The sequence below is a fragment of the Aotus nancymaae genome, unplaced genomic scaffold, assembly GCF_030222135.1.
Source record: "Aotus nancymaae isolate 86718 unplaced genomic scaffold, 86718_ANA_hifiasm-v0.15.2.pri h1tg000033l, whole genome shotgun sequence".
NCBI lineage: Eukaryota > Metazoa > Chordata > Mammalia > Primates > Aotidae > Aotus > Aotus nancymaae.
Genome location: NW_026988447.1, coordinates 54,836,603 through 54,980,781, shown reverse-complemented (window position 1 = coordinate 54,980,781; position 144,179 = coordinate 54,836,603). Strand labels below are relative to the sequence as shown.

The 144,179-nt window shown below is 38.1% G+C and overlaps 1 protein-coding gene across 1 annotated transcript; it reads left to right on the top strand.

Moving 5' to 3' along the window:
* The first annotated feature begins 30,214 nt into the window (after positions 1-30,214).
* ENPEP (glutamyl aminopeptidase) lies at positions 30,215-119,428 on the top strand. Its single transcript, XM_012436557.3, has 20 exons — positions 30,215-31,179; positions 44,880-45,021; positions 46,987-47,118; positions 63,430-63,550; positions 66,129-66,283; positions 66,714-66,827; positions 69,850-69,984; positions 71,788-71,853; positions 76,564-76,629; positions 76,771-76,922; positions 88,409-88,488; positions 100,082-100,218; positions 100,349-100,404; positions 105,533-105,683; positions 106,742-106,815; positions 106,924-107,028; positions 107,112-107,282; positions 110,698-110,838; positions 116,833-116,911; positions 118,566-119,428. The coding sequence occupies exons 1-20, from the start codon at positions 30,536-30,538 to the stop codon at positions 118,716-118,718; spliced, it is 2,874 nt and encodes a 957-aa protein (XP_012291980.2). The 5' UTR covers positions 30,215-30,535; the 3' UTR covers positions 118,719-119,428.
* Positions 119,429-144,179: the final 24,751 nt, after the last annotated feature.

Sequence of the window (144,179 nt, the reverse complement as noted above, 5' to 3'; positions counted from 1 at the left end):
ATTAAAAAGCTAAAAGAGTGTAAATTAGTTCAACCATTGTGGAAGACAATGTGGTAATTCCTCAAGGATCTAGAAATAGAAATACTGTTTGACCCAGCAATCTCATTACTGGGTATATACCCAAAGGATTATAAATCATTCTATTATAAAGACACATGCACATATATGTTCACTGAGGCACTGTTTATAATAGCAGAGACTTAGAACCAACCCAAATGGCCATCAATGATAGACTGGATAAAGAAAATGTGGCATGGGCCGGGTGCGATGGCTCACGCCTATAATCCCAGCACTTTGGGAGGCCGAGGCGGGTGGATCACTAAGTCAAGAGATTAAGACCTTTCTGGTCAACATGGTGAAACCCCGTCTCTACTAAAAATACAAAAATTACCTGGGCATGGTGGCGCAGCCTGTAGTCCCAGCTACTCGTGAAGCTGAGGCAGGAGAATTGCTTGAACCCAGGAGGCAGAGGTTGCGGTGAGCTGAGATCACGCCATTGCACTCCAGCCTGGGTAACAAGAGCAAAAAAAGAAAACGTGGCACATATACACCATGGAATACTATGTAGCTATAAAAAAGGAAGAGTTCATGTCTTTTGCAGGAACATGGATGAAACTGGTAATCATCATTCTCAGCAAACTGATACAAGAATAGAAAACAAAACATTGCATGTTCTCACTCATAAGTGGTGTTGAACAATGAGAACACATGGACATAGGGAGGGGAACATCACACACTGGGGCCTGTTGTGGGGTGGGGGACTAGGGGAGGGATAGCAGTGGGTGGAGGAATTGGGGAGGGATAACATTATGAGAAATATCTAATGTAGATGATGGGGGGATGAAGGCAATCACCATGACATGTGTATACCTATGTAACAATCTTGCACAATCTTAAAGTATAATAAAAATAAATAAATAAATAATTTAATTAAAATTAATTAACTAATATAAATAAATAATTAAAGAGCTAAGAGAAGAAGGAGACATATAGTCTTTTATATTAATCCACATATCATTTCTGATGTTCACTTCTGCCTGTGGATTTTAGTTACTGTCTTTTTTTTTTTTTTTTGAGACTCAGTCTTGCTCTGTCGCCCAGGCTGGAGTGCAGTGGCATGATCTCAGCTCACTGCAAACTCCACCTCCAGGGTTCAAGCGATTCTCCTGCCTCAGCCTCCCGAGTACCTGGGATTATAGGCGCCTGCCACCACCCTCAGCTAATTTTTGTATTTTTAGTAGAGACGGGGTTTCGCCATCTTGGCCAGGCTGGTCTCAAATTCCTGACCTCAAATGATCCACCCGCCTCAGCCTCCCAAAGTGCTGGGATTGCAGGTGTGAGCCATGGTTCCCAGCTGTTACTGTCTCATTTTATTTCCTTGTTCCAATATCTCTTTATTCTGCTCCCACCCCAGCTTTGTGTTATTATTGGTACATATTAGATGTTTTTTAAAAATGATTACTTTTCTATTTGTTCCTGAAGTAATATTAATCTTTATGTGTCACTACCTTAGCAATGTATTTTGATAATTATTGTTTCATGCAATTATCTCTTAAATGACTTAAGAGAAGAAGACACCATACTTAATCATGTAATTACCAGTGTTCTCTATTTATATAAATTGGAGTTTCTATCCAGTGTCATTTCATTTCAGCTTAAAGGACTTACTATAGTATTTCTTGTAAGCCAGTATGTTAGCAACACATTTGCTCATTGTTTGTTCATTTGGGAATGATGTTCATCTGGAATGTCTTTATTTCAGCATCATTTTTGAAACATAGTCTTGCTGGTTACCTCTGGGATTAGGGTAAAGCAAGTGAGACACTCACCTTGAGCACAGAATTTAAGGGAAACAAAAAATCTCAGTAATCAAAATAAATAAAAATGCTTTAACACCATATTTATTTATTTTTATTTATTTATTTATTTATTTTTAAAAAATAAGACAGGGTTTCACCATGTTGGTCAGGGTGGTTTTGAAATCTCGACCTCAGGTGATCCGCCAGCCTTGGCCTCCAAAGTGCTTGGATTACAGGCATGAGTCACCACACCCGGTCTTTAACGCCATATTTAAAAATCAAAATGGTTGCAATAAAACCTGTGATGAACAAAATACGAAAATTTAAAATAGAGACAGGATCAGCGTTACTGATTTTTCTTTCACCTCAGGCTCCCATACGGATGGCATGGCACTGTGTTGGATCTTCATTTTCTTTTAGAATTGTGAATATGTTATCCCATTGCCTTTTGGTCACCACTATTTCTTTTAATTAATTATTCAAATAAAATTATTAATTATTATTAATTAATCTCAAAATTAATTACTTGATCAATTAATCTATTTTTAATTAATTAATTTTTGAGACAGAGTCTCACTCTGTCACCCATGTTGGAGTGCACTGTCACGATCTCAGTTCACTGCAGCCTTCACCTCCAAGGTTCCAGCGGTTCTGCCTCAGCCTCCTGAGTAGACGGATTACAGGCACCCACCACTACACCTTGCTAGTTTTGTATTTTTAGTAGAGATGGGGTTTCACCATGTTGGCCAGGCTGGTCTTGAATTCCTGACCTCAGGTCATCTGCCCACCTCAGCCTCCCAAAGTGCTGGAATTACAGACATGAGCCACCATGCCTGGCCTGGTCACCACTATTTCTAATGAGAAGTCCATTGATAATATTAATGTGGTTCCCGTGTACATAATGAATTTTTTTCTTGCTACTTTTAAGATTTTCTCCTTGTCTTTGGCTTTTGACAATTTGATTATGACATCTCTAAGTGTGGATCTCTTTCTGTCTATCCCACTTGGAATTATTTGACCTTCTTGGATGTATAGATTAATGTTTTCTGTCAAGTCTGGGAAATTTTTGGCTGTTATTTCTTCCAATACAGCTGACCTTTGAACAACGCAGGGGTTAGGGGCACCAACCCCATGCACAATAACAAATCTGCATATATTGACTTCTCAAAAACTACTGTTGACCGGCAGCCTTACCTATAATATAAACAGCCAATTAATACACATTTTATATTTTATGTGTATTATATACTGCATTCTTATAATAAAGTAAGCTAGAGAAAAAAATAAAATTATAAGGAAGAGAAACATATTTGTTATTCCTCAAGTGAAAGTGGATTATCATAAAGGACTTCATCCTCATCATCTTCACATTGAGCAGGCTGAGGAGGAGGAAGAGAAGGGGAAAGGTTGGTCCTGCTGTCTCAGGGGTGGCTGAGCCAGAAGAGGTGAAGGCAGGAGAAGGGGCAGCAAGGGAGGCAGGCACACTTTGTGTAACTTTATGGAAATACATCATAAGTTCTGTCTGTTTGCTTTTTTATTTCTCTAAAAATGTTTCTATGTGGTACCAATCCTTCTTCCACCTTTGCTTAAGTTTCAGTGCCTGTATCATGAAAGGATACATATTATAAAAGAAGTTAAAAGAAATCTTGATTAATCAGAATGCTTCTGCCAGATTGTCTCACGTCAGTTTGTTTTCTGGCTCTTCTTCCTCTTCATGTGAGCCTGGTTCGGAAGCACTTATTTACACCAAGATGCCTTCCGTTAACTTCTCTGGTGTGGTGTCTATTAACTATTGAATTTCCTTGAGATCCATGTCTTGAAACCCTTCACTCCCCAAGTTTTTCTTCCTTCCTTCCTTCCTTCCTTTTTGTGCCATAGCCAAAATCTCTTTCATGATTTATTTGATTAGCTCTGTCATAAATTCTGTGAAGTCATGCACAACAACTGGACACAGTTTTCTCCAGCAGAAATTTATTCCTTCAGGCTTGATGGCTTTCACGGCTTTTTCTATCACAATCATGACATCTTCAATGGTGTAATCCTTCCAGACTTTCATGATGTTCTTTCTTTTGGAGTTCTCTTCCATAGCCTTAATAATCCTTTCCATAGAGTATGGTGTGTAATGAGCCTTAAAGGGCCTTAGGACACCTAATCTACAGACTGAATTAGAGACATTGTGTTTGGGTCACGTAGACCACTTCAGTGTTGAACTCATGGGATTCTGGGTGGCCAGGAGCAGTGTCCAATATCAAAAGAACTTTAAAAGTAGGTATGTTTAATGTGTCCCACAGGTATTTATTTTTTTTCCTTTTTGTTCATATTGGATCATCTTCACAGACTTATCTTCAAGTCTGCCAATTCTTTTTTTCTGCTAGTTCAAATTTTCTTTCTTTCTTTCTTTTTTTTTTTTTTTAACAGAGTCTCACTCTGTCGCCCAGGCTGGAGTGCAATGGTGCAATCTCGGCTCACTGCAGCCTCCGCCTCCCGGGTTCAAGCGATTCTCCTGCCTCAGACTCCTGAGTAGCTGGGATTGCAGGTGCATGCCACCACACCTGGCTAATTTTTGTATTTTTAGTAGAGATGGGGTTTCTCCATGTTGGTCAGGCTGGTCTCGAACTCCTGATCTCGTGATTCGCCCACCTTGGCCTCTCAAAGTGCTGGGATTACAGGTGTGAGCTACCCTGCTGGCTATTTCTTAATTAATATTCTCTATTTGATGTTTCATTGACATCTGCATTAATCTTTTTTGGGCTGCTGTAACAAAATACCATAAACTGGGTAGCTGATAAACAACAGAAATTAATTTCTCAGTGTTCTGGAGTCTGGGGAGATCACCCAAGATCGGGGTGCCAGTATGGTCAGGTTTTAGTGAGTATCTCTTCAGGGTTGCTGACTTTGAACTTCTCACTATGTCCCCACATAGAAGAAGAGACAAGGCAGATCTCCAGAGGACTCTGCACACATGATCTAATCACCCCCTATAGGCCCTGTGTCCTTCTACTATCATATTGGTAATTAGGTTTTAACATATAAAACTTTGAGGAACACAAAGGTGCAGACCATAGCAATATCACATAATTAATTCTTTAATTATAAAGTTTCTTAATTTTAAAAACATATAATAGTTGCTCTGAAGTCCTTAGCATCTGGTCCCTTCAAGATGGTTTCTATTGACTTTTTGCCCTTGTACATAGGTCATACTTTCCCGTGTTTTCTGTTTGGTGTGGTTTTGTTTTTAATTTTGTTATCTCATGAATTTTATCGAAAATTAGACTTTTTAGAGACTAGATTATAACAACTTTCAATTCTGATTTCCTCCCTCTGAGAAGTGTTATTTGCTGTTTGTCTGGTGACTTGCCTGGATGAATTCTTGGAAGTTTGCCTGCCCTGCAGTGTGTTGTCATTGCTATGTCTGATTCGTTTTGTTTTTTGTTTTTACTTCTTCTCCCTCTTCTTCTTCTCCCTCTTCTCCCTCTTCTCCTTCTTCTCCCTCTTCTCCTTCTTCTCCTCCTTCTTCTTCTCCCTCTTCTTCTTCTTCCTTTTAAACCTATCTTCTTGGTATTTCCCTTGGATCAGCACAACTCCGTAGTTAGCCACTCATTGGTCAGAGGATTTGCTTAGATACCTTCAGTCAGTAAGGCTTCTACCCATTGCCACTGGCTCTATGTGTGGCTTGGGAAATACCTTAAAACTTCAGGAAGTTTAGAACTCTGCCTCAGATTTTGACTTCTGCATGCATAATGCCTCATGTTCAGCCAATGACAATTAGATAGCTGGAGCCCTCTCTAGTCTCTCCTGTGAGTTTGTGTCTCCTTATGCGTACATGCAATCTTCTTGAGCCCAAAGAATACGTGGGAGCTTACCAAGATCCTCAGTGGCTGTCCCATTCATTTCCCAAATCTCCTTGTTAAATTTCTGATCTGGGGATCTGTTACTTGTCCCAACCAGGATGGCTCCAGGCTAACTGCCATGTTGGCCTTCCCTGACATTTGCCACAGAGATCACTATTATTTTTATCAATGCTCTTAGGCATGCATTTTCCTGCATTCTGCTCCAAATCAATCAGCCCCCTCAGGCACTGAGGCTGCCTGTTCTCACAGCCTGTTCCACCCTGACAACTATGCACCAGGTATCTGATTGGGGCGGGGTGCAGAATGCCAGTAGCTCTGTCCTAAAATTCCACACTTTCTGTTCTTACAGTGCCTCAGTAGTTTTTTTGTTTTGTTTTGTTTGTTTGTTTTTTAGCTTCTCCTCAAATTGCTGTGTGTGGTCAATTTCCAGAGTCTTGAAAAAAATTTTTTGAACATTTTTATCCATTTTTATTATTGCATTTTCAGGCAAGTATATGCTAAGCATCTCTCTCAGCCATTTGGAAGTTCTGCTTCCTGCAAGACCTTTTAAAACCTAGGCTTTAAAACTTTTAGGCTGGGCATGGTGGCTCATAATCCTATAATCCCAGCACTTTGGTAGGCTGAGATGGGTGGATCACCTGAGGTCAGGAGTTCCAGACCAGCCTGTCCAACATGGCTAAATCCCATCTCTACTAAAAGTACAAAAATTTAGTGGGGTGTGGTGACAGGCACCTGTCATCCCAGCTACTCAAGAGGTTGAGACAGGAGAATCGCTTGAATCCAGGAGGCGGAGTTTGCAGTGAGCTGAGATCGCGTCACTGCACTCCAGTCTGGGTGACGAGAGCGAGACTTTGTCTCAAAAACAAACAAATAAACAAAGCACCCCCAGCTTTTAAAGTCACACATCACTTCTGCTTCATTCTATTAGTCAAAGCAAATCACAAGGCCAGCCATCTAAAGAGAATGGGAAAACAGACGCTACTTCTTGATGGGAAAAGTGGCAAAAGGTTACAATGTTAAGTGGCAAGTATGCAAGGACAGGAGAATTGGTGCAATCATGTTGCCAATTTATTACAATGTGAATAGAGATAGAGATAGACAGATATGGATATGAATATGGATATGGGTACAGATGTGGACCTAGATATAGACAGAGGTATACAGTTATGTAATTACAACTTCCTTATCTCTACCGCTGAGAAGCAAATGACGTGTTAAAGAAGAGACAGAAATAAAAGAAGCTATTGAAAACAAAGCTGCTATTTTAGACCTAGCATACAATCAAAGTCTTTGCAATGCCCAGCTAATTTTGTATTTTTAGTAGAGACAGGGTTTCGCCATGTTGGCCAGGCTAGTCTTGAACTCCTGATCTTGTGATCTGTCCACCTTAGCCTCCCAAAGTGCTGGGATTACAGGCTTGAGCCACTGCGACTGGCCCAAACACCATTTATTTCTAACTACACCCCTGGATGGTCCCTACAGCAAATGTTTCACATTCTAATGGTGGTTCTTTATGAACAGAGAGGGCTATATTTAAGACTTCTTAAGTGAGCTGGATTTAATGAGTTAAACAATGTGTAGAATAGTACTTGGCACATAATACATCCATATTTGAATTAGCTTTCACATTTAGAATAGTAGGAGTAGTAGATAAAAATCAATGAGTAGATAAGAGGTTGTGGAGTAAGAATTACATATTCATCACGATAACTCCCTCCACAACACAGCAAAATGCCAAGAGATCAAGTTTAGTAGAATCCACAGGAGAAGGTTAAATTGGGAAGAATTTTCAAAAGTCTTTATCTTATAACTATTTGGTTTTGTTTGTTACTTACCTCTAGAAACAGCTTAGCAGACAAAAAGATAAGAAACACACCCACAACTTCCCCTATGTAGCTGGAGTGTCTAAGCTTCAATTTGGCACATAATAGCTGTCCCCTGAGAACAATCCGAAGGATGACACTCATGCCTATACAAACAGGAGGATCAGATCATCTTCCTCTCTAGGTTTCCTTATTGGTGTGCCCCGGAGTCCCCCAGAATGCTTATTTGTTACACAGACCAGCCATGTTTTCTTTTGGCTTGCTACTGGAACTCAGGTTGCCCCCTCTTTAAAGCGGCAATCTACAAATGCTATGAGAAGTTGTGGTCCAGAACATGCTACAGTGCTTTTAACTGTTATTGCAGCTGAAACCTAGATAGTATGAGGAAATTCTCCATTCGTCACAGCGGGCATGGCATCATGAATTAAAATTCTACCCGTTCTCTCTCAACTCAACCCTTGTGAAGGAGAATACCTGGTAGATTTATTTATTTATTTATTTAAAATTGCATGTTCCTCTGTTCTGGAATTTTGCATAGTTTAGCTGCTTACTTATAGATGTGGGATGGAGTACCAAAGGGAACCCAGTCTGGAATAGGGCAGGAGAGGGATAAAGTCAACAATCACACCCCAATGATGCTATGTCAACATTTGCCAGATTTAGTGCATTATCCATATTATCAAGTGGATACAAAGCAGCCCGCACATGTCTACATGAAGACTGAGTGATTCTCCAGAGTAGGGTTATGGGGACTGTTTAGAGGAAGACAGAGAACTTACTCTCCTTTCTATGCATGAGAATTGACTGATCTAAGAAACTCCTACTCCCTATCTGAGTTTTTACAGAACATCTCCAAAGCAGAGATCATATTTTTAAAGAATCTACATTGGCTCACATGGAAATAAATTCATCTTTTAATTTTTAAAATTAATTTTATTTTTCTTTATTTTAAAAGAAAATGGAGACAGGGTCTCATTATGTTGTCCAGGCTGGTCTTGATCTCTTGGGTTCAAGAGATCTTTCCAGTCTCCCAAAGTACCAAGAATACAGGCATGAGCCACTGAGCCCCACCCATCATTTAATTTTAAAAATAACTTTGCAAAAATGACAGCTTAAGATGCTTTAAGGAATATAGAAGTGTCTGAAATGGAAGTGTCTATGATCTAACGGGAAAATAAGTCACATATTTATCAAAAGTATCATAAGAGAAGAGGAGAGGTAAATAATGTAAAGTGCTAATTGGAGAAATGTCATAGGGTAATCAAATAAATGGTAGAGAAAAATCATAGTTTTTTTTTTTGAGATGGCGTTTCACTCTTGTTGCCCTGGCTGGAGGGCTGGAGTGCAGTGGCACGATCTCAGCTCACTGCAACCTCTGCCTCCCAGGTTCAAGCGATTCTTCTGCCTCAACCTCTCTAGTAGCTGGGATTACAGGCGCCCACCACCATGCCCAGCTAATTTTTTGTATTTTTAGTAGAGACAGGGTTTCACTATGTTGACCAGGCTGGTCTCGAACTCCTGACTTCAGGCAATCCACTCGCCTCAGCCTCCCAAAGTGCTGGGATTACAGGCATGAGCCACCGCACCCGGTTCACAATATTTTTAAGTTCAGAGGAATCAGAGGAATATGCAGCCACTAGGGTGGGATGGCTTAAAGAAAGACCCCATGGTCTCATGGAACTTGTGGACTTGCGCTGTACTTGATGGGATTTCAATGACCAATTCTAAATTTTTTCAGCCACAAGATTTGCTGTGACTTATTTCCATATAACTTTTGTTTCACAGCATTATCTTCATAGGAAAAGGAAAGTTTCAAGAAAGGTAAGTTGGCAATGAATATAAAATTTAGCATTGCCCACAGTAGAAACTCTAAAATATTATACTTTAGAGACAGTGGACTCCCAACTGCTCCTGGGTTCTCAGCCAGGATAGTGCCACAAAACCACTTCTAAACCCTTATCTCACAGAGGTATGGAGGGAGACACATTGTTCATAAGACGGGCACCACAAGCACCAGTTCACTGAGTATATACCGTGTGAGAAATCGCCCATCCTTCTGATTGTTACCTGATTCAGTAACTATGACTAATGGGCAAGAGTCAAGGCCTCTGCAATACTGTGTGTATGTCCATGCAAGATCGGTAGCATCACTTTTCTACTGCCTGTGGAAGTATCTTATAGATTGATGCTAAGAAAACTGCTGAATATGGAAGTGCTTGCTGATGAAGCAGAGAGAGTATGCTGTTGACCTCCCCAAAAGCACAGAGGAGCAATAACGTTCTGCATATAGCAGAGAAATGTTAAAAAGAGCTAGTGAAAGGGAACACTCTGAATTGGACAAATGAAGATAATTAAACCCATTAGGAGGGAAAGTACAAGGCTTTGTGCCCTCCTTCAGAGCAAAGATAAATCAAGGCAAGTTAGACAAAGGTACATACCCTCGGTGAGGTAAGAGTAGGGATAAATATCACTACCATTAGAACTTAATAGATGAGCCCTCCATTGCATGGTTTATAAGTGAAGGTAAAACATGCCCATGGATTATGAGATTATTTCCTGGCTTGACTTGATTGTGTCACTCAAAATATAAAGCATGAGTTTTAAAACATCTCATATAAAGTTTGACATTTTATTGTATTAAAAAAGCACAGTTGCCATTATAATTACTCTTCAAAGGGTGAAATTTCAGAAAGTCTTTTTTTTTTTTTTTTTTTTAACTTTGAGGTGGAGTTTCACTCTTGTTGCCCAGGCTGGAGTCCAGTGGCATGATCTCGGCTCACTGCAACCTCCTCCTCCTGGATTGAAGCGATTCTCTCACCTCAGTTTCCCAAGCAGCTGGGATTACAGGCATGCGCCACCACTCTTGGCTAATTTTTTTTTTTTTTTTCAATTTAAGAGAGACGGGGTTCCACCATGGTGGACAGGCTGGTCTTGCACTCCTGACCTCAAGCGATGCGCTTGCCTCAGCCTCCCAAAGTGCTGGGATTACAGACACGATCCACCATGCCCAGCCCTCAGAAAGTCTTCTTTAGTTTATTATCCACCTCCTATTGCGTCTGACTCATAATGTTTGTAAGGTTGAAACGAGGCAACTGAGGCCAGTTATTGGAATAAAGAAATTTAATTGGCTTCTGGGCAGGTTCTGCGGTCCTACAGGAGGGGCTGGAGAAGTCGCGCCAACTTTCTGGAGTGTGGGGTTTTTATAGCATGGGGAAACGAGCAACAGCAAGGCCCTCTGATTGGCCCTGAGAGGACCGGAAGGGAACGGGGCGGGCCGTCGTTGGATATCGGGTAGCTGGGCGGGCTTTCCAGTGCAAGAGCTGGCTAGGATTGTGTTAGCCGGGGTGTGGTTGGCTCGGAGAGTTCCTGGGCAGAGCACACAGCAGCGGGAAGGCGGGGGAAAAGGAAGGGGTGGGGGCATCAGGGAACCTTTTGGGTGAGGCTACCGGCCTGACAATGTTGAATTAAAATTTTCTCTCATGCTGTGAATTTACCATGTAAATTTTCGAGTACTATGATTACTTGAAGAGAGGACTTCATGCAATCGCTGGATGAAAAATATTATATCTGAAAATTATATTTTTCAGATATAATGTCAAATCTTCATTTTTATTATTCTAGTACTTGTCATAAATTTTGAAAGTATTTCTACCTGAAGACTATGGATTGATAATTAAATCCAGAAATTTCACCCTAATTTATTTTCCTTTTAAAAGTAAGTACCAATCCATAAGTAAAATAACATTACTGCACTCTTCACATCAGTAGTGGAATTATATACATTGTGCTGTGAATACCAAGATGGATTCACGTCCCAGGGTGTGTTCGCGAAGCAAAGGTGACTGTGGAATGAAGCATGTGAGAGACAGAAAACCATGTAAATTAATGCTGCTGAAGCCACTCTGTGTGATACTTATGCTTGAGTTTTACATCTTCAAAAGACAGAGATAAATGAAAAATACCAAGACCTTCTAATCACAGTTCCAAACTGAAGCCAAATCCCTAAACTTAAAAATCTTCCTCAAAACATTATGTTAATTGTTGATTTACTTATTGTCAATATTATTGATAGCTTTCTATGTGACAGGCACTGTGACAGAGAAATATTAATATTGTAGAAATAGGTAAGCTTATCACTAATAAACATCCAGTTTTATTAGATGTAGTGGAAAGAACCCTGGACTGGGTGTCTAAAGTTGGTGTTGCCTTTGCCTGTCTTAGCGACCTTTGGAAGGTTCCTTAGCCACACCCTGGGTTTTAGTTGTCTTATCTGTTATCTGCAATTATATCTAAATTGCATTGCAGCCCTTAATTTTCATATTCTTATGAAAGATGAATTTGTCTTTATTTTTAAGTCAGTTGCAGGTGTAGGCAGTTATGGTTGAATACATTTTTAGGATGAATTAGAAAAATTGATTAGGTCATGATGCTAATGAAATCATGCTCATAATTCCCATTCTGACCTAAGTTCTAAAACAGACACTACCCACCCTTGCAGATGAACATTCTGATTGCAGATTAGGACATGGGTGTGGTAAGAAGGCATGATAAGAACTTGGCCAGATAAGAGATAATTCCACTAAAAGCACAAGCCCCGTTTATGCACTACAGTTTCACCTTTGTAGATCAAAGGACAACATGAAGTTTCATTGATTAGGGTGATTTTCCATTACAGGAACGAATGGGAATCTCTCCAGGAACTTTAATGTTGAAGGGTGGGGGTGAAATCATGCCACTGGCATTTCAGTAGTGGCCTGAAAAGACTCTAAGAATTTGAGAATGGTGACAGAGAAATGGAAGGAACTGGGTGGAAGGACTCTCTCTTCTCAGAGAAGGAGAATGTGCTTCTTGTTTCCTGAACATCAAACCCTGTGGCCTTTTTAGGAGCAAACAAGGTACAGTAGTGTGCACTCCTCAAGTTTATTTTTATTAAATCCCAAAACAATGTATTTGTTATGTACCTGCTATCTATACCTAGAACATTTCTAGGCAATGAGGATACAAGAAAAATTCCCCGCTTGGTGTAGCTTGCCTTGTAGTTTGAGGACACAGAGAATGCACATTAACAAGCAAGTAAAGTAACTTCATATGGGGAAAAGGCTCTGAATGGAACAGAAAGGGCTGAGGAGGAGGGAGAAGATGGTCCTGTCTGGGGAGATGACATTTGAGATGAGGCATGAATGGTAAGAAGACAGGCTTGTAAAGATGTTGAAGAAATGTGTTTTGGCAAGCAGAATAGTTCAGAAATGAGACTCCAGAGTGTTCATGGAACAGAAAGAAGGCTCAAGGGCATATAGCCTAGGGGATAAAAAGAAAAGAGATCTTGTAGGTATTTGCAGGCCACAGAAAAGTGTTTCAATGTTGTTGCAATTGCACTGGGAAGCTATAGAGAATTTTAAGCAGGAGAGTATCGTGATTTATGTTTTTAAAAGATTACTATGGCTGCTGTAGACACTGCACTTTTCTATATAAAATTTGCTTTTCTCTTTTTCATGAGAAAAAGTAAACTTTATATAGAAAATGTTCCTAAAGCTTTTCCTTAATAAAAAGTAAAATCAGGTTTAAAATCTGAAACATATGCTTTATCTGCATGTGTATCCGAATGTCAGATATCTTCAATAAGGGCTTATTAAGGTATATTTGTTATTTGACCATCCTGTAATCCACGTTGTAAAACAGTCTCCAAGGGAAGGAGCAATATGTAATAACACCCTAAAAGGAGACTTGGGGTGGGCAAGGGTGTGTGGGAAGTGGGAAAGATGACCAGAGGGGAGTGTATAACCCATGAAATGTAAATCCCAGCATAACGAGGAGGTCAACAACCAAAAATACAATGTATGGAAAATGCAAAACAGGGGAGCCCAGATAAGGTATTAAACCTACCCTAATAAACTAGAAGTATGGAATGATGATGGGAATGGATTTACAAAATCCAAATCCAGAGGGAATTTGTAAATCCATTCCCATCATCATTCCATACTCTCTTAGTTTATTAAGCTGAACAGAGCAATACTTGGAGGATGGCTACTATTACAGCACAAGGAAGTAACAGATGCTAATACACATCTACAGTTTTCCAGAAGGACTTTGGCTAGGCATACTGCTAATGTATGTGTATACCTGTGTATGTGTCTGTGGATGTTAATTCAAAATACTAAGGGAACATATCTTCAGAAAAATACTCTACTCCAAAATAAGATAAAAACAATAACATTAAACTACAAAAGAGGGCTGGTGCAGTGGCTCATGCCTGTAATCCCAGCACTTTGGGAGGCTGAGGTGGGCAGATCACAAGGTCAGGAGTTCAAGACCATCCTGGCTAACATGGTGAAACCTCATCTCTACTAAAAATACAAAAATTAGCTGGACATGTGGCGCATGCGTGTAATCCCAGCTACTTGGAAGGCTGAAGCAGGAGAATTTCTTGAACTGGGACCCAGGAGGCAGAGGTTGCAGTGAGCCGAGATCACGCCATTGCACTCCAGCCTGGGTAATAAGAGACAAACTCCGTCTCAAAAAAAAAAAAAAAGCTCTAAAGCTGTGCTGTCCACTAGGGCAGCCACAGGCCACATGTGAGTATTGAGCGCTTGAAGTGGTTAGTCCAAAGTGAGATGTGGTGTAAGAATAAAAAGTGCTAGGTTTTGATATTATCCAACAAATATAAAACACATTATTAATTTTTATATTAAGTATATATTTTTATTTTTAACACATGAAATTATAATATTTCAAACATATTAGATAAATTGGGTTAAATAAACTATAATATTAAAATTATTTTCGCCTGGTATTTTTTTTTTTCAATTTTTAATCTGGCTGCTAAGAAGTTTATAGTTACATATGGCCAGGTGTCGTGGCTCACGCCTGTAATCTCAACACTTTGGGAGGCCAAGGCAGGCAGATCACAAAGTCAGGAGTTTGAGATGAGCCTGGCCAAGATGGTGAAATCTCGTCCCTACTAAAAATACAAAAATTAGCCAAGTGTGGTGGCACGCGCCTGGAGTCACTGCTACTCAGGAGGCTGAGGCAGAATTGCTTGAACCCAGGATGCGGAGGTTGCAGTGAGCCAAGATTGCACCACTGCTCTGCACTCTCACCTGGGCAGCAGAGCAAGGCTCCATCTCAAAAAAAAAAAAAAAAAAGAAAGTTTATAGTTACATATATGACTCACACTGTCTCTTATTAATTGGTGCTGCTCTGGGTTTTTAAAATCCAGATAAGAAAATGGGAAATTAAAGCTATACAAAATAACCTATACAAAGTGCCAAGAGATGAAAAAGAGAAGCTACAAACTGACAAGCACCTGTAATACACTTAGCAGTCTGTGAGAGAGAGGGAAGGTCTTGGTTGATACCAAGGAAGAATGATTCTAATACTGATGGAAAAATGAAACATGGCAAGGAGTGTGGAGCTACAGCGTTTCTGTGGGGAGTGATACTATTTAACTTTAGACCAACTGACTTGTACATGGAATACACAAGTGGACACAGGTAGGCATAGTTTTGACCTTGACTCTCAGGAGAAAATTCAGACCACTGATGAAATCTGTGGGTTCTTTGAGTAGACGTGATGGTTGAAGTCATAAGATTGGCTTATCAGAAGGTGTGAGAGGAAGAAGACAAAATATCTGACTTGTGGAGGAAGAACATTTAGAGGGAAGAGGCGAAGACTTTGGAGAAGACATCATGGGGTGAGAAGAAGCTGATCAGTGTCATGTCATCGAAGCCAAGGGAGAGGAAGATGAGGGTGGCTCATTCATTTTTTTCTCCATGTTTTCATTTATATTAGTTCAATTTCATGCAGTAACATTTGTTAAATACCTACTTTATGTCAGGTATTGTGAGGATTTCTGGAGATACAGCAATAAATCTATGGTGTAGAAAATAGTATGGCGAAAGGTGAGACAAACAAGGATGGCTGTGGAAATGGAAAGAAAAATCTAGGGATCACTGAGCTTTGCATAAATGACAACTGGTAACCTAAGCTACTGGCATCACACCACCACCACAAGAATCTAAACTAAGCAGACAGGATTGGAGGATTACTAAATAAGGTACATAATGAAGGTAACCAAATATTTATTTATTTATTTATATTTGAGACAGTGTCTTCCTCTGTCACCCAGGCTGGTGTGCAGTGATACGATCTCTGTTCACTGCAACCTCTACCTCCTGGGTTCAATCGATGCCTCAGCCTCCCAAGTAGCTAGGATTACAAGTGTGGACCACCACGCCCGATGATTTTTGTATTTTTAGTAAAGATGGGGTTTCACCATGTTGGCAAGGCTGGTTTCAAACTCCTGACCTCAAGCGATCCACCTGCCTCAGCCTCTCAATGTGCTGGGATTACAGGCCTGAGCCATTTTACCTGGCTACCAAATATTCAATTACATGTATTTTTGACAAATAGATATAGCTAAAGCAGAGTTTCTCAACCTCAGCACCACTGACATCTGGACTAAATGATGTGTGGGGGGCTTTCCATGCATTGAAGGATGTTTAGCAGCATCCAGGACCTCTACCCCAATCCACTCCCTCCCCAGTTGTGACAATCAAAATCCAGATACTGCCAAATGTCCTCGGGAAAATAGCAAAATTACTCTTTTTTTTTTCTGAGATGAAATTTCACTCTTGTTTCCCAAGCTGGAGTGCAATGGCATGATCTAGGCTCACTGTAACCTCCACCTCCCAGGTTCAAGCGATTCTTCTGCCTCAGCCTCCTGAGTAGCTGGGATGACAGGCATGTGCCACCGTGCCTGGCTAATTTTGTATTTTTAGCAGAGACGGGGTTTTACCGTATTAGTAAGACTGTTCTCAAACTCCTGATGTCAGGTGATCCGCCCACCTTGACCTCCCAAAGTGCTGGGATTACAGGTGTGAGCCACCACGCCTGGCCCAATATTACTCTTGATTGACAACCAGTGACCTAAAGTAACAATTCAGAGATGAAATAAAACTACTACCTATGGTGAAGGGAATTTGTTAAAGTCAAGCTTGCAGATGTTTCCTTCAGCTCTTGGTAGCATAATACAACAGACTTTTGTTTATTGTTCACATAAGGATCAGTTGGTGGTGTTGAGCTGGAAAGGAGGATGTGCTCATTTGGAAGCTCAGCCTCCTTCCATCTTGTGACTCTTCCATCTTCCATATATGGCATTTAAGATATCCCTGGGTGGCAGCATCACCTGGGCCAAAGGAAGAGAGAGCATAGGATTACACAGGTGGTTTTTATACACCAGCTCTGAAAGAGAATATACCACTTCTCTCCATATCCCATTAGCCAAAACAGAGTCACATCTCCACAGTAAAGATGGTGGAGAAATTCTGTTCAACTGTGAGTCCAGGAGGATGGGAAATATGTTTCATGAGCAATTAGCCAGTCAACTACCAATAAGCCAAAAGCTACCTTGAACCTCAAATGTAATTTGGTCTTTGATTCTCAAAGGTGAATGTCTACATGAGTCAAATTAATCAAATTGTTAGACAAATGTCCATGTATCTTTTTTTTTTTTTTTGAGACGGAGTCTCTCTGTCACCCAGGCTGGAGTGCAATGGCGCAATCTCAGCTCACTGCAACCTCCGCCTCCCAGGTTCAAACAATTCTCCTGCCTCAGTCTCCTGAGTAGCTGGGATTACGGGCACATGCCACTGCGCCCAGCTAATTTTTGTATTTTTAGTAGAGATGAGGTCTCAACATCTTGGCCAGGCTGGTCTTGAACTCCCGACCTTGTGATCCACCCGCCTCAGCCTCCCAAAGTACTGGGATTATAGGCGTGAGCCATTGCATCCGGCCAATGTCCATGTATCTTAATGCCATGTACAGGCATGGTTGTTTTAGAGTCAGTAATATTGAGTCTGAGTTGCAAAAGAAAAGCAACAAAGCAAATAATTCTATACTAAAGGATACACAGTCATGATGCAAATTACTTTATAAGCAATTGGGGGAAATGAGCAATACCTGTCTTCAGAAAGACGCAGAATAGAAGGATGAAGTATTAAGGCTGAAATCACAGGACTGGTTCAGAGCTTGAACTCATAGCCAGAATCACCACAGGAAATGATGTGGCCACCTTCCTGGATGTGGATGTGGGTAAAGTTACTTTATATCTATAATGCTGTATTTGAAACACATAAAAGATAGATCATCCAGAAAACAAAATAGACCACTAAAATAATCACATAATTAAAATCGTCTAAAATATGTGAAGACTTGATAACTTATTAAATCTATGATTTATTTAAAAAATAGAATTACAATCAGTTTGCATTAAACAGCATTAGTGCATCACACTTGGCCACCTTGTTTTTGTTATTCTTTCCACATTCTAACATTTGTCATCATTTAACGTATAAGCGAGGCAGTATTTATATTACCTAAATTACAAGACTACTTTCTGAACACCCCAAGCAGTTAGGGACACGCACAGGACACTGGAGGACAAAATGTAATGCAATGTCCACCCCAGTTGGCACATGTTGTGGTGGGGATTCTCTCAGTGTGTTCATAGTCTTGACATCCAGATACATATATATGTTGGATCTTGTAGTTTTCTTTAGAGACTGTATTACGGATGTGATTTGTTGTCTATACTATCTGCAAAAGATAGCCCATAATGTAGTTAAAATACAAAATTATTCATGGGGAGGCTTGGACTAGGTCATAAACAGTACCAAATTCCTTCTATTAGATTTGGAGGCAGCCTGCTATGGTAAGTGGCAGCTGGGTCTCATAATAACAAACTCATAACTTTGCTGGATGCACTAAAAAGACAGCAAATAAAAGACATCTGGGACCAAGTATGTGCCATGAAGTTTGGTTCTATTTCATTCAGTTTCCTTCCTCTTTTCTTCTACCTGAATATAATTACCTTAACTCCCATCTGTTTCTATGGTATTCTCAAGTGCAAATAAAATTATCTTTTGGAAAATAAAATAAGGAGTTGTGGTACCTGAGCCAGCTCTAGAATCAAGGGATCTAGGACAAATCACTTAGCATATGACCCTCTCACAGTAAACCAGTCTGCTCAGGAAAAAAAATCAAGTTAAAATAAATATTCAGAACAGCCATGATGAGAAATAAACATAAATGATGAGCATGTAGCTGAATAGTTTTTCCACAAGTGTGAAGAGAGAAGAGATTTTGCTTCTGTACAAATTTTAGCAGCAACAGTGAAACATTTTTCTTCTTATGGCCTGTCCATCTGAGTCACTGCACTGTCCCAACAAAGTAAGTCCTAAAATGAGGGGAGGCCAGTGTGGGACAGAGAGCCTAGGTGATCACCAAAGACACCTGCTCCTCTCTCAAAGGGTAGCGTTGCTGATCCCTATGTATTCCAGCACCCTTGCTATTAAGAGTAGTCACATGGACAGGGCATGGTGGCTCATGCCTGTAAACCCAGCACTTTGAGAGGCCAAGGCAGGCGCATCACTTGAGGTCAGGAGTATGAGACGAGCCAGTCCAACATGGTGAAATCCCGTCTCTACTAAAAATACAAAAATCAGCTGGGCATGGTGGTGCGTACCTGTAATCCCAGCTACTCAGGAGGCTGAGGCAGGAGAATCGCTTGAACCAGGGAGAATGAGGTTGCAGTGAGCAGAGATCGTGCCATCGTACTCTAGCCTGGGTGACAGAGCAAGATTTTATCTCAAAGAAAAAAAAAATTAGCTGGGTGTGGTGGTGCAGCCTGTAATCCCCAGCTACTCAGGAGACCAGGAGGCCTCTTTAACCTGGGGGACGCCACTACACTCCAGCCTGGGTGACAGAGTGAGACTCCTTCCCAGAAAAAATAAATAAAAATAAGAGTAGTCTCGTGATTCATACTGGCCAATGAGTGTGAGTGAAAGTAATGTGCATGACTTTAGGCCGAGGTGATGAGCGATCCAATGGAAGCTCTCCCTGTCCTTTTCTGTGGCATCCTTGGAGGGATATGAAGAGGGAAGCACCACAAGATGAAAGGAGCATAAATCTCTGAGTCACTGCTTGGAAAAATGTTTTCCAGTAGAGTTCTCCAACAAAGAATATCCACCTTGAATGTGGCCTGAGTGAGAAATCAATTTTTATTGTGTTCTCTCAGATATATTGGTACTGTTTGTCTGAGCATTAGACTCATCTTATTAATACACAGCATAATTTGCCAGATTGGGGTTGGTCTGAAGAAAGCTGGCAAGTGGATGATATCAACTATAAATATTTACAGGAGATTAGAGAAGGATTGATCGTTGTGGTCTGTCCGGATCAATGAAGGTTTGCTAGGGAAGAGAGGAAAGCTGGGTCCTGAGAATGTATTAGAGAAGAGGGAGAGGAAAAGAAACCCAGGCAGGAGCATGGGGATAGCAATGCGTAATTTAAGACATAAATAGACCAGTTTAACTTGGAGGTAAATTTGAAAAGGGATTTTGAGAGGCTAGGAACCCTTCGCAGAGAAAGTGGGGTTTTGAGTCCCATACTAAGAACCTATCTTATCATTGAGTGGGACTCACTGAAGATGTTTGCATAGTGCAATGGCAACGTGAAAGATGATTTTAGGAAAAAGTGAAGAGACAGAAAAGAAAACCCCAGCCAGTTAAGGTGCAGGAGGGGAGAAGGGCGGCAGGTAGTGAATGATGGGAAGTGCGAACTTCCTGCTCTCCTCGGGCCTGTCTTTCCCTCTCCCACGAGTTTCTTGTATTCAGGCTGTTTGTGCTCCTCAAAGTGTGGCAGCAGTCTCATTGTCTACCCAAAAGCCATTTTCCCCTTCTTATTTGCCGGCAAATATTCCAACTTGGTGGCAGCAATGTGTCCTGTTCTGGAGATGAACTGGTGTTATTCAAGTCAGTCACTTCTATTACATTTCTCTCAGCAGAATGTGGTTGAAACTGCAGAAGGAACTCGTGATCAAGGCCTGGACAAGGCCATATCGGGAAGCCTGCCGAAGGCTTCTGCAAAACTTTTTCTTCACTGATAAAAGAAGATAACCGCTTAAGAGAAAATCTACTCTTTCTTCTTGCTTTTCAATGTTATTGTGATAGTTGAAGCTGTGGCAGTCAGCTTGAGTCCACACAGTAGAGAAGGTGGAATGAAAAGAAAGGCAGAGTTTAGTTTCTTGACAGCACCACTGAGTGCCATGTTGATAGTCTCTACCTCCAGACTTTCTTTCTTTTTTTTGTTTTTGAGACAGGGTCTCACTCTGTTGCCCAGGCCGGAGTGCAGTGGTGTAATCACAGCTCACTGCAGCTTGGCCTTCCAGGCCCAACTGACTCTCCTGCCTCAGCCTCCTGAGTAGCTGGGACTACAGGCATGCACCATCACACCCAGCTAATTTTTGTATTTTTTTATAGAGACAGGGTCTAACTATGCCGCCCAGCCTGGTCTCAAACTCCAGGGCTCAAGCAATCTGCTTGCCTCAGCCTCCCAAAGAATTGGGATTACAGGCGTGAGGCACCGCACTTGGCCCCAGACTTCTTATGATGAGAGATAATTAGATGTTTTTATAGATTAAGCCATAATTAACTAAGTTTTCTGTTATTTGGAACTAAAAGAATCCCTGACTATTCCAAAATAAATTCCTTCTCGAAGGTATTAATATCTGAAGTTTTCATATGCTCCAATCCATGATGGGCTGTAGCTGGTGATTTCACACATGGAGATATATCTGAATCCTGAGTAAAGAGATTTAAGCAGTAAAGCTAAGACCCTTACAATATGTGAACATAAATATCTTAAGCCCAGATACAAATGATAAACCAAGAATAAGAGTCATGCGAAAATCCTTTAAAAGCTGAATGGAAAGTGAGATATCAAAGGAAAGTATCTAAAATACAGAAGTCAAATAATTCACCAGACTAGCCGTCATCGATAACAGTAGAAATAAATGAGGCAAAGCATTCAGAAGATAGAAGGAAATTACTGTATCCACAAGAAATAGTGTTATGTAACATCATTGACCTTAAAACAGCATCTATAATTAAAGCTTCAGAATCAGAGTTGAGTATAAAATTTTCCCAGACACAAATTTAATAAAAGATTCAAATAAAATCAGTGGGAGTCATGTTGCTTATACAGAACTACATATAGCCTGTTAACTGAATGAATAATTTATTAACACTAACAAACATTCTGCCATGAAGACAACTGGAAAATAAACATACAAACATCTTTGAGACCTTGAGCAAACTATGTCCCAAAGAACAAAAATCAACTTCTCAAGTGTATCTCTGGAAAATCAGAAGTGAATGAAAAAAGAGAGTGTGTTCTTCTTTTTTTAAATTTTTTAAATTATTTTATTTTATTTTATTTTTTTTAAAGACGGGGTTTCACCATATTGGTCAGGCTGGTCTCGAACTCCTGACCTCAGGTGATCCGCCTGCCTCAGCCTCCCAAAGTGCTGGGATTACAGGCGTGAGCCACCGCGCCCGGCAAAATAAAGTGTGTTCTTATTCAGAAAGCTAATATTTTATCTCACTGTGATCCTCTCTCTAAGTGAAAAAAACTATTCTGTCCTGAGACTATGTTTTAACTTGTGTTTTTATTTAGTGCTTTTCCAGCATTTGAAATGTCTGGCACATTGTGGTTTTCAATAAATGTTTTTTGAGTGACTACCTAAAATCTGCTGTGTTCTCTTTCTGTGGCTGCTGTAACAAAATACTACAAATTTGTGTTAAAATAACAGAAATTTATTCTTTCACATTTTTGGAGACCAGAAGTCCAAAATGAATATTATTGGGCCAAAATCAAGGACAGCGGGGTCGTCTTAATCCAGAAGCTGCAGGGGAGAATCTGTTGCTTGCCTCTTCTGGTGACTTCCAGCATTCCTTGGCTTGTGGCTTCATCACTCCTATCTTAAAGACCACCACCTTCAACAGCACCTTCAAATCTCTCTCTGCTCTGTCTTCACATCACCTCTGTCTGTGTGTAAAATCTCTCTGCCTCCCTTTTATAATGACACATGGGATTGTATATTTAGGACCTACCCTAATAGTCCAGGATAATCTCTTATCTAAAGATCCTAAACTTAATCATATCTGCAAAGACACTTAAAAAAAAAACTATATTATGTAACATGCACAAGTTCCAGCAATTATCATATGGATATCTTTCAGCGGGGTGGGGGGGTGCATTTTTTTTAGCTTAAGACAAAAGCATTCTAAAAAAGTCATAAACTGAAAATGGAAGAGATGCTAAATAAAGAGAACAGCAACAAGAGAAATAATGTTTCTATTACCCACACGGATGACTTTGATCATCTTAATGCAGTTAAAGTCTTTACTTCCAAGAAAAACAAAAATTGAAGACAACTTTATTTGCTTAAAATTAATGTGGCAATAAAGAAAATTCAAACCAAACAGCTAGCTCTAATAAATAAAAATTGTAAAATTGCAGGCCTTTCCTCTGACATTAATAATTAATATTACCTAAGGTAAAGAAATGGGTCTGTTAGAATTTTTGTGAAGAACATAATCCAAAATAATCATTGCTAGTATAATTCACTCGGACTCTTTATGGAGTAAAAGAACATCAGATGAAATAGTTTCCCTATACCAACATTATTTTTGCAGACTTCTGCAGATAGAAGAGAAGAAAATATTGCCAAAAATTCTGATACCACAAAGGCTGGAAGGAAATGTTGAGTAAATTAAACATTTCAGGAAGTTTTAAAACTCTTAAAAATACAGATCTATTATTTAGTGCATTGAAAAAATATATATAAAGATAATTTCAAAATTCTTAGAACAACAGAAATCTAGACTACATTATCACTATTATTTTTTCTCCTGCTGTTTTTATATCCAACCACTTTCTCCCAATGCATTATCACACATTAGGGAACTCAAAACAAAAGCAGTTAAAAATTACAGGAATCATAAATAATTTAGTTTCATTTTGTTTGCTTTTCTAAATATTTTCAAAATCTCTACATGCTGAGAACAAGGCAGGGCTTTACATATATGCCTTTAAGAATATTAAGAATATTCACTATTATTCTTTTAATGCTTACATTTAAAAGTTTATTCTAACCTTCTTTTTTTTTTTTAAGACGGGGTTTCACTATGTTGGTCAGGCTAGTCTTGAACTCCCGACCTCAGGTGATCCGCCCGCCTTGGCCTCCAAAGTGCTTGGATAACAGGCATGAGCCACCACGCCTGGCCTATTCTAACATTCTTTAATAAATATTTCTTGAAAAGTAAATATTTATTTAGTCAACAAATATTTGCTGAGTTATTGAATGAATGAATGAATGAATGAATGGTGGCTGAGAAACACTTTTCCCTGGGTGGGTGGGCAGTGAGGTGAACTTACTCTGTACTTTGTCTAGAGTGATCCAAATGGCTAACAGGAGCATAATTGTTGCTTATGAACTGACATCTGCTGGCATTCAGGGATTAGTGGTAAGAGACATGAGCAGCAGTCTGGGTATCCCAGAAAACTGCAGAGAATTCTCAAATCAACCTGTAAACAACAAGAAATGGAAAAGATAGAAACTTCCTGTTTAACTGATTTTTATTTTTTATCTTTTTTTAAAAAATTTTTTCAAGGCAGTCTTGATCTGTTATCCAGGCTGGAGTGTAGTGGTGTGATCTCAGTTCACTGCAACCTCTGCCTCCCAGGCTCAAGTGATTCTCGTGCCTCAGCCTCCCAAGTAGCTGGATTACAGTTGTGTGCCATCACTCCCAGTTAATTTTTATATTTTTAGTAGAGATGGGGTTTCACCATGTAGACCAGGCTGGTTTTGAACTCCTGGCCTCAAATAATCCACCTGCCTTGGCCTCCCAAACTGCTGGGATTACAAGTGTGAGCCACTGCGCCCAGCCTGATATATTTTTTTCTTTTTTATTTTTTTTTGAGACGGAGTTTCGCTCTTGTTACCCAGGCTGGAGTGCAATGGTGCGATCTCGGCTCACCGCAACCTCCGCCTCCTGGGTTCAGGCAATTCTCCTGCCTCAGCCTCCTGAGTAGCTGGGATTACAGGCACGCGCCACCATGCCCAGCTAATTTTTTGTATTTTTAGTAGAGAAGGGGTTTCACCATGTTGACCAGGATGGTCTTGATCTTGTGACCTCGTGATCCACCCACCTCGGCCTCCCAAAGTGCTGGGATTACAGGCGTGAGCCACCGCGCCGGGCCTTGTGATTTTTATTTTTTATTAAATTATATTTGGATGTGTTTTAGAGGTTTATTTTTCTTCTCATCTATTTTGAAAATCCTCCTTATTTTACCTCTCCCTTTCCTTTGCCTCTTGCCTCTTTCTTCTTCTTTTTCTCATTTTTCCACCATCTCCCTATTGTGCCAGGAATTGGACAAATTCATCATTTTCCCACCAACAAAAATTAGATGTGGCGCACTGAACATTTTGTCTTAAAACTCCTCCTGACATCTGCGTCAGTTTTCAGCTCTTGGAAAAAGTTAATCCAGTTCACTTAGTCTTAAAACCAATTGAAACTTTTAAAACAGTTGTTGAGGCCAAATAAAAAATGACAAATAGGGCACAGGCATTGGAAATACAGGCAAATTTACCAGCATCACAAAGAACATTGCCAACATGGATTTAGACCTCACAGTTAGCCAAGTTAGTTACAATGACCCTCTCCTTTTTTTTTTTTTTTTTTTTTTTGGTGCCATGACTCAGATGACTCTCATCTTTTTAAACTCTCACAACTCTCACTAAACCTTTAAAATTTGGAAATGTCTGAATTGACCAAGGTTATTTACAGAATTTACGTGCTTAATAACAGTGGCCCTGTTGCAAGATGGAAAGAAACTGGTTCAGGTCCTCCTTGTTCCCTGTATATATAGCCCAATTTGCAGATTCTATTTCCTCCATTGTGAATCTAGCTTGCCCCCCCCAATTTTTTTTTTTTTTTTTGAGAGGCAGTCTTGCTTTGTTGCCCAGGCTGGAGTGCAATGGCACGAACTTGGCTCACTGCAACCTCCACCTCTTGGTTCAAGCTGGATTCTCCCACCCCAGCCTCCTGAGTAGCTGGGATTACAGGCATCTACTATCATGGCTGGCTAATTTTTGTATTTTTGTAGAAACAGGGTTTCACCATGTTGACCAGGCTAGTCTTGAACTCCTGACTCCCAAACCATAGTGTTCAGCTCAGATCACTGATTGGAGTAAAGAGCCAGCCAAATAATCACACTGTATTGTTTGTTGGCAACATTTCCTGGGATGCTCCTAGTGCCCAGGTGAACCAGCAGCACCTGCTATGCTTTGGATATGGCTTGTTTGTTCCCAGGGAAACTCACATTGAAATTGGATCCCCAGTGGTAGTGTTGGAAGGTGGGGCCTAATGGGAGGTGTTTAGGTCATGACGGCTCTTTACCGTCATGGGTGACTTCGTGCCCTTCTGCATTCTACGACAGTAAATGAATTCTTGCTCTGGCAAGACTGGGTTAGTTCTTGTGAGAATGAATTAGCTCCCGTGAGTGGGCTGTCATAAAGCCAGGATGCACCTTGGGTTTTGCCACCTTCCACATGTCCGCTTCCCCTTTGACCTTCCCTAATGTTGTGATGGTGTGAAAGCCCTCACCAGAAGCCAAGCAGACGCTGGGGCCGTGCTTCTTGTACTTCCTTGCCTACAGAAATGTAAGCTAAGTAATCCTCTTTTCTCTATAAATTACCCAGTCTCAGATACTTTGTTATAGCAACACAAAACAGACTAAGACAGCATCCCATATACACAGAAGGCCCAGTACCTCAGTGGGATGTGTAATTCTTGGTACCTAACAGAAAAGCTTTAAACTCAAACTCTAAGTGAAAAAGAGAGGCGCATATTTGGCCCTCGATGTTACAGTGGGTCATCAGTCTACCTGCTATGTGAAGGGATTTGCCAAGAATTTCCTCACCTACTGAAGATCAGATGTGATTTCCAGGTCCTCACCCCCAGGGAATGTCTTTCCAGTCTTTCCTGGAATCTGAACTGAGTTTCTCTCAACATTCCTGACACAGTATGTCTATTAACCCTTCCCATTCCGGATTATTGGTTTTCCTCCCTCTCCTTGTTCATTTATTTGTTCATTTGTTTATTCACTAAGCAATACATAAACATTTATTGAGTGTTAAATAGGGAAGAGATAACTAATGGATGTTAAATAGGGAACAGATACTGGAATTTTAGTACTCAAAGTAGATGATAATCTGTGTGCCAAAAGGGATACGATTGTGATATAGAACCTACAGTAAACTGTAGGTGAGTGTAGTGAAAGAACACTTTCACTCCACTGGCTTGGACCTAATAAGTGGAAATTGACCAGCAGTAGCCTTTTGAAATTACTTATATCCAAAGTAGATTCATTCAACATAACATTACCCAATATCAACTATTTAATCTAGAAGAGTGCCTGTGATGGTGCACATGCTTGCTCTTCTGCCTCTGCCCCTCTGGCAGTATTAGGTAACCCTAATATCCTGATCCTCACAATATTTGGTGCCATTCATTGGATGCAGTAAGCTCACACACTTAATAAGATACTGTGGCTAAAACTGAGCTGTGGACTCAAAACTTATACATACACACACACACCACACACACACCACACACACACACACACACACACTATTGTTCGTAGGGTGCCAGACTCCGTTTATTGGGCGCCAGATGTTGAGAACCAGCCCAACCCCGTCCGTGGTTGCCCTTAGTCCTGGCAGTGATGAGGTATTGAGAAAAGGAAATAAAGATAGAGACACAAGAGTATAAGTTACAGCATAGGTTCAGGGGACCAATGCAAGCATGGAAAATGCACTAGCCCCGAGCTTTGGGCTCCAAACACTTTTATTATGTGCACAATCTCATTGATCTTATGGGCATGGAGAGGGCGGGTAAAGGAGTAGGTAAGATAGTCAGGTGGAGAGCACATGAGATCCTTCTAAGACATGCTAAACTAGTGTTCTGAGCATTTAACAGCACTTGAGATCCTTCTAAGACATGCTAAACTAGTACTCTGAGTTTACCACCGATTGTTATCAGGGTGCAGCTGCATCAGAAATATAGCGGATGAGGAACCACCCTGTCTGACCACACCCAATGAATCAAGGGGCTTTTATCTCTCGAGCATTGAGGACATAGAGCAATTAAAATCACTCCATATTCTGAGAACCTAGGCAGAGCCTGAGGTGTTCCGTGATCTCTGCCCTGCAAGGCTTTTCTCCTCCTTGCCAGCTCCTATCTGCAAAGACCCCCCCGGATCCTGTGAGCAGAGGTCGCCTCCCTTCTCCGAGATCTTTGCATAAGCCCTCTTTACGAGACCCTCCTGCAGTCTCCATGTTGAGAAGGCATTCGTGGGACCATAGTAGTATTGCCTGCTCTGCAACCAACCCTCGGTGTTCCCCGGTGTCGCTGCACTCTCGGATGGTCTTTACCTTAGGCCTCCTGTTGCAATTTGATTTCTAATTAACTGCACCAATAACATAGTTTAGTTTGGTGTATAAACTTCAATGTACTCTGAGCCAAACAAGCTTATAATTATTTAGCTAGAATTAACATAGGTCTCCCCCTGGCCATCTTGACCCACAACACACCATATGTGCACTTATTTTATTTCTTCTGGTAAAAAAATTGCATTTAAATAGTATATTCTTTGTGGTAGAATTTCAGGCAGAGTCGTAGAGATATTTTATAGCAGGTGGCCATTTTCAATCTTCCTTAAGTATACCCAACCCAAAGGTCTGTTATCTTCTCTGTACACAAGATCTGGTGACAAGATTGTTATCTTGCTAGATAAGGCTAAGTTTAAGAAATTTCATATATGTTTGCCACAAGGTCAAGTTTAAGAGATTTCATGTATGTTTGCCACATTTAAGATTTAAGATAACTTTATGTACATTCTTCCAAACACTTTTTGCTTTTCCTTTCATTATGTTGAGGTACATTTGAACCACATTTTGCCTTTCATTTCTAAGAAACATATCAAAATATTTGACCCATCAAACATTTATTGAAATGTCAGATGATCTTTTCAAAAAAAGGGAGGTTTTAAGGGCTAAGATTCAGGAAGTTAATGTGCTGAACTTAAACATATGATCTCAAGAAATTTAGGATTGCTTCAGAATGTAAAATTCATAAATTTAGAAAAACATATTCCTCTTCCTTTAATTCTTTTTTTGTTACTACTATTTTATGAGAAAACAACAGAAATGTTACAGAGTAAAATGGACCTGTTTGTTTGTTTCATTTGTAATTTAGAACAGTGTAAAACAACATTTCTCAGAGTGTGCTCTGTGGAACATAAGGCCCTCAAAAGTTACCTCACCAGAAAAAGCTCTCTTGTCAACTAAACAGGGAAAGTACTCCATCGTGTTTCCTCTCTGGGAGGCTCATGATATATGTCACCATCTGGAGGCTCTGCAAGAACAGAGAGTAGTAAAAGAAGATTTTTCACTTTAACCCAGCATTGTTTACTTGGCAAGTATATCTATTAATATTCATGGATGGCATTTGGGAAAATACTAAGTTTTTCATGGTTACTTTACCCTTGAATATTTATCCTCTTCAGAGCATGGAAGTAGTGGAATGTAGTAGTTAGATACATGGACTTTACTTTTCTTAAAATTTATTTATTTATTTATTTATTGAGACGGAGTCTCGCTCTGTCACTCAGGCTGGAGTGCAGTGACACAATCTCTGCTCACCGCAACCTCCGCTTCCCAGGTTCGAGTGATTCTCTTGCCTCAGTCTCCTGAGTAGCTGAGACTACAGACGTGCGCCACTATACCCAGCTAATTTTTGTATTTTTAGTAGAGATGAGGTTTCACCATGCTGGTCAGGCTGGTCTCAAACTCCCGAACTCAGGTGATCCACCCACCCTGGCCTCCCAAAGTGTTTAGATTACAGGAGTGAGCCACTGCACGTGGCCAGATATATGGACTTCAGACTCAGACCACCTGAACTCAAACCTCAGTTCTGCTATTTGCCAGCTGCCTGACTTTCAGCAGCAACTTAACCTCTCTAAATGTCAGTCCATAGATAAGCTGCGCATAAATATGAAGTTCTTGGCAATTTTTCTTCCTGAACTTGTCATTCAGAAACAAAACGATAGATTTGCATGGATGATGGATTTCCCCACAGGTCAATTTTCACTTCTGGAATCTACTTAAAATGTACTCTACCACATCAAAGTCTAAGGAAGGCAATCTCACTTGGAGGCACACAGGGCAAACAGGGCGTCTTCCTTGTCCCTGTGTCCTTTCAGACTTCTCCCCCTCTTGCTCTCTCTCTCTGTCTCTCTGTCTCTCTCTCTCTCTCTCTTCTTAAGCTTTCCAGCTCCACTACTGCTTTGTCTAATTTCTTTGGGTTCCCCTTCTCTCATCCAGCACCAGCTGAACGGATTTAGGGGTTACCTGGCTATGCTTTCCTAATCCAATTCGACAAATACTTACTGAGTACCTAGGTGGTCCTTGAATCACCCTGAGTACCCAGGTGGTCCTTGAATCACCCTGAGTACCCAATCCCAGGATATGACTTCTCCGAAGGACAGAATTTGAATGTTTACATAATATGAGCGGGGGGCGGGGATTAAAAGAAAACGTTTAGCTTCTTTGGCAAGCTGTCTGATAAAACAGCTGAATTCAAGAAGCCCTTTAGTTAGGAGGGAGAGATTGTGAACACAACAGGAAGAAGCCACAGACTGAGTGGCAAAGGTTGAGATTCTCTATCGTAAGCACACCTCACCCAAACGCTTCCTCCCCTGAAAGCTGCTGACGGAGCTTTGGCAGGGGCTCACCTCCCGTTGGCTGATAAGCGAAGCCCTGTTTTATATTTAACTCGCTGCAGTGCAGGAGGGGTAGGGGTGGAGATGCGTCGTTTATAAGGGGAGCTGTGACCGTCTTCTCTCCAGTCCTCTTCCTCCCACTCGGCTCCTCTTACGGAGTCCTCGTTCCACCCCCCTTGTTTCCGCATTCATCCTGAGTGGCTGGTGGGAACGTGAAAAGGGAGAGCAAAAGACGCAAGAAGCCGGAGAGAGGTGTGGGGAAAGCGAAAACAGGCTGCCAAATCAGGGGATTCCTTCCAATTTAAAAAGGAAGTCTGCTGACGTTAGTTCGTTAAATTTAACATCTTTTTATGTGTCACACTTGACTTCGGAAGCAAACATGAACTTTGCGGAGGGAGAGGGCTCTAAGAGATACTGCATTCGAACGAAACATGTGGCCATTCTCTGTGCGGTGGTGGTGGGTGTAGGATTAATAGTGGGACTTGCCGTGGGCTTGACCAGATCGTGTGGCTCCAGCACGGACGGCGGGGCGGGCACTGCGCCGGCTCCTTCCCACCAGCCTTCTTCCACGGCCAGCCCCTCGGGGCCTCCTGCCCAGGACCAGGGCATCTGCCCGGCCAGTGAGGATGAGAGCGGACAGTGGAAAAACTTCCGGCTGCCGGACTTCATCAACCCTGTCCACTACGACCTGCACGTGAAGCCCCTGCTGGAGCAGGACACCTACACGGGCACCGTGAGCATCTCCATCAACCTGAGCGCGCCCACCCGGCACCTGTGGCTGCACCTCCGGGAGACCAGGATCACCCAGCTCCCCGTGCTGAAGAGGCCCTCGGGGGACCAGGTGCAAGTCCGGAGGTGTTTCGAGTACAAACCGCAGGAGTATGTGGTGCTCGAGGCAGAGGAAGAGCTTACCCCCAGCGGTGGAGATGGCCTCTATCTCCTGACCATGGAGTTCGCCGGCTGGCTGAACGGCTCCCTCGTGGGGTTTTACAGAACCACCTACACGGAGAACGGACAAGTCAAGTAAATACTAATTTTTGCTTTACCTCCCTTAAGCTCACATATCTGCTTTCCGTTTCTTTTCCTTCCTTTTTCACTCTCCGCTTTTAATAATTTTGTTGGTCTGATCTTGACTGGTCCTTGGTTTCAATTCTGGTTGTCCATTTGGGAAGCCAAAATTGTTGCCCTGTTGTATTTCCAAACCCTGTCATAGAACTTGAAAGTAGTGAACCAGCTTCGTGGAGTCAAAAGTCACTGTAAGTCTTTTATTCCATCAGGAGAGATCATAATATACTGCACCCTATCTCGAAGATTTCCATAAATTATCTCGGGTTTTAAAACTGCCTTTGGTAAATTTCACTAGTGATATTCCTAGGCTATGTAGCAGTATTTTCAAGCTGAACTTTTAAAGAGATATTACACCAAATTTGAGTGAAAAATCAGTAAATTTCAGTTATTATTTTGTTCAATTTCTTTTTGGTCCAATGTCTCTTTTTTGGAGAAGAGAGACATTGAAACACTACATATGGTCCTCAGAATTGTCTTTGTGTCTTCATCTAGAAAGGAAGGCAGGATGCTGTCTTTTTTGTCTCCTATGGCCGGAACCACATTTTACACATAGACTTTCAGGAAATACTCATTGAGTCCACACACCAGTGGCAGCACATACATACATTTTGGGGCTTGTTGCTCATCATGCAATAGGCAATCATAATGCCAAGCCTTCTGCAACATAAACGATATATTAAGTAATTAAATACATATGAATGTTTGTTCTCCCCTTAGCCCTCCAAGCAGAGATGTTTACATGTTACCTATATCTATGTCTACCTATTTAGATAGATAGATATTAATTCTACTCATCCACCTATCTATCTAGGCTTTGTATTGATCAGTGGCTACTACCAGAGCTATGCTAAAGGCATAACTCTCTCACTGAACTCCAAAAACCTTCCTTCACACTGTGAATGTAGCCCTTGCCTCAGGGAGGAAGGCTGCACTACACCTTGTGTTGTCTCTGGACTGCTTCCACCTTTGCTGACTTAGATTCTGAAGAGGTAAATGATTAAGAAAGCTTCGTCATAGTTTAGAGATGTGAGTCTTGGGCCAGTCCACCCACAAATATCCCTTTTGTCTGTTGTTTTAAGCATCTTACAGAGCAAGCAAATTTTTTGGTCAAAATTCTTTCTATTGTTTGTCAGACAGACCCATGGACTAAAACAAAATATTTAAATATTGCTGTATTCCTGTGTGGTACACTGATAAATTGAGTAGGAGTGGTAGTTTGAAGGAAATATCTGGAGGGGTCATGCTTATATTAATCCTGTATCTTAATTTTGCTAGCAATAAAACACTCTTCCATTTACATATTTTTCTGTTCATAAAAATTAAATAATTGGAAACATAAAAATTAAAAGAATCTGTAAACAATTTCACTGCCCAGTGGTAATCCCTGTTTGCATATTAATGTATATTCTAATGTTTTTCAGGCAATCAAACCTTTAATTGCTTTGTGTCTGCCTATCTATCTACAGACTTTTCTACTTAATATGTCTTGAGAAGTTCCCCTTATTCTTACATGTCTTCAAGAATCTGTTTTTTGTTTTTTATTGAGACAGGGTCTTGCTATGTTGCCCAGGCTGGTCTTGAACTCCTGGGCTCCTCCTGCCTCCACTTTCCAAAGTGCTGAGATTATAGGCATGAGGCACTGAACACAACCAAGAATCTGATTTTAAAGATGTGAAATATCTTTACATTTTTAAATTTATGTGCAATTTAAAAAAATAAATTCTATTGCTGAGCATTTGAGTTCTTCTAGTATTTTATCATTATAAACAAATCACCAAAGAACATAGTTAGAAATCTCTCTTTGTGCGTATGTCTCTTTATTTCCTTAGGTTAGGATATAGTCCTAAAAACAGAACTGCTGGGTCAAAGTGTACAAATATACTACGATACTGTAATAGTCATTTTGTTTATTGACTACGTAAATAATATACATTTATTTTATTTATTTTTTTTTGAATTTTTTTCATTTTTTTTCTTTTTTTAAAGATGGGGTTTCACCATGATGGCCAGGCTGGTTTTGAACTCCTGACCTCAGGTGATCCACCCACCTCAGCCTCCCAAAGTGCTAGGATTACAGGTGTGAGCCACAGCGCCTGGCTAATAATATACATTTATTGAAGAAAACTCAGAAAAGAGAGAAAATCATAAGAAAAAGTAAAAATTCATCCATAAATTCATTACCCAAGTATAGCTATTGTTAACATTTAGGCAGAGATTCTTCTAGTACTTTTTTGGACAGAGGTAGCTGTGGCATAATGATACATAGTATTGTGTAACATGCTTTTTCAATGTAGCATCAATGCTTTAATATGTCATTTGGTGTTCTTCCACAAATGATTTGATGGATACTTGGTAGGCCATTGTATGACTACAATGTCGTCGATTCACTTTTCCATTAAATGTGGGTATTTAAGTTGCTCCTATTTTTTCACCCATAAGGATCTAGAAGAAGGCACATATTTACGCTGACTATCCTTGTAAATAACTATGTATGAACATTTTCTAATACTTCTTTAAGAAAATTCCTAGAATATGGACCAACTACCTGTCTATAAATGCATGTATGTCTGTGTATGTGTACATGCATATACACACATAACATATATGCATGAACATGTGTATGCGTGTGTGTATCTCCAAAAAATATGTTCCAAACTCCATTTCCACCAACAATGTATGAAAGTGCCTATTTCTTTGAGCCTTACTAAAAATACAATGATTTTTTTTAAAGTGATTTTGCCAGTGGTAGAGGGAAGAGCAATATTCTGAAGAATATCCACCTTAAAGAGATTCTAAAAATTCATTTAAGTGAAAGCGAGTCAAGCCTTTTTAAATATTATTGCTAAAAGTTTAAAACTGCTTCTTAGGTTATAAAGGCAAGAGAATCTATCTGAGTACAACCATCAAAATATTTATAAAATAAGTGAAATAAAATTTTATACCTAGTAGGAAAGCCAAAAATATGGAACTATGTAGTTTCCATTAGCAAATTTCTATTATGTACTTTATAAGTCTAAAAAAGCATTATATACACAAATACTCCCTCTCACTCTTTGAGTTATTTTACTATACCAGTTAATTTTACCATAAAATATATACCAGAGAGGTGCCCTTCTGAAGCTTGGTTGACTTGAATTTTGACTGGAGAATATATATGAGATGGCAGCCAGATCAGTGAGGAAGGCTGATGCTCAGTTCGGTTCTCACTGAGGACTGGTGTTCCCAAGTTTGTGTGCTTGGTTGAGAGCAGTTGAAGCTCTCACATTACACAGGATGCTGCCAGTTCTGTACTGCACACACATGGTTTTGGAACAGATCTGGCGTCAGCTCAATAACCTCATTTAGGCTAAATGGAATACTTTTTGTTTTCCTTGTCTGAAATATTTCAAGCATATGAGAAAAGTGTATCCTGCTTTTTTTTTTCAAGCCTATGAGTAACATTTTGGCAATGTAGCCTCTAGGAGGCTCCATATAAGGGCTGCCAGAAGGAGTTCACTGGGGGCAGCACTGTTCTTTCATACTACAGAGTGAGCTTCATCATATGTGAAGTCTGTCTCATTTTAAACGTCATCATAGTAATACATTTGAAGTATGGAGTCAAAATTACATTTTCTGACCTTAACATAAAATGTAACTCCAAGACTGAGTATTAGCAGTTAGGGATATTAATGTGACAGCCACAATGCAGACTAAACAGGATTGCACTGAGTAGTCACCAAAGTTACTTAATGTCTGCAAATGCCATCAGGACTTTGAGCTTCACAACCTTCACAGCTACCCAAGATGCTTTCTGTCAAGATTGAGACATGAGGAAACAGAGGGGAACCAATCTGGAATCCCACGCTGTCTTGCTGGGGACAGAGTTGTAGCGGGGCTTGAGGGAGAAAGTTTGAGAAATGTGGAGTCACTTTTCCTGTATTGATCTACCTCTTCCTACTCTCTGGTCTATCCTTTAGGGTCTGAGGAAAATCACTTGGAAGGATTGGAACCTTTGGAATATTTCTCTGACCACACCCTCCTCCTTCCCATTTTCTCACCGTGTTACCTAGGATTTTCAGCTGTTTCCTTCCCCAAAGACTTTCCTTCTACTCAAACTCGAAAGTATGTTTTCTTCTCTCTAAGATTTGGCTTTTCCTTGCCAGCATTTGAATTATGCTTACTTAGCATTTCCCAAAGTATGTGCTGTAGAATTCTAGTTGCATGGGGTCTTAGTTATGCAACTAGATTGCTTGAACCTTTGCCTCCCGGGTTCAAGCAATTCTCCCCAGAGGAATAGCAGGGGAGAGATTCTGTGGTTAAATCAGTTTGTGCAATAATACTAAATACAAAGTGATCTGTTTTGTATTTTTTTTTAATTATGGAACTTTTCAGAGACTTTTTTTTAAAAAAAGAGATGGGGTCTCCAGGCGCAGTGGCGCATGCCTGTAGTCCCAGCTACTTGGGAGGCTAAGGTAGGAGGATCGCTTGAGCCCAGGAGTTTTGGGCTGTAGTACCTCTATGCCCATCGGGTGTCTGCACTAAGTTCGGCATCAATGTGGTGACCTCCTGGGAGCGGGGGACCACCGGGTTGCCTAAGGAGGGGTGAACCTGCTCAAGTCAGAAACGGAGCAGCTCAAAACTCCCGTGCTGATCAGTAGTGGGATCACGCCTGTGAATAGCCACTGCACTCCAGCCTGGGCAACATAGCGAGACCCTGTCTCTAAAAAAAAAAAAAAAAAAAAAAAGAGATGGGGTCCAGGTTGGGGTAGAACTCCTGGCTCAAACTCATAAGTTCATGAGTTCAAGTGATCCTCCCACCTCAGCTTTCTGAGTAGCTGGGATTTATAGGGTTTTCAGAAGTTTTTATATGATAATGTCCATTACGTAGTTTCCCAATTATCTGTGACTGTGGATTCTTCTGTGGAGTTCTGAAGAGTAGGGATATATGTCTCTTGTTTACTGTTTGGCACACAGTAAATGGAATATACAGAAATATTTTCACATAAATATGGAATATATGGAAATATTTTCACATAAGCTCTCACATGACTAGTATCTTCTGACAAATGCTGGGACACACTGCATCACCACAGCTCTTTTCCCAGAAACGAGCCTAACTTCCACCAATAACATCTCTGCATTCCCACTTCGGGTGAAAACTTGCCCTTGGTTTCTTTTCTCCCCACCTTGTGGAAGGGAAGGGTTTATATGTATACATATATTTGTACTTAGGAATGCAATCTTCATAGTTTCAAGGCAGAGAAACAGTGGAATTGACAGGAAGTACAACTGGAATTTTAAGGAGATCATTTCTAATTTGAGCTTTTAAGGTGTTCTTCATAGCACGAGTAGAATTTAAGCTTAATTTTGATGTTATGGTGGGATTTCAGCAACAGAGACAAGTGAGAAAGTAAACGCAGGCAAAAAGGAAAGGCACTGACTCAGAAAAGCATAGCGGGGACAAGAAAATTAGTTTGTAAGGGAAGTTTATACGAAGAGGCTAGCTAGATATCACTGAGAAAAACCCATATGGAGGAAAAGGAAAAATAGCCATGATAGGCATTATGAAGGAGAAATTACCCGGAGACTTTTTGGATATGGATGGTGAAAGGACGAGTTAATTCAACTATGCATTTGGGTATATGAAAGATATTGCAGCAATCCAGGAAAGTGAAGGTAAGGATCAGATAGGAAACGTGATTTCAGGATAGAGAAGAGAGGGCACAATGGAGAAAACGGTTTGGAGATAAAGTAGTCAAGATTTGCAGATGGATTGACTGTGAGGAAGGGTGAGTCAAAGTTATGGGTCTAGGAGGCCCCAGCTAGCCTTCACATCAATTGATATTGGAAGTAGATGGGAAGTAGCCAGTTTGGAAGGGAAGGCCATAGGTTCAGTGTCAGATGTGTTGGATGGCTTGTCAGATATCTAGGAAGAGATGACTGGTAGGCACTTGAATAAGTAAGTCTGAAGCACAAGGTTAGAGCTTGTAATAAAGATTTTAGAGTTGAGTGGAAACATCGGTGAGATGATTGTCATTATGTGTGTGTGTGATCATCATTGTGTTTGTGTGTAATGTATTTTTTTGTTTGTTTTTTGAGACAGAGTCTCCTTCTGTCACCCAGGCTGGAGTGCAGTGGTGTGATCTCAGCTGACTGCAACCTTTGTCTCCCAGGTTCAAGCAATTCTCCTGCCTCAGCCTCCCGAATAGCTGAGATTACAGGTGCTCACCACCACGCCCAGCTAATTTTTGTATTTTTAAGAGACAAGTTTTTACCATGTTGGCCAGGCTGGTCTTCACCTTGTGATTCACCAACCTCAGCCTCCCAAAGTGCTGAGATTACAGGTTTGAGCCACTGTGCCCAGCCGCATGTAATGTATTCTTACGTGCTTGGATGTGTATGTATGCTCAAGCGCATGTAGTTTTGATCTTGAAATTGTTGTATGTCAGCTTGTTAATTATATTCTTAGATTGGTATGCTGAGCTATTATTCCATTGTCAATAAAAATGTCAATAAAGAATAGATTTTCGGTCGGGCAAAGTGCCTCATGCCTGTAATCCCAGAAGTTTGAGAGACTGAGGCGGGTGAACAACCTGAGTTCAGGAGTTCGAGAACAGCCTTGCCAACATGGCGGAACCCTGTCTCTACTAAAAATACAAAAATTAGCCAGGTGTGGTGGCAGGCAGCTGTAATCTTAGCTACTTGGGGGGCTGAGGCAGGAAAATCGCTTGAGCCCGGGAGGCGGAAGTTGCAGTAAGTCGAGATCATGCCACTGCACTCCAGCCTGGGTGACAGAGTGAGACTCCATCTCAAAATATATACATATATATATATACATTTCTTTTTGGTCTTATTTACTTGTTGCAGGAGGCGAAGTGTAAATTTCTGTAAATTTCTTTTATTTTGGAAGCAAAAAAAAAAAAAGCAAAAAGAAATTTATTCAAACCACCATAAAAATACATAGAGGTCTGCTGTGACTGACCTCGACTCTATTAAAAAAAAGATACATAGAGGTCTGAACAATCTAGAGGAGTTGTCTTGCACTGATCAGCTTCCCTACATAATTCTGGAACCCTTTATTTAGTCTATATAGACTCCTACCAATTGTGACTACCTCTCCTGAATCAGAAGCATTTAATGATTTCATCCAAAACTTGCTGTTTGTTTTGCTGGTTCAACTTATAAAATTGACCAACACAGCTTGAGAGTCTTCACTGAAAACAGCATACCAGATGATTTATGAGATAATTAGGTACATATTTTGGCTTTTGCTTTTAGAGTTGATTCAGAGTGATCCAAGCCCTAAGTTGCGTCATCGCCCCTTCTCCCACAGTTTTCTCTAAAGTCACCTTGATCTGATCCACTCAGAGATCCTAGAGAAATGCTCTTCCCTTTTGGAAATCACTAAATTGCATAAATTATCATTTTATTGTTCTAGGTCTAGTAAGTGACCTATTAATGTGACATAGGGAGGCCTTTGTGGGAAAGTAGTTTACTCCAACACATTTGCCTGGCGTAATAATTATTCAGGACATACCACAAGGCACTCCTGAACATATTGTGCTATTAGTCAGCCTTTTTTCTTAATTTGCAACACAAGTCATCTGATTTTAATCACTGAATAAAACCTTCCCAAAGAAGTTGTAATCTAGAATTGTTTTGTGTTGTTAGCTCTTATTCCTTGTTTTCAACTTTGCAAACGCTTAGAAAAGTTTAGGGCTGACTGATGGAATTTAGGATATGTAAAAAAGAACTTTTGAGTTATTCTGAAGTTCATGAGAAGAAGAACAGGTTACCATTTTAAAAATGCTTATATTGCCTATAGTGTATATACTCCAAGTAATTTTTTTTCAGTATATATTACAGTCAAATGAATTAATTTGAAATATTTTAGATTGTGAAAGTGCTATGTCAGAAAGCACAGTTAGCGTTCTAGATTTATAAGATGTAGAATCAGGTATAGCCTAACCCCATTATGTAAATTTTAAGGGAGTTTCAAATCTATTACCACATGTAATCTACCCCTTCTCACTTCCCCATAAAGCTGTGAAGATACCATACATGCTCTAATAACCAGGTTTTACAGATGAAGGACACTAAAAGTCTGAGGTTTTGTGACTTGGCCAAGAGCACACTTAAGTGACTGAAGTAGGATTAGAATGTAAGCAATTTTGCTCTTAGAAAAGAGTTTTCCCCATAAAATCATATTGTCTTCACACTTAAAAAAAATAACATTATATAGCTCTCTGGTTGATGAATGTCACTGTATCTGCATCTGGGTCACTGTGATTGAGTTAGACTTGCTGTGATTGACATTTGCTGAGAGGACCACCGAGCCGGACCAAACACATGTGCGGAGAAATCTCCCACACCGTTCTGTTCCATGTCCATTGGCGAGCTCAGGAAGACGCTAATTTAGGAAGGAAGATTTTTTTTCCCTGCAATCAAGCAGAATGTCTTTTAAAGAGAGAAGGTGAGAAAAGGATTGAAAATTCTTTTCTCTCCTAGGTTCTTAGGAATATATATATACTAGCATCCAGCCAAGAGTAAAATAGAGTATTTGAAAACATACCCCATGGCTACAGCTTAGAAAAGTGTAATTCCACTCCCTCCTTCCTCTCATCTCCCACACACGAAGATGTGTGTGTGTGCGCACGCACGCACACACATTCACACACACTCATGTTCTCAAATTAGTTAGCTGGCCTATTTCTGAGGTGTGACTCAGCTGAGACATTCTTGCGGGGAGTGACTTTTCCTTTTCCTCTGCCTCTGGAAGAAATCAGAAGCCAGAAGAATTCAAAAGAAAAAGGCAGCTGATTAAACATGGGGTTGGAGCTTGGTGGATCTTATTATAAAACTTCCATACTCTGGGAAAGTGTACAGGCTTCTTTAGAGTCTACTATATTTGCAATTAACTACAATCTGCAAGATGTTTAGAAACTTCAATTGACTAAACTGTTAATGTCACAAAACTAATTATTGATTGTTTTATTACAGAATGAATTCTTAACTAAGGCTTTTCTTGGGTAACTGTATTGTGACACAATTTCAAACTTATAGGAAAGTTACAAGAATGGTACTAGGAATTCCTAGAAATACTTAACCTAGATTCACCAATTGTTTACATTTTAGCCTGTACCTCCTTCCTTTCCAGAACACATGGAAACATCCTCTCCCTTTACCCCTTAACATCGGAGCATATTTCTTAAGTACAGGGGCATTCTCTAAAATAACCATAGTACAGTTATCAAAATCAAGAAATTTAACATTGATACAATTATCTAATTCAAAGTCCATAATACAATTTTATCAACTAACCTAATGATGCCTTTTATTTATTTTTTATTTATTTATTTATTTTTATTGCATTTTAGGTTTTGGGGTACATGTGAAAAACATGCAAGGTTGTTGCATAGGTGCATACGTGGCGGTGTGATTTGCTGCCTTCCTCCCCTTCACCTATATCTGGCGTTTCTCCCCATGCTATCCCTCCCCAACTCCCCACTCCCCCGCTGTCCCCCCCACTCCCCGCCAACGGACCCCAGTGTATAGTGCTCCCCTCCCTGTGTCCATGTGTTCCCATTGTTCAACACCCATCTATGAGTGAGAACATGTGGTGTTTGATTTTGTGTTCTTGTGTCAGTTTGCTGAGAATGATGTTTTCCAGGTTCATCCATGTCCCTACGAAGGATGTGAACTCCTCGTTTTTAATGGCTGCATAATATTCCATGGTGTATATGTGCCACATTTTTCCTGTCCAGTCTATCATCGATGGGCATTTGGGCTGGTTCCAGGTCTTTGCTATTGTAAACTGTGCTGCAATGAACATACATGTGCATGTGTCCTTATAGTAGAACGATTTATAATCCTTTGGATATATGCCCAGTAATGGGGTTGCTGGGTCAAATGGAATTTCTATTTCTAGGTCCTTGAGGAATCGCCACACTGTCTTCCACAATGGTTGAACTAATTTACACTCCCACCAACAGTGTAAAAGTGTTCCTATTTCTCCACATCCTCTCCAGCATCTGTTGTCTCCAGATTTTTTAATGATCGCCATTCTAACTGGCGTGAGATGGTATCTCAATGTAGTTTTGATTTGCATTTCTCTAATGACCAGTGATGATGAGCATTTTTTCATATGTTTGTTGGCCTCATGTATGTCTTCTTTTGTAAAGTATCTGTTCATATCCTTTGCCCATTTTTGAATGGGCTTGTTTGTTTTTTTCTTGTAAATCTGTTTTAGCTCGTTGTAAATTCTGGATATCAGCCCTTTGTCAGACGGGTAGGCTTTTTATTTTGAGACAGAGTCTCGCTCTGTCACCCAGGCTGGAGTGCAGTGACACGATCTCGGCTCACTGCAACCTCCGACTCCCAGATTCAATCAATTCTCCTGCTTCAGCCTCCCGAGTAGCTGGGACTACAGGCACATGCCACCATGCCTAGCTAAATTTGTACTTTTAGTAGAGATGAGGTTTCACCATCTTGGCCAGGCTGGTCTTGAACTCCCAACCTTGTGATCCGCCTGCCTCGGCCTCCCAAGGTGCTGGGATTACAAGTATGAGCCACTGCACCTGGCCTTAATGATGTCTTTTAAAGCAATTTTTTTTCCCAGTCCAGTACCTAGTCTGGAATGGTGCATTGTATTTAGCGTCATGCCCTTTTAGAGTCCTTTAAACCGAAACCAGTCCCTTAGTCCTTCTTTGTCTTCCTAACATTAATATTTTTGAAGAATACAGGCCAGCTATTTAGAGAATGTCCCTCAGTTTTAACTTGTCTGATTTTCCTCATGATTTAAAAATGCAAGTTAATCATTTTTTATTTTTTATTTTTGTGAGGACTATCACAGAAGTGATGTGTCTCTCTCAGGAAATCACATTAGAGACACATTGTGCTGGTTTGAACTATGATTGGTGATGCTTCCTTTGATAGCTTGCTTAAGGTAGTGTCCAACAAGCGTCTCTATTATAAAGTTACAATGTTTCTCTTTAGGTAACTTTCAGGGAGATTTTTTTTGAAACCTTGCAAATATTCCTTCCTCACCAAACTTTAACCCCCTTGTTTTGGCACCCACTGATGATTTTTTAAAATCAATTTTTCCTTCAGAAATTACTAGTAGGCAATCTACTGTAAGGAAGAACTTTCCCCTTCTCACCCATTTATTTATTCATTTAAAAAAATCAGAGTAAGGACTCAGAGACTGTTAATTTATTCAATGAGCTATAATCCCATTGTTTATTTTGATGTTCCAATACTCCCATATTTGCCCAAAGGCAGTCAAATCTTTGACTGTAATAAATCCTTGAACCAAAATAAAATGCAGGCTCTTCTCATGGCCTCTGATATTTTCCTGCTCTGGCCTCTGCTGACCTCATGTCAAACTCATCTCTGGCTCCAGTCCCTCTGGTTCAGTGTTCTTTAGCCACACTGGTCACCTTTCAGTTCTTCAACCACATCAGGTTCTTTTTCACCTTATAGACTTTGGGTTTACGGTTCCTTCTACTTGAACATATTTTGCTGAATCTCCACTTGCCTGGCTTTTTCTCATTATTCCGATCGTGACAAACCACCACTTATTCCAAAACATTATGACTACTCTACCTAATGTTGCTTACTACTTTTCCTAGTCATTCTCTGTCATTTCCAGTGTTTATTTTCTATTTAGCTCTCATCACTCTCTTAAATTATTTATTTATTAGTGTGTCTCTTGCCTAACACCCTGGAAGTAGTCTGGAATCTTCTCTATATAAGTAACCGCCCAGTGGGTTCACCTTGCCCGTTGCCTAGACAGAGCTGATTTATCAAGATAAGGGAATTGCAACGGAGAGAGAATAATTCACACAAAGCCGGCTGTGTAGGAGACCAGAGTTTTATTATTACTCAAATCTGTCTCTCTGAGCATTTGGGGATCAGAGTTTTTAAGACAATTTGGCAGGTAGGAGCCTGGGAAGTGGGGAGTGCTGATTGGTCACGTTGGAAATGGAGTCCCAGAGGGTTGAAGTGAGTTTTTCTTTCTGTTTTCTGTTCCTGGGTGGGATGGCAGAACTGGTTGAGCCAGATTACTGGTCTGAGTGGTGTCCGCTAATGCATCAAGTGCAGAGTCTGCAAAATATCTCGAGCACTGATCTCAGGTTTTACAATAGTAATGTTACCTCCATGAGCAATTTGAGGAGGTTGAGACTCTTGCAGCCAGAGGCTGCATGACCCCTAAACTGTAATTTCTAATCCTGTGGCTAATTTGTTAGTCCTGCAAAGGCAGACTGATCTCCAGGCAAGAGGCTGCATGACCCCTAAACTGTAATTTCTAATCCTGTGGCTAATTTGTTAGTCCTGCAAAGGCAGACTGATCTCCAGGCAAGAGGGGGTCTTTTCAGGAAGGGGCTATTATCAATTTTGTTTCAGAGTCAAACCATGAACTGAATTCCTTCCCAAAATTAGTTCGGCCTACGCTCAGGAATGAACAAGTACAGCTTAAAGGTTAAACGCAAGAAGGAGTCAGTTAGGTCTCACTTTTTTCACTGTCATAATTTCCTCTGTTATAATTTTGCAAAGGCAGTTTCATACAGATTTGTTGTTTCCACAGCAGCTAGAAAAATGCCTGCAAATGTGTGCATGCATGTATAGGTGTGTGTGTGTGTGTGTGTGTGCGTGTGTGTGTGCATGTGTGTGCGTGTCTGTGAGTGTGTGTGTGTGAAAGGGGCTCAACAAATATTTGTTGGATGAATGGATGATGTAATAATTTAGCCTGATATTCTTTATGATATCTCTGTCTAAGTTTTGAGACTCCTGAAGGACAAAATTTTTCCTTACACAAATTATTAATGAATAGAAATTACCATTTCTTTACTTTTATACTTTTAACTTTGCTTCATTTTCTAATGAGCAAATATACAATATTCTCTTACTATGTTTACATGTAAAAAGTGTATGCTTATTGATTTTTTTAGCGATTGCTCAGAAAATACTGTTTTCACCTTGAAATTATGAAAATACTAAACATTAACATTTTAGTTTGCACAAGCATATGTCTAGTTAGAGCCATTAAAAACAAAAATGCTGCTGTCTCTTTTCAAGAGTGAGCTTTAAACTAGACCAAAGGTTACTTCACCTCGGAGATTAATCAGCACTGCCTTCACATGGAAATGAAACGGGGGCTTTTGTCCCTGGTGTAACATAAATAAGAAAGAATGTGCCATTAGGGACAGGGACTGGGGACTCTGGAATAAACTCCACTCTGTGACAGAAGACAGCTGCTCACTTCCCATAAGGCCAGTTAGAAACAAGCTTTTAAGTTTGGCTTTGTGTTTATCTACTTGTTGCTCAATGGGTTTTGGGTGGAGAGAGTACTAACTCATAATTGGATTTGTTTTTGCTCATCCACAGATTCTTAGTCATGGCACCAAAATAGCTGTTAGGTTGGTGCAAAAGTAGTTGCGGTTTTTGACAGCTAAATATTTGCATGAAATATTTGAAGTAATCTGTCTCAGGATTTTTAAACAATGTATTAATCTTAAAAATTCCAGGAAAGCCTTTGACAAATATTTGATAGTTTTCTAGATGGAACCTCAATTTTAGAAATGTAATAGTTATTGCGTAGTTGATTTTTCCTGAGGAATAACATAGGGGTTGTCGGAAGTGGTAGCATGCATTTTGTTTGTGTGTTTGTTTCTAAGGAGCATAGCGGCCACCGATCATGAACCAACAGATGCCAGAAAATCCTTCCCTTGTTTTGATGAGCCCAACAAAAAGGCAACTTATACAATATCTATCACCCATCCCAAAGAATATGGAGCACTTTCAAATATGCCAGTGGAGGTAAGTATTTTTTAAATGTTTTGTTTATGCAGATAGTCTGTTGACAATATTAGTTCAATTACCTGATTTTCTGTGAAAGGGAACCCATTGAATTTTAAAACTAAATGTGCAGTAATAGTTAATTTAGTCAATTGAAATACATTTTAGCAATCTTTTTCTTTGAGTCCCAGAAGTCTTTAAGATACCACAGTTCAGTAAGAAAGACACATTGGTGTTTCTACCCAAGAGACAGTGCAATAAACACATACACCAGCTTGGACTCTGCTTAGCTGCCAGAATCCCTGAATCGTGACAAATTATAGTAATGGCAAACTAATGGAATTGCAGACTTGAAAATATTTGATAGCTACTCGCTATTTAGTTTTCAAGAATATAAACCCAGTTTTTCTTTCTTTCTTTCTTCTTTCTTCTTTCTTTCTTTTAAATATAAAGCTACTATATAAAAAAATCATCACTTAAATACTGGGTTGTGGAAGCAAACTCCAGGGAACATTTTGCCTATAGACTCTTTTGGTTAATGGGAAGTGCTTGTTATATGTCTGGAGAAAAAAATTACAGGCTATGATAATTTCTGCCTGCATGAATTATTCATTAACATAAAACACTTTTCTCTGTTATTGCGCCTTATTTCCATAATGAATAATGTTGTCACCAAGAGTGTCATTATCTCAAAGTTGAGGTTTATATACTTTATACATGACATGTAAAAGGGTCAGGCTCATCTTTAGGTATAATAGAAGGACAGCAGCCCCAAATTATGTGTCTCATCTTTCTGATCCACTGTTTGAAATATTATCATTAAAATGCATCTTTTTAAATGATAAAATATTCCTTGCAAAAGTGACAACAAAATAAAGCAAAAAGCTTAAGAGGATCACAATGTAATCTTAGCGGCCATCCATGCCTCAGTGAGAATTAATTATCAACTTGTTTTCTTCTAAGGTTTGATCAGAGAAGAAAGAGGAAAGGATAAACCTAAAGTGTGACACACCAATCTAGATGGAGGTGGGGCGGGGGGGAAAAGGCAAATTCACCAACGTCTGCTCAAGATCTTCCCTTATGGCCTTTTCATTTTGCAGAGTTACATGTCAACCTTCTACTAGATCCAGAGAGTAGTCTTGGAAGAAGGAGAATATTCTGGGTTCTTAGGAGATCCAAACTAACACTCTTAGGTCTTTTTGGTCCAATAATATAGCCTGGAGCCCCATCACGATTATATAAGTGCATGCACACACATGCTTGAAGTGTCAGCGGCACCCATTCTAGTCCAGCCTCCCTCACTTAATCTCTTTTTAAACCTTCCCAAAGAGAGTGGCTGCGGGAGATGTGGAAATGTTCAAATAATAGAAACAGGAGTTGGGCAGGTATTCATGGTTGAAGTCTTAGAACAGGAGATCCACAGTGAGGAGAGCAGAGCTGGCATGGACCAAAGAAGCCAGATAGGTCAGTAGTTGGGTCAAACAATGCTAATCCTTCTCTCTGTCCACAGAGACCGAGGTACTGACTTTGGTGACCATACCTTTGGTCTTTGTTGTAGACAACCAAAGATAGAAAAGAGAAGCCAACGTTCTGCTACACCAGATACCGCGATTGCCCTGAATCGGCAAATACCTGAGCATGAGCCTGTTTTTCATTAGGAGATCACAGCACTCTCAAATATTATGGTCGGCGTGATGTCTTTAGTGTAGACAGATAAACTCCTATTCAACTGATAGTCCAGTCAAAATTTTATTTCTCCCTGGAAAACCTAATACAGTGTATAGTTCAGTCTTTCGCAGTTCTAAAGACAAAGTAAATTTTCCTATAGTCTTTTCAACATCATCACAAACAATTTTACCTCTAAGCTTTGACAAAGGACTTCTGACTAGAAAGCACTGTTTGGGGCAACCATTTATTTGTTTGTCTTGTATATATATATATGATTGATCTTTCGATAGATAAAAGTTTATCTTTTCTTTCCAATAGAAAGAAGAGTCAGTGGATGATAAATGGAATCGAACAACTTTCGAGAAGTCTGTCCCCATGAGCACGTACCTGGTGTGCTTTGCTGTACATCAATTTCACCCTGTAAAGAGAATATCAAACAGTGGAAAGCCTGTGAGTCTCATATTTTAAAAATTTCCACCTATGCATTTGTAATTAATTTTATACTTTTGCTGAGTAGTGTTTTTTCCAACAACATTAGTCACCAGGGTCTGTGAACTTGGTAATACAATAGAACAATATAGAAAAATGTAGGCTGAAAGGACACAGGTGAAAAATAAACCAACACCACAGACATAGATATTTCATAGATATTTATGGCCTTCAATTATTTCAAGATGAAAATTTGCTATAAGTCAAAAGCTACCTCCTAAGTATGCCAGCACCAATATATTAAAATGTTTGGGAATGCTCCTTGTAATCAAATGGTTGAGTATGTGTGTACCTCTCCCAATACAGACTAGAGAAGAAAGAAGAAACCTGAGGTAAAAGAATATCCTTCGAGTGACTAGGCACTGAGAAGTTTATGGCCCCATTCCTATATGTAACCACATATGTAAGAATGGGGCCATATATAGTTTTTTTTCCAACAACTTAGTCACCACGGTCTGTGAACTTGATAATAACAATAGAACAATAGAGAAAAATGGAGTTGGGGAAAGTGACACAAAGTATCCAAAAACATTTTTTAAAAGTATAATAAAATACAGTTACGCCTTTTAAAATATCAAGACTACTAGTTTAATCACTTTCTTTCTTCCTTCCTTCCTTTCTTCCTTTCTTTCTTTCTTTTTTGGACACAGAGTCTCGCTCTGTTGCCCAGGCTGGAGTACAATGGTGCGATCTCAGCTTACTGCAACCTCCACCTCCCGGGTTCAAGCGATTCTCTTGCCTCAGCCTCCTGAGTAGCTGGGAGTAGGGGTGCTTGCCACCATGCCCGGCTAATTTTTGCATATTTAGTAGAGATGGGGTTTCACCATATTGGTCAGTCTGGTTTCGAACTCCTGACCTCAGGTGATACACCGGCCTTGACCTGCCAAATTGCTGAGATTACAGGTATGAACCACTGCACCTGGTCCAATCATTTTCTTTAGAAGAACCACATACTTTTACCTAATTATTATTATTTTTATTTTGAAGGCCTCTATTTCGCTTATGTCCTGAACGTTTGTTTAGACTGTCTTTTAAGCAAGTTAATCCACTTCTGAGCCATATATTTTATATATAAAAAGCCTCATCATCTTTACAATATAACTTTATAAGGAGGAAATCATCACCCTCATTTTAGAGATGAGAAAAATTGAAGTTTAATTGAACCTAATTGAATTGAGGTTATTTGTTCAAGATCACCCAGCTGCAAGTAGTAGAGACTTAAATTCCAAACTCCTTCCAAATACTGTATCTTGCTTAGCCTTCTGAAGTGTGATATTCTAAAAATATCTTTCTCTCTTCATCAGTCATTGGAGGAGAGGGGATGAGTTCCTCTATTTCCCATGAAATGAACTCCCAGGAAAATCTGCCTTTGCTTTCGTGTAGTAGGAATTGATATTTAGTTGTTTTCAACCTGGGTTGCCAGCATGCTGCCTATACTGTATCCAAATTGCAGTGAGTAGGGGATGTCCACAGACCTTTACAAAGGGCTGCATATCATGATGACTCATCCATAGTGTAACTTTCCCTGGCCACATATGTTGTTGTGATGCAAATTTCAGTCATGGTAAAGGGAACTACCAGTGGCTGATAGATAATATTAGGTATGAAAAGGAAATGGCATCGGAAAGAGGAAGTTGTTTTTTCTGGCTTGCTCTGAGTGCAGTCGATGGCATTCCTCTTGCTTAATATAGAGGTGAGAACATTAGTCCAGCTTGTTTTTTTAATTCAGTCTCATAGCAAACATGCAATTTTCGTCTGAAGGTGCTTTCTTCATCATTGACAATTCAGTTGCATGGTTGTCTTTCATGATGTGCACGTGTTTTCCACACCAATTCTTAAAAATTATTATTACATTCTGGGAAAGTTTTTCTATTTCAGGTAGAAATAAGCAAGAGAAAACAGAAAGTTTAAGCAATTCTACTAAAGATGACAGAGTCTCATAGGTAAGAACAGGGCACTTAACCAATCAGCAGAGGACACAGTACTTGGAGTTATTTTCTAATAGTGACAGTGAGCTTGAATTTCCAATATGACTCTATCACCTGGTCCTCTGACCAAGGACCCTTACTTGTAATGTTATATTTTACTAGCGGGGTGAATCATTAGAGCCTGTGCCAGTTAGTTAGCTGGCTTCTTAGGGTGGATTTTATATAAAGGATTTGAAGTGACATAATGAAAAAATACAGTCTTGCAAAAGATCCCAAAAAGGCCTGTAGGTGGTAATTATTTCTTAAATGGTTCTTCTATGAAGACTGAGCGCATAACATTCTGTCTTAAATAAGTGATGGGTTCCATCATTTGGGAAGGAAACAAATATAATATTGTTTTAATATATTACTTTCCGATCATCTGTTTTATGAGATCAACAGAAGCCAAACTACCTTTTGAAACTTCTAAGAGGCTCTGAGCCAGAAAAGTTCCAAGAAAATGAGACGTGCCACTTTCCCCTGACTCCAACCCTTCCGTAGAAGATAGGCAGCCAGAGTTTCCCCTCCTGAAAAAACTGTGGGGCCATTTCCTTTAAAAGTTGCACAGAACCTTATGGGAGAAATTTAAGACATCTAGTGTGAATGCTAATGCTCCACAGTGAGTTCCTCCTCTGGCATTTGGGAGGTTCCCCTCCATAATTATTAGAACTAAGATAGAGAGTATAAGGGCTAGGACGCCTCCTAGTTTGTTGGGGATAGATCGTAAGATTGGCTCCCTACCCACTCACTGTAAGTTGAAATCTAATTGTTGACACCCACGCAAGTATAAACTGCTCCTGCTATGATTTCCCACTCCAGAGAGTTACAGAAAATCAACCTACTTAAATCTATCGAACGTAACATCAGAAGAAACTCACACCAGCCTCAGAGTCCTACATTCTTAGACCTGAACAGATAAGCTAAGACAACCAGGTATATGAGGAAAATAAGTAACATAAAAGAAAAAATGCAAGACAAATAGAAACACAGTGGGAGTAAATAGTGATAATTGGAGAAACAAAAGAGAATTCCAAAAAAGTCATAACAAAATTAAACATTCACACACACAGACCTCAATTAATATATTCAAAGATTCAAGAATATGATCATCATAAAAGAAAAACCAAAAAGTGATGAGAAAACAATCAGAAATAGTAGTTTTACAACATGATTTTCAAAGCATGGCTTGGGACTCATCCCTGGGAACCTGTTTCTGACTGATTCCTTCCAAAACTGGAGCTTAATATATTAATAGCTTCCTATCCTTATGTCTTGTTCCCATTTTTATATTTTAGCAATAATTTCTGTGTATTAGAAGGATTAGTGGGGGTACATCAAAGTATCCCTTTACTGTACCAAAGTCCTTTTATTACTTTTTAAGTAAAAAACAAAAATAAAAAATGAAGTCATGTAGTTATTATGTACATCATTATTAGGTGACTATTCTTATCCACTCTGCTTTTGACGGTATTATTCTGGTACATTAACCACCTGCTATTCATAATCAGATTACACTATGCAATCTAAGCCCTGATTAAATTGGCTTGGGTGTATTCGCCTCTCTGACAGTAGGTCTTTTATATCAATAAACACAGAATCAATGCCTACATTCTTGTTTAGTTGGAGAGTATAGCAGCAGACTTTAGTAGTTGAATCATTCATTATGTTTAAAATATCCTTGTTGCTCATGAGAAAAATTAAATTGGTTTTGAAGGTAGCTCAGAAGACTTTTCACTCTTCATATTTTCTTTTTTAATTAATTGCATTGCGTTTTGAACCAATCCTAAACAGAGTAACATGAAGAGTTACTTAGAACAGTTTACAATAATTAAGGCCTGCCACTGACGGAAGGATTTTTTTACAACTCTGCAAGAAATCTACTCCTGAGACCTTCTTCAGGTTTAAGTTGATTGATTAGGGTTTTTGTCTTTTTTCATTTTTTTTATTTTTAAAGATGGGGTTTCGCCATGTTGGCCAGGTTGGTCTTGAACTCCTGACCTCAAGTGATCGGCTCGCCTTGGCCTCCCAAAGTGCTGGAATTACAGGCGTGAGCCACTGTACCTGGCCAGGGTTTTAAAGTAAATGAAATCACTGAATTTCACCACAGAAAAACAAACAAGTGAACACACCCTGAACTGTGCCTAGTATAGAGAGATTATATGACTTTTTGGTTATGTGAATGAACGGTTGAGTTATTGTTTTTTAAAAAAATGTAATCCTATTGTTCCTGCAGGAGTCATCAGATAGTAAACAATATCCCCAATAAGCATGTCATGATCTTCCCTGTTGGAATATATTGCAATTCATTTTCAAATCAAGAATAATGTATTATAAATATATTTTTAGTTTTAAAAATTATAAGTTTAATTCATGTACATTATTGAAAATCGGTAAAAAAAAACACAGTCAGGAAAAGGAAAATCACCCACAGTAGTATATATAAAATTATTTGAAGCTATTAGATTTGTGATGCCTTCTGAGGTGCATTTGACCTACAGTAACTTTGCCAGAATGCTTTAGCTTTTCGTGAGTCTTTAAGGAATCAAATTCAGGACAAGTAAATTGTAATGGTGGCCGGGCACAGTGGCTCACGCCTGTAATCCCAGCACTTTGGGAGGCTGAGGCGCGTGGATCACTCGAGGTTGGGAGTTTGAGATCAGCCTGGCCAAAATACTGAAACCCTGTCTCTTCAAAAAATACAAAAATCATCCGGATGTGATGGTGCATGCCTGTTATCCCAGCTACTCGGGAGGCTGAGGCAGGAGAATTGCTTGAACCCAGGAGCCAGAAGTTGCAGTGAGCAGAGATGGCACCACTGCACTCCAGGCTGGGTAATAGAGCAAGACTCAGTCTCACAACAGATGCTGGAGAGGATGTGGAGAAATAGGAACACTTTTACACTGTTGGTGGGAGTGTAAATTAGTTCAACCATTGTGGAAAACAGTGTGGCGATTCCTCAAGGACCTAGAAATAGAAATTCCATTTGACCCAGCAATCCCATTACTGGGTATATATCCAAAGGATTATAAATCGTTCTACTATAAGGACACATGCACACGAATGTTCATTGCAGCACAGTTTACAATAGCAAAGACCTGGAACCAACCCAAATGCCCATCGATGATAGACTGGACAGGAAAAATGTGGCACATATACACCATGGAATATTATGCAGCCATTAAAAACGAGGAGTTCGCGTCCTTTGTAGGGACATGGATGAACCTGGAAACCATCATTCTCAGCAAACTGACACAAGAACAGAAAATCAAACACCACATGTTCTCACTCATAGGTGGGTGTTGAACAATGAGAACACACGGACACAGGGAGGGGAGCACTATACACTGGGGTCTGTTGGGGGGGAGAGGGGGGGTAGAGGGGGGTGGGGAGTTGGGGAGGGATAGCATGGGGAGAAATGCCAGATATAGGTGAAGGGGAGGAAGGCAGCAAATCACACTGCCACATATGTACCTATGCAACAACCTTGCATGTTTTTCACATGTACCCCAAAACCTAAAATGCAATTAAAAAAAAAAAAAAAAAAAGACTCAGTCTCAAAAATAAAATAAAATAAAATAAAATAATATAAAATGAAATAAAATAAAATAAATGTCATCGGTGATTCTGTTCCTGAGAAACAAAATCTTAGGAGGCTTTGAATTTCTTTGGGGGCATTTGGACTCTGTTTTATAAAGAAGAATGTGCAAAAAGAAGAAATCACCTTGTTGGAGATTATTTCAACTCTAGTCAAATTTTCCTTGGCTTTCCTGAACAGAAGAGGAAGTTGGGAAGAATTATTCACGAAGAGAATGCTGGTGTAAGATCTTATCTATTTAATTAGGTTTATACTATGACCATATTAATTCTAATAACTCAGTAGAAGGGATTATGTTGTGATTTCTTCTAAAAAGTCTTACAGGATGATTGCTAAATAATTGCATCAGGATCGTATCTGTGAATGGGTTGGTTCTTTCTACTGTCTGTGTCTTCTTACTTGCTTCTATGTTGTTAGTCCATTGTTTGCCTGGATTAGAAAGATTGGCTGAGGGCAGAGAGTATGTATGTATATGTGCCATGGATTTTTAAACACAGACTCTCTTTTTTTTTTTTTCAACACAGACTATCTTTATAACAGTTTTAGGTTTTGTGCTATAGACTTTGATTTACGTATTTCTCTTCACAGAAATAATCTTATTATTTTAAGTTTCATTGTTTTAATGCTCAGATATATTTTTAAACTTCTTATTTTGATAATTTTAGATTTACAGAGAGTTGCAAAGACACAAGAGTCTCCATGTAACCTTCCCTTAATGTTAATATCAAACATTTATTAAACATTCGTCAAATCTAAGAAATCAATATAATACAATACTATTAACTAACCAACAGTCTACTTGGATTTCACCAGTTTTTTCACTAATGTGCTTTTTCTGTTCCAAAATCCGATAGATGATATGTCTACATTATACTTAGCAATTTGTCTCCTTAATTCACTCTAATATATGACATTTCTCAGGTTTTTTTCTTTTTATGATTCCGACATTTTTTGAGTACTACTGTTCAGGTATTGCGTAGACTGTTTCTCAATTTGGATTTGTGTGGTGTTTCCTCAAGATTAGACTGAGGCTTTGGATTTTGGAGAATACCACAGAGGTGAAGGGTCCTTTTCATCACATCCTATCGGGGGTACATGACATCATCATGACTTATTCCTGGTGATGATAACCTTGATCACTTGGTTGAGATGGTATCTTCTAGGTTTCTCTGCTGCAGTTTACTAGTTTTCTTTTCCATATTCCATTTGTTAGAAGCAATCAGTAAACGCAGTCCACACCCAAGGGGAAGAGAGCTAAGCTCCACTTCCTGGCAGGGTAGGGGGGTAACAAAGAATTTTTGGATATACATTATGACCACTACAATGATTAATAAATATTTAGGGAGTGACAATTAAAGGCTATGTAAATTTCCTGTTTCTTCCTCAGGGTTTAACCACTTATTGTAGCATTCCCCAGTGGGCGTCCACAACAATTATTATTCTGGTGTTCTAAAGGTGATTTTTCTGTTTTCCTCAGAATTATTTTTGACATATGGCCATTTCATTATTTTAAAAAGTTATTTTGGGGTGGAGTCATGAATGAGATTAGTGCTCAAAAATAAGCAGAGACATCACTGGCTCTCCCCACCCTCAAAAATTTAAAAAAAATTAAAAAAGGTATTTTGGCTGTGGCTTTGCTAAGTTTTCAGAATGAATTTGATTTCTAGAGCATTTTAATTAGTTAAAAAAATTAATTTCTTTACTAGAAAGTTTACTTTAAATTGAGGATTATTAATCATCCTTGAAAGAATCTGATTAATTTATTAAGCCATGGAGGATTGCTAATGATTCTTATTTTTTATTTCAATTTACAAAAATATAAACAAAATAAAAATAATGTAAAATTTTAAGAGGTAAGTTAGATTTTTTAAATGTTCATTTTTTATTTCTTAAAAATTATACTACAGTAATAATCAACAAGCATCAGACAACTTAAATTTTAATTTAAATTGAAAGTAAGCTGCCAATGAATGCTTTGTATTACCTAATGGCCATGCTGGGTTTCTTCTCAAACAGAACTTCATGGCAGCTGGGTTCTGAACTCAGAGTTCTGAACATGTTTTGAACCAGCATAGCCGCAGCAGATAAAAAGTGTTTTGTCACCTAAACTTCAAGCCAAGGTTTTGCATGTTCATACTAATTTACCTACAAGGAAGGAGCAAACTAAAGTTTAGAAAGAATATATCACATTGATAAGGCAAAACTTAAAAAGAAAAAAAACCGATGTGTCACTATTCCTTTCTACTAAGTACCCTCCTCTGCTAACTTTCCACCTACTGCTGGAAGGATATTTAGAAGAACATAAACTTTATAAGGTTTAACACATTTATGGCATGTTCAGTAATACCAGCTATGTACTTTAAATACACATTTATAGATTTTAAAACAATATAGATTTATTTTCTCTGTCTCATCCTGGCTACCTCAGTATTGATAATGAAAAAGTTCCTTCAAACTGTAAATCTTTATTGAGCACCTACTCTGTGCACAGGAGGATGCTAAACCCTGAAGGGAGTGAAAGATGCCGATGTCTTTACTTCAACTGAGATGTGCAACAGATACGGCCACCACTGCCTGGTGCCACCCAAGTGTGTTTTCAGGTCTTTCTTGGCGTTACTAGCCCTGAGTGCCGAGGATCTCACCTTGTGTTTTGCGGATCCTTTAAGAGTCCTCGTTATTTAAAATGGTGCTGCTCTTTGGAGCAGCTCAGATGAGACCTTGCAAAACCTCAAGAGATAAGTGATGCTACTTCTTCAGGATGATCAGCTGTGAGAAGTCAGGCTACTGTCACTAAGTAGAGTGACCACTTACATTCCAAGGACATTCCTGGGCAAACCTGAATGTGTGGTCACCTCTATCAATAGACAAGGACAATAAGGATGTGGCCCCAGGGCACGGCTGACCTGAAGCCCTTCCAGGTGGAACCTGCAGGCCCCTGCCTGGCTTCTGACCCGGGTGACGGTGGCAATAGTAACAGGCAGTCTGTTTAAGCTGATTCTTTTCTGTTCACACGGCCTTTTTAAGTTCTGTGCCCTCATCTCAGCGCCGTCATGCTCTTTCAGGATCTGTTTAAGGTCTTGTCCCTTCAACGTTCCTTCTTCCCTGGCCCAGGTAAATCTAGTTCTTTGAGACAGAGAAGCCTGGACGTCTCTTTATTCTCTTTTCAGTCTATTATTACAGTGAAAAACCCTGTAGTTTGCTTTTTTCCTGGCCTTCTGTTGTTATTGCTAAAAGCCTTTTGAAACCAGGCTCTTGTAATCTAAAAAGTTTGGGCTTTTACGTTTGTTGTGTGGGTGTCAAGAGCCTATTTTGAAAGTGAAAACCGTAACGTTTATTTCTTTCCCCTGCATTTTCCTAATGTTTCTAATGGCAATGTGGGCACCACAGTGTGAGTATCAATCACATATAAGGAAGTATGCACAAAGCAAATTACAGAGGTTAATAATTCAGCGCATTATCTCGAATGACACTAATGATTTCGATGGGACACATAGAACTATCACATGTCATACATTGCTTATGTGTTATCTTACTTAATCCTCACAATAACCCTATCACATAAGTGCTGTTGTTATCTCTATTTTGCAGCTAGGGGAATTCAGGATTCAGTCTTACAACTAGAGAAAATAGGCAGCATGACATAGTGAAAACAAACTTTGTCCTGAGTTCCAGCGTCAGTTCTGCCTTAGACTTCATTTTTCTCATGTATACAATGAGGAAGTTTATTTTAAATTACCTTCAAACTCTAAAATTATAAATAGAGGTCTACAATCCTTATCTCAAACCCTCATGGCCAGTTGTATGTTGGAATTCAGAAATATTCAGATTTGTGAAAGGTAATATAGTTTGAATACTACGTGTTATTAACTACAGCAGGATTTGGGACAGCGCCTTATAATCAGTGAGACAGAATCAGTGATTCAGTAATTTTTTATAATGAGAAAAATAAAGATTTTTGAAAACCTCTTAACAGTTCAGGTCATACGATACTGCCAAATTAGTTTGCTTAAACCTATAAAAAGCTTTTGCTTTTTAGAACTCATTGGATTTTATTATTGTGGAGAAGTGGTTGTGGAAACTGGAGCAGTGAGAGGATTGGGGTAATCATCAGTGATGCAGGATACTTTATTTCTATTTTTATTAATAATTCTGGATTCATAGAATTGATGTGTGGAGTGAAAGAGACGCTGCATGGAAAGTGTTTCTCACTTGAAAAAATTTACGTTCTCAATAATAAGACTAGCAAGTAATCATAATATTCCTATGGTTGAGCTTTGTACTTGGTTTTGGTTGCAGGGACATAAATAATCATTGAAGATAAAGATGGTGCACAGCCTCATTAACTTGTTCAAGGAAGGTTGATCTAGTGCATTTAGTCATGATTGTCAAGCAAAGTTAAATCTAGCAAAGGGACATACCAAGGAAGTAATAGTAATCAACCGGGAATCAATTCTCATGGACTTAAGTTCTAGCTCTCAAACGGTTCGAGACGCTGGAATGAAAGGGGATAACATTAAGAACTCCAAGAGCCTGCATTACAGTAGGCTCCAACAGGGTAAGGGAAAGCGACAACAATGATAAGGCAGGTGTGTCACACCTCCCAAAAGAATAATCAGCTGAATACGGCCTGTAGAAAGCCCAAACTTTTTCCACTGACATTAGCTCCATAGATTCAGTGCTTTGAAAGGTGACTAATGGTATCCAACAGTGATATACCAGATAATTTAATTTGCCTAGGGAAGTTACTGTCTTCAGAAAGTAAATATATGCATAAAAGTTAGGTTCTTGAAGCCTTACAAATTTCATATTTATGTTTATATATAATGTTTACATATAAAGTGATAAAGTTGACATACAAACCTTATATTTAACCTTTAATAAGGTCCTTAAATTTAAAAAGGCATATATGACTCTTTTAAAAGATAAAGAAGAATGAAAATACACGTATGCATCCCTCCTCACTCCATGTTATTTCAGTATGGCTAGTCACACACTTAAAAAATCATCTCAGTAGGCCGGGCGCCGTGGCTCATGCCTGTAATCCCAGTACTTTGGGAGGCCGAGGCGGGTGGATCATGAGGTCAAGAGATCAACACCATCCTGGCCAACACGGTGAAACCCCATCTCTACTAAAAAGACAAAAAAATTAGCCGGGCGTGGTGGCATGCACCTGTGGTCCCAGCTACTCGGGAGGCTGAGGCGGAAGAATTGCTTGAACCCAGGAGGCGGAGGTTGCAGTGAGCCAAGACTGCGCCATTGCACTCCAGCCTGGTGACAGAGCAAGACTCCGTCTCAAAAAAAAAAAAAAAAAAAAAAAAAAAAAAAAAAAATCATCTCAGTAAAGCAAGCACATACACTAGAACAATGGCAATTATTAAATAATGAAAAGTCAGGGGTAATTTACTGAACCTTATCATGGACAGAAGTGCTGAGGCTTAGCAGATGCTAAGGAGAGTCAGCCACCTCTGCCAAAACCCAGAGGAAAAGGAGATGCAGATGGAGAGTACATTAAAGGTGGTCAGAGAGCAGAGGAAGCGTGGTGAGGATGAGTGAAGCCATCAGCACACGGGAGGATTGCTTTTTAAAGTCACCAGATCCAAGCATCACAGATGTTCTGTTGTTACACAGATGACAGCAACCATGTTGGAACTTTAAATGACAGAAAATGTTGGGATGTTGCTAGAATCTTTAATATAAAAATGTTTGTAATATATGGTAGTTAAGACACAGTTATGCTTTGGCTAATTATGTTACAAAATTAATGGGCCGTAGCTATATGTTCTCTGATTGTTTGGCTCTGTTGATGAAAGCAGCAGTCATAGAGTAAAATGTTTGACCTGATTTTTTTTAAGGTGACTTTATGTTTATGTAAAATATTTCTTTTTCTTTTTAACTTTTATTTTAGGTTCAGGGGTGTATGTGTGTGTTTGCTGTATAGCAAATTGCATTTCATGGGGATTTGATGCACAGATTATTTCACCTCTCAGGTAATAAGCTTAGTGCTTGATTGGTAGTTTTTCCGTTCTTATCCTCTTCCCTCTCTTTACCCTCAAGTAGGCCCTGATGTCCATTGCTTCCTTCTTTGCATCCATAAGTACTCAGTGTTTAGGTCCCACTTATCAGTGAGAAGATTTGGTATTTGGTTCTCTGTTGCTATGCTAGTTCTCTTAGGATAAAAGCCTCCAGCTTTATCTATGTTGCTGCAAAGGACACGATCTAGTGTTTTATGGTTGTGAAGTATTCCATGATGTATTTATACCACATTTTATTTATCCAGTCTAGTGTTGATGAGCATTTAGGTTGATTCCATCCATGTCTTTGCTACTATCAATAGTGCTGTGATGAACATATGGAGGCATGTGTCTTTATGGAAGAACGATTTATATTCTTTTGGTTATATATCCTGTAATGAGATGGTTGGATCGATTGATAATTCTGCTTTAGTTTTTTGAGAAATTGCCAAACTGCTTTCTACAATGGCTGAACTAATTTGCATTCCCACCAACAGTGTATAAGTGTTCCCTTTTCTCTACAAGGTTGCCAGCATGTTATTTTTGACCTTTTAGTAATAGCCATTCTGACTGGGTAAGATAGTATCTCATTGTGGTTTTCATTTGCAGTTCTCTAATGATTAGTGATATTGAGCATTTTGTCATATGCTTGTGGGCCATATATGAAAAGTGTCTTTTGAAAAGTGTCTGTTCACGTTTTTTGTCCATTTTTTAATAGGGTTGTATGGTTTTGCTTGCTGATTTAAGTTCTTTATAGATTCTGGATATTTTACCTTAGTTGAATGCATAGTTTGCAAATATTTTCTCTCATTCTGTAGGTTGTCTGTTTACTCTGTTGGTAGTTCCTTTTGCTGTGCAGATGTTCTTTAGTTTAAGTCCATTTGTCCACTTACGGTGTTGTTGCAGTTTCTCTTGGCATCTTTGTCATGAAATCTTTGCCAGATCCTACGTCTAGGATGGTATTTCCAAGGGTATCTTCCAGGGTTTTTTTAGTTTTAGGTTTTACACTTAAGTCTTGAATCTGCCTTGAGCTGACTTTGTATATGGTGTAAGGAAGGGCCCAGTTTCAATCTTCTGCATATGGCTGGTCAGTTATCCCAGCATCATTAAACTGCACTACAAGTAGGCTTGTAGTATAGTTTAAAGTCAGGCAACATGATTCCTCCAGCTTTTTCTTTTTGCGTAAGATTACCTTGATTATTTTATTTTTGGTGCCGTATGAATTTTAGAATGGTTTTCTCTAATTCTGTCAAGAATATCACTGATTGTTTGATAGGAACAGCATTGAATCTGTAAATTGCTTTGGGTGGTAGGCCATTTTAACAATATTAATTCTTCGTATCCATGATGTTTTCTTTATTTTTGTTTGACTGAGTTAGTTTGGGGAGCCAGTTTTTGAGCTCTGAGATTCTTTCTTCGGCTTGACCTATTCTGCTGTTAATAATTGTGATTGCATATTGAAATTCTTGTAGTGTGTTTTTCAGCTCTGTCAGGTCACTTTGGTTATTTTCTTTTAATTGTCATTCTGTCTTTCAGTTCCTGTATTGTTTTATTGTAAACCTTAGAGTCCTTGGATTGGGATTCAACTTACTCCTAAATCTGTGATCTTCCTTCCTAACCATATTCTGAGTTCTGTTGCTGTCATTTCAGTAATTTCGGCCTGGTTGAGAACCCTTGCTGTGGAACTAGTGTGGTTATTTGGAGGAAAGAAACCAATCTGGCTTTCTGACTGGCCAGAGATCCTGCACTAGTTCTTTCTCATCTGTGTGGGCTGATGTTCCCTCAACTGTGGTGTGATTTGAGTACAGTCAGTTGATTTCTTTCCTGGATGTTTGCAGAGGACCAAGTGTTTGTTCTGGGTCATTATTTGTGGCTGAATGCGTGTCCTTGGGTTCACAGGGGGGTTATATTAGCAAAGTAGTTTTGGTGTTGAAGGTTTGGGCTTCAACAGTACATGGTGCTTAAGCATAATGGCCAGTAGTTAGGCTCTTGCTCAGCCACATGGCTCCTCTGTATTTCCTCCTGATTGCAGCTGTGCTCCCTCTCAGTGCTCGGAAACTGTGGGCTGCTCTCTCACTTGAGTGCTGGCTGCAGATCTCAGCTTGGCATTCCTGGGCTGCTCACCATAGCCTTGGAGCAAGCTCAGGCTTTATATTCCTTCTGCAGCTTGGAGGCAGCAGGGGAAGGGACCTTGGCAGTGGCTGTGGCAGGGCACTGTTCACTGGTCTCTTGGAACTCCACCCCAGAGAAATGCAGAGCCACTGCCAATTGGTGCAATCAGCCCAGGGTCAGGTGGTTGTATTGTGAACCCAAGCCAAGAACCTGCGTGGTGCTGAGCAGGGGTAGCAGGGGCTGTGGCAGGGACGAACTGGCTACTTCTCCTTAGGGTGGCTGGAGCTTGCTGGAGGTATGGTTAAAGCACTCAGAGTCTTTGCTGCTTCCCTAGTCCAAGGGCAGCAAGGGCAGTGCCATTGCGGCAGCCGTGGCAGAGGGGCTTTTGATTGCCTCTGGAGCTCCACCTTAGAGAAGTGCAGAGCTGCTGCTACTGGGAATGTTCAGCCAGGCGATGGGGCCACTGCACTGCTGGCCTGAGCTGGGGTCCCTGCTTGGTGAAGAGCTGGCCCTGATTCTCAAGGGTCATAGATCACAGATGATCTGCAGACTGACCAGGCTGCAAAGACAGAGTATATTTCTATGGATTTGACTTTCTCAGAAACAAAAGAGGAAGGAACTGCTTTTATTTTGATTGAATTTACATTAACATCAATCTTCTTTAAACACATTGCCTTCTACTGTCACCAACAGAAATACGGAGAAAGAAAAAGGAATTACATGGTCTCAGAAGCATACTGCTTAAAGGGAGTTTATCTACCAACATGGGAAATGAGAAAATATTAGCAGAAAGGGCACATTGAGTCTTTCTCCTTCCCCTTGCTCCACCTACAGTGGGAGACCTCAACATGATCTTTCTTCTTCTTTCGCAATTCTCTTTCTCTCCCAAAATATTATGTGCAGAACCAAAGCACTGAGTGTGTAGACAGCGGTGGAGTGGGGCAGAGGGACTGCCCTTCCTGAAGTTCTTAATGGTAGAGAACAGATGTGCTAGAAAATCTGGGAGTTTTGACACACCAATTAGTTCTCAGAGGAAACATTCTGAGACTCTCAGCTTAACGACATGGCAATCCTGTATGAATGTGGTGACTTTTATTTTAGATGGTCAATTCCCTTTACTCTGTTCAATGGCCAAAAACTGAAGCCTTAGTTTCACTCAGCTTCTTGGAAGATGCCTGTCATTGTTCACAAAGAGGACAGGAGGGTAATCCAAACAGTTTCACTTTTCGATTGCTTAACAACTGTAGAGTAAATATATCATCACTTCTAAGAAAAAAAAATTTTCTAAGAATATTGAGATAATTGACTGAGTCGTGCTGTCTTCGGAGATGAAGATGAACGCATCTTTAGTTATGCAAATAAGGCAAGAATGTCAATTACCCAATGGCTGTGAGAACAGTGAGCCAGCACTGGTAATTTAAGGGATGCCCTTTCAGAATGCGTTCTTTACACTAGTGAATCATTCCAGTGTTCTTTGCTTCTAGGAAAAGGTGGTTCAGGATGTGTGCCTACATGATCAATGCATTAGGAATAATAAAGAGTGTGGGCAATATTCCTTTTTTTCTTGTTTAAATCCTGAGTCAGCTGTTCTAATTAGGCAAATGGTCTTGAACTTACTATAGGACTCCATCTTTTTCCTTCCTTGAGGGTTTTGAATCAGGTCATAGGTTTAGCAGGTATATTTTACTTGAATTTCTCACACACTTTTAGCAGACACTAGTTGTCTGAGGCACTGCTTCCTCTTTCACATATTGAGAAATGCCTAAACACCTGTGATATTCTTGTCCGGAGACCACATCTACTTTCACGACACTATGTTGAAGAGGATTCTTGAAAAACTATTATAAAGTCAGACATGCTTAGAATTGGGGACAAAAATCTGTACTGGGTTTGATTTATAAATTATGTCATAAGGACACAAATAGTGATTTAGAGAATTGATGTAGGTTACCAAGATGAATTCCTCTCAGGAAAAGTTTGCATTATATTTTAGGCTCTGGAGCGAAATAGTTGAAATATCAGAAGGGTTATTTTGAAATAACTGGATAAAATAGCACAAGTGGAAAACATGCATTCAGGGGCTCTTTAGATGAGAGAAATCCCAGGAATTCAATTCCTCAAGGACAAATTACACACACACACACACACACACACACACACACACACACACGGAGAGAGAGAGAGAGAGAGAGAGAGAAATTGATAGGTGGGTATATGGATGGATGAATGGATAAATTCATGGATTTTAAGAAGATAATATATGTTCTAAGTAGAAAAAATTAGTAACAGTTTTCAAATGTCTGGGACACTGTGCCAACCATTGTGTCTTACATTATTTCTAGTCGTTAAAATCACTCAGTGAGTTGTGAAGTTTTATTAACATTTTACATAAAATTCCTCCAGAGTCTTAGAGATGTGAAGTGATTTACGTGAGACAACACAGCTCGTGTGAGGCAGACTTTAAATTCAAATTAGACATATCTGGCTCCAAAGCCCAGTTTCTTTCAAGTATGTCATGTATCACAGTTTTGGTATTTTGTTGAATGAAGAATAATTTTCGCTGAATTTTTTGTGTTTTGTTTAACAGCTCACAATTTATGTCCAGCCAGAGCAAAAGCACACAGCCGAATATGCTGCAAACATAACTAAAAGTGTGTTTGATTATTTTGAAGAATACTTTGGTATGAATTATTCTCTTCCTAAATTAGGTGAGAATCATTTTAAAAATTGTCTTATTTTTAATATTGCCTTTGTTTTCATCTAAGTTAATTCATTTCTTCTAATTATGTCACCATTAGTTAATAGTCATCCTTAAGTCTTTTTATTTTATGCCTACAATGTCTTGGGCTCAAGTAAGTCACCTGCCTCAGCCTCCAAAACTGCTAGGATTACAGGCATGAGCAACCATGCCTGGCCTGTACTCTATTCTTATCTGATAAATATATAGTCTTGTGTTTCCAATTAAAGATGAAAGTATGTGCACAAAATTGCAGAGCTTGGTAGTGATAGAGCCACAAATAGCAACCTAGATCAGTTAATTTCAAAATCAGTATCCATCCCAGTACTTGCTCTGCCTCCCTATCATCAATGAGTTAAAAAAATAATAGGGATAGATGATATTTTAAGAGTCCCATGTGCTTTGAGTCTTTCCATTGTTGAACAAGGCAACAAAGTCTAGATTCCCTAGGCGTTTAATGAAATACTGGTGCTCTTTTCAGCAATAATATTTTTCTAATACAGAGGGAGACATGCATTATTTTTAAAGTAAAAGTGGGGCTACAACCAAAATGATGTGCATATGACATTTCTATCAACAGTAGAAATGCTTTATTAATAAGCTTGAGAGCTACTAGCAATGACTTTAAATATAACACCCATGTAGATGTTTGTAGGGATGAAATGACGGCAGTAAGAAAACAAATTAACCAACAGTTGGCCTTCCTGTTTCTGTTTCTGCCTTTAATAAATTACCAATGCAAACAAAGGGAATGCCAAATTCTCTGCATGGGAATGGCTATGGCTCTGAGCAAGCTTGTAGATGCTGCATATCTCGTCAATGGATACAGTTCCTTTTTCTGATTGCTTAACAAATGTTAGTGAAGGAGCTAGAAAAAGAAACAAGTTTTCATCAGAATCAGAATATTGGGCCAGGTGCGGTGGCTCATGCCTGTAATCCCAACATTTTGGGAGGCCCAGGTGGGCAGATCACTTGAGCCCAGAGTTTCGAGACCAGAAAACATGACGAAACCCTGTCGCTACAAAAAATAAAAAAATTAGCCAGGTGTTTTTGCACAAACCTGTAATCTCAGCTACTCAGGAGGCTGAGGTGGGAGGATCGCTTGACCCCAGAAGGCTGAGGTTGCAGTGTGCCATGATTGTGTCGCTGCAGTCTGGGTGGCAGAAGGAGACCTTATCTCAATTTTTTAAAAATCAGAATAATATTTAATGAAATATTATGCACATGAATTTAAAGATCCTTTGCCTTTTATCTCAGTTGTAACATGCAGCATAATCTGAGAAGTGGGAATCTCACAAATTTATTACTCTCTTCTCCTCTCTTTGTTTCTCCTTCTCCCCAACTCCTTTATCCTGTTTCATGTGCATTTTCAACCTCTCAGAATTAATTATATCTTTGACTCCTTAGAAGTGACTTCTGTATTTATTAGACTCCGAAGAGTTAAATGTACAAGAGTTAATTATAATGCCAATACTGACCAAAAAAATGAGATTGCAAAAAATTCCTTTTCTTCAAGGATTAAGTGCAGTCTGCACTCCACCACTTTATGAAAAATATTGGCCCTCGGGGGAGATACTTCCCTACCTTTTAATTAAATGACAGTCTTGTGATAAAATAACCAAATGTAAAAATGGAGATAGCATGAAGAGGAAACTACTAGGGCGATCTTGACCTCTATTTAAGATACATCCCTCTTCATTCTTTTATAAAAAGCATTAAGAGTATTTATTTTAACAAAAAAGAAAGGGCCCTCTCTTATACGTTAAGTAAAAAATAAATTTATTTTCATTTCTGTGCCTCATTTAAATTACACATAATAATAAAGAAATTACATTCCGTTTACAGTTCATTAACTGGGGAAACTGTATTTTGGCCACTAATCAACTGAGCATTTTCTGTCTTGGGATTTAACATAGACCTGATCAACACTGCCTCCTTCTGTCAGATATTATGTGTAAGATCACAGAAACTCCTATCCAACATTTTAAAACTGGAAGGGAATTTAGAGAGAATATAGTCAACTCCATGTTTCTCCAACTGATTTAATGCATATAAGCGATGGTAAGCTATTAGATTGGTAAGGAATCAAGTTGACATTAATTTTTATAGAATTAGAGAAAAATGGAGTTTTATATTCTCGAATATTCTGTATCTTTGGATGGAAATCTGTACACTTAGAAGCTTGGAACTTCTAAATACTGATTTGAAAACTTCATTCTCTTTTTCCTTGTAGCTTATCCCCTAAAACAGATATAGCTAATAAAAATGAAATACAGAAACAAAAGACATAAAATTATAGCGGCATTGCCATTAGTGTTTTTCTTTAAAACAAAAACAAAGCTTTCATATCTGGAGCCGACAGGGAATGCTCCATGGAAATTTTGAGTGCATTAGAACAGAAATGTTTGCACACATGATTACAATTTTCTTTACTCTAAGAAATTATTTTTAGCCTTAAAAAAATTCATCCAAATAACTTAATTTGGTAAGAGATGCTATGAACAAATGGAAAGAATGTATTTCTCACTGGACTCTTTCTTTTTCTACAGATAAAATAGCTATTCCAGATTTCGGCACCGGTGCTATGGAGAACTGGGGACTCATCACTTACAGAGAAACGAACCTGCTTTATGACCCTGAGGAATCAGCCTCATCAAACCAACAGAGGGTAGCCACTGTGGTTGCCCATGAACTTGTGCATCAGGTATCGAATCTTAGCACTGAATCAGCTTGTTTTTTCAAAGTGGCTTAAGACCACAGGAATAATTCAAATTATTTATGACTTAGAAAATAAAAAATAGCCAACTCAGAAAAACTTGCATGAAAATCTTTCTTAGTACTAATAAACATTTAGCCATAAAGAGGTTTTGAAACACATTGTTTTGCCTTTAGGAAATACACACGAGAATAAATTTCTATATCCCCAGTAATAACTAAATAAGGGCAATAAATTAAGGACAATTTAATATCATTTAAGTAAATCAGAATAAAGCAGGAAATAAATGTAGTACAATGCCTGCCACTTCTGCCACAGTGACAATATTGGCAAGGACAAATAAATGTTTTGACATTTTCTAGGCCTAGCTACCATAACCATAAGAATGTAATTATCTCTTTATTGCTTATAATTTCAGTGGTTTGGAAATATTGTGACCATGGACTGGTGGGAAGACTTGTGGCTAAATGAAGGATTTGCTTCATTCTTTGAGTTTCTGGGAGTAAACCATGCAGAAACAGACTGGCAAATGGTGAGCCCTTAACACATAAACTCCAAATCTCTTTTCCTCATGCAAAGCAGATGGAAGCCTGTGGATTATGATAATGGTCCTGAGTCAGGTGGCAAGTACAGTGGTGAACTGGGAATTCCATTGTGAGGATAGGGTGGAGCCAACTGACTGTCACTGACTACACCTTGCTTAGAGCCTTTGCCCAGTCCCTAGAAGGGTAGCTGATCATCAAAATTTGGGGATATTCTTGACAGAGTCACTCAAAAGCACATTATCAAGGCAGAAAAAAAAAAAAAATAGGTGGCATAGAAAATGTTAACTCTGTGTTCAAGAAAGTATCTATAGCACTAACCCTTTGAAAAAATGTCGGAGTCTCATTTGTGAATGACTTACCTTATTTCAGAGAGATTGCAGAAATAGTGTGATGAAGAGATAACATAAACTTAGTAGTTAGATTCAAGTTCAAGTCCTAAACACATCATTTCTTAGATGCATGACAGGGAATATAATCTTGAGCAAGTTACATCATATCTCTGAGTCCATTTTCTCCTCTGTGAAATAGAACATTATTCCCTATCTTGTAAGCTTAAAAGCTCCCACATGTGCATGTAATGACTATTAACATGCAGTGTGTCCCTCAGATGCCTGGAATAGAAACTTTTATGAACCCTAAAATTTTTTTCCCAGGAAAGCTAGGTTTATTTGTTATTTATATTTATATCATGGGAGTATTCTTATCTGATTGCATATATGAATGTGCAAATATGTGGATGTGTCTACAAGAGGTTTTGTACTATGCAAAATACTGCCCTCTACTGGACAGAATAAAAACGTTAAATACTTGAAGCCCTTAACAGTTTCCCTAGCCTACTTTACAAAGTGAAAAGGCTAATTTACAACAATTACTTCTTTCAAAATTTTATCTACACCTGGGTTTCTTCCACTATGGAACTATTGACATTTTGGACTGGATAATTCTTTTTTGTGGGGGACTGTCCTGTGCATTATAGGAGAGTTAGCATCCCCAACTCCTATTAACTACATGCCAGTAACCTGCAAGCCTCCGTTGTGACAAAAAATGTCTCCACATATTTCCAGATGTCCCGTGGGTAACAAAATTCTCCTTCCATTGAAAGCCACTCATTTACATGGAAAATTGCTGATTTTATAATTTACTGAAAATAAGCTGTATAAATGGAAAATTATGTCATCCTTTATTTTCTCCCTTAAAGTAAACTGAAGCCCTTATATCAAACTGTTATAAGAAATTATAACATTTTAATATTGTCTAATATTCCAAGTTCAGCGTTTCAAAAGCAGTGGCTAAATTCCAGAAGAATTTGCTGTACACTTCTTAAATGAAATTTAATCACATGGTTCAACACAACAATTAATTCATTCCTTCATCTATTAATTTATTCCTTTTTTTTTTTTTTTGAGTTGAAGTCTTGTTCTATCATCCAGGCTGGAGTGCGATCTTGGGTCAATGCAACCTCGCAACCTCCACTTCCTGGGTTCAAGCAATTGTTCTGCCTCAGCCTCCTGAGTAGCTGGGACTACAAGCCCTTGCCACCACTCCTGGCTAATTTTTATATTTTTAGTAGAGATGGGGTTTCGCCATGTTGGCCAGGCTGATCTCGAACTCCTGACCTCAAGTGATCTATCCTCCTTGGCCTCTCAAAATGCTGGGATTACAGGTGTGAGCCACCGCACCCAGCCCATTCATTCATTCTTCATTCATCAAACATTATGGAGGACCCCAAAACAAATAATGAATAAAACACATTTCTTCCTCTTAAGGAGTTCTTAATTTAAGCACTTGTGTATAGAAGGGTCAGATATATAAAGATATTTTATAAGTGAGCTCAATAAATACTACAATCATGGACCCTCATTTCACTGGTGAAAAATCGGAAGGCCTGGAAAATAATATAACTTTTCAACATCACAGAGATAGCTAGTAGCAAAATCCAAAATCACACACACAGTTGGTGTAGTCAGATTTCCTGACACTGAGAAAAGGATTCTTTCTACTCACCATACCTAAACTTCCTAAGTCAACAAAAATCAAAATCCAAGTCAAAAATATCTTGATTGGCAGTCATCATTTGACGGTAGTACCTTTCCTGTTATAAATGCAACCTGCAGAATTGGAAAATGTAAGCTAATATAGCATACTCCTCTTTTGGAAATATTTTTAATTAAGTAGAGCCAATGAAATTTTTTAATTTTTTAAATTTACCAGAGTTAGATTTCAGAATCTTAGTGCTTAAGAATCCAAATAACTATAGCAGCTAATGGGTTAGGTTCTTATTCTGTGCCAGCTACTATGCCAAGTACTAACCATGAATTTTATCATTGAATCCTGTGCACAGTTCCAAAAAGTAGAGACCATCATTACTTCTATTTAATGTGTGAGGAAACTTGCTTAAACTTACATATCTAGAAAGTAGAAAGACTGAGCTTTGAACCAGGAAGTGTGACAATACTGCTAGGATTGTCAACCACTCTATTCCTGACAAAACCTAAGAGGGAAACGAGAGGTGATTAGAACTAAAGGATAAGCTAATATTTTCTTTCTTTAATGATGAATCAACCAAATTTCAGTAACAAGTTGATATTAAAAAAAAAAAAAAACCCTGAACATCAATATTTGGCAAAATGACATGCTGCCTTACTTAATTCTCAGACCAAATCTGTGGGGTGATGTCATCATCCCCATTGCACAGACATAGAAATGGGGCTTGAAAAGTTTGGCACATGTCCAAAGTCACACAGAAGCAGCAGAAGCAGAATTCACAGAAGTTGATGTCTTCTTGGCCTCTCATCTGGGGAAAAATTAAAAGGAGATATAAGTAGAAGAAGGAGATGAAATCAATATAGATCAATCAGTGCAAAATGTGATTAATTTGAAGACAAAATGTTTAAGTAATTTGATTCATTTATGTTTATTTTCCTCTGATTTTTCTTATATATGGTATTTTAATGTATGAACTAGTATAAAGGAAATACTATATTTCTTTGGCTCATTCTGTCATTTCAGCGTGACCAAATATTAGTTGAAGATGTATTACCTGTACAAGAGGATGATTCTTTGATGTCTTCACACCCAATTGTTGTCACTGTGACAACCCCTGCTGAAATAACATCTGTTTTTGACGGAATATCCTACAGCAAGGTGGGGGAAATAGAACATTGTTTTGAACGTCTTCCCGTTTAGTGGCTTTTCTTTTGGTAGGTGCCTAAGAATGGTAAGAATGACCACACTGTGCCAGTGAGCTTCAGAAAACAGTGTAGAACTTATTCTGAGTGCTGAATATTCAATAGTTTATGCTTTTCAGTGGAATTTAGTGCTGGTCTTGTCACAGGATTTTAAATGAGATTTTTAAGAATTTCTCTTTACACATTTGTTTATAATTGTTTTCATTCCGATAGTTGAATATTTAGACTTTAAGCATCACATTTCAAATTGTTTGATTTTTAAAAAGACAATAAATCCTTTTCTTTTATGTGGTCAACAAGAATTGCCACATATGTGCACAGCCTTTCTAGTATAACCTTTTAGTGCTTGCAATAAACATTTACATCCAACTCAGAAGGAAATACTTGTATTCCTTTTTAGAAGATGTAAAGATGATTTTGTTAGCATATTGTAGCTGAGGCTTTTTTCTCCACGAACATTTTATGAAAAGTTGCTGAAAATCTATAACTCCAAGATTTATGTGACACATTCTGTCCCATAATATTTCATATAGTCTCTCCTTCAAATATATTCCGTATCTGTATGTAACATAATTTAAATTTTTATTTTAGTCATTTTCTACCTCAGCTTCTCATGGTTTTCCCACTACACTGAGGTGCTTAAAAGCTACTGCAAATGAATACATTTTGTTATCCTGAGTGATACCTAAAGTTTTATTTGAGTCAAAAATATTATAATTGTTAAAATGAATACTTGAGTGAAAACAACTTCTATGTATTAGTATTTGAAATTTGTAGCATCATATTTTTTGACTTTCCCTCTCATATGATTCCCATAGTGTATGTTCATGCTTCTTGAATTCATTTTTTCTTTTACATTATGATTCTTTTTATATTTATATTAAAATGAAAATTTCAAGTCCACTTATAGCCTATTCTAATTATTCACATGGGAAAAATTTAAATTTATTGAATCATTTTTCCCCTTAGTCTTAGACACTTCTCGGGTTGAAGATACTACGTCCAAGATACAGAAATGTTTCTAGGCCTTTAGCTTTCTAAATAGGTACAAAATTAATTTATAATGCTTAATAATTTACAGTAAACAACTAACAAGTGGAGGACAGTGTTTTCTTCATTCAGTTACTTGAAAATTGATTTACAATATTATAAATTGTGCATTTCAGTACTAATCTTATAACACGTTAAAAGAAAGTACAGAGCCGAGGCCGTCATTGTTCAGATGAAAGAAAAGCAAATAAGAACACTTCGAAGAGATTGTATGCCTAAATGATGTATCCATGTATATTAAGCTATTTGACTAGATAATTCCTTGTCTATGTACTTCCTTCTGCTAAAGCTAATTCTTATTTTCAAGTATGAAAACATATTTAATAAGTTGGCAGAGTTTTACCCTGAAATTACTTTCCTCATTCATCAAAGAACCTGGTTTTTTAGACTATTTCTCTTTCATTAAGAAAACCCCATCTGCTGGTTTATTTGGGGAAGTGCAATAATTATTTGAATCTGAAGTCCCTGAAATGATAGCCGTTTCAGCAATTTCTCTTTACCTTTTAGTTATTTTTGAAACATAGATACAAAGGCTGTGCTAAGTGGTATTTTCATCCTAAAATCACAGAGCCATAAAATTTAGCAGAATCATTTTGAGGAACTAATCTCACAAATATGATCATGAAACACTGGCTGCAATAGTAGTAACTGATGGTTGTTCTGTACATGGCCTTTATTACTTTCATTTGTCATTTTTTTCCCATTGTAGGGAGCTTCCATTTTGAGAATGCTTGAAGACTGGATACAACCAGATAATTTTCAAAAAGGATGTCAGGTATGATTTATTACTTTTAGTGATACCAAAAGTAAACTACACTGATACATGGCTGGTGAATATTAAGATATGGATAATTTCCATTTTAACCTCTTTACTCAGGCATGGATAATATAGCAAACGATAAAAAGGTGATTTTACATCCAATTGAGTACCCACATGGTATCTGTAATGATCATTTAGCAGAAGTCTCATGGAGAAGTTGAAACAGATTACTTAGTTATTTTTGATCCTCCTTACACGTGCATTAGTCAGCTTGGGCTGCCATAAGGAAATACCATAGACCGGATGGCTTAAAGGACAGAAATGCACTTTCTCACAGTTATGAAGGCTGGAAAGTCCAAGATCAAGGTTCTGGCCAATTTAGTTTCTGGTGAAGGCTCTCTTCCTGGCTTGCAGATGGCTGACTTCTCACTGTGTGCTCACATAGGAGAGAAAGAGAGAGAGAGAAAGAGAGAGAGAGAGAGAAAGAGAGAGAGAGCACACTCTGGTGTCTCTTTACTGGTTCCATCATAAAGGTACCAGCTTCATGATCTCATCTAAATGTGATACCTCCCAAAGGCTTCGTTTCTAAATACTATCACATTGGGGGTTAGGGCTTATATGGATTTTAAGGAATACAATTATTTCCATAGCAATATGATATAAACATTAAAATCTATCTATAAAGGTCATCCCTTATACTGAGTATAAGTCTTTTCCCTTATTACTAGATTAGAAAAGATCAATATTAATACGCTTATTACAATGGAGTCAATGAATAAAGAGGCTTACTTCCTTTTGGTAACAGAAATGACAATAAACTTTCTGAAGCATTTCACACATCCCACTTAAGCATATTACTCCAGGAGATGTTTCTGTTTCATTTTCGTTCTTCTCACAGACATGCCAGTCGTCCCAGGTTTGTTTTTATATTTTATTTTATTGAAGTAGCTGCAATGTGTCCTATAACTTCCCTCTCTGCAGGTTGACCCCATTCCAGCCTAGAAGTGAAGTTCTCTTCCTACTCTTTCCCTTCCACCTCCATCCTGCCTACTGTGATGACCTAGGTAGTCAGGCGGAGCAGTGCTGATGGTCTCCATCCCAGAGAGCAGAAAACAGGTCAGAGAAATGCCCCCTGCTGGCTGCCGCGGAAAGTACGTCTTCTGGATGTGATTCCTCGGGAGAAGTTCACCATTCCCATAGATGTCACTCCCACCTAGCCTTCTTATGTGGCATTTAGCCCTCTCTACACTACTCTAAAAGAAAACGGCCCCCTTCTATCTAATAGTAAAACACCTAGGTGGTTATTACAGTGAGAAATAAAGTCAAGATTTAGGAAATATTTGGGAAGTATATTAATATATTTTAACCCTTTATCTATTAGTAAAATATTTTGTAGAGATATTAGGTGCGAAGAGAGAAGCTATATGCTTGCGCTTATGCATACATGAGAACATCTTGTAACTTTTCCATAGGCTTCAAACTTCAATTTCATCATGTCTTCTCTCATTGTAAGCATTATTATTATTAAGACAGAGTCTTGCTTTGTCGCCCAGGCTGGAGTGCAGTGGCATGATCTTGGCTCAGTGCAACCTCTGGCTACTGGGTTCAAGCGATTCTCATATCTCAGTCTTCCAAGTAGCTGAGATTACAGACACCACCATGCCCAGTTAATTTTTGTATTTTTAGTAGAGATGGGGTGTCGCCATGTTGCCCAGGCTGGTCTTGAACTCATGAGCTCAAGCAATCCACTCGCTTCGGCCTCCCAAAGTGCTGGGATTTACAGGCATGAGGCACTGCGCCCGCCCATTGTAAACATCTTTAATCAGGAATTCTGTGTTCCATATCTTTGCCTATACTGCAGGGCCTAGTTTAATTACACATATTAAGTCATCCTGAAAATGTTTATTAAACAAATAAATGAGTGAATAGTCTATAATAAATTATACAGAACATAGAAATAAAGAAAATTAATTTACAAAAATTAAGTTAAAATTTGATTTGTATAGTTTGGTTCTAAATTAAATTGTAATTAATAAATAACATACCTTTGGCATCTTTGGAGCTGACTTCAAATTAAACAATCTTTCATATTAACTTTTATAGGAAAGTACCAAAAGAGTCCTTAAAAGTGAATAGCTATCGTAATAATTCAGTAAAACTGTTACATTTCCTTTAACCCAGTATTCATATTATAATTAAAAAAAAAAAAACCAGTTTTGGCCGGGCATGGTGGCTCACGCCTGTAATCCAAGCACTTTGGAGGCCAAGGTGGGTGGATCACCTGAGGTCAGGAGTTCAAGACCAATCTGACCAACATGGTGAAACCCCATCATTATAAAAAAAAAAAAAAAGGAGGAAAAAAACCCAAAAAACCAGTTTTGTCTAAAACTAATAATTCTCAAGTTAAAAGTCTTCCTTTACCCTAACTGTGATCACAGATGGTGCTACTGAACTGGGAAGAATTGATATTAATATTTCACACCCTTATAGTGCTATGGAATGAATTTACACAAAAATACCCAAACATTCTTTTCCTTCAATCTTCAAACACTAGCTAATATCTAAAAGTAGTATATAATCGATATAGGCCACATCCAATAAACCTTCAAGCCAACTGGAACATAGTTCTATAGTTCACATAGTTTGAGCATCCCCAAAATATCCTCCCTGAGTTGTCATCATCACGCTATGATTGTTGCCCTTAAATCCTACGGCCTATGAATGGGAGTTCAAGGTATTTCAGTTGCAAATACTAACTTTCTGCCCAAAGCGACTCTCTCTTAGCTAACGTGGCGTGGCACTAAATCTGGAGGTAGCCAGTTGTCTATTCTCTTTCATGCTCATCACCTTGCCCCAGACTCAACCTCACACAGCAAAATAGGTGCAGGATGGGGGAAATAAGAGTAAAATTATCAACTGGAAAATCTTTAAGGGTATACTTGTTCATAAGAGATGTAATAGAAAAAGGGTCATTCATAACAATATGTGGTCATGAAATAGAAACTGAGAAATACATCCTTCCTTTCTTTTTCTTCTAGTACCAGTAATACTGTTGATAAGATAGGAATGGCTCAGCTGGAAAACATCTTTTCCCTTCCTAGGATACAAGTAACAGAAACATTGTTCCTTTCCTTTTGTGCTCACTGACTCCAACTGATGATGAACTATGACCCAAGTCTTCATGTAATTTTGACTGGAATGACTACATGATTATTCTAGGTGAAGAGGGAAGTGTCTTCATATAGAATATTCAGAAGCACTAATCTAGACAATATAAAATTAGTACCTCTTAATATGCTGATTACATAAATTTCCATTCAGCCTCTGGTTCATGAGAAGCAAGAGACTGCAATTTCAAAAACAGTAACAATAACAACAGTGATGAAAACCACACACACTGACCCGGGATTCAGAATTCTCCTCATTGTAATCTCAGGCAAATCTCTCTACCTCTGAAGGGACCCAAGTAGTTAGGGGGAGCAGTTCCCTTCACCTCAAAATGTGGGAGCTCTACTAAATAATATTTAAAGTCCCTTCTAGTTCCACGATTGCATGTTCCTAAGCTCAAGACATTGTGAGTACTCAAACTCCCCTAAATTAATTTTAAAAGATACTGTTCAATAGAAATTGCCATTAAAATATAGCTATGGTTATAATTATTACTATACCAAGTATTCAATTTTTATTACTTAAAAAATATTAGACATTTGATGTACAAAATATTCAATTATTTTGTTAAGATATGATGAATGATTTGTGTAATTCTCTGTAATGAATACCTAAAAATGATAGTTTGCTGCTTCTCCGCTTCCTTTGCCTGCCCTCTGGTGGTAGTGCCAAGAAGTGAATTAACCAAAAGAACAAAGTGGCTTCACCCCTCTTCCAGGCTTCTTGGAGTCCTACTAATACTGTTTTATCTCTATGCCTGAAAAGAAGAGGAATTTAAAAGGTAACATGATCTAGGAACAGCACCCACTGAAAATTATAGCAACTTAGAGTGAAAATGATATATGCAAAGTTAACATTAAGAACACTGAAGATGGTTCCATTTCTATCAAAGACCTCCACTTTCATTCAGGACAATTCTAGAAAGCAACAGAGGAGTAATACAGCAGGAACTTTGGGAAGTTTACTGGCAAACCCCAAGTGGCTCCCAGTTATGGGAATAAAAGACTGGGAATTTTTTCTGGGGATAAATCACACTATATTTAAAAACTCACATACAGAAAGAGGTTTTGTAAAGAAAATTGCCAAAAGGGAGAGGCTTCAATCTAGAAGACTTGTACTTTAAAATATTTGAAGAATGAAGACTTACGCCTTACAGTGAATAATGTCCTTAATTCATCCACCACCACCACCACCACCATCATCATTATTACTATTCAAAAGGTTGTATACTTATTTCCTTAGAGCAGAGGTCAGCAGGCTACTGTCTGCAGGTCGAATTTAGCCCACCATCCCTATGTATATTTTTAAGACCTATAAACTAAATATGGTTTCCATATTGTTAAATGGTCGAAAAATCAAAAGAAGAATATTTTATGATACATGAACATTATATGGAATTCGAATATCAATGAGACAGCCATGCTCATTCATGCACGTTCTGTCTATGGCTGGTTTTGTGCGTTGGAGGTAGAACTGAGTAGTAGGGGTCCGGTTCATCTTATGAAAGTACGAGAAAAGCAAACATGGACTTCTAACATACTTATCTTTTATGCACAGATGTACTTGGAAAAATACAAATTCAAGAATGCAAAAACTGATGATTTTTGGGCAGCACTAGAAGAGGTAAGGAAGAGTATACATCCCCAAATAGTTCTTTGTCTGATTTACAAATGGCTTACCAATTATTTTCTAATCTTACTATTCTATCTTTTTATTTTCTTATATTTGTTAATTAATTAATCTCCATTTTGTTTTTAATCTTAGGCAAGTAGGCTACCAGTGAAAGAGGTAATGGACACCTGGACCAGACAGATGGGTTATCCTGTGCTTAATGTGAATGATGTCAAGAATATTACACAGAAACGCTTTCTGTTGGATTCAAGAGCAGACCCTTCTCAGCCTCCTTCAGATCTGGGGTAAGGCTCTATAATGCGTTTGAAAAAAAAAAAAAGCAGAAATTTGACAGAAATACTGGTCATTCGTTTATATCCTGTTCATGAGTACATGATGGATGAGTGATACATAAGTATAAAGGCACACTGCCGTTAGGGTAACAAGGGATTCAGAAATAGCCGAGTGATCTCCAGGTTTGAAATGGTGGGCAGAGCGCACACATCCATGTCCTGTTCTTCACAGATGCTGAAGAGAGGAATGGAAGTACCGAAAGCAACAAACCTACAAGAGTAAAGAAAATTAAGGGGAGGGGGAGTATGCGTCACAGAATTCTGGAAGAAGAAAAGCAGAAGTAGAAATACAGACAGGAAAATACAACCAGATTATAATAAGGGAACTTCCCTATCCCTAGACGGGTTCTAGGTTCAGTGTCAACATGAAGACTGAAGCGAAACAGTGAGAAGTGAGGCTGAAAACAGGACACTGAATTGAAAGTCTAGACTCAGGACAATTGTGCCAGGTGGACCACCCTGCACGCCTACTTTCTCTCTGCCCCTACCACTTCTTTCTCTATACTAGCTCTCAGAAATCTGGCAATGACCCCAGGCAAAAATATAGTGGGCTTGCTTCCCAAAGAAATTGACTAGAACAGTAGAGGAGAGCTAAGGATTTCCATTTGGTTGAGACTCCCAGAGTAAAGCCTTCCTCATGGCCTTTGCAGGATGGGTGAGCTAGAGCTGATGGTACCCCTCATACATACACAGAGCTCCCAGTCAGACTTTCTGCTCAGCAGAGAAACTGATTTCAAAAATATAACTCCCTTTAGCCCGGGCAACATAGCAAGACTCCGTCTCTACAAAAACATTTTTAAAAGGCACAGGAGTATGGTAGTTCATGCCTGTAGTCCTAGCTAGTCAGGAGACTGAGGTATGAAGATGACCTGAGTCATCTCAAGTCAGGAGTTTGAGGCCGCAGTGAGCCATGATCGCAGCACTGCACTCCAGCCTAGGTGGCAGAGCGAGAGCTCATCCCTAAAAATAATAAAATAGAATAAAATAAATAAATTATATATATGTGTGTGTGTATATATATGTGTGTATATATATGTACACACACATATATACACACATATACACACGCACACATATATACACACATACATACATATACACACGCACATATATGCACATATATACACACACACATATATATACACACATACATATATATACACACATATATATCTCCCTTCTTGGTAATAAAGAGAATACATACCAGCCACCAAGAATCAATTTAATTCATTCCTAAATGTGGATGAGAAAGATCGCAAGATAGATGAAAAAAATCTGGAAGCATAAAAGGTTAAAATATCATGTGAACAAACAAACAAACAAACAAACAAACAAACCCTGACTCTATTAAGATCCATGTATGAGATATATTCAGAGATGAAGAACTATTACACTGTTAACTAGGAGCAGAATGTCTTAGAAAGGACAAATTGAGAACACAAAAGAACTCAGAAAGGTTAAATTTCTGATTGTCAAAAGAATTACTAGATCAACTAAAAATATATTTGGCAAATTCTCCAAAAACAGGGCAAACATGCATAAAGCTGGCAAATATGAAAGAAAAGACAAATATGGAGAGTCTAGCACCCAACAGCTGGGTGTCCTTTTTTTGTCTGTTTTTTTTTTTTTTTTTTTTTTTTTTTTTTTTGAGATGGAGTTTCGCTCTTGTTACCCAGGCTGGAGTGCAATGGCGTGATCTCGGCTCACCACAACCTCCGCCTCCTGCGTTCAGGCAATTCTCCTGCCTCAGCCTCCTGAGTAGCTGGGATTACAGGCACGCGCCACCATGCCCAGCTAATTTTTTGTATTTTTAGTAGAGACAGGGTTTCACCATGTTGACCAGGATGGTCTCGATCTCTTGACCTCATGATCCACCCGCCTCGGCCTCCCAAAGTGCTGGGATTACAGGCTTCAGCCACCGTGCCCGGCCCTTTTGTCTGTTTTTTGAGATGGAGTCTTACTCTGTCACCCAGGCTGGAGGGCAGTGGCATGATGTCAGTCTACTGCAACCTCTGCCTCCTGGGTTCAAGTGATTCTCCTGCCTTAGCCTCCTGAGTAGCTGGGATTACAGATGCATGCCACCACACCCAGCTCATTTTTGTATTTTTAGTAAAGACAGGGTTTCACCATATTGACCAGGCTGGTCTTGAACTCTTGACCTCAGGTGATCCATCTGCCTGAGCCTCCCAAAGTGCTGGGATTACAGGTGTGAGCTACCACGCCTGGCCTAGATAGGCATTCTTTTTTTTGAGATGGAATCTTGCTGTGTCACCAGGCTGGAGTGCAGTGGCATGATCTCGGCTCACTGCAACCTCCGCTTTCCAGGTTCTAGTGATTCTCCTGCCTTAGCCTCTCAAGTAGTTGGGACTACAGGCCTGCAGCCCCATGCCCAGTGAATTTTTGTATTTTTTTAGTGGAGACGGAGTTTCACCATGTTGACCAGAATAGTCTTGATCTCCTGACCTCATGATCCACCCGCCTCGGCCTTCCAAAATGCTGGGATTACAGGCACGAGCCACTGCACCCAGCCGATAGGCATTCTTTAAAAGGAAAACAGAGAAACTTGAAGACAAATTATATCAAATAAGTAATAGAAGACACAAGGATTCTGATGAACAGACCCCACTTAGTACACAGTACAAAAAGGAAAAACCAAAAACCAAAAACATACATAGATACACCCTCACAAAATTTTAGAAAACAAAGACATAAGTTAGTGTGGTGCTAGACTTCTCCACATCAACCCTGAATGCAAGAAGCAAATGAGGCAATGCTTCCAAAACATTAAAGCAAAAAATATTTTCAACCTCTAGTTCTATGCCCAGTAAAATTAAACCAAGTGTGAAAGTACAGTAAAGACATTTTCAGAAATGCAGACTTAGAAAATGATTTCCACATAATACTTCTTAGAAAGTTACTTAAGGCTGCACTTTAGGAGGGGATGGAGGAGAAAGAGACAGAAAGAAAAGAAGGGAGGATATAAATAAATTAAAATAATGAAATACATGGGACATGAGATCCAGGAAACCATGCATCCAACCTAGGAAGCCCATGGAAGGAAATGCTAAGGGTGCTACAAGAACCTGTAAGAGCAAGATGACTGGGGCTGAGGTCGATGTTTTCCAGGAAAAAGAGAACTTCTCTCCAGTAGGCAGTGTGGTTCGGAGGATGAAAAAACTGGAGGATTTGGTGAAAGCCCTTCCATTTGGTCAATTATAAAAAAGAAAATTAGAAAAGCCCAAATCAGTCTATATAAAAATTATGATCTAAAAATATGAAGCAGAGTTCTTACAGGATCTGATGGTTTTATAAGGCCATTTTCCCTGCTCTTGCTTGCTCTCTCTCACCCACTGCCATATAAGATGTGCCTCTTCCCCTTCTGCCATGATTGTACGTTTCCTAAGGCCTCCCCAGTCATACAAAACTGTGAGTAAATTAAACCTCTCTTCTTTATATTAAAAAAAAAATATGAAGCAGATAGAATGATTTTATGCCATTGAAACAGTATAAGAAAAGACTCTGATGTTGGAGAAATTTTACTTAAGTGGCTCAGGGGCCATGACATTGGACCACAGAGTAAGAAATAGAACTCCCCTCACTCCTTGACCAACACTATATACCATATACATACTATAATTTCATAAATATTATATATTGGCTTTTAACTTTATAACCAGTCAATGGAAAATATAAACATTTTGTTATGATGGCAGAATAAATTGCAAATATAAAGTCTTGATATTGTAATAAGAAAAAACACCTGACAGAAAAAAGGACGTGGAAGAGGCAGAAAAGGCAGGAAGAAAGCCTTGGAGTGCTAATTCAGTGGTGTGCAGGAATGGCTGTCTTCCCAACTTAGTAACGTTTTCTTGTCAGTGACATGCTGGTAGCTTGAAAATGCTCGTGATGGGAGTATTACATGGAAATAAGCAAATACTATATTTTGCCCACCTGGGAACTGGATGTTAAACATTTACTAGTACTCTAGTGGATATCCTCACTTAAGTCAGGAGAGTAGTTAAGACTAAAATTTATGAAGCAAGAAATGGTAATGTGAGTATATTATTTAGAGATGCAATTACAAACTATAGAAAATCGAAAAATAATTTTATTATGTTTTATGTTTAAAAGAGAAATGGAAGAGAAAGTAATATATATATAAACTCAATCGCCCTCTTTCAGTGGGCAAGTCAATAAATATTGTCTAAATAAAACAACAGAGGCATTTAAAGTATGATTAGACTACAAAAGCACCAAAACCAGATCACTTAATAGGGTGCTTCTGAGCGGGGCTGGCCTGTGGGAAGGGTGGGGAAGGAGATGGTTTTTCAACACTAGCTTTTTAAGTTTTTGATTAATGATGAATTTATCTACAAATTGCACACATTAAATTCTCCTGAGCATTTAAACAGCACTTACAAACTTAATCAAGTCCTCTTAAGGATATATTACTTACAAGAAACTTATAAATGTAATCAAATTCTTCTAAACACCACTAGCTAAAATTTTACTGAATTCAAAATACAAACATCTAAACACCCAAAGAAGCAGATTTATAAATCTAATTAATTTTTTTTTATGTTTTATGAATCCAACAAATTAAAACTCAAATTTAGTATATCTAATTTCTTGCACATTTTCAATATGTTAAAAACCAAACCCTTGACAGGATTTTTCTAGACATTTAAATATGGCTACTGAGTTAAGATTTTTGAAGTACTTCAATTAAAACAATTCCACCATGTCATTTTCCCTAATTTGCCAAACTTACTTATTTTATTTATTTTCTGAGACAGGGTCTTGCTGGAGTGCAGTGGTGCAATCATAGTTCACTGCAGCCTCGATCTCCCCAGCTCAAGTGATCTTCCCACCTCAGTTTCCCAAGTAACTGGGACTACAGGTGCTTACCCCCATGCCCAGCTAATTTTTAAAAAAAGTTTTATTAGAGAAAAGATTGTTCAGTCTGGTCTCAACTTCCTGAGCTCAAGAGATCCTCCTGCTTTGGTCTCCCAAAGTGTTAGGATTACAGGTGTGAGCCACTGCACCTGACCTCGACTTTTAAAAAATGTTTGATATATTGTAAAAGCTGACAAAGCATGCACAGCACAGCTGAGGATTTCAAAACTTATCACACCTGCATGAATACAACTTGCACAAAAATCTTAATACTATAAACATTTCTGCATAACTAAATCGTTATTTTTGTATATATTTCTTGGGTGCCAAGCAGCTCCCATCTGTAGAAAAGAAATTCAGAATCTCATTAACTTCTGCCCTGGGCCTGGCCCCAGGAGCTGGGATATACCACTCTGGGGACATCTTCCTAGCCTGGGTTACCCAGCTGAGCCCCTCCTAGAGTGGATCCTGGCAACATAGTACATCACTAGTTCCCTGGATGGTGTTCCCATTTCACCCATGCCCAGTTTTTATTGCCCCCTTTAAATATTTGAATACTTTGTTGGAGTAGAGAGAATCTTTCACCCATTCCCACCCAGCTGTCCTCTAATCTCCACTGCCTGATTCTCACTGAAGAGACCCTTTGTCTTCTGTTTCTTTTTCTTTATGACTTTATTGACATTATTTTATAGTCATATATGTAAATTATTGTAGGATCAATTACCCTGTAGCAATTAGAATAACAAAGAAAGATGTTTTAGAAAGTATTTAATAACTCTAAATTGATTCCTTTGTAGTTACTGTTTTATGTTCTAGCAAATTAGATTGACAAATTTTAATACTACTAGAATATTCAGATATTAAATCTAAAACTGTGTCCTTTGTCAAGCAAGTTTCCATTTGGAAAGTTTCATAGTAATTATTCTCTCTTACTGTTTGAGTCCACTGATTTGTTGAGCCTCAATTAATTGGGAGAGGGAAGCAGGAGGTGGAGTGGGGTAAGGAGGGTCCCGGAAGACTTTCTTTTCTGAGGATGTGATAGTTAAGGTGAGCAAACTGGTGTGGGGAAGTGACTGCCCAGGATGTTCAAAACAGAAATTATGGCTGGGCGAGGTGGCTCATACCTGCAATCCCAGCATTTTGGGAGTCTGAAGTGGGTGGATCACTTAAGGTCAAGAGTTTGAGACCAGCCTGGCCAACATGGTGAAACTCTGTCTCTACTGAAAATTACAAAATTAGCTAGGCGTGATAGTGCATGCCTGTAATCCCAGCAACTTGGGCGGCTGAGGCAGGAGACTCACTTGAACCAGGGAGGTGGAGGCTGCAGGGAGCCGAGATCATGCCATTGCACTCCAGCCTGGGTGACAGAATAAGACTGTGTCTCACAAAAACCAAAAAACCAAAATAACAGAAACTACAACATATATGAAAGCCCCAATATCTTGTACACATGATATATAACACTTAACATTATTTTAATCACTTCAGATGTATTTATTTTATAGTAGATGAAGAATTTGTGGCAAAACTGATTAAGTAATTTTTCAAGGTCACATGGTGTAAATAATGGAGCCTTGATGTGAACCCACACAGTCTGGTTCCAGGAAATGGGATAGCAGAGAGTGACTGAGAAAAGCAGTGTGAGGTGTAGATGAAGAGGAAGACAGGGACCAGGTATGCAGACCATATTAAAGATTTTGGAAAATAGTATGGAAATTTAAGGATTTTAAGAAGAGAATCGGCAGGATCACATTTATATTTTTCTTTTCTTTCTTTCTTTTTTTTTTTTGAGACAGAGTCTTGCTCTGTTGCCCAGGCTGGAGTGCAGTAGCACAATCTCCACTCACTGCAACCTCCGCCTCCCAGGTTCATGAAATTCTTCTGTCTCAGCCTCCTGAGTAGCTGGGATTACAGGCGTAAGCCACCACGCCCAGCTAATTTTTGTATTTTTAGTAGAGATGGGGTTTCACCATGTTGGTCAGGCTGGTCTTGAACTCCTGACTTCATGATCCACCCATTTCGGCCTCCCAAAGTCCTGGGATTACAGGCTTAAGCCATCACACCCGGCCACATTTACATTTTTCAAAGTTCTCCTCTGGCTGCACTGTGGAGAACTGATCATAGATCATAGGCACTGTGGGAGAAGTGGAGGCAGGGAGACCAGTTAGGACAATATTGCAATGAGCAGCCCACATGAGAGTTGATGGAAACGATAAGCCTGGACTAAGAGAGTGGCTATGGGCTGGAGAGCATGGCAGATGTTCTGAAGATTTTGTTGGGCTAAAATTCCTAATTAAAGAACAATGTGCAAGGAATTCAATCAGGTGAATTGGCAGAGAACAATCTCCTAGAATATTGTTATCATCTTGTATCATAGTGATTGTAGCTGTATTTATTCAAAACAGAAAGATCTTTATAGTCTCATTTCATGATGTGTACTGTATAAGGTGGGTAACAGAGGCTGTTTTCTGGCTTACAATTCAGAGCTTGAAGAATTAAGTCAGACTACAGCACACTCAGATGTTTCCAAAAACTAAAATTGCGGAAGCACTTGACTTTCCAAGGCATCAGAGAATGACGAACTCTCAGAATTATTAAATTAGTTGCTTCCAAGATGCCAGTTGACACTTGAACTGGAGAAGTCTTTGAGAAAGCCGTTGTGCTTACTTTGTTGAGGCCCATTTCTGGCCTCTCTTCCTGGAAACCTCAGGCACCCAGCCTCCCACACTAAGTGACATTCAGAGAAACTGAGTATCCTGCTGTTATGCAAGTTCTGAAAATCAGTAGGTCATACCAGAACAAAGGAAAATTTGACTACCTAGACCAATACGAGGTCACTTCAGGGAGTGTCTGTATATTTCCTAAAGTATAAAGGAAAATGTACTTCTTACCTTTATTTTAGAAAGGAAAGATTAGATGATGATGGAGAAAACTTTTGTTTTTCACTTTTTCCTCTTCATGATACATGAATTGAAACATATATCTCACCTGTTTTCAGTGATAATTCAACTACAAAAATCACAGAATAATCTCTGTGATTGTTCTGTTAACAACTATAAAGTGTTTCTTTTATAGTTACTGTTTTGTGTTCTTGCAAATTAGATTAACTATTTAATACTGCTGGAGCCTCTGGAAATCAAAATTTAAAATGTATTTCTCTCTTGAGAAATAAACTTCCGCTGGGAAAATTTCCCAGTTACTGTTATTTCCTCTCATATGTATTCATTAATCTGTTAAGCCTAAGACGGTCAACAATTTAAACTAAGAGGTTTTTTAAATTAATGGGGTTGAATTTTTAAAAACCGCTTCTTGGTTACAAATTTCTCTCCACACAAACAAAACAATTTCACTGCCAAGTGAACTAAATATATCATCAGGGTATAAAACTCACTTTTGGTAACAATAAATTTAAAAATTTTATTCACCAAGACTTAGAACATAAAACTATATTAACATTTATACTTTATTTCATATTTGTCTTAAGTTTCCACCTTCAGATACTATTTTCATTTTATTTATATTCATAGTTGCATGATTTTTTTTTGTGATTGCTTATCATAAAGTCAATATGTTTGTTCTATTTTTATTTTTTAAAAAGTTACATATGCATAGGAAAAGGAACTTAGAAAATGTATTCTTCTCTGTTGGGAAATCTTGTTAAAAATCAATAGTAGCTCCTAAACAAATAAGAAAGAGCCATTATAGCAAAAGGATTTTTCTTTATTTAAAAGAAGAATTTGATGATAATAAATGTCTCATGCATCCAGAAAGGAATTAGCTTTTTCTCCAATCCTAACATCCAGCTACTTTCTGTTCAGATGTGTTCCTGTTTGGTAGACAGTGTGGCCAGGTAAGATGTACTGTGAGTTAAATGGTCTTCTCTAAATATTTTCTCACGGTTTAAATAATCCAAGATTAGAGAATTGTTACTTACTAGAACCTTCTTATAATTCAGGTGGCTCACCCATGTATAAATTATTAACACCATGTCCTCAACCATCATTAGAAATGAGCCACTTTCACATCTTCATTCCAAGATGTCTCTCTCAGGAAAGCATATGTGCCTTTGATAGTCATTCCATGTAAACAGGCAGAGGGAATGGGAGTAAGTGTGTCACCTTGGGGCAATCAGAGTCAGTTTCCATAGAGAAAATTAGATTGGCCATATTTCATACTGCTAGAACCTCTTACCTGGTTTGGATACTGAATTATATCTATAAAAAAGAATTCTGATGCTCTTGAATTTTAGATAATATATAGAAAACTCCATCATTTCACTTATGTAATTTCCATTTCTTCACATTTTATACTCTCAAATCCATCATTTTACTCAGCTTAGATTACATTAGATTTTGTGATTCTAAAACTATAAAATTATATAGTCTTAACTTTCAATCATTTTTATCTTATGATACTTTTAAAGACCTCAGAGCAGTATTTTTGTACATGACTTTAGGAGATTATGTTCTGCCCTTTTTAGGCCCGATGTAGTCCCAGAGGCCATGTTTTAGAGAGGATAGTCAAAACAGGAAATCTTAACTGTGCGCCTAGGTCATCCAGACACTGCCTGCTCTGTTGTTTCAGTCATATTGGCATTGAGGAAAGAAGAGGAAGCATAAAATGTTAGTTTACATGGCAACACCAATTCAGCAGAGCAGTGAAAGTGAGATAAATAAGATAGATGTGGCCTTTTAGGAATGTTCTTTGTCTGTCTTCTGAGAAGCTGCAAAGGCTCTTAGTTTGGTGTCTCTAAAAGCAGACCCTGAGATGATCATGTGCGTGAAAGTGACTTGTTAGGTAGTGTTTCCAGGAAAGATCAGTGTGTGTGTGCATGGGGGAGGCAGTGGGATAGAAAAGGAAAGGAAACCCAGCAAAGGTGCTGTATGAAGGAGGTCCTGAAGAGGGTAACTTTGACTCAGTCCTGCAGGAAAGTCCTGGAGCCAGTGCAGATCATACTTCAGAGTGTTCCTGACGGATGGGGCAGGAAACATTCTCACACATGTCGGTCATTGCTAAGGGCCACATCCAGAAGGTTGTAAATTCCCAGGAACTTCTGACTTTCCTTGCTCAGGCAGCTGAAAGGCAGTCCTCTGTTAGAGAGACCCAAGTACTGGTTGTTGGCAGGGAAAGCACACTGGGATCCAGGGTATACAAAAATGACAAAGGGGGCCAGGTGTAGTGGCTCATGTCTGTAATCCTAGCACTATAGGAGGCTGAGGTGGGTAAGTCACCTGAGGTCAGGAGTTCAAGACGAGCCTGGCTAACATGGTGAAATGCTGTCTCTACTAAAAATGCAAACAAAAATTGGCCAGGTGTGGTGGCAGGTGCCTGTAATCCCAGCTACTTGGGAGGCTGAGGCAGGAGAATCGCTTGAACTCAGTAGGCAGAAGTTGAAGTGAGCCAAGTCCATGCCATTGCAGTCCAGCCTGGGCAACAAGAACAAAACTCCATCTCAAAAAAATAAAACTAAAAATAAAAAAAGACAAAGGGATCCAAGAAGGTAAGGGGGAAGCACCGATAGTGTCCATTACAGGACCCAAGAAGCAATTTATGTGTTGGTTTTATGAAATGTATAGCCAAAAACATTCCACTGCAATAAAATGCTCCAAATAAGCTAATAAAAAAACTCAATCCTGTAAAACGCTTCAATAATTATAAAACAAGGGATTATTTCTTTCATATATACAGCAAAAATATATTCCCCTTGAATGACATACATTTTGTTATATCTTGAAAAAGAGAAATGTTAACCCTGATTCTCTGTTAGGGAATTGAATGTTGACAGATAAACCAACTTTGAGCTGAAACCTAAACCAGTCAATGGTATATAGATTCACCCTCTCTCCAGATCTGCATTTTCTGACATTAGATGATATAAGAATAAACCATCAAAAAGATATTTTAAGACCTCTTTTATGAGATTTCAAGAGGAAACTGTTAAGTGTATATATCAAAATACAAAGTTAACTCCCACTCAGCAAGAAAATACTAAGTAGCTAAAGAGAAGCACTGAAAACTGAAACATGCTTACCTGATGATTCTTCCTGTGAGCACACCAGTTCTAGTTCTAAATAGGGGATATTCAGAGGGGACTGTGAGAAGCTTTAGGGGATGGTGGTGGTGGGAGAATTTCAACATAATTTCTAAAATGTGTTATTTCCTTCACAGAGTTTACAGATTGTCTTTTAATTTCTAAAAATGTTTTGTGTTCCTTTATGAAAATGATAACATATTAGACTGTGTGTAATTATGTGTGTGAATGTTCAATATTATAAGATGTGTTATATTTGTGCAATTTATGCAATGTCTTTATTCTAAACTGCCAAAACATTTTATTGAAATAATCTAGCTAATTTTTGATGCAATTTCCAAATTTTATAGATTTATAGAAATTGAGAACAGTTATTAACTACATTAATTGTATAGTATGCATTAGATAATCACTTAAAAGGAAAATATATTTGTCTATTGCTTTTTAGTGATTTTTACTCTTAAAATTTTATCTTTTAGTAATAAAATTTTTCTTTTAAAAAAAATTTTAGTTATACATGGAATATTCCAGTTAAATGGACTGAAGATAATATATCAAGCAGTGTGTTATTTAATAGGTCAGAAAAAGAAGGTAAATATTATCAATTTATTTATTTCTTCTTTGAATTAATGTACTACATTAAACTAATATAAGTACAAAGATGCAACAGTAAAGCTGGAACTTTTGTAAACTCCAGCTAAGTGATCACTTAAATAATTTATTGATGATTCCAAATCTTCATCTACAATGACAACTTTTCTACCTTGAGATACTCTTTTAAAATGATTTATCATGATTGACACAATAGTAAATACCCATATCCAAAGGAGAAGAGTCACTTGCCCAACCATTGGGAGGTCAATGTGTAAGTTTCCTCCCTCCCTTTCTCCCTCCCTCCCTCTCTCCTTTCTCCTTCCATCCCTTTCTTCTTCCCTCCCTTGCTTCCTTCCTTTTTGTTTTTTCTTGATATCAGATAAGTAAGCCATTGAATTTCTTACACTGTTATGTGATAAGCCTAAGGATTTTTTTTAATGCTCCCATTAAATTAGACCATTTTTTTGAAATATATTTGTGTTCTATCTCCATTTATTTATTTTTTCCTTACTTGAAAAATGTTAGAGTTATATAAAAACAAGTAGACCTTATCCAGATTGAGGAAAAAATAATAATAGATAAGGCAAGTTTTAGCAGCAATCCCAGAAGAATCTTTCTTTATATATATATTTTTTTCATTGTACTTGTTTTGGTGTTTCAAAACTATTTCTTTTCTAAGACAAACCAGACTCATCTTTGCCCCATTTCATGAGGACTTGGTTTCAGACTAGCATTTTGGTATGGACTTTCACTTGTGTCTTCTTGAGAATAAAAGTAGATTACTCATTCTTTATTTACATATGCCTAGTTGCTCCTATAAAATATTTTAAAATATTAATGAGGTTTGATTTCTCCTGGTCAATAAATTTTTACTCTTTTTACAGTAGATTGCCTTTTAAGAACAGCTTTACTGAGATATAATTCCCATACCATAAAATTCACTCATTTAAAGTGCACAATCCAATGGTTTTTAGTATATTCACAGATAAGTGTAACCATCACCACAGTCAGTTTTAGAAACCCCATACCCTTCAGCTATCATGCCTGCAGACTCCCATACGCCCAGCCCTAAGAAACCACTAATGTATTCCCTACCTCTATAGATTTGCCTCTTCTGGTCATTTCACATAAATAAAAGTGTATATGCAGTATTTTTTTGTGACTTTTCAATTAGCATAATGTTTTCAAGGCTCATCTATGATATAGCCTGTGTCAGTACTTCATTCCTTTCTATTGCCAAATCATATCCCATGATATGGATATACCACTATTTGTTTATCCATTTATCAGCTGATAGATATTTGGATCATTTCTACCTTTTGTCTATTATGAAAAATGCTGCTATAAACATTTGTGTATAAGTTATTCTGTGAATCCAGCAGGTTTTTTCCACCTCTGGGCCTTTTAAGAAAACGTTTATTGTTAACTGTTTTTGTGATTTTTTATTATTACTACAAACTACCAGCTTTGTTATTATAGAGGTAAAACTCCTTCTGAAGCCCTTCTGCACAGGGATTGCTATTAAACTTTCTCTTGCTTATTTATTTTAATAATTATTGTAACATTGTGGTCAAAAAAAATTCTCAAATTTTCCAGAATTCCCAGATCAATGCCACTTTATCTTAGTATTTCATGCTATGTTTGAGTGCCAACCTCTATTTTTTGTGGTCTTCTGACCATTTTCTTATTCATAAGTATATTTGCCAAAGGAAAATAGAGAAGACAGAAAAAAAAAAGACATTTTTAACAATGTGTAACAGCACTGATAAAAGGCACAATAAGAAGGTTAGAATTTCAGTGGAAGGTTTTCAGTGGATTTGATTTAACTACTACTAAGTATTTTCCTCATTAGTCACCATAGTTAATTGAGGATTGGAAGAATGTCTCAGCAGCTGTTTGATTTACTGTTTACATGTTTGAAAGCGTGAATAATTCATCTACCCTAATACGATTCACCCAGCACTTTCATGGAATGAGGTTTCCATACAAGTGAATTTTTCAGATAACTAAAGCTTACTCAAGTACTTTGTAAAATACATTTCAAGAGTTCACAATAGACATTGTTCTACTATGTGTTATGTGCTTCTTAGAATATTTGGAATAAATTCTTACTTACTAAATTAATTCTTTCAAGCATGTATTGCTTACATGCCAGACACAGAGGTAAGAATGGAGATAGTGCTGGACAAATAACAATAATAATAATAATAATAATAATAATAATGCAATCGTAACCCTTGTGTAGACGACTGTCTAGGGATGGGTTTGATGGCAGATATAATGCTGTGTCCTAAGTGCCTGTGTGGCAATGCAGATCACCAAAAGCACTCATAAAATCATCAGCCTAGGTTTAGGGTTCAGGAAGCAATTCTAAAAAATATCTGGGCTGAGAGTTCAGAGGCTAAAGGTAGAGTTTAAACGGGTGATAGAATTGACTGGATGTAGAGGGGACATGTGCTCCTAACAGAATGCATGACTGTGAAAGTGAAAGAGCAGGGAGTTCTCATACTCCTTCATATCCCTTTGTTAATACATTTCACACAGTTGTCTTTTTTTTTTTTGAGACAGAGTTTTGCTTTTGTTGTCCAGGCTGGAGTGCACTGGTGCAATCTCGGCTCACTGCAACCTCTGCCTTCTGGTTTCAAGTGATTCTCCTGCCTCAGCCTCCCAAGTAGCTGGGATTACAGGTGCCCGCCACCATGCTCGGCTAATTTTTGTACTTTTAGTAGAGACAAGTTTCACCATGTTGGCCAGGCTGGTCTTGAACTCCTGACCTTGTGATCTGCCTGCCTCGGCCTCCCAAAGTGCTGGGATTACAGGGAAGAGCCACCACATCCAGCCAACATTTCACACATTTTTGTTCTAACTATTGACCTATCTGTGTCTCCCCTCCCCACAGAATATTCTTCGAGGAAATGGAGCTTATTCATTGTTATTGTTCTAGATCTATAGAAGGCATCTAATAATTGTTTATTGAATAAAGAATGAATAAACAAATGAAGAGGTTAATAGTTACAGAGCTTTGATGACATATCTGCCTTTATCTGAAACTTCAGAATCATGACTGGTCACTGAGCCAGAAGCAAACTAGAGGTCTTTTTCTACTTCAAAGTGCTTGCTCCATTTTTAGGCTATGCAATAAGTTCCTGTTTCCTGTTTGAGGACATCTTCAGCTCTCAACTCAGAGCATGGATGATGAACATGTCCTGAGTGTACTAAATGGGCAACCAGCTCATGTTACCAGTCCTACCTCCCTCCTCTTGGTATCTTTGATGATTCATGAGTTAGAAATTCTTCAGGCAATAGTGGAACTCTCCCCAAGGTCTTTTATTTACATTTCTATTGTACGTGCTATTTTAGGCATTAAAACAATAAGTAAACTCATAATTTCTAACAAAAGAAGAGAAGCTCTATCACAAAACCTTTTCTGGCTACTCCAAATACCCTGAATAATCTCTCCTGTCATTATCTATAGTACATATTATGCTGTCGGTTTCATCAGTCCCTATTCCTAGTTATTATTTTATATTTTAAACAAAATCTTCATATGCTCTTATTAAGCTTCATATGTTCTCTCTTCTTATTCTCAACTAAATTATAAGCTTCTTGATGATACAAACTAAACATATTTCTTGTCCCCTGTCTACCCTATTATCAACAAGGTGCTACGAATATCCTGAGTTCAGAAAGTCCTCGTTTAATGAAGGGTTGTTTGCCCCAGACTGCTGTACTTTCAGAGGTTAACTGCATATATTTTAGTTATGTCTCTATCTTTTAGTATCAGCTGCTATTTTGGCTATTGTCAGTGCATGTACATTTAGTAGCATACTATCTTTTCGCTTTTTTTTTTTTTTTTTTGAGATGGAGTCTTGCTCTGTCACCCAAGCTGGAGTGCAGTGGTGCGACCTTGGCTCACTGCAACCTCCACCTCCTGGGTTCAAGCAATTCTTCTGCCTCAGCCTCCTGAGTAGCTGGGACCTCAGGCATGTGCCACTATGCCCAGGTAATTTTTGCATTTTTAGTAGAGACAGGGTTTCACCATATTGGCCAGACTGGTCTCGAACTCCTGACCTCATGATCCGCCCACCTCGGCCTCCCAAAGTGCTGGGATTACAGGCACCTTTTTGCATTTAATTTACTGCTTTCTAACAATTTAAAATGATTGAAGGTTGTCATATGGTATCAGGTAACCAATCTGGCTAAAACATAATATTTTAAAAGAGACATTTCTAAGTGCATAGGATCTGGGAGAGGTCTAAGTTCTAGGAAGGGGTATAGACTCTGTGATAGCTGCTTTCGCAACTCTTACTTCCAGATTTGAGGGTGTCCTATGGATGGTTTGGACTATCCAGACTGTCCAGTCAGTTTTTATCATAGAAATAAGATTTACTAAACATCTATGATAGTTATATCTAAATATTTAATACCAAAATAATGATGGGCATATATTTTTGTATTTGATGACAAAGAGGGCAGCACTTTGTTCATTTTTTCAGGCTAAGCATCCTGGAATGCGCAAGCTTTGATTGGATGATTATGGGCTCAGTTTTGCTGGTTTAGAAACTCAATTTGTCAGTTCAGCCCTGGTCAACCAAGTCTTGGAAGATTTACTCATCTAAACCAAACATATAGGAGATTAACTAAGAATGCTAATTTGTTAATTTACACAGTTAAAATATACTAGATAGTGAATCAGAATACTCATGTCAGCTAATTAGATACTACCTTCCAGGAAGAAAGTTACTTAGTAAGAATTAAGGGAAGGTTAGGTAGATTAATTATTTTACAGATGTCATTAAATTGTGATAGTGTGATATGTTGCATTAGCCAGGTGAATCTAATTTTTACACTTTAGAGACAATCAATAGTGGCCCGGTGCAATAAAAGTTTCTTGTTCATACAACAGTCTAAAGGAGCTATTCCTGACTGCCATTTCTCCTAGGTGGCTCTCCACCAAATAATAACTTAGAAATCTTGTCTTCTTCCTTCTTGTGGCTCTACCATCCCCTGCATCTATTACTTCTGTCCACATTTTTTTCTTTTCCTTTCTTCTTTTTTTGAGACAGAGTCTCGCTCTGTTGCCCAGGCTGGAGCGCAGTGGTGCGATCTTGGCTCACTGCAACCTCTGCCTCCAAGTTCAAGCAATTCTCCTGCCTCAGCCTCCCTAGTAGCTGAGATTACAGGTGCGTGCCACCATGCCTGGCTAATTTTTGTATTTTTAGTAGAGACGGGATTTTACCATGTTGGCCAGGCTGGTCTTGAACTCCTGACCTCAGGTGATCCTCCTGCCTTGGCTTCCCAAAATGCTGGGATTACAGGCATAAGCCACTGTGAGTGGCCTTCTGTCCACATTTCATAGCCAGTTCTCAGTCATGTCCTGCAAGGAAGGCTAATAGATGGAGTCCAGCTTTGTACCCAGGAAGAAAAAAGAACCGTGTGGTAAACAACTAACAGATCTCTGTCACATACGCTGTTTTCTGTAGGACCAGACCTGTCAAATAGCCTAAAACACATGTTCCAGCTCAATTTGGCACCTACTTCCCTGGGCACACTGGAGACACACTGACAGATCTTCATTACCCAATTCTCCTTTGCAGTTATTTTTTTCCAACCACCAAAATTATTGCTAATTATAATCTTTCCTCACAATAACTGGGTTGCATTTTTCCCGTTTCCTGTTCATTGCATATTACACATTAAAGCCACAGGCATACCTGAGAGATACTGCAGGTTTGGTGCCAAGTCACTGCAATAAAGCAAATATCACAATTAAGTGAGTCACATGAATTTTTTTGGTTTCCCAGTGCATATACAAGTTATTTTATACTGTAGCCTCCTAAGTGTACAATTGCATTATGTATAAAAAGTACATATGTTAATTAAAATAATTTATTGCTAAAAATGCTAACAATCATCTGAGCCTTCAGCCAGTTGTAATCTTCTTTACTCGTAGAGGGTCTTGCTTCAATGTTGATGGCTACTAGCTGATTAGGGTGGTGGACTTGGGTGGGTGTGACAATTTCTTAAAATAAGTTTGCTGCATTAATTTACTCTTCCTTTCACAAAAGATTTCTTTGCAGCATGCGATACTATGTGATAGAATTTTACCCACACTAGAACTTCTCCCAAACCCTGGTGGTACTTTCTTAATTAAATTTATGGAATATTTTTAATCCTTTGTTGTCATTTCAAGATGCTCACAGCATCTTTACCAGGAGTAGATTCCATCCCAAGAAACCACTTTCTTTGCTCACCCATAAGAAGCAACTCCTCACCTATTCAAGTTTTATCATGAGATAGCAGCAATTCAGTCACATCTTCAGGGTTCACTTCTAGTTCTAGTTCTCTTGCTATTTTTACCACATCTGCAGTTATGTCCTCCCTATAGGTCCTGAACAACTCAAAGTCATTCATGAGGGTTACAATCAATTTCTTCCAAACTCCTGTTAATGTTGATATTTTGACCTCCTCTTATAAATCATGAATGTTCTTAATGGCTTCTAGAATGGTGAATCTTTTCTAGAAGGTTTTCAATGTACCTTGCCCAGATCCATCAGAGGAATCGCTATCTATGGTAGCTATTGCCTTACAAAATGTATTTATTAAACAATGAGTCTTTGAAAGTCAAAGTCACTCCTGGATCCATAGGCTTCAGAATAGATATTGTGTTAGATGTTGTGAAAACATTAATCTCCTTGTACATTTCCATAAGAGCTCTTAAATGACCAGGTACATTGTCAATAAGCAGTACTATTTTGAAAGGAATCTTTTTTTGTGAGCAATAGGTCTCAACAATGGGCATAAAATATTCAGTAAACCATGCTATAAACAGATGTGCTGTCATCCACGCTTTGTTGTTCCATTTATAGAGCACAGGAAGAGTAGATTTAGCATAATTCTGAAAGGTCTTAGGATTTTTAGAATGGTAAATTTAATTTAAATTTTTTAATTTAAAGCACTGGCTTTAATTTAAAGTTGCCAGCTGCATCCAACCATAACAAGAGAGTCAACCTGTCCTTTGAAGCTTTAAAGCCAGACATTGACTTCTCTCTAGCTGTGAAAGTCCTTAATGGCATTTTCTTCTACTATAAAGTTGTTTCATCTACACTGAAAATGCTTTTAGTGTAGCTGCCTTCATAAATGATCTTAGCTAGATCTTCTTATTAACTTGATGCAACTTCTATATCAACACTTTCTGCTTCACTTTGCACTTTTATATTTAGAGATGGCTTCTTTCCTTAAACCTCAAGAACCAACATTTGCTAGCTTCCAACTTTTCTTCTGTAGCTTCCTTACTTCTCTCAGCCTTCATAGAGTTGAAGAGTTAGGGTCTTTCTCTGGATTATGCTTTGTATTAAGGAAATGTTTTGGTTAGTTTGATCATCTCTCTGGACAGCTAGAACTTTCTCCATATCAGCAATACAGCTGTTTCTCTTTCTTATCATTCGTGTGTTCACTGGAGTACCACTTTTAATTTCCTTCAAGGACTTTTTCTTTATGTTTAGAACTTGGCTAACTGTGTGGTACAAGAGGCCTGGCTTTTAGCCTGTCTCAACTTTTGATACCCTTTCCTCACTAAGCTTAATCATTTCTAAAGTGAGAGAGGTTCAACTGTTACTTTCATCTGAACACTTAGGGCCATTGTAGGGTTATTGATTGGCCTAATATTAAGTTGTGTCTAAAAGAATAGGGAGGCCCAAGGGTGGGGGGGTGGGAGAGAGAAAGAGAGAGAGGGAGAGAGAAAGAGAGAGAGGGATAGAGAGAGAGAGAGGCGGGGGAATGGCCAGCTGGTGGAGCAGTTAGAACACACACAACACTTACCAGTTAAGTTCTCCCCTTACATAGGTGTGGTTCATGGCTCCCCAAAACAATTACAATAGTAACATCAAAAATCACTGATCACAGATCACCCTAACAGATATAATAATAATGAAAAAGCTTGAAATAGTGCAAGAATTACTGAAATGTAAACTAGAGACATGAAGTGAGCACATGATGTTGGAAAAACAGCACTGATTGATTGGCTTTGCTACAAACCTTCAATTTGTAAAAAAAAAGTGCAGTATCTGCAAAGCACAATAAAGTGAATTCTCTCTAGTGCAATAAAATAAGGTATGCTTGTACACCTTTCTTTACAGGAAGATTTACTAGGCCACTTGCTGAGATTTAGAATGGACCCTGTAATTATTACTAAAACAATCACTAATACTTTCTTGAATAAGTAATTTGTTGAAAGCATTACCACAAATGGATAACCAATCCATTTTATAATGGATCATGTTAGCTTCAGTTTCAGAAATTGAAAATTTTTTCTATGACACCAAAGTCTAATAATGCATTCTACTTGAAATTTTGAGCTCTTCAAGTATACTTTGCATGTCATTAGTTAAAAAGTACTACTCTTGTATCTTTCAGCTGTGTTTTTATTTTCTTAACTAAATTGAGATGGGGGTCTCACTATGTTGACCAGGCTGGTCTCAAACTGGTTTCAAGCAATCCTCCCATCTTAGCCTCCTAAAGTGCTGGGATTACAGGTGTGAGCTACTGTGCCTGGCCTCAGCTGTTTTACTATTGTGTTACATAAAATTTAATAAGATGCAAACTCCGTCATTTTACATTAAAAAGTAATTCAATTAAAGGATTAGTGCAACACAACATTTATAGCACCAAAGAAAAATGTTTTTTTCTCTAGGAATCTCAGGCTATCATAAACTGTCTACTTGTCTAAAATTTGTTATAATTATTTATATTAGTAACATTAAAAACTGTTACCTGTGCTCTGTTGTTGAAATCTATCAGGGTCGAAATTAAAGAGGCTCCATATGAATTTTGAAAAGGTCTAGGCAAGTAATAAAAGAAAAAAGTAAGAATTTTTTAGAAAAAGCTCCTACCCAGAAGTAACTCATTCAATACTTTTTGCCATAGAACTAATAAGAAACGGAATAAAAGAATTTTTAAGTCGACACAGCATATGTCCATTAAACTTACATTTCCAAATATATAAAATGAAATTGCAAGGTGTTTAAAATATAATTTCAAATGAAAAAGGATTACTAATCATAAAAAGAGTAGGGTCCCATTATGTTTGTTGTATGTTTGTACATGTGTGAATATAGAAGATACACACACCCACACACCCACACACACAGCAGGTAAAAACATGTTAACTGTGGTGGGTAATTTTTATATTCTTCTTTACACTTTTCTGTATTTTCCAAGTGCTCCACAAAGAATACATGCTATTGTTATAATCTGAAAAAAATTAACAGTAAATGGAGTAACAAAAGGAAACGTACAGTGTATTAGTCCTGTATTTTAATCTTACTAAAATATTTTAGTTCTACTCACTTCGTTATGTAACTAACAACCGAACAGGATTTTGCTGTTGACAACTGTTCCGAAAGTAGCATGAACTTGGAAAGTCCTTAACTACTGACTTCCTGGATCTCAGCTTCCTCATCTATAAAGTGAGAAAAATCACAGTAACTCTAGACAGGCTTAACTAGGTACATATAAAGCACACTAAAATATGGCGGTATTTAGATGGATTGCCAGGAACTTCTCAACGTTATTTATATTTGTTTCGCTATTTATAGTACTGGCAGCATATTCCCTTTCATTATAATGGGGATAGCTATCATCTGTTGGGTATGTAATACATAAGTATGTGGCCAACACTTTACCTATGTTATCTTATTTAATCTTCACAACAGCCCTGTGAGGGATTTTTGTTCCTATCTTCCTTGGGGTGAACTGGGACACACAGGGGTCAAGTGATCTGGCCAAGGTCACACAGCTAGTAAGTCACAGAGCAAGGATTTTATCCTAGATCTCTCAGACTCAAAAGTTCATGCTCTTTCTCCTGTAACATATGGCTTTATGCTTAGCAAGCAACTCTCCTCCTGATACAAACATTCAAAGTGTACAGATGCCAAAAGATTAGCTTCCTTTCAACAACTTGTCCATGGGAAGATGACAAAGAAAGAGAAATTTTACATGAGTGAGGTAAGGATTTATAATTTGTCAAGTATCTACTCTGAAAGTTCCTAAAGAAACTTATTGTCTTGTTGAAGGGCTTACTCATATATTGGGAAAAACTACTGTGTCCTGGATATCTTCCAGACCTTGCAAACACTTCCAAAATTTAAATCATATTTCCTCCCAAACTGACTCACCTTCTTCTATTCTTTACTGGCAACACCATTATTCATCCAGTCATGCAATCCATTTTCCCCTTCTCTGACTGCCCACATCAAGTTAGAAAAAGAGTTTTGTTGATTTTGCCTGTGATACGTCTCTGGAATACATCAGCTTCTTTCTAGTTTCATCATCTCCACATTAGTGTAAGCCCTTGTCTTCTATTGTCCTACATGACTACGGTGGACTCTAAATTAGTCTTCTTATCTCCTCCGAAATATCTCCTATACCACTATTGAAATTATTTTCCAGGAAATAGACTTGAGCATGTTATTTTTCTGCTTAAAAATCTTTCCTCCTCTCATAAGATGTATTCATAACATGGCATGTGACTCTTCATACTGGAGCCCTGGCTTTTATTTCCAGCATCATTTCCTATTTTCTAATATCACAACCTACATTGTTGGTACACTGAAATATTTGAAATTTCTCAACTATACTGAATTCCTATACCATTATTTAAATTGCATATTGTCCATGTAAACAAAAGAGTGTATGAACTGAGAAGTATAGGAGTAATGCTAACAAACAGGGTTATATCAAAGCATAGCTATTATTTCAAGTACATATCTTTTACCTAAACCATAAGTCTCTGCTCCTTCAATATTAGGCTTCTAAAATCTATACAACAGAGCCTAACATATATATGGATGCTGCTTTAGAAAGAATGCTAATTTGATAAATTCAATGATGGAAAAATATTGTTGTAACCTACTGAAATAGGAAGTAGAAGACTTTACAAAGATAAATAAAAATGGAAGAACAAGTATGAAGTCCGTTACAAAATCAAGAATGTTCCATTTGGATCTCAATTCTATTGCAGATCTTCTTGATGCAGTAACATTTTAAAAGTGTTGCTGATTATCAGTTTATCATCCTGCTTAGCAGTAGCCATTTCCATCAACTTCAATGTCGATTTTAATAAACAAAGTATTATTTTGAGTGTTTACATTTTTATTCCCTCCCCAGGCTGCCCCAGTGAATACTCTGTGTGTAATAAATTCGTTATAATTAGGGATCTACGGACTACCCCGAAGGCATGGACTTCTCTGCCTTTAGGCATTGTTTTCTTTTATTGATGGATTGACCAGCACAAAATTATTTCACCCATTTGAGAAGCTTCTGCCAGTAAAAGCTATCCATCATAAATTACAGTATAATTATTTGAATGACTTATTCTTTTTTAGCTCATTCATTATAGTGACACTCTAAAGTTAGGCAACTAAGTAAAAATTAGGCTTTGGGCTTTGGATCCAAATCAAACCTGCCTCCTTGAGCTAACATTTCTTTTCTTTTCCTTTCTTTTATTTTCCTTTTGCCCTCTGGGTCTAATTTCTCTGTGTTTACAGTACATGCAAGCATGCTGCTCATTAGTGTTTATTTACTACCACAGGAATCACTTTGAACTCTTCTAATCCTAGTGGAAATGCTTTTCTCAAAATAAACCCAGATCATATTGGGTTTTATCGTGTAAATTATGAAGTAGCAACTTGGGACTTTATAGCTACAGAGCTCTCCTTGAACCACAAGGTAAGAGATGGCAATGGTTGGAAATTGTTTTATTTTTGTTCTAAGAAGAGCACCTTATTGATATTAATTTTTTTCATCATGCTTTGCCTTAAGAATTGTGTTTTTTATCTCTCTTTCTCCCTCTTCCCAGAATTTTTCTTCAGCTGATCGTGCAAGTCTTATTGATGATGCTTTTGCCTTGGCAAGGTGCGTTTTGGAATGAGACTAAATTACTTAAAATACTGTGGGTTTTGTCATAAATCTCTTATGGTTGAATTTAACATTGAATATTAATCAGTTTTAGCTTAAAATACCCAAAGCCACTATTGAAAACATTATTGTTTTCCTTAACTCTCTTTTCAAAAGTTCACATGAGCCTCATAGTCAAAATACTGACATTAGCCCTTAATGTATACAAAAAACTCACCTAACATATTGACTTTGAATATGGCTTGTCTATATCAGGATCCTTAAGCTAATTAGGAATGACATTTGCAAACGATCAAAGTGTACCTTCATAATTTGATTTAATAAAAAGACAAACAATGTGTTTTATTAATTCAGTTCTGTGAGCCCAAGCCTAGTATAAGATTTTATAGCTAGAATTGTCAAATCTTGTTCAGGCCACTGGGGTAAGAAGAATGAGTTAGGGTGCTTTAGAACTGATCAGAATTAAGGGACAATTTGGAAAATTTGACTCTTTTTCTCATAGTCTGAAGGTAACCTGCTCTTTAGAAAAAGATAATCAGCCTAGATTGGGGGAACTAAGAAGTAGCCATGGTATCTCTAATTTTTTTTATTCATGTAGTCTAACATCAGTAATTAAACAAGCATTTATTGAGTTTCTGGCACTTTGCAGAAGCTGGGGACACAGACAATTTTATTTCTCTGGCTTTGTAGTGGCCTCATTCTAGATATGAGCAATGTACTAAGAATGAGGGGCCACTTCCCTCAGTAGCCTCTCATGGCCTCTTTCTCTGTGTTGAATATGCTTCTTATGGACCCTATATTTCCTCATAATATTTTACTGCTATTTTTATTAATTATGCATCTCACTCATCAAACTGAAGTTTCCATGAGGATAGGCACCCAAACCCAGCTCCTGACTGTACATGGCCAATAATAGTTGATAATAAATACTGACTAAATAGAGAGCTGGAAGAATAGTATGATAGTACTAAAGGTGTGGGGAAACTATTTTACATAGAGTTCCTAGATAGTATATTGAAAGTCAGAAAACCTTGACATATTTCAAGGAAGGAATTATAGTGATCAAAAGCAGGCTCTTGAACCCCATTAAAATCCTGGTTCCATATAACCTTAAGTGAGTCTCTTAACCTCTCTCCAGCTCAATTTTGTTGTTACCAAAGTGGAGATGATCTTATAAGACTTTTGTGAGAAATGAATGAGATAATGGACATAAAATACTTAAAAGATTATCTGGCATATAGAAAGTACTCAATACATTATACTACATGACCAAAATGCATCCACCATTAATTAGTAGTGAAGACACATTTAGACAAGCTCTTCTGAATGTGTAGTCTACACTCCTTTTGTAGCTAATAGATAATGTGATGTTCCAGTGAACCTCCAAGTTTAACCTCCTGGATATGTAATAGGTTATTTTCACTATATTATAGTATACCACTCACTCACTTAATAAATATACATTGAGGACCTATGCCAGGCACTGTGTAGAATAGAACCTGGGAAATTAAATGATGAAAGAAGATTATCAATAAGTATTTTAAAACAGAATCATTTAGTTTTTTTTAAATTATCCTGTTTCAAAGCTCAGCTTCTTCACTCTTAGAAATTGCAAAGAACTGTACTATCTCTACAGTTTAATTTGCATCGCAATGTAGATGGTTCTTTCCGTTCCAAGATGAAGTGAAAGCCTGTTGATCAGCTCTCTCTGAGGAACTGAGTATAAAGCAAGAAACTTACACTGCTGAAAAACTTTCTCACATTTGCTTAGCTCCTTGGCCACAGCCCCATAAAACTGTGAAGAGCTGTGGAGAGGAAGAAAGTGAAACAAATTTGAAATTTTAAACATGTAGAATCACACAAGAGAGCTAGAAAATACCTGAGCTATCACCTGGCTCAATTATGTTCTGCAGCACATAAGGAAAATGGGACTCGGCGATAAACAGATTCAACCAGCATTGGTTAGAGCCAAGAGGACGGCTTCAAAGATCACTTCAGCTAAGACCACTATGAAACTTTGGTGGAGGGGGTGGAAGAGAAAAGAAATGCATAAATAGGTGAGCAACTGTGGCAGGATTAGAATTTACACAAGTCTACTGAGGTATTTAAAAGGAATGTAGTAGCCATTATATTTAACAATGAGGACTAAATGATACATCTGAAAATAAACGTATTTTTATTCCCCTGTCTCTTCCAAATTGATCTGAAGAGGTAGTACTCTTACTGCCCTGGCTGGGCATATGCCTCTTTTGGTCAAGGTAAGAAATAAAAATTTACCTATCACCACTAGTTCATCCAAACCCTCTCAATTCCATAACATGCTCAGTCAAGTAAAATTATCAAGGCTTTTAACCTCATTTAAAGCCGGCCCCTAGCTTAGGCCAGGTTCAGGTCAGTCACCTGCAATGGGAATGGGGTGATGGATTTCCTCATTTCTCTGCTTGGAACTTCTACTTCTCCCCAGTCACCATCCTGCCTCTGGTTTCTCCAAAGTTAAAGCAAGGAGAGGAATGTTTTCCCTCTCAGGAAAGTAGGTGAGAGGGAAAACGTTCCTGATGTGATATCTACTTTCCATCCTCTCTGAACTTTGTCGATGTTTAATGCTGATTCTTGTCCTTGTGTTGTGTTTTCATGGCATTTTTGTTACCCATGTCCATTCCATTGAGAAGGGTCTTTCTCTCGCAGTTTCCTTGAGGTGGGCAGGTGGAAACTTCTGATCCACTTCTGGTCCACAGGACGTGGTCATGTATGCTTTACCCTGACAATGTTTAAAAGAACAGGCCACCTCATGCAGTCCCATCTCTTCACTCTGAGGCCTGAGCACCAGCCACACAGTCTCTCATCCTTTAGATTTCTCAGGGTGTCATACACCAGGTCACCGTGCCCCCAAGTTCCAGGAGACACAGGTAAACCTCTTCGAGTGGTCGGTCCCACTGAAGCCTCTCTCCTGAGGCTTAGACAGAAAAGCTTCATGTCCCCTAGCCCTTGGAGGGGAGAGCATTTACAGTGTACTCAGTATACTGACAGCACTCTTCAAAAGCCCTCCACTAAAATGTCTCTCTCTCCTCCTTCTCCAGCGTCTTTTATAGGCTGGCAGGGGGGCTATCAGGCAAGAATCACACAGTCCTGTGCTTGACCATGTTACCCTGCTTTAGGGTCCTGCATCTTTTTTTTTGTTGGAGTGTAGGCCAAGAGACTTTGTCTTGGGGGTCTTGCCAAAACAGACACAGAAATAATTATTCCCCCCACTCCACCCCCTGCTTGTTATAATAGTTTTTTCTGTTTTTTTGTTTCTCTTTGAAATTACTTCATATTGTTTCCTGCAGCCTACTTCTTGCTACAGCCAGGGGAAGGCAGGTAATAACATAAGGAAAAGCAGAGAGTGCTGGCTGACAAGCCATGGATGGGGGCAGGAGTCACTAGGAAAGGTAATAACAGCAAAGAGGACAGCTGAAAGGACCATTGAAGCTAATGATCTAAACAGAATTTCAGCCAGGTTTCAAGGACCACTGGCTCCAAGGATACCCAAGGTAAGGGCCACTTTAGCAAGTAAGGACCAGCAGGTGAACATCAGTCAAGCCAAGCTCATGGACCTCAGATACAAACATTTTTGTTAAGTGTTTGCAGAGATGACCAGAGAACAACACAGAACTCTATAAGCAACTTTTCCCATCCTCTCATGGACTTCCCTTAAAGGAAGTGAGAAGATGGGGAATGGGAAAAGAACCCAAAGGTGATTTGGTTAATTGCAAAATGACTATGTTAAGCCAGAGATCTGAATTAAATTGGCAAGTTCAACTGAGAGACTAGACAGCTGGTAACTTCTTATGCCCTTCACACCACCTGAAGATCTTGCTGAAGAACCAAAGCACACGGGGTAAGTTTTACTCACCCAGGCACCTCTCAACCATTTTTACTGTCCCTCTAGAGAGCTATGTTTGACAAAACAGTATACTTACCTAGTTAACTCAGGCTTCTCTTAAGAAGAACTATGCAGTCTTTTGAAGTTACAGTCAGGAAAAAAAAAAACAAACCTGCTATGAAAATCCCCCAACCTTCCTAGGTGCCTTAGTCCAAGATAGAAGAGCAACAATGCTCTCATATGACCTTTGTCCTCTTCTCCATTTTATTTGGTGGAAACTTTAAGTTATAGCTTCCAACCTCTCCATCTGTAGAATATAGCAAACTTCTAGGATTTAAGTCCCTCATGCTGGGCTCTCACTATATAAACAGAAGATTTTTGAACAAAGAAAATTCTCGACAAGTCTGGACTGCAGAACTGCTGTTTGTCTATGGACTTAACAAATGGAGTTTGAAACCCAAAGTTGAGTAAGAATGCTAGCAGTCTTGAGTTGAGTTCCCTAGAAGTAGGGTCAGAAATAGAGGTTCTTGTACCAGTGGTTCCTTGAGAGTAATTTCATGAGATAGGGAGTAAAAAAACAAAAACAAAAACAGAAAAAACAGGACAGGGAAGTGGGGAAAGCTGAGCTGATTTCAAAAGGTTCTAAAATTCTTTTGAAAGGAGAAGAAAGTAGATTCTGTAACCTTTAAAATGTCAGTATTATCTTTGAATTTTCTAGAAGAGAAAAATCTACTTTTTAAATGACTATTAATGGGAAATGTATAAGAAAGGAGATGTTATAAAGGAAAATAAAAGTTCAATTTGAATGTTTTAAGCATTCAGGATTCATGAGTACTGTTATTCATGTTTCTTCGTCATAAGCAAATGTAAATAATATTAACAAAATATATTTATAATAGTGAATTTATATATTATAATCAGCTTGGGAACCTAAAAGTTTAAAGTTTCTATTTGTCAATATTAACTGTACAGCTAAATGGCTTTTGTTTTATTTGAAATTTTGCTATTGTGCTTTTCCAAATGTACATCTTAATGCCGGTCTTCCTTCTTGCTCTTGAACATATGAAAGCACTACTATACAATGTTGGACAAAACTTTGTGATTATGCCTCAACAATAAATGCAATTCCTGATTGTTGAATGAAAGAATCTTCATTAACGTGGAAAGATTTCATCGCCAAAACTTTCAGTTGAATGGAAACTAAAGTCTGTGGTTTTTAATTAACTGTGGTTCTGTTTGTTTGTTTGTTTTGGTCTTTCTCAGAGCTCAACTTCTAGATTATAAGGTGCCTTTGAACTTGACCAAGTATCTCAGAAGTGAAGAGGATTTTTTACCATGGCAGAGAGTCATTTCAGCTGTAACCTACATCATTAGCATGTTTGAAGATGATAAAGAGCTATATCCTATGATTGAGGTGATGTTAATGCTATGGTATCTTATGAAAGTAAATGTTTAGCCATTAGTAAAATAGGATGCTTTCTGAGAGAAGGAGCTCCTGGGGACATAGAGCATGTTTGCTTGCCAGGTGGAATCAAAAGAAAGTGCAATGACTTGACTAATCAAAGCAAAGCTACGCCATCTATTCTTTTTCAATAGAATTTGTGGTTCTGCTTACATACCATTTAGGTGAATTTTAGTATTACAAGAAATACAAAAGTTAATATTTTACTTAAAATACACAACATTTTAGACAATAAATACTAATTGGATCTTATTTTAAGTGGACTTTATCTATGTTGAAATGAATTATTATTTCATTTATTTATTTATTTATTTATTTTTATTATTGCATTTTAGGTTAATACAGCATTGTTTCTTCTTATTCTTACTGCTGGTATTTTCCACGTTGAGATTTTATTCTAAGTAGTGATTCTAAATGCTGTTTCTTTGCTTTGTGATTCCATAGCACATAAGTAGGACACTTGTAATTTTAAACAAATTCTGGATTCAAATCTCTAGCTCTCTGTTTACAAAATGAAAGATCTTGAACAAATGATTTAATATTTGTGAGTCTTAATTTCCTTTGTATATTAGGAATGTCAGCACTTGCCTACCTATGGTAATGGGATAGTGAGGATCAAATAATATGAAAGTCCTTTGTAAAGCCCAAAGCAGTATACAAATATCAGTTATTTTTATTATTTCATATATACTTAAACAATCTTCTTAGTGCAGGAAATATATCAAGTGTTTTCCTATTTATTACATATGTTAAAAGAAATAGAAGTTAAAAGGGCCTTACCCAAAGTTTTATAAAACATTACAGGAAGGTCTAGGATGGTTCATATTTTTAGGATTGAAGCAAAATTGCAATGTGATGAGAACTAAATACATCGTTTTTCTAAGGGCAAGCGCAAAGTTCTCTGAACGAGTAGGAAAACAGATTATAACAGGGGCTGCAGAGTATAGTAATTGGGATACTATTGATACATAGTAAATTATTACTCATTGTACATAATGCTTTTATTTCAGGAATACTTCCAAGCTCAAGTGAAGCCTATTGCAGATTCTCTGGGATGGAATGATACTGGAGACCACCTCACAAAGTTATTTCTCACTTTTTAACCACTAATATTCATTTAATATTTATTTTTGTGTTTTAAGACTTTTGAAAAGTGCTTAAGGCCCTGGATTTGTGTGTGTTTGTTTTTAAGGTTACTCCGTTCCTCTGTGTTAGGGTTTGCGTGCAAGATGGGAGACAGAGAAGCCTTGGAAAATGCTTCCCTGTTATTTGAGCAGTGGCTAACTGGGACTGAAAGGTGATTACTCACGTTGTTATGTTTAGAAGACACAACTGAGAAAAGAGTAGTTGAAATCTCTGAAACACTCTTTTTTCTTCTAGGGTTCCTGTAAATCTCAGGCTTCTGGTGTATCGGTATGGGATGCAGAATTCTGGCAATGAGACTTCATGGAACTACACTCTTGAGCAATACCAGAAAACTTCATTAGCTCAAGAAAAGGAAAAATTGCTCTATGGATTAGCATCAGTAAGGAATGTTACTCTTTTGTCAAGGTAAGTTGGACTTTTGTTTCATGTATATAAATGGTATTCAATAGTTTATGTGTCACAATCTCTTTAAGACTCTGATTAAAGTATGATGTTTTATTGCCAAAAAAATCCATTAAAAATTATTTTCCCTACAAGAAACAAAATATCCATGTAAGATTGGCCTAAACAATAAGAAAATGTAATCTCATGTGAAAACATTCTGGAGGTAGGTAGCTTCTAGTTGTGTGCAGCAGCTCAACATTTTCACCCAAGATCCAGCTCTTCTCTTTCTGATTTTCCATGCTCGACATGTTGGATATCTCATGACTTCCAGAGCTTGAAACATTTTGTTTTTACATAAACATGTGTGATGGAGGTAGGACAGGAACAAAAGAGTTTCCTCACAAGGCTGTCTTTTATGCCAACAGGACAGTTGTCTCCAGTTCCCCTCAGAATCCAGAATGGGATCCCCCTTCATCATTCTGGGTCACACTCTGGGTCTACTACTTGATCATTTGCTGGCTAGCATGAACTTGAATTCCTTTGGCTGATTTGAGCCAATTAGTTATCTGGGACTGCGGTAGAAGTCTGCCTTATCTAAGATCAAGAATATCAAATGGTATCAGAACAAAAGTGGGCTCTGTGAGTAGAGAAAGAGGAATGTCTGCCACAAATGTATTTACACTCCACTCCGAAGGCACAAAGACCACTTGAAGCTCATTTATGACTTGTTTCCCACTCTGCGTTTATACTCAAAATCAACTAGCTCCTTCCTTAATTCATTTTTTGCTTAGTTATAGTGTCTGAGTTATTTACTTCATGTATTTAACCAACACTTATGGTGTCCTTTCTATGTATAGCTATATAGATTGTGGGAATAAAAATGAATAAAACACAAATAAAAATGACATCTATCCCTGAGGTACTTATAGCATCATGGAAGAGGCAGAATGTAAATAGTAAATTACAATGAAATATCAATTTAAAAGGACAACCAGAAGCAGTTTGCTTTTACCAGCCAATAATATACCTTCAGCCTCTTACCTCAGGGCTATATATTAATTCTCCTGCTCTCTGCCATGACAGTTCATCAAGAGCTTGATCATCTTGGCTGTGGACAGTGACTCATGCCTCTAATCCTAGCACTTTGGGAGGCTGAGGCAGGAGGTTTTCTTGAGCCCAGGAGGAATTCAAGACCAACCTGGGCAACATAGTGAGACCTCATATCTATTAAAAAAAAAAGAACTTGATTATTTTAACATTTCACAAAACATCACACTGATTCATTACTTTAATGGCAGTGTGCTGATTGTATCTGGTAAGAAAATTAGCAGGTACTTTTAGATGCCTTAGTAAACCCTTGTGAACTAGGGGATGAAAGATAAATTGCACAAAAATTCAGGATCCCATCACTTGAGTGCAGTTTCTGGAAGTTCAGTAGTTTAGAGCATATCACAATATTCCCTCTAAAGTAAAAGAAAGTTGTTGCAGCTTGAATGACATGCCACAGGAAAATATTATTTTGGTGGGCTTGGTATGCTTTTTAAAAATTTTTTGGAAGCAACATATCTCACATTTGAGTGTGTTACTTTAACCATTTACAAAGTCTTCCAGTTTCAAATAATGACTAGAGTGAAAACGATTCTGCAGCAAGTTCAGGCTGCAGTAAGAGCTTCCTTGGAATTCTTTTCTTATTTGAAACATGTGATTGGTATCTTGTATTTTCATATAAGTAGATTTACTCACATATTGCAAGTGCAAAGAAAATATAGGCTCTTGATTTTCTATCTGATTGTTCCCAAGAGTTCTCACACCGTTGGGTGATGAGCCAGTGAGAGGGAGAACAACTGATGTTGACTATTTGTGTCTGCCAGTCTAGTTTTTAAATACATTGTTAAACTAGAATTGTCATTTAAATAGTCTCTTGGAGTGAATGTTCACTCTTCTAGAGTTCCTTCCCTTCCCCATGTTCCTTCTGCATAGGGAGCCATGCCACCTTTGAGGTGGTGGACAAAGAGACCTCTGGTTTTTGCTGCTTTTGCCTTAAGGTGTTTACCTATTTTGGTCTAGGCCAGAGTCCACTGAGTTTTCATTGATCACATTTTACCTTCTGGAGCACTTTCTGTCATCCAGAGATGAAAGCTGTGGTCCCAATCACTTGCTTCTGTTATTGAAGTACCTGTGCTGTATGTATGGTATTTTTGTTTTCCCATCAGGCCTTCCAACATCCTTACCTCTTACTGCTGAGTGAAGAAGCTGATAGGTCCCCCTAAACAGGATCCACAAGTCAAAGGAACCAGGATAATTACCTTAAACTCATTCATATATTCACTTCACCTTGCCTATGATGTACTATCACTCTCCCATGCCATTTTGGCATAGCACAAAAGTACATGCTGAACTATAGACCTGTTCTTAAGGGGTTGTGTTTTCCAATTTCCCATGTGGCATGGACTTTGTTTAAACTTGAGTTTTCTCCAGTCCCATTTAGGGTAAATTTCTATGTTGAGTATGCTAGGGGTCTTGATATATTAATAAAAGCATACATAATTTAGAAATACCTTTTCTCTTTGACAAAGACTGACTCTCAAAGGCTCATAACTCAAGTTGAAGAGTGATTCCTTTGTTGTAGTTACTTCTCATATTCTCCTAATGATATAAATGAATTGAGCCAATGGGTAGGATGCCATGGGGCAGCAAGACTTGAGTAACATGAAACTATATATAATCTATCAGTGGTAGACATCCAGTTTTGAGGTTCCTTTGTCACAGTGAATAAAATATGTGCTAACCTTATTTGGAAACACTTTTTCAATACAATATACACTTAGAAGGTCTTGGGCTAGAAATGCTACTCTAGGTATAGCCATGGCATAAAATTAAACCTATCCATCTAGTCATTTAATTTATCTTGTACTTATTTGTGTTCTTAATTATTGCCAACTAATATAACCATATAGGTTACATTAGAGGATTGTTACTTACAATTTAGGGAAGAACAAACAAGTTTTAACTGCTTTCCTATAGAATATAAGAGCATAAATACATTCTCTTAACTTACTGGCTTCTTTTTAAAAATCCAGTGGGATAATAGGTAAATGTGCGAAGTACTCTATTCAATAAATGCTGTTTTAAAATATTAATGGTTAAAAATCTGTGTTTTAAAATTGTGTTGGTACTTCTAAAATAATTTAATTTTTAAATGTTTTTATAGTTTACAGTCTACTAGTCCTTAAAATTGTAGGTTGCTCTTTAAAAACAGTTAAACACATCAGAAACGTTTAAGTTGTCTTTCATCATTTGTCATATTTAATTCACTTTATCAGTTGATACCTCAAGAATTAAATTGCTGGCATGAAAACTATTCTGCATTGGAATTTAGCTAAGGGTGAACATTAAAAGTTCACTTTGAATTGTTTTTCTGTTTGGCTTCTCTTAGGTATTTGGATTTGCTCAAGGACACAAACCTTATTAAAACTCAGGATGTGTTTACAGTCATTCGATATATCTCATATAACAGCTATGGGAAGAACATGGCCTGGAATTGGATACAACTCAACTGGGACTATCTAGTCGACAGGTGGGATGATCAGATAATGGCCTGCTGTTCTCTTTGTTTCATACTATCTACAGATTCCTCCATTTTTCTTTGGGCCACTGTCTCTGACATGTATACAGTATCTAAAATAGTATATTATTAGAGGTAAAGGTTCATGGTATTGTCCTTCCAGGGAAGCAATGTACTAGTTAATTTTAAGAACAATTTTTTTTCCTGGAAATTACTGTTTCGATTGACCTATAGGATTCTGAGATTTGGAACACTAAATTCCATGATTTTTAGTTTGGTTAAAACAAATTAATATAATTCTGCCTGTTGTGCTGGTACCTAGCATAATGCCAGGCACATATTTAGTTCTCAATTAATATTTGAATGAAAACTAGGTAAAAATTATTGGACCTGGGTTCAAATTAGAGTTCTATATCATACTGGGCTTATATGGGTGATAACTATTACCTATCCTGACCAGATAATGAAACTTCAAGTATTTTGAATGGTTCTTAAAAGGGAATTATATTTCCTAGGCAACAGCAGTTTAAAAATGGGAAATAGCAAGGACAAGAGAAGAGCAAAATCAGTGAAAGAGACGCTTTTCCAAACTTCATATTTCTTCAGCCCTGTGCAGAAGAAATATTGCTGCTCTTGGTTCTGATCCTCTAAATATAATGCTCAATTTCCATCCAAAAGGCAGTTCTTTGACAGAGTATAAAATAGAATATAGAATAAATGTATGTCCCGAATAAACATATAAACATTGATGAAAAGACCTTTACCATCTGTAATCCCTACATTAGGAAATAGCCTCTGTTATATCCTCTTAATCTGTCCTGTCAGTCCAGCGGCACTGCCTCATGAGAAATATCAACTACAGTGATAACTTCTAATTATTTTCTCTTTTCCACCCTACATCTTACCAGAGTGCCATTATGTCCATTTACAATTTCTTTTTTTTCTGAGATTCAGATTCTATCTCTAGCTCCCAACCAAAATACACTACATTGCTTCTGTCTCTTTGTGATAAATGTTTATCTTTTCTATTCTTATAACTATTGAGTGTCACTGTTATTCCACCTCTATGAAGGTTTGTTGGCGTGCATGCGTGTGTGTGTGTGTATGCATGCACACATGTGCATTGTTCATCTTTTATGATTGTTTAAATGAAATGCTTAATTTAGCATGAATGAATCTACATATTAAAATATGTTATTATTTAGATGTAACAGTTTATATTATGCAAGTTAATACCCTCCATTTTGAAAGATATATGGCTAGTGATACATACTGCGTGTTTTAATATAATTGAAGAGATCATAAAACTATCTCTTTTCTATGGTGTATGGTGCAAGAAACCTATATAGATAAAGCACAAAAGTTACTTTTGAGTTATTATGAAAAGATAAGTAAATAATATTTTATTTTGCATAGTAAAATGGCCATTCACTTATTGTTTATTAAATAAATATTTCTCAAGGCCTATTTGAATAGCTTTGCTGTGATTTATTTCAAAAAATACATTTTTCATTTTTAGAAATTAGGTGTTACACTTCAAGAAAATTAAGAAGTAGAAAAAATACGTTTTACCTTGTCATAAAGGTCATATACATCTGGCCTTAAAATAAATGTATTAGGTCTGATAAATGGATTATTTTTCAAGGGAAAAAATAAAGATAAACTATTTCCAGAAGTACTCCAAAACTCTTGCCCGAGGCTTTTGGTATTTCTTCATAGTCTAATAATCTATTTCTCATATTATTTCAAATGACCCCAAACATGAAATTACATAATAACCACATGTCTAACACACACAAACAGCCAATATTAATCATACTTGGCTTGAATAAACAGAATTTCTCTATAAAAAATACATAAGAAGAATGAAACAAAAATGAGCCAAACTTTATCCAAATATTTCCAAACACTTGAACATTTTCCAAATTTCAGGATGAGTTTTATGATCTCCATTTCTGAATAATTTGTTGCCATCCTAAAATAAATAAGCTTCTATTTAAATAAATAAAACTTTTCTCATGTTATTTTTATGACAACTGATGGCCACACTACTAATGTCCTTGACAATTTGAGACTTAACTACAAAGTTCCAAAGATACTTCAGAAATTATTCTTTGCTTTTGTTTCTTCCAATAAACACTTAGATGAAACCATGAATTTGAGTTGACCCAATAAATCAATAATGTGGTGTGATTTTAGTTTGTGATGGTAAATGAAAAGTTAAATCAATAGGATATAATTGAAACCCTTCAAATACTACCTCATAAATCAAACAATTTAATAAGCACTTAAAAAGTTTTATGTATATCAAAATTATTTCTTTTGGATAACATAATAATACTTGTATAAATATTAAATCCAAGAGGACAATGTTTATATAATTTTTTCAAATTATTTAAACTATATTGAATCCTTATTTTAGTTTTTAAAAATAACCAATATGATAAACATACGGTATATTTTCCCTTATTTTCTATACTTTACATGATATTGGTTTCCTGGGATGTACATAATTTGTTTTGACATTTCTGGTATTTAAACAAGTAGTTGCAGTTTTCACTCAGTATATTCATTGCTAGTTTCTAAATATGTCCTTTCAACAAAACAAAAGAAAAATTACAGAAATTATGAGTCGCTGAAAAACATTGTTTTATTAGCTGCAATTAGCAGACTTTCTTTGAATCTATAGAATCTCATTTAAGCAACTCAGTGTGATTTGCTTTTTTAAATTCCTATTTTCTTATTGTGAAACTGATATGTGTTTTCTGCACAAAATGCACATAAGCAAAAATAAGAGTACAAAAATTACCTATAATGCAATCGCCAAGAAATAACTCCTATTGTCATTATTACTGTTTCTCCTTGAGTTTCTCTATGGCTGTTTCCTTAATTTAAAGAAATGAAACTGTATTGTACATATGGTTTATAACTTGCTTTTTTTCTCATCATCATACATTGTGGGTGTCAATGTTATTTTGAATGGTTTAATAATGTTTTAATATGTACTTATGTCTTAGTTTATTTAGCCAATCCCTACATGTTGGACAATAAAGCTGTCCCCCTACAACTATACGTAGTGTATTGATGAACAGTCTTTGACACTGAATCCTTTGTTGTTGTTGTTTTTTAATGTCCTTGACAATTTCTTTAGAATACAAGTAATAGTAGAAGTAATACTGCTGGGTGAAAAGATACATTTATTTTTAGGGTTTCTGATAAATGTTGCAGAATTGCCATTTTGAAAAATTTTACTAGTAACTGCCTATTTTCCCAACCCTTTTCAATGCTCAATCTTGTTACTTTTACATATCTTTGCTACGTGAATATATGAAAACTAATATCTAATATTAAATTACAATTCTTTCATCTAATAAATATTGTGGAGTACCTACTCTGTGCTAGGCATTATGACTGGCACTGGGAATGCAATAGCAAGGAGAAACAGACCTGGTTCTCTGTCCTCATGAAGCTTTGAGTCTAGTGATAGAGACAAAATTTAAGTAAAGAGTCATGCAAATACTTGTATACTTTATTAGACATAGATTATTAAAGTATAAAAAAGTTCAGGTCTTAGGTAGAAGTGTTATTCAAAATGGCAGACCATGAAATCTAAACTACATAAAGAAATAAGTGAAAGAAAAGGAAGAGCTGATGGTTTGAGAGATGATAGGAGTGGGGATAGTCAAAGGGCCAGAAATCCTGGTAAAGTGAAAGAATAGTCACATTGGAAACTGAAAGATATAACATGTCATAGAGGGTGAATAGGTTAACAATTTTAGAGGCAGATGACTTATGATGATCACAAAGTATCACAGGAGTTTGGTGGCTGAAGTTGAGTGAAGAAAATATCATTGGAAATAAGGTTAAGGAACTAAGGAGAAGAGATGTTATATTGATCATCTGTGTGGACCTGGAAATTACCTAGGATGATGGCATGGCTTGGAGGAGTCAGGTGCCAAAATGTATCATAAATGAGAGGGAATAACATAAGGAACAGAAGTTTTTAAGGAGGTTGGAGGAGTGCTGGTCTGGAAGCAGCAATTGGGAGTCTGAGCACACTGACTCCATTTCCTGACCTGATGCTACAAAGGATGTGGGAATATAAACATTTTCTCTGTGAGAATGAGAAGTAGTGTTCCTTGTAAAGGAACAGTTCCAGAGGGCTAGGTGAAAGGGTTCGAGAGCCTGGGGAGATCTAGGAAATATGTCAGAGGCAAGGAAGTACACACATCTAGGGGCAGTGTTATGCCTCAGAATCACATTTTAGGTAATGATTGATTATATTAGGGATGAAAAACATATTATGGCTTTCAATTCAGTGGTGTCTGTGATAAGAGTGGGCACTGGAGCTGGTACACCGAAATCACGCTTGATTACTAGAACATGTTATTCCTTTCCCATTGGAACATTTTCATTCCTTTGCCAAATTCATGCTGGCATATTTCTCCCTCTTAACTCGGCTTCCCAAGTTGCAGGGATTAGAGGGGCAAACCATCATGCTCAGCTCAGTATAAAAGTTTTTGATTTGAGTAAAACAAACTATAAGTTTTTATCCTTAGGATTTCTGCTTTTGCTACTATATATATATATACATATATGAATGGAAACATTTTCTATATATATAAATTTATATGTAATTTTATAGGTATATAATTTTTTTTGAGACAGGGTCTCACTCTGTCACCCAGGCTGGAGTACAGTGGCACAATCTCGGTTCACTGCAGCCTCGACTTCCCTGGTTCAAGCAATCCTCCCGCCTCAGCCCCACAAGTAGCTGGGACTACTTGTGGGACGCACACCACCACGTGCCCAGTTACTTTTTATATTTTTGGTAGAGATGGCTTTTTGCCATGTTGCCCAGGGTCGTCTCGAACTCCTGAGCTCAAGTGATCTGTTCACCTTGGCCTCGCAAAGTGCTGGGATTACAGGCATGAGCCACCGTGCCTGGCCCATAATATTTTTTAAATGCAAAACTTCTCCTAGTGCTGTGTACATATTTTCTTGTATCCCTCCTCAACATTCCAGGGGTTTAAGGTTTATACAAAATTTTGTGAGTTTCTTGCACTGTGATTAGTTGTGATGAGATTTTTTTTACCTCTACCACAACCGTCTGTGGTCTATAAGGAAACTTCTGATTCTTGCTCTTTATGAAAGAAAATGCAAAAAGAACAGGGATAGAATATCATCTTTAAAATTCTATCTTGGCACTTAGCTCTAGGTTTCTTTGCTTAGGCAGCTTGATATAGGTCATAACCCCCACATGCCAGCAACTAATAAAGCTTTTTGAAAGCAGAATAAATAGCCTATATTTAAATTTCTGTACCAGTAGGAAGATGCATAGAGCATTAGGATAATGATGCTAGAGGTGTTCTGCTGTAACGGAAACATAGAAAGGCAGCAGCTGAAAGGACTTGTGTGGGCAATTAGTTTTCACTACAGTTAGATTCCTGAAGTGAGTGGTGCAAGTTGTTAGTGTGGTTCTGCTTTGTGGGGTCAGGCCAGTATCCTATTTGCATGGCTGAAGCCAAATCATTGGTATGTCCATGTTCTAGCTTGGGGGAACGGGAGTAAAAATCCAAGAAGTTTAGGCAAGCAATTTTCCTTTATTTAAGCAAGGAGGCTGCAGTTGAACATTGTGCTAATGTTCTGCTGGTAAGAATTGGGTTACTTGTGGACACCTAGCTATGAGAGAGCCTGAGAAACACAGTCTCTAGCTGGGTGCTCATATGTGCAGAAAAAGAAGAAGAACACATTTGGGGACTACAACAAGCAGTCCTCCACATCTGAGAAAGTTGTGTCAATTCATCTACAAAAAGAAGTGCAGAATTTACTAAGAATGTATCATGAATAGAATGATTTTAAGTAAAATAGGTTTTCTTACTGTGTTTTCCGTACTTTGAAAATTACTTCTAAAAACTATGAAATAAAAAGGTAACATCTGAATTTAGAGAAAATACGTAACATTCTGAGCACTTACGCTTCCTTTTACTCTAAATTTCTCTCCAGATATACACTCAATGACCGAAACCTTGGCCGAATTGTCACAATAGCAGAGCCATTCAACACTGAAATGCAACTGTGGCAGGTATAAAGATAAATTCTTCTGCATTTGTCCAAGAAGGAACAGAATAAAATGTTTTTTTCAAATTTTACTTTAAGTTCTAGGATATATGTGGAGAACATGCAGGTTTGTTTCATAGGCATACATGTGCCATGGTGGTCTGCTGTACCTATCAACCCGTCATCTAGGTTTTAAGCCCTGTATGCATTAGGTATTTGTCCTAATGCTCTCCCTCCCATTTGCCCCCTCACCCCTGGACAAGCCCCAGTGTGTGATGTCCCCCTTCCTGTGTTTATGTGTTCTCATTGTTTAACTCCCACTTACGAGTGAGAACATGCGGTGTTTGGTTTTCTGTTCCCATGTAAGTTTGCTGAGGATGATGGGTTCCAGCTTCATCCATGTCCCTGCAAAGGACATGAACTCATTCTTTTTTATGGCTGCATAGTATTCCATGGTGTATGTGTGCCCCATTTTCTTTATCCAGTCTATCATTGATGGGCATCTTTGCTATTGTAAATAGTAAATAGTGCTGCAACAAACATATATTTGCATGTGTCTTTATAATAGAATAATTTATAATCCTTTGGGTATATATCCAGTAATGGGATAGAATGAAACTATTTTTCCAAATAGAAATGATATTTTCTCAATTCAAATCACAGAAGACAATGAGAAAGAAAGAATTCTTTTTGGTTTTGTATTTTTAAATTGTATATATTAAGGTGTAAAACATGTTTTTATTTATCTTGATAAGTATACATAGTGAATTGAGAAATAATTCTTGTATCTAGTAAAATATACACCTATTTTTTTTTCTAAATGCAAAACAATTCAAAGGAACTCTAAGAAAGTTTGAAAGCTGAGAAAGTTGAGGCCAGGGGCATTGAGAAGGCCACACCAGACAGTTTAGTTCACAAAAGCATGGGCAGAAGGTTGCACCTTTCCTGTAAACGTAACTCTGGAACAAGTTGGTCAAGATTTGATTCCATTCAGAATTCATAGTTTTGCAATTTCAAAACTAATCCCAAATCTGTCAGGTTTCAAGTATCTCAAGTCCAAAGGAGGAAAAATGTCTATTAATGTTAAACAAGTAGAGATTGTGTGAAGTTTTGATATCTGCATGTTAGATATTGAAATGCTAAGAGTTTTCTGTATGTTAAAAAACCAAATTATTCTTATTTTTATAGCAAATAATCCTAGTATAGCTGAGTTTAGGGTAGGGTTTTAGAGGTCAGAAGGAGGACAGCACTAATTTTAACAAAGTTTTTTTTTTTTAGTGAATTCTTAATAAGTGAACTGAAAGTCCATTACAGACTCCTGGAGTGAAAGGCTAAGCAAAACCATCACTCCATAGGTCAGATTTTCCAGGGAACACCTTGGGGAATCCACAGAAAACAGAGAAAGCAGCAGAAACAGAAAAGGGCATGCTAGGATTGACATGCTGCCATCCTTCCCTAAAATGTCAGAGCCTATTTTGGCTTGACATGCTGAGGGGTTCCAAAAAGCCATGGGTAACAATTGCTAATCTGAGAGATGGGCGCCAAGAGGTGTAGCTCAATGTTGTGCAGTGATGCTGAATTTATAGGTAAGAAGGAAGAAAATCCAGTTTGTGAATGAAATTCTTGAAGACTCATTTGGCTGTAAATGACAATTTTAATTACTCCCCTCTCTTTTTTAGATGGAGAGCTTTTTTGCAAAATATCCAGAAGCTGGAGCAGGAGAAACACCTAGGGAACAAGTGCTGGAGACAGTGAAAAACAATATCGAGTGGCTAAAACTACATAGAAACACCATAAGAGACTGGTTTTTTGATTCAATTGCAAATAGTTAATATGTTCAAATGTTACAGTTTAATTTTGTGAATCTGTTGTTTCTCTTACAAGCATGATGGAGGGAGCCTTATAAACAGATACTGCTTTTACTAAGCACTATGTTTATATGTCTCGCAAAGCCTTTAAATTGTTCCTCTTTGTTTATGAAGAAAGATACTAATAGAGTATTTAATATACTCAGGGATTTCTTCTAAGTGTACTTCATAGGAGATTCTTTACAAACTGAAGATAATTTAATAGTCATTTTAATATCTTTAAATATCATTCTTTGTATCTTAAATCTGTGAAGTAGAACAATTTGGTCTTAGCTTTACATTTTTAGTACCAAAGAAACACCACTTAATCTTCTCTCTTGATTGATTTTTAGTTTAAATACCAGTACTTGAGGGACCAATATTACCATCTTAATCTTTATTTTATTATTCAGAATTACACAGACCTAATATCATTTTATTCACATATATCTTACTATTTTAAATCCTACCAATGTAACCTGGGCTTAAGTTTTACTTGAGGAGCACATGAATTAGCCGAAAGAATGGCTGACTGTTGCCTTTGCTCTTATAAAATCAACAAGAGAACTCTCCTCTCCTTTTAAAAATAAATCTAAATGATTACCTTGAAAAAGTATTGTTTTCCAGTGTCACTTTACTCTTGAATAAAAATGACTGCAGTGTTCCCCAAATAATTGAACACATTGCAAATATGATTCAAGAATCTGGCCTTTTTCATGCCTGGTACTCTTTTATCTTGCTCCATTCCTCACAAAGCTCCTTCAAATATGCTATGAAATTAGAGGGAACATAGTGCTTAACTCTGCTCCATGGATTTTAGAGGAAAAAAGCTAAATAATTGGAAACTGTTCAGGAAAGAGAGAAGGCAGATTATTTCTTAAAACTAAATGGAATTAGAATTTAGCTTTGACCTCACCTAGCATTCTAAGTGTGAAAATGGGGAGACTTGTGGGCATCCCCAGCATGACTCTGCATATCTGAGCATGTATCTCCTTATAGATCAATTTTATGTATAAACCCTTAGATCCTAATCCATACAGAATAGCACTGATCAAATTTATATGCATGACTTGATTAAAGACATAAATTTCATAGAAGCTGGTAGCAAGAATATGTTTAATATGGCACATGATACCTCATAGATCCATAATGTAAGTCCAATAGGCAGAAAAGATAGTAAGTTACTATGTTTCAATCTGCTATATCTAGAAAATCTGAATTTATTTGGAACTTTCAAAAATGTAAGGTAATTTAGAATCAGCTTGATAAGAATTAAAGCATATGGAAACAAAATCTTAGCTTTAACTTTATTTATACAATAATGTGTCCTAATCATGTACTCTGAAACTTTATAAACTTTCCTCTTGCTGTTTCTTAATTATCACTTCTAAATCCATACAGCCAATATATTCAAATGTAGACTGGGTGGCAGGTGGCAGATATAGAAGAAATTTCCAGACCAAAAAAAATTTAAATATTATTTTAAATTATTTCAGAAGCAAAAACATATTAACATCATAACTTATCAGAAAACCTCACTATCCTCTTGGGACTTAACTTCAAATTCTGACCACAATCAGAACTAGCACTTGAAGTCTATGTATTGTTTCAAGTGGACATATTAAATGAAGTGAGATGGTTTATCCTTCTGTTTTATGAAATAAATACATTTTAAAAGAAAAATATTAGTTTAAGGGGGTGGTAAATAAAACAGATTTCAACTTGCTTACAAGACATTCTATTTCATGCCTTTTCCTTTTGTTGTTCTGTTTTATTCTATTTTAAGCATTAAAACTGAAGACAAATCATTTAGTTCTTTTCATTCCACATGCAAAAAGCTATCTATACTTTCTCATAATAAGTCCACTAGACCAGCAGGTCCTTCTCAAACAGTATCTGTTTTTTAAAAGGCTGATGCCTAATAGATAGATCTATGCCAAGCATAGTTTACTACTTTGCTTGCTTGGTCTAGCACAGTATTCAGGGGACAAAAAATTTAATCTGATGTTTTCTAAATGAAGCCACAGTAAATTTAAAGAATTAATTTTAATTGAAAAAAATTTAACCATCTAATTTCAAGACTTAGTGGGAAAATATGGGAAGCGAGGCTGTGTAGCAAAAAGCAAGGCCAGTATCACTGCCTCCCCTCTAGACAGCCGACTCCTGTATTCCAGATCATTGCTATGTACCCACATAATTATACATTAGGAGTTTAAATAATAAAACATAGATGCAAAACCGATGGGCAAGAAAGGTTTGGGAAGCAGGGATGAGATGTATACTTGAGTCGAAGGCAATGGTACTCCCACGGTTTACCCTCCAAGTTGGTGAAGTGTTAGTCCAAAAATAGAAAATACAGAGTAGGGGCAAAAATCTAGAACAATAATTCTGAAAGGGGATTGGAGGATGAGAAGGGAGTAGAAAGGAGGAGATTCAAATTACCAGTGGAGCTTTCTAAAACATGGCTAGGTAATCATCATCATCAAACTTTTTTTTTTTTTTTTTTTGCCAAGTATTGTTATAAACATTAGCACTCCACATACATTAATTTTTACATTTAATTTTTACAAAACCCCCATAAAGTAGATACTGTTATTGTTCTTATTTTAGAGTGGAGAAACTGAGATGGAGAAGTTACAGAACTTGCACAAGGCTATAAAAGTTGTATCTGGCACTAGCCCATATTTGAACCCAGGCAGTTTATCAGTCTAATCCATATCTTAATCTGTATTAGAGTAAAAATATGCTTTTGAAATCAGAGTGACCTGAGTTTGAATATCAACTACTTGGTAGTTGAGTTCCTTTAACCTCTCCATTGCTGTTTCATCTATAAAGTCAGGATCAAAATAGCAGCCACCTCAATTGTGATTGTGAAGATTAAATACAAAAATGCATGTAAAGGACATATGTATAGGAAATAACAATCACTCAATAAACATTAGCTCTTATTATTGTTACTATTATATCTCCCAGTCCCTATTTAAGACACTAGTTTGAAGAATAAATAAACTTTGGTTCAGGAATAACCAAACCTAAGCAACTGAAGGCATTAAGGTTAGGCAATGTGTTAGCCTGTGTTATAGTTCATAAATAGTAATTGTCTCTAAAAGAAGATTCTATATTCTACCCCATTGTATTCTACTTGCTTTGGCCAGTGAAACAGAGTGACTTGCTTTGGCCAGTGAAACAGAGTGAAAATTATGTATGTCAATTTCAGGCAGAAATGTTCAGAACCAGCACTTGGTTTGCCATGTTTGTGTTTCTTCTGTTTCTAGATGCAGCAGTATTCCAGATAGAGGCTGCACTATGAGCCTGAATTCCAAGATGAAAACAACATGGAATAGAACTTAGCCAGCTTAGAGTACACATGTACTGTGAATGAGAAATACTCCTTTGTTATTTAAATCACTGAGATTTTGAGATTGTTTGTTACTTCAGCATAATCTAGCCTAATATAAACACCAAACTAATATACTCCTTTACCATAGTCATTTATTTCCTGTTCTTTCTCCTCCTCCTTCCTCTGTTTCAGGGTTTAGCAAACTGTTGCCTGCCTGTTTTTGTAAGTCATGAAAGCTAAACATGGTTTTACATTTTTAGATAGTTTAAAAAAATCAAAAGAAGAATAATAGTGCATGATGTAAAAATTATGTAAAATTTGGCCCAGCGTGGTGGCTCACGCCTGTAATCCCAGCACTTTGGGAGGCTGAGGTGGGTGGATAACCTGAGGTCAGGAGTTCGAGACCAGCCTGACCAACATGGAGAAACCCTGTCTCTACTAAAAATATAAAATTAGCCGGGTGTGGTGGCACATGCCTGTAATCCCAGCTACTTGGGAGGCTGAGGCAGGAGAATCACTTGAACCTGGGAAGTGGAGGTTGCAGTGAGCCAAGATCACGTCATTACACTCCAGCCTCAGCAACAAGAGTGAAACTCTGTCTCAAAAAAAAAAAAAAAAAAAATTATATATATATAAAAGATTTAAATAAATGTCAACATCCTTAAATAAGGTTTTATTGGAACACAGCATAAACATTCATTTATGTATTGATTATGGCTGCTTTTCCTGCTACAAAAGCGGTGTTGAGTAATTGCAATTTTATGGCCCACAAGGGCTAAAATATTCACCATCTGGCCCATTACAGAAAGTTTATTTACCCCTGCTGGATATCATCTTTATTCCTTCCCTCCTTTTGCATTCAATTCTTTTTTTTTTTTGATAGAATTTGTTCTGTTGCCCAAGTTGGAATGCAGTGGCAAGATTATGGCTCACCACAGTCTCGATCTCCTGGGTCTAAGAGGCTCTCCTGCCTCAGCCTCCCAAGTAGCTGAGACCACAAGAATGTGCCACCATGCCAGGCTAATTTTTTGTAGAGAGAGGGTCTTGCTTTGTTACCCAGGCTGGTTTCAAACTCCTGACCTCAAGCAATCTCCTGCCCCAGCCTCCCAAATTTCTTTTTTTTCTTCTTATTCCATACTCTAAACCAGAGTTTATCAACCTGAACACAATTCACTTTTGGGGCCTGACAATTTTTTAAGGCTATTCTGTACATGATAAAACATTTAGCAGCATTCTTGATCTTTATTCTGTAGCTGCCAGTAACACTTCCTCCAACCAAAAATGTCTCTAGACATTGCCACATGTCCTCTGGGGGGCCAAATAGCTTTAGTTAAGAATCACCGCCCAACCCTAAACTTGTGAATAGAAGCTGCAGGCATTATTTAGGCATGATAAGAGAATGCTACTGACTTAAGGCAGTCCTACCTAAGGTTACAGAAATCAAGGGACCAAAAATGGCTAAGGAAAGGAGCAATAATAAAGAGAATGCGAGCATAAGTCAGAGTTCTCCAGAGAACTAGAACCAATAGCAGCTATATCTATACATAATTTATATGTGTAAATGGAGATTTATTTTATTTACATATAAAAGGAGATGTATAAGACATAAAAAGGAATTTTATTATGAAGAATTGGTTCATGTGATACTGGAGACTGAGAAGTCCTACAATCCGCCATCCGCAAGCTGGAGATCTCAGAAAGCCAATGGTGGAATTCAGCCTAAGTCTGAAGGCCTGAGAACCAGAGAAGTCAATGGTGTAAATCCCAGTCCAAAGGCAGGAAAAGATGAGATGAATTCTCCCAAGTTAAGCAGTTAGACAGAAGAAAAGGGGGACAGGGATGGGCAAATTCCTCCTTCCTCCACCTTTTGTTCTCTTCATCCCCTAAAAGATTGGTTGTTGGATAGTGTCCACCCATATTGGTGAGTACAATCTACTTCAGTGAGTCCCCTGACTCAAATGCTGATCTCATCTAGAAACTTCCTTACAGATAGACCCAGATATAATGTTTTATCTGGGCACACTATGTCCCAGTCGAGTTGACATATGAAAGTAATAATTACAACTGAATAAAGTACTCATTCATTCATTCAAGTAACTAATATTTATAAAGTTTCTGTTACATAATAAACCCCTATTTTAGGTACTGGTTGTCCTACACTGGTGAGTGGATTTAGAAAACAATTGGAAAGAAGAACTAAGTTAAGAGATTAATGGGATAGGATGAGACAAATGGAGCAAGAAGAATGTCGACTAACTTCAGCAGTTGACAATATTTTGACCTGATATTCCGCTAGAGAGCCCTTAAATATTAACCTTTGCCATATACATAAATAAAATGTCTATGACCTAATGACAATTTAGATGTAAAGATCTGCTAGATATTGTCTACTGGCACTGGGCCACCATTTCTCCCACCTTCTATATCCTGTCCTCCTTTATTGCAGGGCTGGGATGCTAAAGACTGCACTCTCCATGTTTCCACATGATTTAAGTTCCACTGATGATGTGCAGTTGTATGAGATTTGGAAGGAAATGAGAGAAGGGGCTATTCTCCTTTCCATGACAGTGCAGGGGGAAACAATGTTGAGGGTAGACATGAATTGGTAGCCTCTGAACTCTGTCCCTGTCTATTTACTAAAACTCTGCAGTGCAGGGAAGCACAAGTATATTCTCATAGTGTCCTCATTTCTGCATGATCTTGGCAGTTTTTAATGTCTGAATCAGAAAGGTGGAGATATGCCACCTTTAAACCAGAAGGCTGGCATGTATCCTCTAATTTCTATTCCTCAAGTCCTTCTAATGACATGTAGTGGCCTAATCTCCTGAAATAATCCATTTCCGCTTGGAATACCTTGAGGAGTTCCTGAATTGGCACCTGAATTATAAAAAATGGAACTACAGATTTTAGTTTGGTTTATATTTTCAATTAACTCTAAGTTCCTTTCCTGCCCATTGCCTTTAGCATATAAAAAACTGCAAGCAGGATCTTTTGCTTGGCACAGATTGATGGGCTCGACTGACCCTCAGAGAGTCCACTTCAGCCCTGATAATTTTAAGAGTATTAGAGAAATTATTACATGTAGCATTTGGAACAGTTTATTTCCTGTGATAAAGGGAAAAGAGCTGGAGCAATGTGTTTCTCTTTTGTGTTAGGACACATAGATCTATTAAAATGCACCATTGATAAAACCATCAAGATTGACTTCCCCAGTTCCTCACATATTAAATGTAGAGGTACCAAATGGTATAGCAATTCCACTCCTAAGAATGTACCCAAGAAAAGCGCTAGCCTATGTCCACACAAAAACATATACATAAATGTTTACAAAAACCATTAATCAAATAACCAAAAAGTGTAAATGAAAATAATCCAAATGTCCATCAACTGATGAATGAATAAACCAAAGATGGCATAAACATAAATGGAATATTATTCAGTCATTAAGAATGACATATTCACATACTTTAACAGGAATAAACCTTGAAAATATGCTAAGTGAAAGAAGCTATTCACAAAAGGCCACATATTGTATGATACTATTTATATGAAATGTCCTGAATAGGCAAATCTATAGAGACAGAAAGTAGATTGGTGGGTGTCAGGGGCTTGGAAAAGGAATAGGGAGAGAGACTGCTAATGCTTTTTTTTCCTGAGGTGATAAAAATGTTCTAAAATTAGTGGTGATGGTTGTATAACTCTGTAAATATACCAAAACCCACTGAACTGTATACTTAAAGAGGGTAAATTTTACAGCATATGAATATACCTACCATATTTATCTTTCAGTAAAGCTATTGTTTAAAAAGTTATCTTTCCTCCTGGGAGCTTCACTAAAATAAATCATAGAGTAGCACTGGCTCAGGAGGAAGTCTTATAGGCCCTGCAACAGATGTGAAAATTTTCCTTCTGTCAAGAAGCTAGTGAAGTTTGTCTCCTTAAAATTGCTTCTACTTTCAGATTTAAGAATTTTCATCGATTCTGAAAAATCTTTATATTTTTATTCAAAGATAAAATCCGTTCTTATATTGCATTCTTCATCATCAGGATTCCATGTGATCTTGGTAGAACTAAAAATCATAGAGCTTCATTTTTCCCTACCTCACACTATAATATCCCATGCTGTAATCACAGTAGTAAGTTCAGGAATATTCACTTGATCCAAGCAGGGCAAATTAATGTATTTATTCGAGGGTTATGGCACATAACTATTAGGGCAGAGAAGTTTCTCTTTCTGCTTGGGTTACTAATCTAGGAGATTCCTGGAGCTGTTGCTGATCATTTTACTATTACATGGAGAGAAACTAGCAGAAAAAAGCTGAGATAAGAGAGGAAGGATACAGAGACCTGACAACATTATTTGGTACCCTAAATGTATTTAATAGCTGCCTGTATATAGACATCCCCTAGATCTTTGAAATAAATGTGTAAGTATCAATGTGTAAGCTGGTTTACATAAAAAGAGCCCCCCCAATATAATATTTCTTTATATAGTCCCAAGAAAAATTTATAAGCTAGGGGAGAATGTTATGGAAAATAAAGTGTTAAGACTAACAGAAAGAACTAGTAAGTATTATTGACAAAAAATGAAGGAAGGAAGGAAGAAAGGAAGGAAGGGAGGGAGGAAAGGAAGGGCAGAAGAGAGAAGAAGAGAGGAAGGGAGGGAAAATGAAGGAAAGATGGAAGAAAGGATGCAAGTGAGGCAATACTTTAGTTGAAAAGGAAAGGAAGATAATAAAATTGTCATAATTATTACCATATATCAGCATGTGAATGGAAGGAATCTCTCATTTCTTTTCCAATAATTTACTTCCCAAAGGGTATAACGACAGGAATTTTATTTTTCCATTTGAAAATTTAAAAACTGAAAAATTAAACAGTAGTCTTAGTAACTGAGACCAGTGTTATATGCATTATTATTAAAATAAAGGCAATCAATTATTGAAATTCTATGTCCATGTTAAATACAATGCAAACTCTCCCCTCTCACCCATAAACTGAGACTAGTAATTGGGAAAGAAGCTAAACTAAAGAAAGAAAAAATAAAAACAAAATGAAGCAGGATAAAACACATGGCTTAAAGGATACTGGTTTGTTAATTTTATCATGTGTCATATGAAATTATGCATTTTTAAATGCTTAGGGAACTTTTTAATTTTTGTGACAAGCAGATTTTTAAAAATTTTATAGTGTGTTACTTTTCTACAAGATGGAAAAAGGCTGTCAACTACAAAGACTCACTCTGTATTCTTGAATCCTCAGTCTCTTCTGGAATGTACATACTTGTCGAATTAAAATAACATGATCTTGTAATATTCTAAGATGGGATATGGTCCAGAGTTGGGGATTAGAGCAACCTAGTTTTTAGGGAATACTCATAACTCTTTTATTGTTTTCTATACCTATAACTTATACAACCAATATTCCTCTCAACCAAAGCATTGCTCTCTTTATTTTTCTCAATCTAATACTGTCTTTTCAACATAAAAATGATAATTAATAAATGAGAATGTTCCTAACAGACATGTATACAACTTTGCACCCAGTCACAGCTTAATACACATTCTTCTTGAGTGCACAGACAACATTGTTCATCTGTGAGCTAGGTTCCATCCTTCTTCAAGTTCACATAGCATTGCACTAGAAAGTCTACCTTCTCTTTCTCATGTTATCAATGTTCCCTTCTATACCAGATTCTTTCCATCAGTAGAAAAACATGCTAGTATTACCCTAAAATGAAAAAAAAAAACCTCTCATAACCCCGTTTCTCTTTCCATGTCTCTCTCGACTGAAAATTTCTTCTCAGTAGTTGTTTTTGCTCATTTAAAATTTTACTCTTCTGCCCATTCTAATCAGACATTCATCCCCACTCTTCCACTAACACCATGCTTGCTGAAGTCACCTTTCTAAATTCAATAGTCTGTTCTCAAGCCAATTCTACAGAAAGCCAAAATAATAATGTCTAAGTACAGATCTACTTGATAACTGGCTAAGTCTAAAGTTAGATTTTAGAATATCTGACAAATTAAATGAACTATATTCTTCCAAAAATCTCTCTAAAATACTCAATTGAATGTTGGTAAGTTTCATGAAAAACAAGTGAGTTTGAGTATAGATGTTCTCTCTTGCTACTATAACAGTCAGGTGAACTGGGGGAAATATTGACATATTCTTATGAAAGTTGAGAGGCAGCTATCTCAATAAAATCCACTCCAAAAGTAGAACCATTGTGCAAAGGTAAGGTTTTCTTACATCAATAATTTTGCATGCATGTACTCTAACACACTGGCAAAAGTATTAAGCTCTCCAAAATTACAGGACGCAGAACATGGCTCCAGTTGTTTTAGTCTATAAAAAGTTTTAAGAAAATATTGCCAAACTTCCTTCTCAGCCATCTCCCCTTGGAGAAAAAAAATTATAAAAGAACTCTTGATAAAGTAACATAAAATCTATAACTTTAATCAATACATGTTTGAAATTAACACTTCAAAATAAATTGAACATGTATTATAATTGAAAAGATTTATGTCAAAATTATAACAATGATTGTGCCTGAGTGATATAACTGATTCTTATACAAAAAGTTAAAGGTTTAAGTCTAAAGATCAATAAAAGCTCAAATGAATGTTTGCTTTTAGTGAGAGATTTATGCACAACATGATTGTGAAGAGGATACATGCTCTCTAATTTTTCAGAAAAGTTCGAAGTTGAAGTGTATCAAGAAGAAAGTTATAAAAATTTAGACAAAATGCCTAAACTGGGGAGGGCTTCAAGATGGGGGAATCGATCTGCCCAGGCTGTCGCAGCCACCAACAAACACCAGAGCAGACCTCTGGGGTCCAAGAGGATTGCCTCACCAATGCCACTGATATCACTCACACTGTGCCCACTGCCCAGGGGCTCAAGAACCTGCCCATCTGTCTGGCCCACTGCTGCCATTCCTGGTGTCTAAGCAAGCCACTTGGAGGCCCAATAATTGGCCTGCCAGGATCTACTAATACCAGTGCTAGCACACACCACCCTGAAACCCAAAGACAGACATGTTCAGCCCATTGCTGCCACCACTGGGACCCAAAGACTGGCCTACCTGGTGTCCCACTCCCCAGCAGAACTTGGCTCCACTAATAATTGCACCCTAAGCCACTGAGGAAATCACAGACACCAATGACACTGTTTACAGCCAAAGAAATCATACGGAGACTACACTAGTGCATGTACTCAGAACCAAAGCCAAAGCACCCTACCCGACCAACGCCATAGATCCATCTTTAAAGAAAGTCCTTCCCTGGGAAAGCAAATTCAAATAATTGGAATAAGTGACTGTTACACCAGATGCACAAATATCAAAGTATGGACACAGGAAACATGAAAAAGCAAAAAAATAAGACACCCCCCCAAAATAATTAGCCAGCAATAGATCTCAGCAAACAAATCTCAGTGAGATACAAGGGAATATTGAAAAACAATTTTCAAAACATCAGAAAAACAATTCAGGATATGAATGAGAAATTTACCAAAGAGAGAGAGATCATAAAAAAGAACCACACAGAAATTATGAAACCAAAGAATTCATGGAATGAAATACAAAACACATTCCAGAGCTTTAACAATAGACTAGATCAAGAGGAAGAAAGACTCTCACAAATTGGAGGCAGGTCTTTTAAAATAATCTAGTCAGACAAAAACAAAGAAAGAAGAAGAAGAAAATGAGCAAAGCCTAAGTGACATACAGGACACCATAAAGTGACTACATACTTGAATTTTCAGTGTCCCAGAAGGCAAAAAGAAAACGAAAGCATTAGAAAACCCATTTAATAAAATAATAGATGAAAACTCTTCAGGTCTAGCAGGAGATTTAGACATCCAGATACAAGACGCTCAAAGATCCTCAAATAGATACAATTCAAAAAGATTTTCTCTGTGGGCCATTATAGTGCAACTGCCAAAAGTCATAGGCAAAGGGAAAATTCTAAAAAGAGCAAGAGGAAAGCATCCAGTCACTTATAAAGGAATCCCCATCAGACTAATGGAGGATTTCTCAGCAGAAACCTTACAGGCTAGGAGAGAATGGGATGATATATTCAGTGTTGAAAGAAAAAACTGCTGCCTAAGTATACAATACCCAGCAAAGTTATCCTTCATAAATGAACAACAAGGTGAAGAGACAACCTGTGAATGGCAGAAAATATTTGCAAACTATTCATCCAACAGGGAACAAATAACCAGAACATACAAGCAACTCCAACAGTAAAAAACTAAATAATCCCATTAAAAAGTAGGCAAAGGACATGAATAAACATTTCTCTAAACAAAACATACAAATGGTCAATAAGTGTATGAAAAAATGCTCAACATCATGAATCATCAGGGAAATGAAAATCAAAACCCACAATGAGATACCATCATATCTCAGAGTGCCTATAATTAAAAAGCCAAAAGATAACAGATGCTGGTGAGGATGTGGAGAAAAGGGAACTCTGATATACTGTTGGTAGGAATGTAAATTAGTACTGCCACTATGGAAAACAGTATGGAGATTAATGAAAAAACTAAAAATAGAACTACTCTTTGATGCAGCAATCCCACTACTGGGCATTTATTCAAAGGAAAAGAAATCAGTATATGAAAGGGACACCTGCACTTGCATATTTACTGCACCACTCTTCACAATAGCAAAGATATGGAATCAACCTAAGTGTCCATCAATAGATGAATGGATAAAAACATATGGCATATATATACAATGGAGTACTATTTAACCATAAAAAAGAATGGATCTTTTTATTTGCAACAACATGGATGGAAGTAGAGGTCATTATGTTCAGCAGAGAAATAAGCCAGGTTCAGAAATAAAAATTTCACCTGTGCTCACTCATATGTTGGAGCTAAAGAAGTCTATCTCATTGTGGTAGCAAGTAGAATGATAGATACCAGAGACTGGGAAGGGTATGTGGATGAGAGCAGGGTAGGAGAGGTATAAAGAGAGTTGGTCAATAGGTACAAACATATAGATAGATAGAAGGTATAAGTTCTAATGTTCAGTAGTGGAGTGGGGTTACTATAATTAGCTACAATGTATTGTGTATTTCAAAATAGTTAAAAGAGAGAATTTGAAATATTCCAACACATGATAAATAATAAATATTCAAGGTGATGGACACCCCAGATACCCTGACTTGATCATTACACATTCTATGCATGCAACAAAATAGCCCATGTACCCCACAAATATGTAACATATTATGTATCAATAAAAAACTTGAATACCTGGTAAATTAAGAGATCCATAATTTGGGGTAAGTAAAGGGCTATGCTTTTTTTTCCTTTTAAATGTAAAGTGATAAACTATGCTTTGGATCCAGCTAAGGTTAATCAATGACTTTACATAAAGTTTCAAAGTTTAGCTTAAACTCTTAAATCAAATGTGCAGCCACAAAATAAGAGTAGAACAGAGCAACATGAGATCTAAAACATTTAGAGCAGGTGGGCTTGATTTATGAAGTTAAGAGTCCCAGCTTTCAATTGAGATCTGATCTTTGTCATTCACCAAATTCATGTTTCAAGTAATTATGCCCAGGAATCCACTTTAAATCCTGGTTCTGACTGTCATATTTAAATTTTCTCACATGGATATTTTTTATTTTTTACATTGGCATGGAGAGGAAGTGGTTCTTTATTTTGAGGCAATTAGGAATAAGATTTAAGTATGACAAGATCTGATGCGGATGCTTTGATTTCACATCGTCCCTCACACATAGGGTCATAATTTTAGTTGTGCCTTGTTTTGTTAACTGTCACTCTTTTTCAAACCAACAACTAGAAATTATGACTATTAATTCAAACGTATAGGTTTCCACAGAGTAAACTCAAGAGTTAGGTTAATCTTCGGGCTATTTTAGAGACAGTGGAGGGTAAGGATTCTTTCTTGAAGCTTTCAGAATACTGATTCAAGTTCTATGAGTCCCTAGGAAACTTCTCAGGAGGAAATCTTTCCTGTTAGGTGAGAACTTAATGCTAACTCCTAATGTGTCCTTTAAAGTGGAGGTACCTTTAAACAGAGCAAAAGTCCTGGCCTTTCTCTGCTCCTCACTCACTTATTCCCTCCTTTTTAGGAGCAGGGACCAGGCAGGAAAAGAAGGCTGGAGTTTTTAATAAATTTGATCTATGCAAGAGAGGGTGAGAGACAAGGATCCCAATGCAGAAAGGTAAATCTGAATTGGCATAGTAGGGCCCAGAATATATGAAGTCTTGAAAGCCAACCCAAGGCTTTTATCCTACAGGAAATTAAAGAACCACGAAAAATGTTGGAACAAAGAAATAAAATACTGAAAATAAAAAATTAGAAAGAGTAGGCCCATCACAGTGGCTCACATCTGTAATTTCAGCACTTTGGGAGGCTTAGGCAGGAGGATCACTTGAAGCCAAGAGTTTGAGACAAGCCTGGGCAACATAGCAAGACCCTGTCTCTACAAAAAAAAATTTTTTAAGTTGGCCATGCATGGTGATGCATGCCTATAGTTTCAGGTACTTGCAAGACCAAGGCAGGAGGATCACTTGAGCCCATGAGGTAGATGCTGCAGTGAGTCACTATCACACCTCTCTACTCCTCCAGCCTGGGTGACAGAGCAAAAAAAGTAGAAAGACTAATTTAATTTTTTTTTTTTTAAAGCAAGATGGACAGAAGAAGCCAGAGAATCAATACAATTAAGCAGGAAGTCTGAAGTGATGAGAGCCTCAACAAACCACCTTTCCTTCCATGTGTCATTATTTAAAATAATACCTATGAATGGTCTTTATTTGGTCTGCTACTATGCACTCCTTGATCCACCAAAATAGGATTTCTGCATCTGAAATGGTTCTTGCTAAAGTATCATTGACCTATTAATCACTAATTCAATGGGTATTTATTTCATTTCTTATCTAACCAGAACAATCATTAGTAAGATGAGCCAGACATGGTAGCTCAAGCCTGTAATTCTAGCACTTTGAAAGGCCAAGGTGGGAGGATCGCCTGAGCCCAGGAATGTGAGAACAGCTGGGGCAACATAGCAAGATGTTAACTCTACAAAAATTTTTAAAAACTAGCCAGGTATTCTAGTGCATGCCTGTGGTTCCAGCTACTTGGGAGGCTGAGGCAGGAGGACTGCTTGAGTCCAGGAGGTCAAGGCTAAAGTGAGCCAAGATCATGCCACTGCACTCCAGCCTGATTGACAAAGCAAGACTGTCTCTCACAAAAAGTAAAATAAGGCCATGTGCGGTGGCTCACGCCTGTAATCCCAGCACTTTGGGAGGCCAAGGCGGGTGGATCACGAGGTCAAGAGATCGAGACCATCCTGGTTAACATGGTGAAACCCGGTCTCTACTAAAAAAATACAAAAATTAGCTGGGCGTGGTGGTGCACACCTGTAGTCCCAGCTACTTGGGAGGCTGAGGCAGGAGAATTGCTTGAACCTGGGAGGCAGAGGTTGCAGTGAGCCAAGATTGCACCATTGCACTCCAGCCTGGGCAACAAGAGTGAAACTGTGACTCAAAAAAAAAAAAAAAAAGTAAAATAAAAAAACCAAGATGATTGACCACCCCCTTATTAGTTTGTTAGGGCTGCTGTAACAAAGTATCACAACCTAGTGGCTTAAACAAGAGAAATGAATTGTCTTACAGTTCTGGAGGCTTGAAGTCCAAAATTGAAGTGTGGGAGCGTTGGTTCCTTCTGAGGACTGTGAGGGAAAGATCTGTTCCAGGCCTCTCTCCTTGCTTGTAGATGGCCATCTTCACGTTCACATAGCCTTCTCTCTGTATGTGCATCTCTGTAGCCACATTTTCCCTTTTAATAAGGATATCAGTCACAGTGAATTAGAGCCCACCCTAATGATCTCACTTTAACTTGACTGCACCTATAAGGACTCCACCTCCAAATAAGGTCACATTCTGAGGTATTGAGAGTTACAGCTTCAGTACTTGAATTCTGGGGGACACAATTCAACTCTTAACACTCTCCTTGAAATGTTACCCCCCTGGCATCCTTAGGACTCCTTCTCATACATCTTTGACCACTCTTTCTTATTCTTCTTTTCTAGGTTCTCTTCCTCCATCTGCCCCTTAAAAGTTAATGCTTTCTATGATTCTGTACTCCATTTTTTTTTAATTTGTTTCTGCTTTTAAAAAATTATTCTAGGTTTGGGGGTACATGTGAAGGTTTGTTACATAAACACGTGTCATGGGGGTTTGTTGTACGTATTAATACATGACCCAGGTATTAAGCTCTGTACCCAATAGTTATCTTTTCTGCTCCTCTCCCTTGTCCCCTGCATCAAATAGACCCCAAGTATCTGTTGTTTCCATCTTAGTGTTCATAAGTTCTTATCATTTAGCTCCCACTTATAAGTGAGAACGTGATATTTGGTTTTCTGTTCCTGTGTTAGTTTGCTAAGGATAATGGCTTCCAGCTCCATCTGTGTTCCTGCAAAAGACATGATCTTGTTCTTTTTTATGGCTGCATAATATTCCATGGTGTATTATGAACAACGTTTTCTTTATCCAGTCTGTCATTGATGAGTATTTAGGTTGATTCCATGTCTTTGCTATTGTGAACAGTGCTGCAATGAATATATGAGTGCATGTGTCTTCATGGTAGAATGATTTATATTATATACCCAGTAATGGGATTGCTGGGTCAAATGGTAGTTCTGCTTTTACCTCTTTGAGGAATAACCATACTGCTTTCCACAATGGTTGAAATAATTTACACTCCCAGCAACAGTGTATAAGTGTTCCCTTTTCTCCATGACCTCACCAGCATCTGGGTTTTTCTTTTTTATTTTTTGACTTTTTAAATCACCATTCTGACTGATGTGAGATAGTATCTCATTGTGGTTTTGGTTTGTGTTTCTCTAATAATCAATGATATCAAGCTTTTTTTTCACATACTTGTTGGCCTCATATGTGTCTTCTTTTGAGAAATGTGTGTTCATGTCCTTTGCCCACTTTTTAATGGAGCTGTTTGTTTTTATCTTGTAAATTTGTTTAATTTTCTTATAGATGCTAGATATTTGACCTTTGTCAGAGGCATAGTTTGCCAAAATTTTCTCTCATTCTGTAGGCTGTCTGTTAACATAGCTTCTTTTGCTGTACAGAAGCTCTTAAGTTGTTTTTTTTCTTTTTCTTCTTCTTTGAGACAGAGCCTCACTCTGTCACCCAGGCTGGAACCTAGTGGTGCAGTCTCAGCTCACTGCAACCTCTGCCTCCTGGGTTCAAGTGATTCTCCTGCCTCAGCCTCCTAAACAGGTGGGACTACAGGCGCGTGCCACCATGCTTGGCTAATTTTTGTATTTTTAGTAGAGACAGGATTTCGCCATGTTGACCAGGCTGGTCTCGAACTCCTGACCTTAGGTGATTCATCCACCTTGGCCTCCCAAAGTGCTGGGATTACAGGCGTGAGCCACCGCACCTGGTGAAGCTCTAAAGTTTAATTAGATCCCATTTGTCAATTTTTGCTTTTGTTGTAATTGCTTTTGGTGTCTTTGTCATGAAGTCTTTGCCTGTTCCTATGTCCTGGATGGTATTGCTCAGGTTGTCTACAAGGGATTTTATAGTTTTGGGTTTTACATTTAAGACTTTAATCCATCTTGAGTTGATTTTTGTGTACATTGTAAGGAAGGGGTACAGCTTCAATCTTCTGCATATGGCTACTGTGCTCCTTCTGGTTTGGGACTACAGGTGTGTGCCACCACGCCTGGCTAATTTTTTGTATTTTTAATAGATACAGGGTTTCACCATGTTAGCCAGGATTATCTTGATCTCCTGACCTCATGATCTGCCTGCCTCGGCCTCCCAAAATGCTGGGATTACAGGCGTGAGCCACTGTGCCCAGCCTCCTTCTGTTTTTATACCACATGCTCTCCCTAGGGCTCCATGGCTGCATGTTTTTTAACTGGCATCTGTATAGGGATGCCTCTAAAACTTGTATTTGAAGGCCAATATCTTGCTTATGCTTTACCTAGACATATATATTCATTTATTAACCTAATACGTATCTATTGAGTGCTTATGTGAGTTACACATTATTCCACATAGTAGGCAAAATAGACAATGTCCCTGCTCATATGGACGTAATGGGGGAGAGGTAAAATCTAATAAATATGTAATATCAGATTGTGATGAGCTGTAATTTACCCAAAAAGGGCAAAATTAGGGGATAGAGTGATGAATACTATTTTAGATAGGGTTGTCAGGAGGGCCTCTCTGAGAAGGTGGCACTAAAGAGAACTATACCTCCAAAAGCTAAATGAAAACCTTCCATCGAATAACCCCCAAGCATCCCAAACTTTGTCAAGTTTCAGTCCAAAATGAAACTTGTCCACAACCCTCACTAATCTAATCTTCCTGTATTTCTGATCCTGGCCAATGGCATAACCACTTTTCCAGAAACTTCTGAATCACACTTACCTATATCCAATTAATTAGTCACTAAATCCTATCCACCTATCAATCTTGCTTCTGAAATTATCTCTCAAATATAAGTCTTTGTTTTTATTCCCACATTCACTACCTTGATTCTTACCAATTCTCACGTAACCTGTTACAATAACCTTTCTCTACCCTGCTGTACTAGAAGCAAAGTGGTATTTTTAAATGAAAATCTTGCCATACCGTTTTCCAGCTCTAATAGTCCCTTCCTTTCACCCTGTCTTAAGAAAAGACTTCAAAGCATTCAGCTGGACACTCACAATCTACTAGGACCTGCACTCCTTCGTCCTCAGTCCTCACTGCCAAGCCATTGCACCCTAAGTTCCAAAAATGAACTGACCAAATACTGTTCCTGCCCTGAGGGCCTCCTACAAATGTTGTCATTTAGCAAATACTTATGTCATTTCTATGATGGTGCTTTCTTTCTCTCCCTATGGAACTATCTACTCCAACCTTTTCTTTACACAAACCTATAACACTTACCATCTCTCATTACCACTATCCATCTTCACTTTATTAAATTGTCAGCTTCTTAAGGGCAGCACTCTTCTCACCTTTGTAATCCTTGTATCTACATTGTACCTAGTACACAATAAAAATTCTATAACTGAAACTACAAAACTCTTGTGAAAGAAATTTTTAAAAACTAAATAAATGAAGAGAGATTCCACGCTTATGGATTGGAAGATTCAACATGGTTTAGATGTTAATTCTTCCTAACCTGATTCATAGATTTAACATAATCCCAATAAAAATCCTAGCGTGCTGTTTAGTAGATATCGATAAACTAATGCAAACATTACATGAAAGGTAAAATACCTAGAATAGCCAACACAATACAGAAGCAGAAGAACAAAGTTGAAAATCTCCCCAGGCCAATGAAAGGAGTTCCTTAGAACTTCCGCTGGAGTGATTGACTCTTAGTTTCTTCCTGCGCCCGAGAAATTCAAACATAAACCATTAAATCTCCCGGTAGAGAGAAATGGCAGGGGGGCATGGCACTAGGAAGTTCTTGCCCTTAAAACTATGCCCCCTTGTGGACCCGGAAAGAGAACACATTCCCTCAATTCCAACTATATAAAATTCTGGAAAGCAAAACTACAGAGACAGTAAAAAGATCAGTGGCTGCCAAGGGCTCGAGGCTCGGGGAGCGGTAAATAAGTGCAGCACAGGGGATATTTCAGAGCAATGAAACTATTCTGGATGATATTGTGATGGTGGATACTTGGCATTAGGCATTTTTCAAAACATACAGAATTTACAGTACAAGAATAAAGCTTAACATGTGCAAATAAAAACATGTATTTAGGGGCTTGTTGGGGGGGGTCCCAGATCAAATACAAAAAGTAACCAAAACTCTAACTGTATTACAAGTACATTTACAACCCCACTTAAAGGGGTTGGGGGAAAAGTGCTGACCTCTGTAACTATGAAAATGAATGAAATTTGTAAGATGAAGGGCAAAAGAAACTATACATAAACACTGTACTTTAGTTGACTGCTATTTTCCATGGGACTATTGGTTAAGAATTCTGATACTGCTATACACATAATGTGGAACTGAACAATTAAGCAAATAGATGGAAGATGGCGGGAGCCAGGTTTCACGTTACTGGATTGGAAGGTTACAGATAAGCAAGGGAAGGAGGCTAGAATGAGCCACGTGGTAATCGATTAGAGTTTAAGGCATCAGTATTAACTCATGTTTAGTTTAATGTAGAGACAATGGTCACATATGGAGATATTTATAGATATGTGTATATATAGGGGTCAGTATATACACATTTTTCCTTGCTCTGTCAGCTGACGAAGACTAGAAGCAATGACAAGGTAGTATGGAGCACATTTAGCATCATTCTCCCATAAAAGAAATCAGGGCTCCTTGGAGAAATGTCTCATTCTAGGACTGGGGCAGGAGATATACAAGATGAGCCGGTAGCATCTTATAGTGTCAGAAAACAAGGAAGTGCTCAAAAAGCAAACAAAGCAAAATTTAACCAAAAAAACCCTCATAATTGGAGGATGTCAGAGGGACACAGAAGCCAACTGAAAGAGCTCCCCAGTGGCCAAAGCTGGACCAACTGGAGCAAGAAAATAAATAACATAGTATTGAATTACAGCCCAAAATATAAAATAAATATCCATGAGTCCATATTGATATAAATAAATGTATAAATTGATAATTGGGAGACACAATCTCCTATGCAGAGGTCCAAATAATTGATGCAGTTGCTTCTGCCTCAAGGAAGTGAGGGATAGCTCCCCCTTCCTTAAAAGCACACCGTGCAGAGTGACTTTCTTCCAGAAAATAGAGTATAAAAGGGGGAAAAGATATCTGGGTCACGTGCAGTGGCTCATGCCTGCAATCCCAGCACTTTGGGAGGCCAATGAGGGAGGATCACCTGAGCTCAGGAATTCAAGACCAGCCTTGGCAAAAAAAGGACATGTAATCTCTATACAAAATGACCGTGAAGTGGAGAACCTGAGAAACACTACCTCAGCCAGGTGTTGCAGATCAACAGTAACAGTGACAAATCATATTGACATGTACCCTTGATATGATATAATGAAGATGGCACTTTACTTCTGTGGTTATCCTCCACAAACCCACAACCCTAGGCTAATCATGAGAAAAACATTAGACAAATCACAATTGAGGAACATTCTACAAAATATCTGACCACTACTCAAAACTGTCAAGATCACTGAAAAAAAATGAAAGTCTGAGAAATTGTTTCAACCAAGAGGAACCCAGGGAGCTCTAACAACTAAATGTAATGTGTGGTATCCTGGTTGGGATCCTTGAGCAGAAAAAAGATATTAGATAAAACCCAAAGTAATCTGAATAAAATGTGGACTTTAGCTAATAAAAATAAAATTCAATAACTATCCAACGTATGAATGATTCCTTAATAATGCTTTTGTCCTTGCTAAACTTCCAGTGTGGTGAATTAAAAAGAGGGTGAGCTTTGGCATCAACCAAATCAGATCTGCTCTCAGCTTCACTCCTTGGTCGCTGTTGAATTCTGAACCAGTTACTTTTTTTTTTCTTTCTGAGACAGAGTTTCACTCTTGTAGCCCATGCTGGAGTGCAATAGTGCGATCTCGGCTCGTTGCAACCTCTGCCTCGTGTGTTCAAGAGATTCTCCTGGTTCAGCCTCCCGAATAGCTGGGATTACAGAAGCCTGCCACCACACCTGGATAATTTTTTTTTTTTTTTTGTATTTTTAGTAGAGACAGAGTTTCACCAGGTTGGCCAGGCTAGTCTCAAACTCCTGATCTCAGGTGATTCACCTAGCAGAGTAATTGGCACATAGCAGAAGTTCAATAAATGTTGGAATTCATCCCCTTTGCAAGTTACAATGAGATGTAGGAGTCAAAAAAGGCAGGCATATTAGTCAGGGTTTTCTAGATGGACAAAGTTAATAGAATATATATATATGGTTATTAAGTAGTATTAACTCACACAATCACAAGGTCCCACAATAGGCCAAGGAAGCCAGTTCAAGCCCCAAGGCTGAAGAACTTGGAGTCCAATGTTCCAGGGCAGGAAGCATCCAGCATGGGAGAAAGATTAGGTTAGGAGGTTAAGCCAGTCTAACCTTTTCATATTTTTCTGCCTGCTTTATATTCAGGATGCACTGGCAGCTGATTAGATGATGCTCACCCAGATTAAGGGCGGGTCTGCCTTTCCCAGTCCACTGTCTCAAATGTTAATCTCCTTCGGCAATACCCTCGCAGACACACCCAGGATCAATACTTTGCATCCTTCAATCCAATCAAGTTGACACGCAGAATTAACCATCACAGCAGGTCTTGTATGTTATGTGGAAGGCTGAATGTTTATTTGAACTCTCATGTTGCAGATTAATACTTTACCACTCTGACACTTAAGGGGTAGGTATCACTTGTTAGAAATTCAAATATTTTTTAATGCAATATTTCTTTGATAAGAAATAAAGCCTCTAGAAAGTATTGGAACTTTTCACAAAATTTCACCTTGTTCTCATCCTGTATTTGCTTATTTTAGATCTAATTATATCTTGCCTATTTAAAAAGTCCTTTCTGAATATCCCTTATTTTATTAAAAAGGGAATGGGAAAGAGAACAATCATTTAATTCACTATAATGGTTAATAAGAAAAGCAATAGAGACGATGCATTTTGGTTATAAACTGTGCCTTAATAAAAGATAGGTTTTCTTTCAAATTGCAAAAAGGGAAATTTAGTAACAGCAACCAAAAACACCCTAGGCCTATATACTGTGCTGAAATACAAAAGCATAAGCCTAAACTAAGAGTGCCTTTATTTCCTATTTGGATGCAAGCCAAAATCAAACAGAAGTGATATAGCACCACCCCACCTCCCCCAAGAAAGAAGGAAGGGAGGGAGGGAGGGAAAAAGAACTGTTTGTAGGAAAAAGACATAAAATAACAGCAAAGAAATTCAACTTCCAAAGTAACCTCCAGTTCCTTACTGGCTGTGGGGGGAAAAACTTTTCACTAGATTAGTTCTGACATACTAAGAATTAAGAGCAGCCTCTAGTGGCAGATTAAGGATTTTACAAAGTAGCCTTGAAGAAACCAAACCTCCTTCTATTTATTTTACTACTTGCTCTAAGCAAGCTCAGAGCCAAATTTACTAATCAATCAACTTTAGCAAGTATGACTAATTTCACTTTGAGTGTCCTTAATACTTATATTTTATTTGTATTCTTTTTTGTACATAGTTTAGCTGGACTATTATAATATCATGGTGGGGTGGGATGTGGTGGGGGAGGTTTTTATTTTGAGGAACAAAGGATTGACTAAAGCCTTAGAGAAAGCAAATCAAAACCACATTGAGGTATTATCTCATGTCAGTTAGAATGGCCATCGTTAAAAAATCTGGAGACAACAGATGCTGGAGAGGATGTGGAGAAATAGGAACACTTTTACACTGTTGGTGGGAGTGTAAATTAGTTCAACCATTGTGGAAGACAGTGTGGCGATTCCTCAAGGATCTAGAAATAGAAATTCCATTTGACTCAGCAATCCCATTACTGGGTATATACCCAAAGGACTATCAATCGTTCTATTATAAAGACACATGCACACGTATGTTCATTGCAGCACTGTGTAAAATAGCAAAGTCCTGGAACCAAGTCAAATGACCATCAATGATAGACTGGACAAAGAAAATGTGGCACATATACACCATGGAATAGTACGCAGCCATAAAAAACAATGAGTTTGTGTCCTTTCTAGGGACTTGGATGAATCTGGAAACCATAATTTTCAGCAAACTGACACATGAACAGAAAACCAAACACCACATGTTCTCACTCATAGAGGGGTGTTGAACAATGAGAACACGTGGACTCAGGGAGAGGAGCATTACACACTGGGGTCAGTTGAGGGGGACTAGGGGAGGGACAATGGGGGGTAGGGAGGGATAACGTGGGGAGAAATGCCGGATATAGATGAAGGGAGAATGGAGGCAGTAAACCACCTGGTTATGTATGCACCTATGCAACAACCCTGCATGATCTGCACATGTACCCCAGAACCTAAAGTACAATAATAATAATAAAAAAAGACAGATTTAATCAACTAAAGTCCAGTTCTCACTTAACCTTTTCTATCTCTTTAAATGAGGAGTGATCAAAACTAGAAATATCCGAAGAAAACCAGAAATACCTGAAAAACAATGAATTTCCCTGAACTTTATCCTTCCAAAAAGAGCGCCTTTCTCCAACAGTAAATATGCCAAATGTCTCGTTTTACACACCTGCGTTTGTCCTTCCTTTGAACTCTATCATCCAAACCCTTGGTTTCTCATCATTTAATAAATTTAAAATAAATGAATAAATAAAATATTCTTCCTCATCAATTATTGCTACAAAGACGCTGTTATCTTGGGATAAACTCAGCACGCGGTGATGCGGTGTGAGGATTCCCTATCATGGCAGCTGTCCACTATCAACAGAAACAATCAGAAAGTTTCAGGAACAACCAGGGGCAGGTATTTTTTTTTTTCTTTTCAAATTTTCACAACGGACAGTGCCAGGGATCTGGGGGAAATCACTGAAAGCTGGGACAGAAACAGGTGGCTCAGAGTGGATAGAAGTCACCCCACCAGAGACGGAGGAATTTCACCTACCACAGCTTACCTGAACTTCTTTTTTTTAGACGGAGTCTCGCTCTGTACTCTAGGCTAGAGTGCAGTAGTGCGATCTCGGTTCACTGCAACCTCCACCTCTCCGGTTCAAGTGATTCTCTTGCCTCAGCCTCCCAAGTAGCTGGGACTACAAGCGTGTGCCACCACGCCTGGCTATTTTTTTTTGTGTGTGTATTTTAAGTAGAGACGGGGTTAGCCAGGATAGTCTCGATTTCCTGACCTCGTGATCCACCTGCCTCGGCCTCCCAAAGTGCTGGGATTACAGGCGTGAGCCACCGAGCCGGGCCCTTCCCTGGACTTCTAACCAGGCTTCTGGGGAAAGCGCGGCCTACTAAGAGGCCAAACTCCCACCTGCCTTCTTCAGGTGTGGATACCCTTCCTGGTCCTCATAAGCCTCAGAGGATCACCCTCTTCACCTCTTTCTCAGCTGCCCAGCAGGCGGGCGCAGCGCACGCTAGGCCCTACCCGGCGCGGGTACCGCAGCCCCGCCCACCAGCGCTCCCGGCCCGCGTATTCGCGGGTTCCCGGGCTTCCGGCGTCGGCCGGTGCTTCCGCAAGGTAAGAGCGCCGTTCCACCTAGGACGGAGGAGCGAGAGCTGTGCGCGGAAAGGCCCAGAGGACCAAGACGAAGCCTCAGGCTTCTCAAAATAAATGGCGTGCTTGGCCTTGGAAGGGAGGAGGCCTCCGGGAAGGTTTGGAGGCGACCAGAAGCCCTGACCAGCATCTAACTGGGTTCCCCCGGCCGAGATTTCTGCCTCGAGGAACTTGGGGGACTGCCACACGGAACCTTATGCTCGTGTCCAGCGTGCAGAACACCAGGCTTTGCTCTTGGAGGGTCCCCTAGGAAGGACCTGGACCGGATGCCTGGGGCGAGGGTTATTTTTGGCCTGGGACTTGGTCCCGTCTCCGCGGAAATATTGCTAATTGTTCCATCACTTGAAAGACGACACTGTAGACAAAATCTTTTAAACCTTGACGGGCCTCTTACTCCCAAGAGCTCCTCTTCAAATTGCTTGGAGGGAGAATGAACCATAAAATAATATTGCCTTCTTTCATATCATTAATATAATCATTTACTTTTTTAGAGTTTCTCTGCTTCTCTTAACACATGTGCTTTCAAGTAAATTCATCTAGATTATATTTTATTTATTAAAAATTCTTACCTCCTTATAGGAATGCAACAATGATGAATTAATGTTTGCTAAGCACTTGGAAGGTGAAAACTACGTAAAATTTGGTGGAATTACTCTATTATTATTGATACAGAAAAACAGTAACTTGATGGGACTGGTAACCCGGGCCATCTGCTATGTTGAATGAAATTTTTATTATAAAAAAGCTTTGCCTATTCAGGCAGAGTGGTGGAGTACAGAAATAATTATCCAGGTAATTCAAATTCCCCTAGAAAATGCAATCCTACTTGGAAGGAAAAGTGAAACCCCTCATTGATTTTGTTCTGTTCTTCTCTATTGTCACATTTAAGTT

Bases quoted from the DNA above. Each gene is read 5' to 3' on its own strand.
- ENPEP (XM_012436557.3), top strand. From the start codon at position 30,536: ATGAACTTTGCGGAGGGAGAGGGCTCTAAGAGATACTGCATTCGAACG. The intron at 45,022-46,986 runs GTAAGTATTTTT...TCTTTCCAATAG, and splicing joins TTTCAAATATGCCAGTGGAG to AAAGAAGAGTCAGTGGATGA. The intron at 76,630-76,770 runs GTAAGGAAGAGT...TTTTAATCTTAG, and splicing joins TTTGGGCAGCACTAGAAGAG to GCAAGTAGGCTACCAGTGAA.